At 33.8% G+C, this 144,179-nt stretch overlaps 2 protein-coding genes and 1 long non-coding RNA gene across 6 annotated transcripts; 2 read left to right on the top strand and 1 right to left on the bottom strand.

The window, feature by feature from the left end:
* Window positions 1–36,234: 36,234 nt before the first annotated feature.
* On the top strand, window positions 36,235–49,264 carry LOC143075224 (uncharacterized). 3 transcript variants are annotated; one of them, XM_076250579.1, is made up of 3 exons: window positions 36,235–36,379; window positions 46,674–47,260; window positions 47,823–49,264. In XM_076250579.1, the coding sequence occupies exons 2-3, from the start codon at window positions 46,705–46,707 to the stop codon at window positions 47,903–47,905; spliced, it is 639 nt and encodes a 212-aa protein (XP_076106694.1). In that variant the 5' UTR covers window positions 36,235–36,379; window positions 46,674–46,704; the 3' UTR covers window positions 47,906–49,264. The 3 variants fall into 3 exon arrangements, with proteins under 3 accessions (XP_076106694.1, XP_076106695.1, XP_076106696.1); XM_076250580.1 differs by lacking the exon at window positions 36,235–36,379 and adding an exon at window positions 36,549–36,621; XM_076250581.1 differs by lacking the exon at window positions 36,235–36,379 and adding an exon at window positions 38,436–38,489.
* Window positions 44,587–62,786, bottom strand: LOC143075223 (fibrinogen-like protein 1). 2 transcript variants are annotated; one of them, XM_076250578.1, is made up of 5 exons: window positions 62,416–62,786; window positions 58,400–59,083; window positions 49,262–49,381; window positions 48,844–48,981; window positions 44,587–46,307 (listed from the first exon to the last, which is right to left on the bottom strand). In XM_076250578.1, the coding sequence occupies exons 2-5, from the start codon at window positions 58,959–58,961 to the stop codon at window positions 45,880–45,882; spliced, it is 1,248 nt and encodes a 415-aa protein (XP_076106693.1). In that variant the 5' UTR covers window positions 58,962–59,083; window positions 62,416–62,786; the 3' UTR covers window positions 44,587–45,879. The 2 variants fall into 2 exon arrangements, with proteins under 2 accessions (XP_076106693.1, XP_076106692.1); XM_076250577.1 differs by lacking the exon at window positions 62,416–62,786 and adding an exon at window positions 62,275–62,361.
* On the top strand, window positions 53,329–86,668 carry LOC143075225 (uncharacterized). The gene is made up of 2 exons (XR_012978264.1): window positions 53,329–53,427; window positions 86,402–86,668. It is a non-coding gene; the product is annotated as an uncharacterized LOC143075225 (long non-coding RNA).
* The last annotated feature ends 57,511 nt before the right edge of the window (window positions 86,669–144,179 follow it).

Genomic DNA, 144,179 nt, shown 5'->3' with positions numbered 1-144,179 from the left:
TCAAATATCACTACACAGAGAATTTTTGTTTACACGTGACTTTTGAGTTCCTCATTTCAAGGCGCATTAGGGATCTTGTCCCATATTGAAATCCATACTTCTGATCTTTCCAAATATTTTTATGTGATCTTCATTGGTATAACATTCTGAATAAATCTGTGTATTTTTGTCCATTTCTGAAAAAAAATAAAGTCGTTTTAGCACTATAAGGCAATGACACTTTCGTCGCTATATTCATTTATTTTGAATACAATGAGTATGTATAAGTAATTTCTTCCAGAATACCTTCACTAGTCAAAACAAGGACAAAACTTCTGATTATAACCTCTTATTACAATACACAGACCCTGTTAAAGCATTCTACAAAATTTTCTTGTGCCTTAAAGTGCATTTTGACAGAGAAATTATGCAAAAATGAAGGTTGTATAAAAAAAACAACACCAAAATAATTATTCTTACTAGTGGAAATCTGGTATTTAATACTGTTAAAACCACTCTAAACTACTTGGAAATCATCCATATCATATAATTAGAGTACAATATAGTGCAAATTTTCAAAACTTGTCCTTTCACATAATTCTATTTGAGAAAAAAATGTTTTTTATGTGTATTTCAGTGAAAACCTTTTATCAGTGAGAAATCCACAAGAGGTCTTAACGGAAACATTGTGACATCACATGTATAATGGCGTCATTAAATAACGACAGATCAAAGTAGTGCTAAATATAGTTTGCAGTGTTACATGAGAAACAGTTGCCGCAAGATTTAACTCGAAATATTGAGTCGTAACGATCTGTAACTAAGCCTTTTCATTTAATACCAAGACCATAGCAACAGTTTTCATATTAGCATATTTTTAACATACCGACTGTAATTTCAATTGCATAAATATCATAAAAAACAATTTAGAGCTTGCCTAATAAAACAAAATGCTTACCAGTTATTCAGGACTTTTTAAAACCTCTAGTTTGCCATCTCAGGTTGAAAATAATGATACGTCTGGAACTGAAATAAGACAAAAAAAATACTCAGGCTTTGTTATCATTTGATTTAAATACATAAGTATTATTGAGAGAGAAAAAATCTTATTCTTGAAAGTTTAATCACAAAGAAAGACAAATGCTTCTCCCTTGTGGCTTAGCCACCTTCATTTAAACCTTTTGTATTAGAAGCAATGGGTAGTAGCTAACTAGCTTAATAATTGAATAGGTGCAGAAATATTGTTTTCAAAAAAGTTTGACCCTCCCCCTTTTTCAGTGCTGAGAAATGACAATATCTTTTGTTTTGCTCATGTGCATTAAAAATAATAATTCATGATTTTCTTAAAGCATGTAAATGTTTTTTCTGTTTTTTATGCATATGATATCTACTGACCAGGGGTCAAATCATTGGTTAAAAGCACATGCGATGATGTATCTCACTTTACTCGTATGAAGTGTGTTATCTCCCTTGATTATCAGGTATTCCTGTAGACCAGAGTGATAATTACATAACAAAGACTATATTGTGTCATGTTTACTTACAATTTAATAATATTTAAAAGTTATTTCTTGCCTTTTCAATTATGTAGCAAACAAATTCCTTTCGGATCTCTCGGAAGTAAACAAAGTTATGATTGTGCCTAAAAAAAGTGTTCAGCCCCGTGCCAGTAATGTATTTTAAAAGCGAAAATTTCCTCGAGTTTTTGCTGATCTTTATCAATAATATTTATCTTAAACCATTTATGATAACTAGGTATAAATAAAAAAATACTAACCATCATTTTCGGTGGTGTACAGGTGAAATCATCCATAAATCAGTCCGACAACTTCTGGAATTGAGCTTCTAAATTGGGTACAGATGCGCGTTAGTTTTTCCATAGGCCGTAATGGTAACGTTTTCTTCTGTTGCTCAGTCCATATCGTTAACTTGGATATGTGTGATGGCTCGTTTCGAAGCTGAGACATTTTGACATATGTGGTTAAATTTTCGGGGTACGAAGTGAGATTACTTTTTCCGTAAATTAGCAAACCCCGAGTATCCTTTTGTGATGCGGCTCCTCATGGTAAATAATCCCATTTTTAACACAAAAAGTTCTTTGAAAATTTAATACTTTGAACACATTTAATAGCTCCATAGATTTTACACATTTATTCTGTGTTCCCCTACTTTCTAAATTAACTCAGATGGTTAAGCTCAGTCACTTGTTTATCATAGAAAAGTGTCAAATATCACTACACAGAGAATTTTTGTTTACACGTGACTTTTGAGTTCCTCATTTCAAGGCGCATTAGGGATCTTGTCCCATATTGAAATCCATACTTCTGATCTTTCCAAATATTTTTATGTGATCTTCATTGGTATAACATTCTGAATAAATCTGTGTATTTTTGTCCATTTCTGAAAAAAAATAAAGTCGTTTTAGCACTATAAGGCAATGACACTTTCGTCGCTATATTCATTTATTTTGAATACAATGAGTATGTATAAGTAATTTCTTCCAGAATACCTTCACTAGTCAAAACAAGGACAAAACTTCTGATTATAACCTCTTATTACAATACACAGACCCTGTTAAAGCATTCTACAAAATTTTCTTGTGCCTTAAAGTGCATTTTGACAGAGAAATTATGCAAAAATGAAGGTTGTATAAAAAAAACAACACCAAAATAATTATTCTTACTAGTGGAAATCTGGTATTTAATACTGTTAAAACCACTCTAAACTACTTGGAAATCATCCATATCATATAATTAGAGTACAATATAGTGCAAATTTTCAAAACTTGTCCTTTCACATAATTCTATTTGAGAAAAAAATGTTTTTTATGTGTATTTCAGTGAAAACCTTTTATCAGTGAGAAATCCACAAGAGGTCTTAACGGAAACATTGTGACATCACATGTATAATGGCGTCATTAAATAACGACAGATCAAAGTAGTGCTAAATATAGTTTGCAGTGTTACATGAGAAACAGTTGCCGCAAGATTTAACTCGAAATATTGAGTCGTAACGATCTGTAACTAAGCCTTTTCATTTAATACCAAGACCATAGCAACAGTTTTCATATTAGCATATTTTTAACATACCGACTGTAATTTCAATTGCATAAATATCATAAAAAACAATTTAGAGCTTGCCTAATAAAACAAAATGCTTACCAGTTATTCAGGACTTTTTAAAACCTCTAGTTTGCCATCTCAGGTTGAAAATAATGATACGTCTGGAACTGAAATAAGACAAAAAAAATACTCAGGCTTTGTTATCATTTGATTTAAATACATAAGTATTATTGAGAGAGAAAAAATCTTATTCTTGAAAGTTTAATCACAAAGAAAGACAAATGCTTCTCCCTTGTGGCTTAGCCACCTTCATTTAAACCTTTTGTATTAGAAGCAATGGGTAGTAGCTAACTAGCTTAATAATTGAATAGGTGCAGAAATATTGTTTTCAAAAAAGTTTGACCCTCCCCCTTTTTCAGTGCTGAGAAATGACAATATCTTTTGTTTTGCTCATGTGCATTAAAAATAATAATTCATGATTTTCTTAAAGCATGTAAATGTTTTTTCTGTTTTTTATGCATATGATATCTACTGACCAGGGGTCAAATCATTGGTTAAAAGCACATGCGATGATGTATCTCACTTTACTCGTATGAAGTGTGTTATCTCCCTTGATTATCAGGTATTCCTGTAGACCAGAGTGATAATTACATAACAAAGACTATATTGTGTCATGTTTACTTACAATTTAATAATATTTAAAAGTTATTTCTTGCCTTTTCAATTATGTAGCAAACAAATTCCTTTCGGATCTCTCGGAAGTAAACAAAGTTATGATTGTGCCTAAAAAAAGTGTTCAGCCCCGTGCCAGTAATGTATTTTAAAAGCGAAAATTTCCTCGAGTTTTTGCTGATCTTTATCAATAATATTTATCTTAAACCATTTATGATAACTAGGTATAAATAAAAAAATACTAACCATCATTTTCGGTGGTGTACAGGTGAAATCATCCATAAATCAGTCCGACAACTTCTGGAATTGAGCTTCTAAATTGGGTACAGATGCGCGTTAGTTTTTCCATAGGCCGTAATGGTAACGTTTTCTTCTGTTGCTCAGTCCATATCGTTAACTTGGATATGTGTGATGGCTCGTTTCGAAGCTGAGACATTTTGACATATGTGGTTAAATTTTCGGGGTACGAAGTGAGATTACTTTTTCCGTAAATTAGCAAACCCCGAGTATCCTTTTGTGATGCGGCTCCTCATGGTAAATAATCCCATTTTTAACACAAAAAGTTCTTTGAAAATTTAATACTTTGAACACATTTAATAGCTCCATAGATTTTACACATTTATTCTGTGTTCCCCTACTTTCTAAATTAACTCAAATGGTTAAGCTCAGTCACTTGTTTATCATAGAAAAGTGTCAAATATCACTACACAGAGAATTTTTGTTTACACGTGACTTTTGAGTTCCTCATTTCAAGGCGCATTAGGGATCTTGTCCCATATTGAAATCCATACTTCTGATCTTTCCAAATATTTTTATGTGATCTTCATTGGTATAACATTCTGAATAAATCTGTGTATTTTTGTCCATTTCTGAAAAAAAATAAAGTCGTTTTAGCACTATAAGGCAATGACACTTTCGTCGCTATATTCATTTATTTTGAATACAATGAGTATGTATAAGTAATTTCTTCCAGAATACCTTCACTAGTCAAAACAAGGACAAAACTTCTGATTATAACCTCTTATTACAATACACAGACCCTGTTAAAGCATTCTACAAAATTTTCTTGTGCCTTAAAGTGCATTTTGACAGAGAAATTATGCAAAAATGAAGGTTGTATAAAAAAAACAACACCAAAATAATTATTCTTACTAGTGGAAATCTGGTATTTAATACTGTTAAAACCACTCTAAACTACTTGGAAATCATCCATATCATATAATTAGAGTACAATATAGTGCAAATTTTCAAAACTTGTCCTTTCACATAATTCTATTTGAGAAAAAAATGTTTTTTATGTGTATTTCAGTGAAAACCTTTTATCAGTGAGAAATCCACAAGAGGTCTTAACGGAAACATTGTGACATCACATGTATAATGGCGTCATTAAATAACGACAGATCAAAGTAGTGCTAAATATAGTTTGCAGTGTTACATGAGAAACAGTTGCCGCAAGATTTAACTCGAAATATTGAGTCGTAACGATCTGTAACTAAGCCTTTTCATTTAATACCAAGACCATAGCAACAGTTTTCATATTAGCATATTTTTAACATACCGACTGTAATTTCAATTGCATAAATATCATAAAAAACAATTTAGAGCTTGCCTAATAAAACAAAATGCTTACCAGTTATTCAGGACTTTTTAAAACCTCTAGTTTGCCATCTCAGGTTGAAAATAATGATACGTCTGGAACTGAAATAAGACAAAAAAAATACTCAGGCTTTGTTATCATTTGATTTAAATACATAAGTATTATTGAGAGAGAAAAAATCTTATTCTTGAAAGTTTAATCACAAAGAAAGACAAATGCTTCTCCCTTGTGGCTTAGCCACCTTCATTTAAACCTTTTGTATTAGAAGCAATGGGTAGTAGCTAACTAGCTTAATAATTGAATAGGTGCAGAAATATTGTTTTCAAAAAAGTTTGACCCTCCCCCTTTTTCAGTGCTGAGAAATGACAATATCTTTTGTTTTGCTCATGTGCATTAAAAATAATAATTCATGATTTTCTTAAAGCATGTAAATGTTTTTTCTGTTTTTTATGCATATGATATCTACTGACCAGGGGTCAAATCATTGGTTAAAAGCACATGCGATGATGTATCTCACTTTACTCGTATGAAGTGTGTTATCTCCCTTGATTATCAGGTATTCCTGTAGACCAGAGTGATAATTACATAACAAAGACTATATTGTGTCATGTTTACTTACAATTTAATAATATTTAAAAGTTATTTCTTGCCTTTTCAATTATGTAGCAAACAAATTCCTTTCGGATCTCTCGGAAGTAAACAAAGTTATGATTGTGCCTAAAAAAAGTGTTCAGCCCCGTGCCAGTAATGTATTTTAAAAGCGAAAATTTCCTCGAGTTTTTGCTGATCTTTATCAATAATATTTATCTTAAACCATTTATGATAACTAGGTATAAATAAAAAAATACTAACCATCATTTTCGGTGGTGTACAGGTGAAATCATCCATAAATCAGTCCGACAACTTCTGGAATTGAGCTTCTAAATTGGGTACAGATGCGCGTTAGTTTTTCCATAGGCCGTAATGGTAACGTTTTCTTCTGTTGCTCAGTCCATATCGTTAACTTGGATATGTGTGATGGCTCGTTTCGAAGCTGAGACATTTTGACATATGTGGTTAAATTTTCGGGGTACGAAGTGAGATTACTTTTTCCGTAAATTAGCAAACCCCGAGTATCCTTTTGTGATGCGGCTCCTCATGGTAAATAATCCCATTTTTAACACAAAAAGTTCTTTGAAAATTTAATACTTTGAACACATTTAATAGCTCCATAGATTTTACACATTTATTCTGTGTTCCCCTACTTTCTAAATTAACTCAAATGGTTAAGCTCAGTCACTTGTTTATCATAGAAAAGTGTCAAATATCACTACACAGAGAATTTTTGTTTACACGTGACTTTTGAGTTCCTCATTTCAAGGCGCATTAGGGATCTTGTCCCATATTGAAATCCATACTTCTGATCTTTCCAAATATTTTTATGTGATCTTCATTGGTATAACATTCTGAATAAATCTGTGTATTTTTGTCCATTTCTGAAAAAAAATAAAGTCGTTTTAGCACTATAAGGCAATGACACTTTCGTCGCTATATTCATTTATTTTGAATACAATGAGTATGTATAAGTAATTTCTTCCAGAATACCTTCACTAGTCAAAACAAGGACAAAACTTCTGATTATAACCTCTTATTACAATACACAGACCCTGTTAAAGCATTCTACAAAATTTTCTTGTGCCTTAAAGTGCATTTTGACAGAGAAATTATGCAAAAATGAAGGTTGTATAAAAAAAACAACACCAAAATAATTATTCTTACTAGTGGAAATCTGGTATTTAATACTGTTAAAACCACTCTAAACTACTTGGAAATCATCCATATCATATAATTAGAGTACAATATAGTGCAAATTTTCAAAACTTGTCCTTTCACATAATTCTATTTGAGAAAAAAATGTTTTTTATGTGTATTTCAGTGAAAACCTTTTATCAGTGAGAAATCCACAAGAGGTCTTAACGGAAACATTGTGACATCACATGTATAATGGCGTCATTAAATAACGACAGATCAAAGTAGTGCTAAATATAGTTTGCAGTGTTACATGAGAAACAGTTGCCGCAAGATTTAACTCGAAATATTGAGTCGTAACGATCTGTAACTAAGCCTTTTCATTTAATACCAAGACCATAGCAACAGTTTTCATATTAGCATATTTTTAACATACCGACTGTAATTTCAATTGCATAAATATCATAAAAAACAATTTAGAGCTTGCCTAATAAAACAAAATGCTTACCAGTTATTCAGGACTTTTTAAAACCTCTAGTTTGCCATCTCAGGTTGAAAATAATGATACGTCTGGAACTGAAATAAGACAAAAAAAATACTCAGGCTTTGTTATCATTTGATTTAAATACATAAGTATTATTGAGAGAGAAAAAATCTTATTCTTGAAAGTTTAATCACAAAGAAAGACAAATGCTTCTCCCTTGTGGCTTAGCCACCTTCATTTAAACCTTTTGTATTAGAAGCAATGGGTAGTAGCTAACTAGCTTAATAATTGAATAGGTGCAGAAATATTGTTTTCAAAAAAGTTTGACCCTCCCCCTTTTTCAGTGCTGAGAAATGACAATATCTTTTGTTTTGCTCATGTGCATTAAAAATAATAATTCATGATTTTCTTAAAGCATGTAAATGTTTTTTCTGTTTTTTATGCATATGATATCTACTGACCAGGGGTCAAATCATTGGTTAAAAGCACATGCGATGATGTATCTCACTTTACTCGTATGAAGTGTGTTATCTCCCTTGATTATCAGGTATTCCTGTAGACCAGAGTGATAATTACATAACAAAGACTATATTGTGTCATGTTTACTTACAATTTAATAATATTTAAAAGTTATTTCTTGCCTTTTCAATTATGTAGCAAACAAATTCCTTTCGGATCTCTCGGAAGTAAACAAAGTTATGATTGTGCCTAAAAAAAGTGTTCAGCCCCGTGCCAGTAATGTATTTTAAAAGCGAAAATTTCCTCGAGTTTTTGCTGATCTTTATCAATAATATTTATCTTAAACCATTTATGATAACTAGGTATAAATAAAAAAATACTAACCATCATTTTCGGTGGTGTACAGGTGAAATCATCCATAAATCAGTCCGACAACTTCTGGAATTGAGCTTCTAAATTGGGTACAGATGCGCGTTAGTTTTTCCATAGGCCGTAATGGTAACGTTTTCTTCTGTTGCTCAGTCCATATCGTTAACTTGGATATGTGTGATGGCTCGTTTCGAAGCTGAGACATTTTGACATATGTGGTTAAATTTTCGGGGTACGAAGTGAGATTACTTTTTCCGTAAATTAGCAAACCCCGAGTATCCTTTTGTGATGCGGCTCCTCATGGTAAATAATCCCATTTTTAACACAAAAAGTTCTTTGAAAATTTAATACTTTGAACACATTTAATAGCTCCATAGATTTTACACATTTATTCTGTGTTCCCCTACTTTCTAAATTAACTCAAATGGTTAAGCTCAGTCACTTGTTTATCATAGAAAAGTGTCAAATATCACTACACAGAGAATTTTTGTTTACACGTGACTTTTGAGTTCCTCATTTCAAGGCGCATTAGGGATCTTGTCCCATATTGAAATCCATACTTCTGATCTTTCCAAATATTTTTATGTGATCTTCATTGGTATAACATTCTGAATAAATCTGTGTATTTTTGTCCATTTCTGAAAAAAAATAAAGTCGTTTTAGCACTATAAGGCAATGACACTTTCGTCGCTATATTCATTTATTTTGAATACAATGAGTATGTATAAGTAATTTCTTCCAGAATACCTTCACTAGTCAAAACAAGGACAAAACTTCTGATTATAACCTCTTATTACAATACACAGACCCTGTTAAAGCATTCTACAAAATTTTCTTGTGCCTTAAAGTGCATTTTGACAGAGAAATTATGCAAAAATGAAGGTTGTATAAAAAAAACAACACCAAAATAATTATTCTTACTAGTGGAAATCTGGTATTTAATACTGTTAAAACCACTCTAAACTACTTGGAAATCATCCATATCATATAATTAGAGTACAATATAGTGCAAATTTTCAAAACTTGTCCTTTCACATAATTCTATTTGAGAAAAAAATGTTTTTTATGTGTATTTCAGTGAAAACCTTTTATCAGTGAGAAATCCACAAGAGGTCTTAACGGAAACATTGTGACATCACATGTATAATGGCGTCATTAAATAACGACAGATCAAAGTAGTGCTAAATATAGTTTGCAGTGTTACATGAGAAACAGTTGCCGCAAGATTTAACTCGAAATATTGAGTCGTAACGATCTGTAACTAAGCCTTTTCATTTAATACCAAGACCATAGCAACAGTTTTCATATTAGCATATTTTTAACATACCGACTGTAATTTCAATTGCATAAATATCATAAAAAACAATTTAGAGCTTGCCTAATAAAACAAAATGCTTACCAGTTATTCAGGACTTTTTAAAACCTCTAGTTTGCCATCTCAGGTTGAAAATAATGATACGTCTGGAACTGAAATAAGACAAAAAAAATACTCAGGCTTTGTTATCATTTGATTTAAATACATAAGTATTATTGAGAGAGAAAAAATCTTATTCTTGAAAGTTTAATCACAAAGAAAGACAAATGCTTCTCCCTTGTGGCTTAGCCACCTTCATTTAAACCTTTTGTATTAGAAGCAATGGGTAGTAGCTAACTAGCTTAATAATTGAATAGGTGCAGAAATATTGTTTTCAAAAAAGTTTGACCCTCCCCCTTTTTCAGTGCTGAGAAATGACAATATCTTTTGTTTTGCTCATGTGCATTAAAAATAATAATTCATGATTTTCTTAAAGCATGTAAATGTTTTTTCTGTTTTTTATGCATATGATATCTACTGACCAGGGGTCAAATCATTGGTTAAAAGCACATGCGATGATGTATCTCACTTTACTCGTATGAAGTGTGTTATCTCCCTTGATTATCAGGTATTCCTGTAGACCAGAGTGATAATTACATAACAAAGACTATATTGTGTCATGTTTACTTACAATTTAATAATATTTAAAAGTTATTTCTTGCCTTTTCAATTATGTAGCAAACAAATTCCTTTCGGATCTCTCGGAAGTAAACAAAGTTATGATTGTGCCTAAAAAAAGTGTTCAGCCCCGTGCCAGTAATGTATTTTAAAAGCGAAAATTTCCTCGAGTTTTTGCTGATCTTTATCAATAATATTTATCTTAAACCATTTATGATAACTAGGTATAAATAAAAAAATACTAACCATCATTTTCGGTGGTGTACAGGTGAAATCATCCATAAATCAGTCCGACAACTTCTGGAATTGAGCTTCTAAATTGGGTACAGATGCGCGTTAGTTTTTCCATAGGCCGTAATGGTAACGTTTTCTTCTGTTGCTCAGTCCATATCGTTAACTTGGATATGTGTGATGGCTCGTTTCGAAGCTGAGACATTTTGACATATGTGGTTAAATTTTCGGGGTACGAAGTGAGATTACTTTTTCCGTAAATTAGCAAACCCCGAGTATCCTTTTGTGATGCGGCTCCTCATGGTAAATAATCCCATTTTTAACACAAAAAGTTCTTTGAAAATTTAATACTTTGAACACATTTAATAGCTCCATAGATTTTACACATTTATTCTGTGTTCCCCTACTTTCTAAATTAACTCAAATGGTTAAGCTCAGTCACTTGTTTATCATAGAAAAGTGTCAAATATCACTACACAGAGAATTTTTGTTTACACGTGACTTTTGAGTTCCTCATTTCAAGGCGCATTAGGGATCTTGTCCCATATTGAAATCCATACTTCTGATCTTTCCAAATATTTTTATGTGATCTTCATTGGTATAACATTCTGAATAAATCTGTGTATTTTTGTCCATTTCTGAAAAAAAATAAAGTCGTTTTAGCACTATAAGGCAATGACACTTTCGTCGCTATATTCATTTATTTTGAATACAATGAGTATGTATAAGTAATTTCTTCCAGAATACCTTCACTAGTCAAAACAAGGACAAAACTTCTGATTATAACCTCTTATTACAATACACAGACCCTGTTAAAGCATTCTACAAAATTTTCTTGTGCCTTAAAGTGCATTTTGACAGAGAAATTATGCAAAAATGAAGGTTGTATAAAAAAAACAACACCAAAATAATTATTCTTACTAGTGGAAATCTGGTATTTAATACTGTTAAAACCACTCTAAACTACTTGGAAATCATCCATATCATATAATTAGAGTACAATATAGTGCAAATTTTCAAAACTTGTCCTTTCACATAATTCTATTTGAGAAAAAAATGTTTTTTATGTGTATTTCAGTGAAAACCTTTTATCAGTGAGAAATCCACAAGAGGTCTTAACGGAAACATTGTGACATCACATGTATAATGGCGTCATTAAATAACGACAGATCAAAGTAGTGCTAAATATAGTTTGCAGTGTTACATGAGAAACAGTTGCCGCAAGATTTAACTCGAAATATTGAGTCGTAACGATCTGTAACTAAGCCTTTTCATTTAATACCAAGACCATAGCAACAGTTTTCATATTAGCATATTTTTAACATACCGACTGTAATTTCAATTGCATAAATATCATAAAAAACAATTTAGAGCTTGCCTAATAAAACAAAATGCTTACCAGTTATTCAGGACTTTTTAAAACCTCTAGTTTGCCATCTCAGGTTGAAAATAATGATACGTCTGGAACTGAAATAAGACAAAAAAAATACTCAGGCTTTGTTATCATTTGATTTAAATACATAAGTATTATTGAGAGAGAAAAAATCTTATTCTTGAAAGTTTAATCACAAAGAAAGACAAATGCTTCTCCCTTGTGGCTTAGCCACCTTCATTTAAACCTTTTGTATTAGAAGCAATGGGTAGTAGCTAACTAGCTTAATAATTGAATAGGTGCAGAAATATTGTTTTCAAAAAAGTTTGACCCTCCCCCTTTTTCAGTGCTGAGAAATGACAATATCTTTTGTTTTGCTCATGTGCATTAAAAATAATAATTCATGATTTTCTTAAAGCATGTAAATGTTTTTTCTGTTTTTTATGCATATGATATCTACTGACCAGGGGTCAAATCATTGGTTAAAAGCACATGCGATGATGTATCTCACTTTACTCGTATGAAGTGTGTTATCTCCCTTGATTATCAGGTATTCCTGTAGACCAGAGTGATAATTACATAACAAAGACTATATTGTGTCATGTTTACTTACAATTTAATAATATTTAAAAGTTATTTCTTGCCTTTTCAATTATGTAGCAAACAAATTCCTTTCGGATCTCTCGGAAGTAAACAAAGTTATGATTGTGCCTAAAAAAAGTGTTCAGCCCCGTGCCAGTAATGTATTTTAAAAGCGAAAATTTCCTCGAGTTTTTGCTGATCTTTATCAATAATATTTATCTTAAACCATTTATGATAACTAGGTATAAATAAAAAAATACTAACCATCATTTTCGGTGGTGTACAGGTGAAATCATCCATAAATCAGTCCGACAACTTCTGGAATTGAGCTTCTAAATTGGGTACAGATGCGCGTTAGTTTTTCCATAGGCCGTAATGGTAACGTTTTCTTCTGTTGCTCAGTCCATATCGTTAACTTGGATATGTGTGATGGCTCGTTTCGAAGCTGAGACATTTTGACATATGTGGTTAAATTTTCGGGGTACGAAGTGAGATTACTTTTTCCGTAAATTAGCAAACCCCGAGTATCCTTTTGTGATGCGGCTCCTCATGGTAAATAATCCCATTTTTAACACAAAAAGTTCTTTGAAAATTTAATACTTTGAACACATTTAATAGCTCCATAGATTTTACACATTTATTCTGTGTTCCCCTACTTTCTAAATTAACTCAAATGGTTAAGCTCAGTCACTTGTTTATCATAGAAAAGTGTCAAATATCACTACACAGAGAATTTTTGTTTACACGTGACTTTTGAGTTCCTCATTTCAAGGCGCATTAGGGATCTTGTCCCATATTGAAATCCATACTTCTTATCTTTCCAAATATTTTTATGTGATCTTCATTGGTATAACATTCTGAATAAATCTGTGTATTTTTGTCCATTTCTGAAAAAAAATAAAGTCGTTTTAGCACTATAAGGCAATGACACTTTCGTCGCTATATTCATTTATTTTGAATACAATGAGTATGTATAAGTAATTTCTTCCAGAATACCTTCACTAGTCAAAACAAGGACAAAACTTCTGATTATAACCTCTTATTACAATACACAGACCCTGTTAAAGCATTCTACAAAATTTTCTTGTGCCTTAAAGTGCATTTTGACAGAGAAATTATGCAAAAATGAAGGTTGTATAAAAAAAACAACACCAAAATAATTATTCTTACTAGTGGAAATCTGGTATTTAATACTGTTAAAACCACTCTAAACTACTTGGAAATCATCCATATCATATAATTAGAGTACAATATAGTGCAAATTTTCAAAACTTGTCCTTTCACATAATTCTATTTGAGAAAAAAATGTTTTTTATGTGTATTTCAGTGAAAACCTTTTATCAGTGAGAAATCCACAAGAGGTCTTAACGGAAACATTGTGACATCACATGTATAATGGCGTCATTAAATAACGACAGATCAAAGTAGTGCTAAATATAGTTTGCAGTGTTACATGAGAAACAGTTGCCGCAAGATTTAACTCGAAATATTGAGTCGTAACGATCTGTAACTAAGCCTTTTCATTTAATACCAAGACCATAGCAACAGTTTTCATATTAGCATATTTTTAACATACCGACTGTAATTTCAATTGCATAAATATCATAAAAAACAATTTAGAGCTTGCCTAATAAAACAAAATGCTTACCAGTTATTCAGGACTTTTTAAAACCTCTAGTTTGCCATCTCAGGTTGAAAATAATGATACGTCTGGAACTGAAATAAGACAAAAAAAATACTCAGGCTTTGTTATCATTTGATTTAAATACATAAGTATTATTGAGAGAGAAAAAATCTTATTCTTGAAAGTTTAATCACAAAGAAAGACAAATGCTTCTCCCTTGTGGCTTAGCCACCTCATTTAAACCTTTTGTATTAGAAGCAATGGGTAGTAGCTAACTAGCTTAATAATTGAATAGGTGCAGAAATATTGTTTTCAAAAAAGTTTGACCCTCCCCCTTTTTCAGTGCTGAGAAATGACAATATCTTTTGTTTTGCTCATGTGCATTAAAAATAATAATTCATGATTTTCTTAAAGCATGTAAATGTTTTTTCTGTTTTTTATGCATATGATATCTACTGACCAGGGGTCAAATCATTGGTTAAAAGCACATGCGATGATGTATCTCACTTTACTCGTATGAAGTGTGTTATCTCCCTTGATTATCAGGTATTCCTGTAGACCAGAGTGATAATTACATAACAAAGACTATATTGTGTCATGTTTACTTACAATTTAATAATATTTAAAAGTTATTTCTTGCCTTTTCAATTATGTAGCAAACAAATTCCTTTCGGATCTCTCGGAAGTAAACAAAGTTATGATTGTGCCTAAAAAAAGTGTTCAGCCCCGTGCCAGTAATGTATTTTAAAAGCGAAAATTTCCTCGAGTTTTTGCTGATCTTTATCAATAATATTTATCTTAAACCATTTATGATAACTAGGTATAAATAAAAAAATACTAACCATCATTTTCGGTGGTGTACAGGTGAAATCATCAATAAATCAGTCCGACAACTTCTGGAATTGAGCTTCTAAATTGGGTACAGATGCGCGTTAGTTTTTCCATAGGCCGTAATGGTAACGTTTTCTTCTGTTGCTCAGTCCATATCGTTAACTTGGATATGTGTGATGGCTCGTTTCGAAGCTGAGACATTTTGACATATGTGGTTAAATTTTCGGGGTACGAAGTGAGATTACTTTTTCCGTAAATTAGCAAACCCCGAGTATCCTTTTGTGATGCGGCTCCTCATGGTAAATAATCCCATTTTTAACACAAAAAGTTCTTTGAAAATTTAATACTTTGAACACATTTAATAGCTCCATAGATTTTACACATTTATTCTGTGTTCCCCTACTTTCTAAATTAACTCAAATGGTTAAGCTCAGTCACTTGTTTATCATAGAAAAGTGTCAAATATCACTACACAGAGAATTTTTGTTTACACGTGACTTTTGAGTTCCTCATTTCAAGGCGCATTAGGGATCTTGTCCCATATTGAAATCCATACTTCTGATCTTTCCAAATATTTTTATGTGATCTTCATTGGTATAACATTCTGAATAAATCTGTGTATTTTTGTCCATTTCTGAAAAAAAATAAAGTCGTTTTAGCACTATAAGGCAATGACACTTTCGTCGCTATATTCATTTATTTTGAATACAATGAGTATGTATAAGTAATTTCTTCCAGAATACCTTCACTAGTCAAAACAAGGACAAAACTTCTGATTATAACCTCTTATTACAATACACAGACCCTGTTAAAGCATTCTACAAAATTTTCTTGTGCCTTAAAGTGCATTTTGACAGAGAAATTATGCAAAAATGAAGGTTGTATAAAAAAAACAACACCAAAATAATTATTCTTACTAGTGGAAATCTGGTATTTAATACTGTTAAAACCACTCTAAACTACTTGGAAATCATCCATATCATATAATTAGAGTACAATATAGTGCAAATTTTCAAAACTTGTCCTTTCACATAATTCTATTTGAGAAAAAAATGTTTTTTATGTGTATTTCAGTGAAAACCTTTTATCAGTGAGAAATCCACAAGAGGTCTTAACGGAAACATTGTGACATCACATGTATAATGGCGTCATTAAATAACGACAGATCAAAGTAGTGCTAAATATAGTTTGCAGTGTTACATGAGAAACAGTTGCCGCAAGATTTAACTCGAAATATTGAGTCGTAACGATCTGTAACTAAGCCTTTTCATTTAATACCAAGACCATAGCAACAGTTTTCATATTAGCATATTTTTAACATACCGACTGTAATTTCAATTGCATAAATATCATAAAAAACAATTTAGAGCTTGCCTAATAAAACAAAATGCTTACCAGTTATTCAGGACTTTTTAAAACCTCTAGTTTGCCATCTCAGGTTGAAAATAATGATACGTCTGGAACTGAAATAAGACAAAAAAAATACTCAGGCTTTGTTATCATTTGATTTAAATACATAAGTATTATTGAGAGAGAAAAAATCTTATTCTTGAAAGTTTAATCACAAAGAAAGACAAATGCTTCTCCCTTGTGGCTTAGCCACCTTCATTTAAACCTTTTGTATTAGAAGCAATGGGTAGTAGCTAACTAGCTTAATAATTGAATAGGTGCAGAAATATTGTTTTCAAAAAAGTTTGACCCTCCCCCTTTTTCAGTGCTGAGAAATGACAATATCTTTTGTTTTGCTCATGTGCATTAAAAATAATAATTCATGATTTTCTTAAAGCATGTAAATGTTTTTTCTGTTTTTTATGCATATGATATCTACTGACCAGGGGTCAAATCATTGGTTAAAAGCACATGCGATGATGTATCTCACTTTACTCGTATGAAGTGTGTTATCTCCCTTGATTATCAGGTATTCCTGTAGACCAGAGTGATAATTACATAACAAAGACTATATTGTGTCATGTTTACTTACAATTTAATAATATTTAAAAGTTATTTCTTGCCTTTTCAATTATGTAGCAAACAAATTCCTTTCGGATCTCTCGGAAGTAAACAAAGTTATGATTGTGCCTAAAAAAAGTGTTCAGCCCCGTGCCAGTAATGTATTTTAAAAGCGAAAATTTCCTCGAGTTTTTGCTGATCTTTATCAATAATATTTATCTTAAACCATTTATGATAACTAGGTATAAATAAAAAAATACTAACCATCATTTTCGGTGGTGTACAGGTGAAATCATCCATAAATCAGTCCGACAACTTCTGGAATTGAGCTTCTAAATTGGGTACAGATGCGCGTTAGTTTTTCCATAGGCCGTAATGGTAACGTTTTCTTCTGTTGCTCAGTCCATATCGTTAACTTGGATATGTGTGATGGCTCGTTTCGAAGCTGAGACATTTTGACATATGTGGTTAAATTTTCGGGGTACGAAGTGAGATTACTTTTTCCGTAAATTAGCAAACCCCGAGTATCCTTTTGTGATGCGGCTCCTCATGGTAAATAATCCCATTTTTAACACAAAAAGTTCTTTGAAAATTTAATACTTTGAACACATTTAATAGCTCCATAGATTTTACACATTTATTCTGTGTTCCCCTACTTTCTAAATTAACTCAAATGGTTAAGCTCAGTCACTTGTTTATCATAGAAAAGTGTCAAATATCACTACACAGAGAATTTTTGTTTACACGTGACTTTTGAGTTCCTCATTTCAAGGCGCATTAGGGATCTTGTCCCATATTGAAATCCATACTTCTGATCTTTCCAAATATTTTTATGTGATCTTCATTGGTATAACATTCTGAATAAATCTGTGTATTTTTGTCCATTTCTGAAAAAAAATAAAGTCGTTTTAGCACTATAAGGCAATGACACTTTCGTCGCTATATTCATTTATTTTGAATACAATGAGTATGTATAAGTAATTTCTTCCAGAATACCTTCACTAGTCAAAACAAGGACAAAACTTCTGATTATAACCTCTTATTACAATACACAGACCCTGTTAAAGCATTCTACAAAATTTTCTTGTGCCTTAAAGTGCATTTTGACAGAGAAATTATGCAAAAATGAAGGTTGTATAAAAAAAACAACACCAAAATAATTATTCTTACTAGTGGAAATCTGGTATTTAATACTGTTAAAACCACTCTAAACTACTTGGAAATCATCCATATCATATAATTAGAGTACAATATAGTGCAAATTTTCAAAACTTGTCCTTTCACATAATTCTATTTGAGAAAAAAATGTTTTTTATGTGTATTTCAGTGAAAACCTTTTATCAGTGAGAAATCCACAAGAGGTCTTAACGGAAACATTGTGACATCACATGTATAATGGCGTCATTAAATAACGACAGATCAAAGTAGTGCTAAATATAGTTTGCAGTGTTACATGAGAAACAGTTGCCGCAAGATTTAACTCGAAATATTGAGTCGTAACGATCTGTAACTAAGCCTTTTCATTTAATACCAAGACCATAGCAACAGTTTTCATATTAGCATATTTTTAACATACCGACTGTAATTTCAATTGCATAAATATCATAAAAAACAATTTAGAGCTTGCCTAATAAAACAAAATGCTTACCAGTTATTCAGGACTTTTTAAAACCTCTAGTTTGCCATCTCAGGTTGAAAATAATGATACGTCTGGAACTGAAATAAGACAAAAAAAATACTCAGGCTTTGTTATCATTTGATTTAAATACATAAGTATTATTGAGAGAGAAAAAATCTTATTCTTGAAAGTTTAATCACAAAGAAAGACAAATGCTTCTCCCTTGTGGCTTAGCCACCTTCATTTAAACCTTTTGTATTAGAAGCAATGGGTAGTAGCTAACTAGCTTAATAATTGAATAGGTGCAGAAATATTGTTTTCAAAAAAGTTTGACCCTCCCCCTTTTTCAGTGCTGAGAAATGACAATATCTTTTGTTTTGCTCATGTGCATTAAAAATAATAATTCATGATTTTCTTAAAGCATGTAAATGTTTTTTCTGTTTTTTATGCATATGATATCTACTGACCAGGGGTCAAATCATTGGTTAAAAGCACATGCGATGATGTATCTCACTTTACTCGTATGAAGTGTGTTATCTCCCTTGATTATCAGGTATTCCTGTAGACCAGAGTGATAATTACATAACAAAGACTATATTGTGTCATGTTTACTTACAATTTAATAATATTTAAAAGTTATTTCTTGCCTTTTCAATTATGTAGCAAACAAATTCCTTTCGGATCTCTCGGAAGTAAACAAAGTTATGATTGTGCCTAAAAAAAGTGTTCAGCCCCGTGCCAGTAATGTATTTTAAAAGCGAAAATTTCCTCGAGTTTTTGCTGATCTTTATCAATAATATTTATCTTAAACCATTTATGATAACTAGGTATAAATAAAAAAATACTAACCATCATTTTCGGTGGTGTACAGGTGAAATCATCCATAAATCAGTCCGACAACTTCTGGAATTGAGCTTCTAAATTGGGTACAGATGCGCGTTAGTTTTTCCATAGGCCGTAATGGTAACGTTTTCTTCTGTTGCTCAGTCCATATCGTTAACTTGGATATGTGTGATGGCTCGTTTCGAAGCTGAGACATTTTGACATATGTGGTTAAATTTTCGGGGTACGAAGTGAGATTACTTTTTCCGTAAATTAGCAAACCCCGAGTATCCTTTTGTGATGCGGCTCCTCATGGTAAATAATCCCATTTTTAACACAAAAAGTTCTTTGAAAATTTAATACTTTGAACACATTTAATAGCTCCATAGATTTTACACATTTATTCTGTGTTCCCCTACTTTCTAAATTAACTCAAATGGTTAAGCTCAGTCACTTGTTTATCATAGAAAAGTGTCAAATATCACTACACAGAGAATTTTTGTTTACACGTGACTTTTGAGTTCCTCATTTCAAGGCGCATTAGGGATCTTGTCCCATATTGAAATCCATACTTCTGATCTTTCCAAATATTTTTATGTGATCTTCATTGGTATAACATTCTGAATAAATCTGTGTATTTTTGTCCATTTCTGAAAAAAAATAAAGTCGTTTTAGCACTATAAGGCAATGACACTTTCGTCGCTATATTCATTTATTTTGAATACAATGAGTATGTATAAGTAATTTCTTCCAGAATACCTTCACTAGTCAAAACAAGGACAAAACTTCTGATTATAACCTCTTATTACAATACACAGACCCTGTTAAAGCATTCTACAAAATTTTCTTGTGCCTTAAAGTGCATTTTGACAGAGAAATTATGCAAAAATGAAGGTTGTATAAAAAAAACAACACCAAAATAATTATTCTTACTAGTGGAAATCTGGTATTTAATACTGTTAAAACCACTCTAAACTACTTGGAAATCATCCATATCATATAATTAGAGTACAATATAGTGCAAATTTTCAAAACTTGTCCTTTCACATAATTCTATTTGAGAAAAAAATGTTTTTTATGTGTATTTCAGTGAAAACCTTTTATCAGTGAGAAATCCACAAGAGGTCTTAACGGAAACATTGTGACATCACATGTATAATGGCGTCATTAAATAACGACAGATCAAAGTAGTGCTAAATATAGTTTGCAGTGTTACATGAGAAACAGTTGCCGCAAGATTTAACTCGAAATATTGAGTCGTAACGATCTGTAACTAAGCCTTTTCATTTAATACCAAGACCATAGCAACAGTTTTCATATTAGCATATTTTTAACATACCGACTGTAATTTCAATTGCATAAATATCATAAAAAACAATTTAGAGCTTGCCTAATAAAACAAAATGCTTACCAGTTATTCAGGACTTTTTAAAACCTCTAGTTTGCCATCTCAGGTTGAAAATAATGATACGTCTGGAACTGAAATAAGACAAAAAAAATACTCAGGCTTTGTTATCATTTGATTTAAATACATAAGTATTATTGAGAGAGAAAAAATCTTATTCTTGAAAGTTTAATCACAAAGAAAGACAAATGCTTCTCCCTTGTGGCTTAGCCACCTTCATTTAAACCTTTTGTATTAGAAGCAATGGGTAGTAGCTAACTAGCTTAATAATTGAATAGGTGCAGAAATATTGTTTTCAAAAAAGTTTGACCCTCCCCCTTTTTCAGTGCTGAGAAATGACAATATCTTTTGTTTTGCTCATGTGCATTAAAAATAATAATTCATGATTTTCTTAAAGCATGTAAATGTTTTTTCTGTTTTTTATGCATATGATATCTACTGACCAGGGGTCAAATCATTGGTTAAAAGCACATGCGATGATGTATCTCACTTTACTCGTATGAAGTGTGTTATCTCCCTTGATTATCAGGTATTCCTGTAGACCAGAGTGATAATTACATAACAAAGACTATATTGTGTCATGTTTACTTACAATTTAATAATATTTAAAAGTTATTTCTTGCCTTTTCAATTATGTAGCAAACAAATTCCTTTCGGATCTCTCGGAAGTAAACAAAGTTATGATTGTGCCTAAAAAAAGTGTTCAGCCCCGTGCCAGTAATGTATTTTAAAAGCGAAAATTTCCTCGAGTTTTTGCTGATCTTTATCAATAATATTTATCTTAAACCATTTATGATAACTAGGTATAAATAAAAAAATACTAACCATCATTTTCGGTGGTGTACAGGTGAAATCATCCATAAATCAGTCCGACAACTTCTGGAATTGAGCTTCTAAATTGGGTACAGATGCGCGTTAGTTTTTCCATAGGCCGTAATGGTAACGTTTTCTTCTGTTGCTCAGTCCATATCGTTAACTTGGATATGTGTGATGGCTCGTTTCGAAGCTGAGACATTTTGACATATGTGGTTAAATTTTCGGGGTACGAAGTGAGATTACTTTTTCCGTAAATTAGCAAACCCCGAGTATCCTTTTGTGATGCGGCTCCTCATGGTAAATAATCCCATTTTTAACACAAAAAGTTCTTTGAAAATTTAATACTTTGAACACATTTAATAGCTCCATAGATTTTACACATTTATTCTGTGTTCCCCTACTTTCTAAATTAACTCAAATGGTTAAGCTCAGTCACTTGTTTATCATAGAAAAGTGTCAAATATCACTACACAGAGAATTTTTGTTTACACGTGACTTTTGAGTTCCTCATTTCAAGGCGCATTAGGGATCTTGTCCCAGCTACACGCCTGACGATGCGTTTCAATTATATGCCTAAGGCATCGCGCGTTTTAAATTGTTTGATCAATATTGAATATATATTATATTGTACATTTAATTTCTGGTTTAATCATAAGACGGAAGACCGTGGGCTTAAAGGGTAAAACTTGACTCCGAGTCTCTGCATATAATGCCACCAGTCCTATAACATATGACTTCGCATTCTTATTCAATTTTTAACGTTTTTATACTGATATTTTCATTTTTTATTTTTTTTTAATTGGCACATTGATAGTAAAAAAAAATATCAGAACATTAAATGGAAATAGTAAATAATGCCCCCGAGGTCATATGTTATAGGACTACTGTAAAATGTGTGCTCTAGTCTGAATAATCACCCATAATTATGCCCATGTTTACTGATCTATCTAAAAGGTAAGGTAATGGGTTCGTTGATCCCTTTTATTCAAAAAGAGCTCTTTCCAGGAGAATATCATAATAATATAGACAAAAGGAAGGATGTGGGGAAAGCAACAAATGCGGCAAAATATGACATATAGAAAACAAAATGGTTATGGAGTAAACATTCGTGGGACAACAACTCAGACGATACATAAAAAATCAGAATAATGCAGAAAAAGTTGTTTTCCCTATATACGTGTACCTGCAGTGTTGGTGTACGAGGCGCGTTTATGATTTTCATTATGTTACTTGATATGAAAAATTGACAAAAAATGATATATTACAATGTACTTGTAAAAGTAAATCCTGAGCGTGTAATAGCTGCTCTTCTTGTTCCATTTGAATTAATAGAAACAACGCTGTCGCCTTTCTTGTTCTCATAGAATATGATATGAGCTCCATGTTTTGTGAATGTGTTTCTTAACTGTCGTATTAGACTGACCAGTGCATATCGCGCATGGCACTTTAAATGTATTTTAGAGCGAAAATTAATTTACATTTAGCTGGATTTATTGCCGTCGTAGGTCCATCTTGTCGCCTTCGTACTTTTATTCGATGGCAACACGACGGGATAACGAGGTCTTCACGAAGTCGTGTTGTCATCGTAAGACCTTCGGGTAGCTTCGTGATTCATTCGTGTAGACATCGTAATGCCAAAACTGCCCGATGGAAACGATGGAAACACGAATGCAATACTATGTTCAAAGATGCATTCCCGGTGACATTACGATGGTGAGGATGGTGATACGAACTCAATACGAACCATCAACATCGGACGTACCTTCGGGGATTTTTTAACATGTTAAAAAATTTAGAACCCTTCCCGAAGTTGTCCCCGAAGGCTAGAAAAAGTGGCCGATGGTTCTACGATGGTTAAAGATGGCACTACGAATAGCCCGATCTGGATACGATCAGTCCCGATTTTGAAAATTGCCATAATCGTGTTGCCATCGGCGTAAAAATCGGGACAGTGTGACGCGGGCATTACGGAATCCAGTCTGGTTCTCAGATATAATATTCAGTTCATTAGAAAAAATATTCAGTCTAGTATTTATAATGCACGTGAAAAGTTTCCCAAGGCAACTGATGAGAGTAATTGCTCTATAATTATCAGGATCAATTTGGCATCCCTTGTTTTTGAAAACTGGTTTAATAATACCAGAAGTCCAATTTTCAGGTATAATACCTGTATTCAAAATGATATTGAACAATTTACAATAGATAGATACTAGTCTAGGAGGCGAGTGTTTCAAATATTCGTTCAATATTTTGTCCAAGCCCGGTGCTTTATTGTTTTTTAAGCCTTTTATAGCTTCACTAACTTCTAGTTCAGTTATGACTCCGTTTAAGATCTCATCACAAACATCATTTATATTAAAGTCCTCCTCTTCATCATCACCGACATAGTCATCAGCGTTTAATTTTTTGAAATATTCATAAAATAGTTCAATATCTATATCTGGATTTTCTTTTCGCCTACTAGAATATTTATGTAATGTTTTCCAGAATGCTTTAGTGTCCGATCTAGATAAAGACCTAAGCTCACTGGAACATTTCTCAGAGTGATCTTTGAAATACCGAATAAAAATGCAAATTCAAACAGTGGAATTCCGTAAAAACGAATAGGAGGCAATATTCAAAGTTCAACCAGATATAATCTATATCACGTCCGACACTCGGCTAACCGAGAGATTGGTCGGTTAATCTGTATTGAATATGCGGCTATATCTGTGGTTGGTCTGTTAATCGGGTCGGTTATACGTCTGTTAAGAGTAAAACGCACAATTAAATGTTAAACTCTGTTAAATATACAGATTTTTGGCATACAAAATTATTATAAGAACCAAATCAAAAAAAGAAAAGTGTCTGACAAAATGATATCTATCATAGAACATTTTCCACCTGTAAACACATTTCGTTTTAACGTCCAGTGGCAAATATCATACAAAAACATTTATGGACTTTCCGATTGAATTTTCCTCTGAGTTCGTTATTTTGGTGATTTTCTTTTTTTCTTAGTCTGCACAAATTTCAAAAACTTGTACGCATAGCATTTTTTTTAATAAAAGGCGAAACAAACAATTTTAGATGTCATTTAAAGGACACAAAATAGTACTTTGGTTCTAAATAATAAATTGACATTTGTAAATATTTCATAATTGTAATATAACGTGAGTAATACCTCGTTTTAGTGAATATTAGGGGAATAAAGTCTGTTAATGGGTTGGACAAATAAAATTGTGTCAGTTAAGAGTTATTTAGCCACAACAATAGTTTTGCTACCATTATAATTTCTTATTGAAAAAGTTAAGAATGAGATGTACTTGAGTAAAAAAAATGAAAATACAGTATCCTTCTAGTAAGAGAATTTTTATTTTGACTTTCTTTGCATTTTATTGAAAGGTGTGTCACTTCAATATAGCGTGAAATGGATTGGTCGCTGGAATATGCATACATTTAAGATTAACGTTTTCAATCAGCCTTAATGTTTGTGTCTGTTCAAAGTAGCACGTTTTAACCCTTACTATGCCAAAAGCCGATATATCGGCTTTTATCGATTCCTTGTGTAGTGCCAAGAGCCGATTTTTCGGCTTTGTTATTTTCGGCTCTGTCGTTAACGGCATCACAAAGGCAATGACGTCACAAAGCATTGACGGCGTTTTCATGATGGCCGCGGAAGCTCCGTGGTTCCGTGTTTACATTCCAGAACCAATACAGCAACACAATGTTCATGGTGATGTTCCAGGAGTAAAAAATATGCCACCAAGAAATTCACTACCTATTGCCTATTTTTATCTAATGTTCTCAATAAACATTCTGAAAAAAATAACAAGAGAAACAAACAGGTAACGTGTAAAAGTTTTGACTATTTATTTTGTATCTCGGCAAGTATTTGACAAATAAATAAATTTCTTTTTACAACTATTTCCAAAGCTTTGCATAAAAATTTGCTGTACACACAGTTCTTTACAAACCAATAGCAAAACCCAATGTGAACGTTTCGAACACTGCTGAACATAAAGAACTTCAGCTCTTTGATTTAATGTTTCAACAAATGCCATACTCATAACCGTCCATCGTCCTGAACATGCATCACCTTTTTGCCACTGGACGTTACACAACCATCATTTAACCTTATTCCGTGTCATAGATATATCAACTTTAGAGCACGATATCATAGAATAAATTATCTACAAAGTACGAAAAAAAAGTACAAGCAAAAAAAAAATAATATAAATTTTACGTATAAAGATAACGTATAAAGACATACACATAACACATAAAAAAAACCACATGCAGTTGAAAGATTAAGCGAGTGCGTATTATAATACAAAAATACGGCATGTCTTATCAATTTAAATATTTAGCCAAGCTACAATGTTTTGCACAACTAAAATTGAAGAATCATTTTGAATAAGACACATTAATTGAATTGATTAAAAAAAATAAGAATCAAATTAAGTTCTAAAATTACGTTAATGTAAAGTACTAAGTACTAAAATGCATATAAAACTCGATCGACTTTTTTCTACTTATGGACATTATTGTAGTTATACATGTAATAGTAGGCTATTGTAATTAATCTTAATTTAATGGATTATTGTGAAACTCTTGTCATTTCTTGTTCCTTTTAGATATGCAAAACAGCTACTTACAAGAAAACGCCGAAATAATACACTACATGCATCTTCTAGACTGAAAGTGTCTGTATAATACAACACCGGGTATATATATCGTGTTGTCGTTCTCATATGCATGTATGATATTTGCAACTGGACGTTAAACCGTAATTCGTCAGAATCATCCAATTGGTTCTTTTGTTCTATTACATATAGAATAAAGGACTTTTTGTTTTTGATACTGACTTTATCACAGTAAAATATCAGGTGAGCCCGAAGGGCGAGCCTGATATTTTCTGTGATAAAGTCAGTATCAAAAACAAAAAGTCCTTTATTCTGTTTATCGGTAATTTAAAAAAAAAATTAAAATCACTACAATAATAGAGAAAATAACAAACGAACTTCTTTTTCGCGTCGAATCACGGCGAATCACACTTGACGTCACAGGCTGCATTACGTCATTTGAAATTTTGTCACAGTGCAGTAAACATGGCGTTCTCTTGCACAAAGTATTGAAAAGAAATTATTGCATGTGTTTCATTAATATTCTGCTTTGGACATGACTCTAACAATGGCAAATATAATGGTAGCATACCGGTAAGTCAAATTTCTTTATTTTTCACAAAGCATCAACATAGAGGGGGATAGGAGGGGTCCTGATCCCGAAATCCCTGGACCGGGTTTAAAAGCACGAAATCGCGAGGTCCCGAATTTAAATAAAGTTAATCCCGACGTCCTGATAAAAAACATTATTATTTGGACTATGTGAGGAGACATTTCAGGAGGCATTGTAAGCTTACTGTAAATAATTTGTAAATTATCTGAACAAGCTCATTTCTTGTCTACTTCATAATTATTTCAAACATTTTAATAGACGTCACTAAACTTTTAGCTTATAATTCTTGCTTTTGTCAAAGTCTTCGTGTTCATCTATTTTCAACACGGACCAGAAATGTGAAACTTGGAGTTTAAAGGCCCTGTGGTTACCTTTAATTTCAAAAGCGAATTTAGGGGGTAGGCGACGCGGGTCACAGTCACCCCTTATAAAGGCTACAATTCTGGTCAAAGCAGACCTTTTGGTTCCCCCGGTTACCCCCCCCCCTCTTTTTTAAAATTTATCCTAGATCCGCATATGAATAAGTTGACTTATTTGTTCTTTTGTTCTATGAATATCTGTCTTTAAATTGACAATGAAACCACATCTTTTAAAATTGTATATGATGGTCCCACAAAAATGTCGAAAATGCGTAAATTTCATTTTTTTTCTAGCTTCTCTCATGCGATAGCGGTACCTTTTTGGTCACTATTTATGTGTTGCGTTTAAATATGAATTGTAACACTTCATAGTGACTGAACAGGTAAAACAAATACTTCTCAGGAAACAGAAAAAGAAAACTACTTGGAACAGCACCAGGCTATGTATTGGTATTGTATTAATAAAAACTCGGATTGGAACATCATTGACGATATGTTAGTTGTACTTCATATATATCAATTATAGATAACACATTTCTTTTTTTAAAAGTCTATCGGCTTTTTCATGCATTTTCTGTTCACATTTTCACAACCATCGTTCAAAAAGGCTAAACTAACTTTGTGAAAGTTTCAAACAATGTCATTGTCAAGTGTTTCATTCGCCAAAAATCTCGTGCGTTTCTGCGAAAAAAATCACGCGCAATTTTGTGAATGAAAGGGGAAAGTAGATCCTTACGCGTTGCATTCGCGCATGTCATTTGAGTACTAACCCAATAATTTTCATATCACGGCCAGTCCACTGATACTGACATTATCAACGAGTACACATCAAAGGAAATATGTACAAATTACCGATAATTAATCATATGTTGTTTACAAATTATTCTTAAGAAGTAAATGGAAAGGAGCGAATGCAGCTACATTTGGTTATCTTAAGTTTTAAAGTTTTTAAATCATTTTTATTCCGTTTAGTTCCTTTCTACAAGTGCAGAGAAGAACTGCAATTGTGCGCTTGTAAAATTATAGCATTTGTCACCAATTTGAGATTTGAGTACATCGCAATCCGTTACTGCTATCAGATTAGGCGGTTGACAGGAGAGGTCAATTTTTATCGGACTAAGTCTCAAATAACATAAAGTGATATACAGTAATAAAATTGCAAAGCATGTATATAGATATCGTTGTCTATACTATATATTAATCTAAAAATAAGGAGATGTGGAATAAATGCCAAAAATGTTTTAACAATCATCTTCGAGGGTCTAAATAGTGAAAAGGGGTGTTTCATGTCTGTATTCTTTAACAATTATTTTTTTTCTCTATTTTTTTTAGCAATGCATCACTCTCTATTGTCCTTAACTATAATTCTATATTCTGCGTCTCTATCCAGATTCTCGTGTTTACCATGAGGGTCAGGATTAGGGGTGTTGTTTATTTCTGTATTCTTTAAATTGTTGCGTCACTTTTCTCTACATTTTATTTATTTTTCTCATTATTCTTTCTCTATTCTTTATATGTATGCATCCCGATATATTTTACTTACTGATGATAAATTACATTACGACGTTTTTCTCTGATGTATATACTGGTTACCAATGACGATGACAAATTGGTGTCATTCATAACTGTTACAACAAAACAGAATCCACATGATATACGCGACCATTCTTGGATGAAATTAATATTACTTTAATATTACACTTTTTGAAACCATTTTAATCACTTTACAATTTCCATTGTCTAAATTTATGTTTCATTGTTCATGCGTTGTTTCCGTATATTTTAGCCACTCGTCTTGAGCCTACCCATTTGATCCGATAACTCCCCATAAAGCAATCAAATTATACTTTTATTGCCATTCATAACTCTTAACAGACCAATTAACAGACCGATTTTCGTGTAGATTTTTCACACAATGATCATATTAACATGGTTAACAAACATAATGCCTGTCTTTTTTTGATGTTCAAAATATTGCATGCAAGTATTTTCAACCAAGTTGTCATTTTGTGTGTGTAAAATGTGTATACATTTATTGATGAGTAACCCGCCTTTCCATTTTATAGATCGTTTATCAAAGCTAGAAAAAAATTAATTACACCACTGGATTCAGTACATTGAATAGTTTTGTCAGACATGAATAATTTTTATGAAAGAAATATATTTAATAAGTTATACAATGAAACATACTGAACTTGCAACGATTTTCTCGATAACACCTGATTAACAGACTTTAGCCAACCCGATTAACAGACCAACCCACGATATAGCCGCCTACTCAATATAGATTAACCGACCAATCTCTCATTTAGCCGATTGACGGTAGGACTGTGTCGATGCCACTGTGATTGACTGTTAGGATCTAAGGGTGCCACGACCTCAGTAGTCAGTATTTCGGATTTGACATGATGTTTTCTGGTGAAAGTTTATCGAGAAAAGCATTCTTTTCTTTCACGTATGTATACAGTTACAAGGTACAGCTGATCTGAAACATTCATAATACCAAATATTCACCAAGATATTTTCAAAAATGTTTATTATTCCGTCAATTATATTTGTTTTGATCAGTCCGTCAGAAGAGGCGAACAGTTATTACTATTTGTTTTTTTTTTTGGTTTTGTTTCTGTTGCCTTGAAAACTATATTAGATAGAAGGTAAAATTAAAAAGCAGATATGATCGACAAGACAAGATCTGCAAATAGGTCAGCATATAGATGAAATTATCAGCTGATAGGATTTATTACCCTTAAATGACAATCTTTCACCTTGTTTGTGTTTTTGAAAACAATTTATAGAAGATAGATAGAACATTTAAAAAAGAAAACAACATGTAAACAAAAAATGGGAAAAAATTGTGCTAGAGGCTGCATCCAAATCCATTTTTGTTTAGCACAAAATATTACACAACAAATTACGTTGTCCTTTAAGCACCTGCCCTTGGTGACTCTTGCATTTGGATAACTGTATATTAAACTTATATATGTGCATCTTTATTTATCCAATATCACATAATCTATGTTACATATATTCTTTATTATTTTAAATATACATGTGCCAATATATATATGTGCGGTCATAGATCAGACATTAACATCAATGCTAACGACATTCTTTACCAACATTTCAATCAGCCCGAATGTGATGAATATTTTCAACTCGTCTCCTCGACGTAGACGCAGTCATGGTCATCGTCATTAAACATCACCTACTCTGCATGATGTCTCTATTAATGACTTGCTGCCATTTATACAAAAGCCGTTAGGTACTCATCACATTCGCACGAAACTTTATTCCTTACCCCTTTCAAAACTTCATTTTCTGTTCAATTTATTTTTGGAAACCAATGTTACAAATTTTCATTCAAACCTATACAAACTTACAGCTATAATTTCGGATATTGCAAGTCACAGACTTTTCAAGCCAGTCCGCATTGGAAAAGATGCAAAAGAGAAAAGATCTTTTCTTAATCTTTTCTTGCCAACAAAGGTCTCGATGGCGTCAACTTAGGCAATATCCTTCATCATAAATTAGTTCAATCGAAACTACCTCCTTATTTCAAAGATCAGTCTGTACCAATAATTTTTTATACCTATACCAAACCTATTGCAACTAAAATTTTCAATTACAAACACGTTTTGCAGGATCTCAGTATTGACGACTTCAAATCTAAACCTCCTGATTGCACTTGTGCTAGTTCCCAATTCACATATAATCCGGCTGGCCACGTTATTACCGGTGACCTCAACATTGTTAATTTAATAACACTTCCCTACGAAATGTGTTATCGAAAGGTCCAATATATCGTGAGCCGAAATCCATCAATTGGAAATACAACTTTAAAATTTTGATGGATTCAGTCGAGGATTATGACAGGCAATGGGCCAAGCGTGAGAAGGAAGACGCAGACACTCTTTCCGAATGTATTAAGGCAGTGAGGTCGTTGGTACAAATCAGAATTAAGAAACTGAATGGGTCTATCAATGCCCATGCTACGCCAATCTTTAAAGACCCTATTGTTGCAAAACATTTATCATACCTTCATGACAAATATGTTGTTGTCCCCGCAGATAAAGCCCCAAACAACATCGTTTTTTGTGTGTAAAACTCATTACGTTAACTGCTTCATAAACGAATTAGGTATTGACAATTCACTTGGAAACCAAACATATACCCTCACAACTCTTACCAAAGAGGAAGTCCTGGATAATCATAGGTCTGTTCTATGTTCCTTTGGAATTTCAACCAAAGATAATGAACTGGATCTTCCATCACTGTATTGGATACCTAAACTGCAAAGGTGTCCTTACAAACAACGGTATATTGCTGGGTATTCCAAGTGCTCCACGAAACCTCTTTCTAAATTATTAACATCTATTTTATCAGCAATCAAAGACGGGCTTCAAAATTATTGTGAAACTGCCTGCTCTAGAGGTGGCATGAATCAGATGTGGATACTTAAAAATTACAAAGATATTTTAGAGTCTAACTCTCTTTCATCTTGTCATAGTATTAAAACATTTGACTTTTCTACACTTTATACAAGTATTCCACATTCCAAACTAAAAGACAAATTGAATGAGTTGGTATTGCTTTGTTTCAGGAAGGGAAAAATCCTACTTTGTAAAGGATCACTCTGATTCAAACAAAAACTTCTGTGAAACTGACATTATCAAGATGCTTGATTTCTTATATAATAGTGCCCCTCTTCTTGTCGACTTCTTTCTTTATTATTATGAGGCTGACTTCTACAGGAACTTCTTAGGAAGAAAGATAAAAAGTTAGCAATATATATATAGATAAAGGATACACCAGATACAGTTAAGTCGGCCTCATATCTTGACTTAAATCTAGAAATTGACAATGAGGGTCGATTGAAAACAAAACTTTATACAAAAGAGATGATTACAGCTTTCCAATTGTGAACTTTCCATTTCTTAGTAGCAACATTCCAGCAGCACATGCATACGGCGTACTTGCATTTCCTATCATGATTTCCTTGATTGAGGGTTGTTGCTCACAAGGAAGCTATTAAATCAAGAGTTCCAAATGGTGAAGTTGAAATCATCTCTTCGTAAATGTTACGGACGCCATTACGAGTTGGTTGACCGTTATGGAATAACCCTTTCACAAATGATATCGGATATGTTCCTTACGTCGTAACTACAATCCCCTTCCCTTTCATAAATGTGACCTACCGAATTTGTTATCTCATTAGCAACACGACGGGTGCCAAATGTGGAGCAGGATCTGCTTACCCTTCCGGAGCACCTGAGATCACCCCTAGTTTTTGGTGGGGTTCGTGTTGTTAATTCTTTAGTTTTCTATGTTGTGTCATGTGTTCTATTGTTTGTCCTTTTCATTTTTAGCCATGGCGTTGTCAGTTTATTTTCGATTTATGAGTGTGACTGTCCCTCTGGTATCTTTCGTCCCTCTTTTGTAACCAATTTACAAAAAAATCGAAAGGCTAAACAACACAAAATGCCGTTTAAAATCCTTATCTTCTCTGAGGTTAAAAAAATGTAAGATGTAAGACAATTTTACAAGTTAAAAGAGACATATCTTTACTAAATAAAACCAGTTTTAGGAATAGTTTATTATCTATGAATTTCTACAGTTATGTATATGGAAACACTATTGTTTTGAAATGGAAAGTTAATACTTTACTTAACACTTTCTGATACAGAAACATGCAACTAGCGCTCATATTAATTAATTTATCTGTATATTTTTGTATATAATGACTCTTGATGACGACAATGTTGCATGCTCTGTTGCAAATTGTAGATAATGGTGATTTTGACATAAAATATTCTGATTAAAGTCCCTGCGTGGGAGATCCTACGCAGCACCAAAGCATAAAACAATGAGCAAGTGTGGAAATTCAATTTAATTGGATTGAGATTGAGTTCATCAACATGTATATGAAATTAGGAGGAAGGATCTTTGATAGAGGGGCATATCCAGAAAACTTGCATATATACTACCGAAAGGGTTATGCGATTTTTTTAAACGACTTCATGCAAAAAAATGTTTGTTTTGACAATCAAGTGGGCTGGACTCACACTAAATCCGTAGCTGAAAAGAATTTCAATTTATTATATCATCTTATTTTTAAAGTTCTCCAAATATAAGCGATTAACTATAGGATCATCTTGTGTGTTCCTAATAGAGTAGTTGCAGTTTAATTTGTTTTAACATTTCATAAAACATCCTAGATTTTTACCAAACTTGGACAGAAGCGTCTCAAAATATAGTATCTAAAATTTAACATAATCGTTTCCCCATTTTTGTTGAGCCTGCGATTAATAGCAAAAGTAGGCGAGACACATGGTTCCGTGGAAGCCTCTCGATTTTTTTATGTTTACAAATTTGTATCCTTGATAATCGAATAATCATGAAATATTTGGTCTGGTAAAAGGCCGATAACTGGAATTACAAAAAAATATTGGATAGTGCTACATTTACAGATTACTTCAACACCCAACATAGGACTCCTCTAAAATAAGGACGCACAAAAAACAAGAACGAACAACACATGGTCCAAAAGCCTGACTTGGGTTCAGGTTCAAAATGTACAAGGGTTTAACCAGTTTTATAGGCACACAAACTTCCCATTATGCTTATGTAGATTATATGTTGTAAAATTAAAACATTATAAAAATCTGCATAATGCAGCTACCAACCTGATGACCGGTTACTTGAACAATAAGATAAATAACAACTCGTTATTTGGAAAAGAGATCCAAAATATTCTCGCTACTGCAGGAAGCTATAATAGCTAAGTTGCTGTCGATTATGCAAAACTCCTAATGGGTTAAATTAGTTAAATAGTTAAAATCGCGATACAATCAGAAGAACGATTAATTTTAACTGGATGATTCTGTATACGACAGCATATATAGCCCTTGTGTAAGATGTTTAAATTCTCCAGGGTTTATTAGTGTATCATTTTTGCTGTCCGCATTCCGACACATTCTATATGACACATTCTATATTATATTACATATGTATCTGTAACCTATGTTAACAATTCATTCAATAAACTATTAAGCAATTTACAAAAATCCGAAACGTTAAACAGTAAAAATGCTTTTCAAAATCCTTATCTTCTCTGAGGTTAAAAGAGACATATCTTTCTTTCCCAAATAAAACCAGTGTTTGGAATAGTTTATTATCTATTAATTTCTACAGTTATGTATATGGAAACACTATTGTTTTGAAATGGAAAGTTTCTGATACAGAAACATGCAACTAGCGCTCATATTGATTAGTTTCTCTGTATATTTTTATATAATGACTCTTGATGACGACAATGTTGCATGCTCTGTGACAAATTGTAGATTATGGTGATTTTGACTTAAAATATTCTGAATAAAGTCCCTGCGTGGGAGATCCTACGCAGCACCAAAGCATAAAACAATGAACAAGTGTGGAAATTCAATTTTAATTGGATTGAAATTGAGTTAATCAACATACATATGAAATTAGGAGGGAGGATCTTTGATAGAGGGGTATATCCAGGAAAAATTGCATACATACTACCGAAAGGGTTGGGCGATTTTTTTGGTCGATTGTATGCTATTAAATGTTTGTTTTGTCAATCAAGTGGGCTAATCTTACACTCAATCCATCGCTGAAAACAGTTTCAGTTTATTATCTCATTTTATTATTTAAAGTTCTCCAAACATAAATGATTAACTTAAGGATAATCTTGTGTGTTCCAATAAGAGTAAGGCGTATTCATTAGTTGATTCGAAAGTAGAACAGTATACGTTATACAAAAGTCGGTGTAGTATCTTGGATAGTTTTAATTTCTGAAATCTATTAACTCTTTTGTTAGATTCTTGTAAAAGTTAAGTCAACGTGATAATTCTGGTAGTCAAATTAAAAAAAGGACAATTACTAAGTTACAAGCGCTAACGTCTAGGGATACTACGGCGAGGTTGAACATATTTGAGCATCCCGCCCCCGGAATAGAGGAGTAACAGCACTACATAATACACAGACACAAACGCCAGTGAACAATCGTCTGAAACTTTTGGCATTCAAGTCTCATATGCATTCATTTATGTTATGGGTATACAGTTCCTCGGGAATTTTAGCCAATCAATGTAAGGTTTGTGCAGTAGCAAACATTTTGTCGTTACCTCAGTATGATATCAACGTATGTCTCTGTCACTTTAAACTTGTACATTTTTTATGCATTATGTTTTCTGGTCTGTGCGTCTGTTCGTCTGTTCGTTCGTCCGTTCGTTCGTCTGTCCCGCTTCAGGTCAAAGTTTTTGGTCGAGTTAGTTTTTGATGAAGTTGAAGTCCAATTAACTTGAAACTTAGTACACATGTTTCCTATGAGATGATCTTTCTAATTTTAAAGCCAAATTAGAATTTTTACCCCATTTTCACGGTCCACTGAACATAAAAAATGATAGTGCGGGGGTGCATCCGTGTACTAGGGACACATTTTTGTTTAATCATATAGTATATTGCGTCGTTTGTTTTTCTCTTATTTTTTAGTGTAATTTCTATTGCTATAAGACGTGTCACGGTACTTGTCTATCCCAAATTTATGTATTTGGTTTTGATGTTATATTTGTTATTCTCGTGGGATTTTGTCTGATGTTTGGTCCGTTTCTGTGTGTGTTACATTTTAGTGTTGTGTCGTTGTTCTCCTCTTATATTTAATGCGTTTCCCTCGGTTTTAGTTTGTTACCCCGATTTTGTTTTCTGTCCATGGATTTATGAGTTTTGAACAGCGGTATACTACTGTTGCCTTTAAATATATATTTTATGAATTCATATAAGTATGGATTGGATACAATAGTTTTCCTCCTTTAATTATATTGCATGAGATATTATAGTTCTATACTTATCAATAGTTTGTTCAATTCAAGAACAAAGATCAAAAGTTATACATTTCCTTTCACATCCTTAATGTCCTTTATGTAAAGAATGTATTCAAACATGAATTGAATATATCAGTCATAATAAAGAGAATCCGAATTTGAAAGGACTTATTTAAAAGTGAAGTAAAGTGATCGCAAAAATTTGTTTTGATTGTTCATTGAAGCATAATACAGTTTTAAAATCGACGTCTTACACATATATAATGTACCCTTTCAAATTTGATCAAAGTATTGTGTATGTTTACCTATCCAAATGACATCTATAGTCATGTATACTTCATTGGAAACATAACATATTACAACTTCGATAAAATGTAGACATTTTAGGTAAGTTTTAAGATAGAAGATAGAAAGATAGACAATTGATAAAGTTTTTCCTTCTTTTCCTTTCTATATCTATTCTAGATTTTGACTCTCGCACTGTGTATTATGTACAAGATTCTTCGTTGTTTATGTAGAAATAACATATTATAAATATTATCAAAAAAAACGTCAGTGACTTCCATAGTCATGTTTACTTCATTGGAAACATAACATATTACAACCTCGAAAAAATGTAGACATTTTAGGTTAAAGGTTTAAGTTATAAGATAGAAAGATAAATCTCTAGAATGATAGATAGTTTATAGGCATTTTTCTTTTCTTTTTCTGTCTATATATACTAAACAGTTTTACTCACACTGTTTATTATTTATAAGAGTCGTCGTTGTCTATGTAGAAAAAAACCCATATTAAATAAATATTACCAAAAAACGTCAGTGCTTGGAGACAACAGTGACCTTAAAGAGGGTCTTGGTAAGTTTCGCATAATAGACAACAATGGCCAAAATAATTAAAGAATAGAGAAAAATAAGCCACAGATTTAAAGAATACGGAATAAAGGGTAAGAATATTTAAAGAATATAGAAGAATGGGGTGCGAAAGTATAAAGAATAACACTTGAAAATAAAAGAATTTGGTTATATACTACTGATTATACAAATAAACGATGTACAGACGATGTAAAGACCAAGCTGTAAAGATCAATTATTGTAAAATCATGTTTTGAAGAATTTGAAGATAAAGAAACATGCCTAAATATTTAAAGAATACAGAAATTATGGACCCACATCCAAACCCTCAATAATAGGTCACAAAAATATCAAATTTTAGCTCTACTTGATATGAACTTGTCTGTATTGTTCTTGAAAATATCCTAAATACTTAGTATACATCTGACTACAATATCCGAACGGCCACCATTTGACACTATGAGACAAGTACCGTATTACTTAGATTGGTGAATATAAAGTTACTACTTAACTTTAAAGTGGATGTCATACTATTTTTATTTTTTAATTAGTACTGTATGTACATCTAAAGAAAGTTAGATGTCAAGGATTTTAAAGTTCTTTTTTACTGTAATATAGAGCCTCTATAGTTAGTAAGAACGTATGATACTAATGTCAGGGAGTAAGAACGTATGATACTAATGTCAGGGAGTAAGAACGTATGATACTAATGTCGGGGAGTAAGAACGTATGATACTAATGTCAGGGAGTAAGAACGTATGATACTAATTTCAGGGAGTAAGAACGTATGATACTAATTTCAGGGTGCACAAATGAACGTTCTAGAACAATATAAAATCAGCAAATATGGGGTATAATTGCTAATAGCAGTTCTCGAAATTAGCACAGGACCCGGCATACGACATGTTATATAAAACATTTCAGTAGTGTCATTTTTTGTTAATTTTGTAATACAATAAAATATGGAGAATCATCTGGCCAATTGGATATCTTTCAACTGGATTCCAAATGACGTAGATGTTAACAGCTATAGCTTACCGTATGACAACAACCAATAATAACCACTGAATAACTTGAACAAGCTGACGAAATGGTGCCAAAAGTCTTTCCAAACATTTGTGAGCATCATACTAAGATAATTCAAACTAAAGTCATGCAATGACGTTCTGTTATTTTAGAATGATTTTTTGAACACGAAACATAACATGATTCGGTAATGCCATAAAATATTTAGCAAAACAATTTTGGAAGTCATTTTTTACTTTGGTTTTAATAATTGATAAGCAGGTAAATGAATGATAAATTGACATCCTACTTAAATATAAATAGTCTTAACTTGTTTTGTGTCCATAATATTATGAATATATAACATTGCGCTCGTCATAATTGTGTGATGAATTTACGTTTTTCCATGGAATTCCTAATCGACAACTGTTTTCTTATGATCTACTGATTTTCTAAAATCCTTTCAATGTTTTAGAATTATTAATCAGTTTCTTAAAGTGCTTTGTTATAAAACAGATTGTTAAACATGTTTAAGAGTTTTAAAGTACCATCATAAACTTTTCTAATTTATTGCTGACAGTAAACTAGTGATTGCAGTGCACATATTGTATTTATGAGCCCAGAGGAAATGTTCTGTTCAGGTAAATATAGAATCTTAATATTTACAACAAATGTAATTTTGCCTGTGACTGTTTTCAAAATAAATCTAAGAGAAAAACTAGTCGAAAGTCATATAAGTTTCAGTACAATTTAGAGTTTATCAATCGTAAGATTCGAACTAAGAAAAACCGGTTCTCAAATAGTAGCTCAGTAGCTCTTTATCGAAAGGCATTTGACATGAAAAAAAGATTTTGAATTTTACAGGAACGTTGTTTAAGTGGTATTGAACGAAATAAAGTAAAGAAATGTTGAAGCTACTGAATACTCGCTCTCTATGACAGTAGATGGAAAAAGGCAGATGAGCTTAATATAATAGTACCAAGCTGGCCGCCATGGCCATCGAGCATCATTCTATTGGATAGCTTATATGTCTTTTACATTTGATAAACAAAAATATACTTCTAATCAACCTCCTTATTAGAACATTTGTAACGTTAACTTAAGAGATCATTGATCATCAGATATAGATGGGTCAAATATAACCAATATTGCATCATGTTGAAGTCATGTCACAAACTCTAAAGACGTTTTTAATGACCGTTCACAGACGTGTTTCGGTCAAATCTCTACTGAACATTTACAGATGTGCTTAGGTCCCAACTCAAATGAACGTTTACAGACATGGTTAATAGACCCAATCTCTAGTAAACGTTTACAGACGTGTTTAGGTCCCATCTCTCATGGTGTTTATACTCCCATCTCTAACGAACGTTTATAGACGTGTTGAGGGTCCATCTCTAGATCTAATGATACTTACAGACGTGTTTAGGTCCCATCTCTCAGGAACGTTTTCAGACGTGTTTAGACTCCCATCTCTAATGAACGTTTACAGACGTGTTTAGGTCCCATCTCTCATAGTGTTTAGTCTCCAATCTCTAACGAACGTTTATAGACGTGTTGAGGGTCCATCTCTAGATCTACGTGTTTAGGTCCCATCTCTCAGGAACGTTTTCAGACGTGTTTAGACTCCCATCTCTAATGAACGTTTACAGACGGTGTTTAGGTCCCATCTCTGAGGAACGTTTCAGACGTGTTTAGACTCCCATCTCTAATGAATGTTTACAGACGTGTAAGGCGACATCTCTAATTAACGTTTACAGGCGTGTTTAGGCCACATATCTAATGAATGTTTACTTACTTACTTAATCCTCTTCATGTTCTTAAACACATAAGGCATCAACAAGGTACCTCCAACTCGTTCTATCTTTCGCGTTTTTTTCTCATGTGATTTGATTCCAGGTGTAACCATGTCTTTTTATCTCTGCTGCTATATCTCTTCTCCATGTGCCTTTCGGTCTTCCAGGCTTTCTTGTCTCTTGTGGTGTCCATGTCCATACCTTTTTCACATGCCGGTTGTTATCCATTCGCAGTATATATCCAATATATTTCCACCGCCTTCTCATGATCTCATTCACTATATTCTTCACACCTGTTCTTTCTGATAGTTCACTGTTTAAAATTACACTTGGCCATCTGATGTTAATTATTCGTCTCAAACAGTGTCCTTCAAATCCTCTAATTCGACTTTCTACTTTTTTGGTTGTTCTCCATGTTTCTGAACCGTACAACAGAACTGATCTAACACTGCTCACATACAATCTGATCTTTGTCTTTCTTGATATTTTGTTGTTTTTCCATATGTTATTCAGGATTTTGAATGCAGAAGCTGCTTTGCCAATACGGATGTTAACTTCTTCAATATTTCCTTCTGCATTAACTCTACTACCAAGATAGTTGAATGAGTTAACTTGTTCCAGTTCTTTTCCGTTCACTGTTATTGCTTTATCGTTCTTTGTACATATCTTCATCACCTTAGTTTTCTTTGCATTAATCTTTAGTCCTACTTTCGCTGCCTCTGATGTAACTTTATCTGTCTTTTTCTGCATGTGTATGAGAAAAGAGGCTGATATCATCAGCAAAGTCCATGTCCTCTAAAAATGTTGTTAGTCCCCACTGTATATACCATGATTTTCAGTTGTTGTCTTCTTCATTACCCAGTCAACCACCAATATAAATAGAAAAGGAGATATTATGCATTCCTGTCTTACTCCAGATGTTATTAAAAACCAATCTGATAGTTTTCCATCATGTTGGACTGCACATCTAAAACCATCATACATTTCCATAATGATGTTAATTATTTTCTGTGGAATTCCATACATACTCATGATGTACCAAAGTGACTCTCTATGGACGCTATCAAATGCTTTTTCGAAATCCACATAATTTATATATATGGGTAACCTCCATTCTAGTGCCTGTTCTATACTATATCTCAGTATGAGGATGTTATCTATACAGGCACGGTTTGTTCTAAATCCACTTTGTTCCTCCCGTAGAATGGAATCGATTTTGTCTTTGATTCGTTCTAGAATTATTCTACAAAGTATCTTACCAGGCACTGATAGTAAAGTAATTCCACGCCAGTTGTTACAATCTGTAAGGTTACCTTTCTTTGGTAGTTTTATGATGATACCATCTTTCCACTGAGTAGGTAGTATTTCTTTTTCCCATATTTCATTCAGCAAATCACGTAGGATGTTCACGTTGAGATTTATGTCTGATTTTAGTACTTCTGCTGGTATGCCATCTACCCCAGGAGCCTTGTTGATTTTAAGATTTTTAATGGTTGCTTTGATCTCATCATCTGTTATGGGTCCCATTTCTATTTCTATTGGTGCTGGGGCTTCCTCTGTCCTGTCAACTGAGATTTCTGGTTCAGGCCTATTCAACACCTCTTCAAAATGCTCTTTTCATCTTTCCAGTTGTTTCTGAGATTTCTGGTTCAGGGCTATTCAACACCTCTTCAAAATGCTCTTTCCATCTTTCCAGTTGTTTCTCAAATTTGCATATTGTCTGACCATATCTATCTTTGATGTTAGTACTGTTGGTATTTACCCTTCCACTAAGTTGTTTTGTAATGTTATATAGCTTTCTCATATCTCCAACTTTAGATGCATTTTCAGCCTCTTCTGCAATCTTATCTATGATCAGTATGTGATCGATCTGGTTTTTAACTTTCCCATTTGGAGACACCCATGTGGCTTAGTGTATGTTTTTATGTTCAAAGATTGTTCCCCCAATTATCAGATTGTTCATAGTACACATCTCTTCTAATCTTTCACCATTGTTGTTAATTTCTATAAGCCCATGTTTTCCCATCACTTTTTCTGAACCTATGTTAGTTGAACCTACTTTTGCATTAAAATCTCCAATGATGGTAAGTACATCATGCTTTGGTGTGTCCATTATGATCTGATTCAATTTATCATAAAAGTTCTGATGAATGTTTACAGAGGTATTAAGGTCCCATCTCTATTGGACGTTTACATGCAGACAGTGTTTAGTACCCATCTCAAATGAACGTTTACAGACGTGTTAAGGAATCATCTCTAATGAACGTTTACAGATGTGTTTAGACCCCATCTCTAATGAACGTTTACAGACGTGTTGATGCCCAATCGCTTATGAACGTTTACAGACGTGTTTAGTGCCCATCTCTTATGAATGTTTACAGACGATGTTTAGTATCCATCTCTTATGAACGTTTACAGACGTGTTAAGGAATTATCTCTTATGAACGTTTACAGATGTGTTTAGACCCCATCTCTAATGAACGTTTACAGGCGTGTTGATGCCCAATCTCTTATGAACGTTTACAGACGTGTTTAGTGCCCATCTCTTATGAATGTTTACAGACGATGTTTAGTATCCATCTCTTATGAACGTTTACAGACGTGTTAAGGAATTATCTCTTATGAACGTTTACAGATGTGTTTACGTCCCATCTCTTATGAACGTTTACAGACGTGTTTAGGTCCCATCTTTAATGAACATGTGTCGACGAGATTAGGCTTCATACCTTATAAACGTTAACAGAATTGTTGAGGCCTAATCTCTGATTTTATTTTTTTTGTATTTTTTTTTTCAATTCCTGTTACCAATCTGCACTTGATTCTAATTCATTATATATATAGTCTGAAATCGAGCTTAATGAACATAATACTCTTGGAAAAGTCGTTACTAACTTTCAACTCTCTTCGCTATCTAACAGTAATACAGTATGGTAGTTCTATGTAATAACAATTTAGAGTTTTCATAATTCAAACATATCTTCAATTTCTTTGTAATGGGTCTCATGCTTTTTTCGGTGTTGATTGTCTGTTACACTGTTCCTATAGTCTTGTGTAGTCTTGTACATGTATTAGTGTGTATATGTATTACATTGTATCTAATTCTCTCTGTGTGTGTGTGGGTGTTACAGTCATTTAGTTTCCCTATTATTCATTGAATTCACGAATATGGATTCAAAGAGACAGCAACCCTATGCCAGACGTAGTCTATTAATATCAACCTTTCTTAAGTTTCCAGGGAATAATCTGATCAGGAGTAAAAATTATTGTCAAAACAACCAATAAACTTTATAATTTTACTTGGTGTATTAGTTTTCGTGAAGTCAAGCAATTTTCTTTAGGGTGCCGATGTGTAAAATTGGGTGTCAAACTTAGCATAACATATTTTGAAAACACAAATGGTAAGTCTTGAATCAGTAAACTGTTTTATGCCTTTTTCGTGTCAACATCTAATTATTGGTGGCAATGTAAACTGCCTATACTATTGATTATTGGGAAGAATGGTTCAGTGTCTTGAAATTAGTCTAATTATTTTATGTAGATTGTATTGAAAAACGATTTTTTAATGGCGTATTATACGACAAAAGATGAACGCTTCAGTTGCGCGTTTTGGAATTTAATGTCATAACACAAATATAAACAAGTAAGTTTGTATATAATTATTATATAAGATATCGTTTCACCTTTGCGGAGGGACTTTGCTGTGTTGAAGACCCATTGGTGGCCTTTGGCTGTTCTCTGCTTTTTGGTCGGGTTGTGGTCTCTTTGACATATTCTCCATTTCCATTCTCAATTTTAGTTGAAACATAGAAGTTTTGTATTAAACCGAGGATTGTACATGATACCTTTATTTGAATACTTGAAATGGAAGCTATGTATTACAACATAAAAAAAACTCTTCATACTCATACTATATTGTGTGTTGGAATGAATTATAATTGATTAAATTCCTTTTCAACGTTCTTTATATTGCATGGTCCTGTTTCAAGTTATATGTCTAAGATGACAGTTTAATTGTCATGTAACTGTCAATGCCCTGCTGGGTTAAATGAAATATTGATTTGAAATATATTTGTTTTGATTTTTATTCGTGAAAACTTTTTTAATATTTGAGTGAAATAAGTGTAGTTGCAATAACATTTCTATATTATGTTTGTTTTTAAGAGCGTTTGAAGGTAAGTTCGATTTCAACTTTCGATTTTCAGATTCGTTCGCTTCGTAAACTGTTTTTTCAGACAAGACAAAAAAAAAGTGATAAAAATTATGGTGACAAGGTGTATCTTGTAATGCTGAAGTAAACATTGCTTGTAATATTTCTAGACAGAATGCTTAAAAGCTGACAAATTGCACAGAAACTTGAATGTTGTTAAATGAATATTATTAATTGCCCTGTATTGTTTACTGTTGACGACCGAATTTCGCCCTTTAGATGTCTATTGTTGACGATCGAATGATGCCTTTTATATGTAAACTGCTGACGACCGATTGTTGCCCTGTATATGTATTGCTGGAGAGCGAACGTTACCGTGCATTTATATGTCTACTGCTGACGATCGATTGTTGCCCTGTATATGTATTGCTGGAGAGCGAACGTTACCGTGCATTTATATGTCTACTGCTGACGATGGAATGTTGACCTGTACACGTCTACTGTTGACAACCGAATTTCCTCATGTATATGTCTACTGCTGACGATCGAATGTTGACCTGTACACGTCTACTGTTGACAACCGAATTTCCCCATTTATATGTCGACTGTTGACGACTGAATGTTGACCTTATATGTCGTTCTGGTTTTATTGATTATAGATTTGCTGACTAATTGATGCAGCTTACATTTCTTGTTATTCATTGAAAGATGGAAATTCATATTATTGAAAATTGTGTGTGTTAGTGCGTGTGATTGTGTGTTTGTGTATGTGTAAATCAAAACACTGAAGCCAAGTTAACATCAGGTATCTAGCTTTAATGTTCGTACTACCCGTATCAACATATGTATAAATCGTATAGGCACCTTTTTATTTACAGTGCTAAACAAAACAATACTCTTAATTTACACTTATATAATCACATAATAAATACAACTTGTTGTCATAGTAACGTTTGCAGGAGACATAGTGCCTATATATGTAAAAACTGTCTTTCATTTCAACTGTTCATTTCAGTTTTTGAGGTGGTACCAAACATCTTGAATAAAAATAATTTGGATCGTTTAATTTTCATAAAATGTTGACCAAATATTTCCTTTGACAAAAATTTTTAGAATTATAAGGAACTTCAACCCCGTTTTATCGGAAAATTTTCATTGGATACATCACATTTTGACATTCGTCTCAACTCGGCGGGTCGATTCCGTACCCTCATCTATCCGAGATTAGCGGATTCTACCGAGGATTGCCGAATGAACATTTTGAAAACAAACATTGAACATTTAGAAGCTTTTAAAATATTTCCATAATAATAGAATGTGAATAAAACGTTCAGAAGATTTTTACACAGAGTTATCTCCTTGTTGTGTTGTGGACCACATTTACTGCTACATTAGTTAATACCATATCATGTAAATGTCTGATGCCAATAATACAAGTTATACAATGCGACATTTATCTTTGAGTTCAAAGGTCATATGGCAGTGAAGCATTTTTAAATGAAATAAGTTTTGATGCTTAGTAAATGAATAACAACAATGAAAATGCTGATAGGAAAATAAATAAAACAGTTTGTTTGAATGTACAGTTAATACTCTATATCATTTGCAAATTATACAAACAAACAAAATATGCTAATGAATGAAATTCGTACAAAATGGCATGATTTTTAACACACTAAGATTCTACTTAATTGTAAATGTCTGTAAGACATTACAATGCAATTTCGTCCTTTCGAAATATTTTATAAAAGTACTTTAACAGTCTTTTTTCTTGAAGCACTATTTCGTAAATAATAAATAATATATTTATCACAAAACAAGAAATGTCTGCGTATTTTTAATATCACATGGTTTCACAACCTTCACAAATTTCATTAAGACCCATCTGAATGCTGAATAAACAAGTGTAAAGCGTCTTTGTCGCTATGGAAACACAGGGCGATAACCTTGAACTGTTTGAAGGTGAAGTATTATTTCTATTTAGAGTGTGGTCATCAAGTCTCGATTTTTTAGGTCAGACTAGTTGATAATAGTTTAATCTCATATCAAAACGCTGTTTACACTTTAAATTTGAAAGTAGTTTCTGTCTCAAATATGATTATTATTCATAGCGCCATCTGATGGCATAATCATCATTTCAACAAATTTGAGCGACGAATGCAAATGAATACTATTCCACTGGATACCGTTCCTTTGGAAGAAATCGTTGTGTTGTCCGTCTGTGTAATATCTACCGTTAAGGTTAGATTCGAAACAATCTGAGTACCACCATCCTCCCCTATAATGGACGGCACAATTGTTCAGTGATCGCCTATCGTTATCACGGTCATACGTGCTGAATTGCATACCATTATGGTCGTCACGCATTGTTGTCATGGAGTCACCAGCTGTACCATGATAATTAGTAATCTGCAAGCGGTAGTTGTCATTTTCATTTGCAATACGGAAAATGTCATAAACTGCATAGTATTTCTTGCCATTCCACTCTTCCATGTCAATGCGCAGTTTGTAATCACCTGAAATAGAATATTTAAAATTTAACCTCGTTTTCTTTATGTAGAGCGATAAGGAATAACTGACAGAGTATCAAACAAGTTAAAAGGCCCCTTTCAAAATCGTATCTATCAAAGAACTGTATCAAAACTTATTCAAAGTATTGTATAAGTATGTATTGATACAAATGTAATTAAAACAAATTGTACACAATCAGAATAAAAGTAGGTAGTGTGTGTAAATATTGGCGACTAGTGATTTTATTATTACTTATTTCTTTAATAGCAAATTACTTATTAATTTAGTTTTATTTAAGAGACGATATTATTCGGCTTGAAAATCATCTACCAAAAAAAAAAACAGTTTAACATGTTCCTATATAATTGCAGATGATAATGATTCTTAGTACCACAGAACGTGATGTCAACAAAACGGTTCCCTGTTCGGAGGAAAGAACATCCTAGGATTGAAGTTAATGTATTAAAAGTTGACGCAGACGGAAACAGTATTTATGATGAAGATTTTGATTCAAATGTATGCCATTGTTTTCCTTCAACCAGCAGTAAATTTCTTCCATCTATGATTTATGATGAACTAAAGTGTGATCATGAACAGACAACTTATATACAACCCGCTCAACAATCTGTGTTCACTTATCCTTGGACTGCGAACACAGTTACCGGAAGGGAAGATTTATCTGACGACCGCGATTCACTAAAGAGCGGGAAACTCAGTGCTATAGCAGAGGAGCCAGATGGTCACGTGACCAGAACTGCTCCTCCGTTTGCGAGCCCTTCAAAAACAGTTGAAAGAACAAAAGGGCCATATTCAGCACCAGTGGACCCAAGTCGTTGGGAAAGTCATGGTCCTGATTTTAGACGAGCACATTCAGAACAATCAGTCAATAGACTCCATACAGGAGGAAGACCGCGGACTCTAGATTCGCGGGAATTCAGAGGACGATATGTCGATCCAAGTAAGTTTAGGGTTTTAGATCATTAAAGTATAAAACACAGTCTGACATTTGTGTCCATGTGACATCTCAAATATAGAGGCAAAATGAATTAGATATTATAATTATATACCGGTATATGTACGCCCATTAAACATAGCTTATATAATAAGCTTGAAATAGAAGCAATAATTTATGTAATTTACTGAATAGAGGGTATAATGAAACATTTTATGGAAATATGAAGAAAGAACAAAATGGATGGAAAAAAATCAAATGAGTGATTATGATACGAGAAGATGTAAAAACAAATGCGCAGGACTTTTTAACATGGTAAAGAAGTGACGATAAAAAAAATTAGGAGTAGTAATGCGACAGCTATGCATCAAAGATCAAAAGACACAGAGGTGAATAAACGGCCTTCAACAATGAGTAAACCTTAGCTATCTCATATGGAAACGGAAATGTACCCTTCAGGACTTCGAACTGAGAAAAGAAGAACGCTCCGAAACCTTTTTAATTCACGTTTAAAATATATATTTTTTTAATTTAAACTTATTAAACATGATCAAGATTTTCGTTTCAGAGGATGGCCAAGTATACAAATTCAACGTCAACTACGGTAAAAGGAATGTCCAAGCGTCCAGACAGGCGGATAACACGATTTGACTTTTATCAGCAGCGTAATATTTCAAACATTTATTCTTACTTGTGACGTTCTGGATTTTTTTTAGTGTCACTGATGATCGAACTTAAAAACTACACTTATTTATTTAAATCGACTGTAAAAGTATTTATTCGTATTCTACCAATTTTTGTAAAACTGAAACCATGAATTCATGTACGCACAACGGAACTATTTATTTCAGAAACACTATCATCATGATAATAAAGTACTTTTTATGCTATGTGCCTCACCTAATATGTGATTTCTATTTTACAAAACTCGATTTCTGTTGTATTTCAATAACATTAATTCTGATTTTTATAATTAATAAAGTTGTCTAAATAATTTTCACATCAATTCGCTTTCTCTGTTATGGATCATGTATACTACATCATGATTCTGACCAATTTAGGCATACTAATCCACTTTCGAATACAAATGCATTAGCGCTTTATAAATATTATATTTATGACAAATGGCAATATGGTTTTCAAATATCAGTACAAGTGAATGTATATAAGTGTTACAAATAATCGAGTATGATGTACTATTTATCATATAACAATGATCTTTAATGAATTGGCATTCTGGATGGCATGAAAGATCACGTTTCTATTATGAATTGTAACCTAGCAAAATTCTGCTTTCAAATATGTTGTTTAATATGTTCAGAACAATCACAGTCAGTAGTTCTGACATCATCAGCCGAATTTGTAAAATACATGACTGTATTCAATACTGCAATCCTTAATTTGGTTGGTTATAGTTGAGCGTATTTGTTTGGCAGTGACCTTTTGAAAACTAGTATTCCCTGGTAATTTTGTTATTTGTTTTTGGTATGGACTGAAAACCAGTCTGGTATAAACAGTATGCCGGGGTTCTTAAAATATGGTTTCCCTGTATTAAAAAATACACAACTTATCTGATGCCTATATCTTACCTTGAGTTGTAAGGTGATGTATATGTTCGTTGCCGAGATAAAACTCTCCATTTTGATTTCCGAATCCTGCTTTATAGTCTTCCCAATTCCTGTAAAAGTCAACTGATCCATCTTGTCTGCGCTGAATCACTGTCCAGCCTAGTAAAAAGAATTAGGTGATTTATTAAAATACTATATTTAGTAAACAAAACAACACTTTACGCAAAGACGTATACGTCACGAATATGCTGAAATACGCGCGAGTATACGTAAAAGCAGACAATCTCAGTTCACATAGATACGAAAACTTATAATAAAATATTTTTATAAAGAATAATTTAAAAAAAAATTGAAGACAGGAAGTTTCGTATTTTGTAGCTTAAGTTTAATAGATGAAAACAATCTCTTTGAAGAAATCTTGAATAAAGTATAAACTAACCTGTGCCGTTGGCTACTTTGCAAAGTACTTTGAAAGGTTTTGGTGATTTTTCTGGTTTGATCATAATGTAGTAATCCCCTTCATATTTCATTCCACCAGATTTATGTACCTCATGACAATCTGAAATTATAAGATGTAAACGTTAGATATTTTGAATTGAGTTACTCCCCTTTGATTAATATTTATTAAATAGTTGCGATCTCTTTGTTCAATGAAAAAAATTATTGATGTTTTTTTATGTACAAAAAATTCTATAAAGATAAAAATCAGACACTTTTAAAACGTTTATCAATATCTCAATTTTATGATACTTCATATCAAATCAAGATTTTAATCTTTGTTTGACGCACTATCTGTTCATTTCAAAGGATGTCTTAACCAATCACGCCTAGAATTTTATCCACTCCGTAAACATTCGTGAAAGACCACGAGCTCTATGTTTTGAAAAAAATGTCAATTACAACAAAAACGAATTACACCCATGGCTTGCTTACTATCCACGGGTCAGAAAAACATTTAGGATAAATAGATAGAATAAGGTCAGTGGTTTGGCAAACTACCATAAGCTGTAATGGAGCCTTGGTACAGAAGGTACACACATAACAATAAATATATAGAAACGTGTTTAATAAACTTAGTAAAATAAGAATACTTTCTATTTTTCTCATAAATGTCCATAGTTCTATTGTTAATGGTGTCAATCACAGTTTATCAAAATAAAAATTTCACGAAATCGTTGTTTTGCCTCAATAAACTTCAAATAGTATGTTTTTGGTGTGAAACTTTCATAGTTGCGTTATGCATTCATAAAACGCACACAGTTTCGTTTTTATTATGTTGAGTTTATGATTGGTAATATAACCCGACAGAAGTACAAATTAGTCGTGGTTATTCATTAATTCATTATTTATATTATCAAGTTGCTAACAGTGACAACAGTTATTGTTGGAAGATTTTCCAAAACTTTGTTATCAAAAGAAATGTTATGAAAGCCTACTGTGATCCCACCGTTTGAAATAAGTACAGACAAGCATAACACTCTGGTTAAGTCATCTCCGTACATATTTGTGGTAAGCCAATAATGAACAGATAATTTGATGATTATATAACAGACGTTCATGGTGGTAACTCATTTAAATATTACTCTCTTCAGTTTCTTATAAGTGAACGTTTTATACATTTAAATGTGCATTCGATCGGACTCGAGTCCCGAAAAGAAAATCAATTGTTTTTGTTTATATCACACCTTAGTACCGGCTATCGGCAGATGCAAAAGGTCATGCACACAGATCAAAGTCTGCTAGACACAATTGCAATTTGCCAAAGTCCATGTTACTCGACAAGCAGAACAATTGTGTATAGTCGGGAACACAATGTTCTTTGATATTTGCCTAAGCCGGGTATATTCCCCATTTCCATTCTCAATTTTATGAATATAGAGAGTAGATACGACCATTACGACTAGATCTACATGGACTGATGAGACAACAACACATACAAAAACAAGTTTTATTCCGACTGTTCCTGCATGCCTCATACAAATTTTCATCTATATTTCAACAGCGAACGCAGATCAAAGCTGACCACCAATCAAAAGGTAATCAAGAACAATTTGATTATAAAACCACCTCTTATCTCAATTGATTCTGTAGATGTTATTCTAACCTTCATTATAAGTATCGAACCACAAGTTCAGAAACCTCCTCTCACCTTTCACTTTTGTACTTATACACCTTGAATATCATTTGGAATGTTAAAATAACGTCTGGCATACCCATGGGAAATAATTAAACCTCGGGAAATGTCTTATTCATATATACGTGTAATCTTATCTTGCTACAAAAACGTTGATTCTCCATGTGCGATTTTCATCATCAAGACATTCATACCAAGGATAGTTGCCATTGCATGCATATAATGCAAATAACACGTCCTCTTTTACATTCGAATTATCAGCCAGGTGTATGTTTACTTGTTTGTGTGTGGTCGCTTGACCATAGAGATGAGATAGTTTGACCACAGAGATGAGGTGGCGGCTTAACCTTAGAGGTGAAGTCTGAGGGTGAAGTTGAGAAAGCTTGACAACAGATTACCCGATCAGATTTTAAAAAAATAGGCTCAAATTATCGTCAAGAAAATAACTTTTTCAACAGGACATGAGTTACTGAACTTAAACTGAAAGGAGTTTTGTCTTATTACATGTATATGAGTAATCTAATAGCAGGTGCGTCCAATGATTGACCACTAAAAGGGGAAACAACTAGTCATCAGTAGTTAGAAAAGTGTGAGAACAAAATTCAGAAAGTTTAGTTTTACTGGCGAGGTCGTACATCCTCTGCTTAAAAATTTAGAACAAGTGCATAATGATAGGTTTAAGTGTTTTTGTCTATAAATCTCCTTTGTTTTAAGTGATCTGAACTTTTTGACATATCTTACTTTAAATCTGACCCTATCCTTATCGTTGTTGTTAATGAAGTTTTAATTTCATCGTATAACTGTTTGAATTGGTGTATATAGCGGCCATTGAATCATTTTACAATGGCGTCATACTAAAAGGAAGTACTTTTAACCCTCTGACAACTTATATAAATCTTGAATTTTAATCATGTATTTTTAGAAGCTTAATTTTGCCAAGAATAAAAGAAGGCACTTAAACTTTGTTAACTACAAAACTCAAGCATCAGAATATACGACGCCAGACATACAGTTCAATTAGGTAGTATTCAATAACTAAAATACCGGTACAAGTATGAAATAGAAGAGACAATGGAAATTGGGAAAGTGTAAAAGCATGGAAGTATTACTTCCATGGTCAAAGTGAAGTTTCTCCTATTCTTGAGGTGTGTGCTCTCATTTTCTTATAGGTCAATGATGGCGTATGTATTCTTTTGACAAGTTTTTGTTTGTGTTTACTTAACCACTTTTCTCTTTCGGTCTTTCATTTATTAAAATTTTTATGCAGATAATCCAAATAATTCGTGTCAAATTATCTAAAAACATATCTTTATGTTCCCTTTTGTTGTCGATATATGTTTGTATTTCAAAGGGATTTCGTGTCACCAATCGGTATACCATATCCCTTCTTTTCTATAAAAGATGTACAAGACAGTCGCGCACTAAAAACTTCAATGTACACATTGCAAAATTCGAATTCAGGCAAACAGACATATCTATACCGTTATAGATTAAGCTGGAGTATTCTACTTAGAGTTGAAGGCCAGTGCTGATTATTAGCAGCCATACATTATGATTTGACAGGACATTTGCCAAAAAGGAAGCTCGAATCAAATGTTTACAAGACAAACATATAGGTATATCCTTGGATCAACAAACTAGTATTTAGAGAATCAACATGTCTAGAGTTCTTCTGTATCAAACGTTCAGCCAATACTTTACGATCTTATGTAATACGATGGTGTTGCAGCTCTCCTTTTGATGTAAACATTAAAGCTACTTCAGGCATAGAAACGGCAATCTCTATGTACAACCTGTTGCCTGGGAAGGTCGTCTTTATAGAGTCGAAATTTGGTTGCAGAATATAAGAGAAGAGTTTTTGGATATGTTGATAAGAAGAGAACACATTATTGATCATTATGGGATTATGCTCTAATCCTAAACAATTTAGTGTAAATGCATAACTTAATAAAAGCAGAATAGGTAGAGACTAATGGAGATGAGTCTTAAAAACTGTACATGGGTGTCAAGGTCATGTGCCATCGACCAAAATAGAATTATAAAAATATGCAAAAACATGCAAAAATTCGTTCGTATGACTTTGTTCTGTAATTTAACAACAGGTTCACTTCCTGTCTATCACATCTCAAGTACATGTCTATAACCAAGGCTTCGCATAGTTTAGCTCGCAATCAAAATGGTGGGCATATGTGTGACTCCGATTCGAGACATGTTTCTTGATAAAGGAATCTGATGTAAACAGATCTTAATTATATTCAAGGTGATTAACTATATTAATTTTAAAGATAAAATATTTTTAAGATCATTAAACTTTATCAAGTTATCCACTGCCAAATATTTCCCTTTATATCTTCTTATCAAAGTTTATCATATTATAATATGTACTATTGGAGCGGCATGCATAGCCCGGGATTAGATCAATTAATTCTTAATTTAGCAAGACCTATTGTAAATTGTTTATGATGGGGTAGGTCGTATTTTTAATATGGTATAATATTGCAAATTGTTTTGTATTATTATATTTTTCTCGAGTCAACTGTCGCCGTACATTTGCACTTTAGAATTTAAATACATGTTGATCTCCACGAATTGTTTACTGAAAAGTTTACAAATCCAAACAATGTGAAGCTACTAAATAATTATTGTATAAAAAATGTTTTACTTGGATAATCAAACTAATTTTTTGTATTTTACTTAAATTTTTAATCGAATATTTCTCCATGTGTCGTTTTTTTTTTTTTTTTTTTTTTTCTCTGCTAATTTGCATAATACTTTTTATAACAAAATCTACACAGTAGGTCGAGGGTATTAACTGATTATGTTTTTGCACTAGATCTACTATGTAAACTGTACAACCTTTCATTATGTAAATAAAAACCACACAATATTGTGATAAATATTTAACCCTGCTGTGACAGTAATCATATTGTGGTCACAAACTGTGGAGGGTATCTAGATAGTAAGGCCATATAGAAATAGAATTTAGTTTTCGGGTAATTTCTTACTGATAAGCAGTTTTCAGGTTGTTCCTTTTTTTTAAATTTATATTTATTTTGATAAATTCTTTAAAATTGGTTTATACACAAATTAAGAATGGAAAATATGAAATAATACACGCTTTACTTTCTTGTCAATTTACGGTTTGCGGTTGCGATTACACTTTTTTTAATGACCTTATAAACTGTAACAATAATCGGATCATTGGGAGTTTTATCTTGTCAGGTCGCCGGGTGCTATTTACTTTTAATGGAGGCGGATTATGATTATTGTTTATTTTACAATGATACTTGACAGGTATTGTTACACATGTTAGATTTATAATAATCTGACACCTGTAAAACTCGGACATATCCCGGGGATGTACCGGGTATAAAATACTATATAAGTTTTGTGTGAACAGTTGCCTTAGGATTAGACCTATATGAAATTTTAATATACTTCGAGAATGAACAATTAGTTTATAGTTTCAAATATACAAGAAATGTTTACCCACGATTGAATTATAAAGTAAAGTTTTTACAGTACACCAAGGGTATATAGCTAGTGACCATATGCTACAGTTTATTTGTACACAATGCCTTTCCAAAGTGCCTTAATTGAATCTACGTATCTTAATATCATTGATACCTCATAAACTTTGCAAATAAATCACAAAAAGCTCCAAATTCCCAATCATTCTTCTATCAGTAATGCATTAAACTAACACTATTTTTTGCAAGTTAAACGCTTTACAGACTACCAAGCATATTGCAATTAAACAGTATGTCCTTAATGAAAGGAGCAGACATTTCAAAACAAGTAGCTGTACACCTCAGCTTCGGGTGCTCAGCATCTCATTCCTGGCATGGCACCAGATCAGATGAATCAGACTAATTTTTTAAACAGATGTGATGATGTTAATTTAGGTTTATTAATCTCTTACTTTAGTGTTTACATCTTCAAATACAACAACCTTGCCAAATCTTTCAGTAACTCGTTATTCTAACAAATAATGTAATTTGTGTGAAGAAAGAATGCTATGATATTCCCTGTGTCAGTGCAAGGGTAATTCTGTGAAGATTGTGCATTTAGATGTACTGAAAGCCGTCATTTTCTAATTAAGGGGGGTCTGGATGTCTTTCATTCTTAGTTCATTATTTTCAGACCATTTTTCTCTACTCTGTAGTTCTTTTCCTTATCGTTCTCTGATCTTTTTAATTTTCCACTCAATTATTCTTTTTTCCTTATTTTTTTCCTTATTCTTCTCTATCATTCATAACTTTAATACATTATTCTACACTTTCTGTTCTTTATTTTGTATTCTGTAAACCCCGTCCAGACTCGTTGATTGTAAAATCTTTAGTAAGAAGGTTGGAACAGCAACATAGTAAATAATCGCCAATTTATCTTATAAATAAACTTAATATCCAAAAGGAAGTGTAAATTTATTTGAAGAAATCAGATGATATTATATAAAAAGAGATGTGGTATAATTGTCAATGAGACAGCTCTTCACAAGAGACCAAATGACACAGAAAATTAAACCAAAGGTCACTGTCCGGCCTTCAACATTGAGCAAAGCCCATTTTGCATAATCAGCTATAAAGGCCTCGAAATGACAAATGTAGTCAGCTATAAAGGCCTCGAAATGACAAATGTAAAGTCCATACTACACATAGTCAGCTATAAAAGGACCCAATATGACAAATGTAGAACAATTCAAACGAGAAAACTAACGGCCTTATTCATGAACGAACATTTCAGTGTTTGTTTTGGACAATATACCCTGCACAAATAATCCTGCACTAGTAGTCTTTTCAATTATTCTAAAATCACATACTTTTCAATTACACCATCTGTTTTCGTAACATGTGCACATTCGTGTATGCATGCATGAAGAGGTTACAAGCAAATAATTGATCGTTCGATTTCATTAAAAGTAAGTAAATCATTTTATCTGATAAGAAAAGGAAGTACTTGATTAAGTTACTTTACAAGCTATAATTGTGAAAAACATTCAATTTTGGTATATATGAGAGTTCTCAATAAAACCTGTAATTAATCCATTGGGTTAACCTTCGATTTCAGTACTTAAATACAAACTAGCTGATTGAAAGTTATCTCATTGGCATTAATATACCACATCTTTCTGTTTTTATATTTATAGCGATCAATTTTACAAAAATTCTTCGGAGTAAAATAATCCAAAGTTATCATTTTTAACAACATAACTTACGACCAATGTTTAGTAGTAAGGTATTTCTGTGTCAACATCTAATAATTTCAGTTTGAGGACTAATATTAAACAATATGAATGTCATAATTTTGACTAGTTATATTTAGTTAAGATAAGTTGTTTGCATGAACTTGGAAAACCATCTACTCTTTTCCCATCGTCAGTCCAGTTGTCCGTTGAAATTTTTTTTAAACTTTAAATCCGTCTAATTTTGATGAAATCAGAACATAGATGTCCTTCATATTGCTGAATCTTTATTTTTTCGGTGTAAGCCTTCGCGTTTGCTACATTTAACATATCTGAAGCAAGTTTCATGCTCAATTTAACTTTATCGTACACATTTACAGTTTATTTTGTAAGCTGTTTAGAAAACAATAATTTTATGGTCGGGATTAGGTTACCTATAATAGCGTCACACCAAATGAATAGAGTATCACAACATCTTACAGATATTATTGATCTGGTTCGTTAAATTTAATGAGTGGTTAAAAAATTATTAACAATGTCCCCAATTATATGAATCATCATTGTATACATTTTAACAGCTGAACAAAAAAGAAACGTTTGTTTATTATCGGTAGCCATCTTTACAGCTAATTCAGTAACAGTATTTGGATCAGTTGATGACTGGTTTAGCATAATACCATTCTGATAAACAGTAACTGATAAATATCAAAAAATGTTTCTCTTGCAACGAACATCATGGTGGTAAATTAAGTGTAATGAGTTTATAATTAGGTTAACCTTCTTTCATCTTCGAACTTTTAAATCAGGTTAACTTTTTTACATTTTGTCCTTGAAATTCGATTTTGAATTATCATGATTATGGCCGCCAGAAATTTCTACGCACTACCTTTTAGTTTAGATGCTTAAGAAATGCTTTAAAAAAGAATGTTAAGTGAGCTTAAATAATGCTTTGATGTTGCTGTGACGTCGGATGCATTTTGTTTTATCATAAGCACCTTCATTGTTTGATTTTCATTAGCACAGTTATATTGTGATTTAACCGCTCATCCAAAATCATCATGCCCAATATGCATGAAGACTAGATATCTATTGCAATCTTATTCAATATTCTAACATTCCTTTGACGCATTTAACAAGTTAAACAATAGATTTGTGAGTCATGTTTTGTTGAACACAGATATCTATCTATTATTCTGCAATGACACAATGTTGGAAAATATTTCACCCCGCTGATTTTTTTACAATACTATAACTGTCATTCAAGTACTGGAAATATGTGACAGTACTTAATTTAAACAAATCTTTTGTCTGCGATAGAGATAAATCAAGGAGGCATTATCCCGTATAAACGATGTATAGGTCAAAGTGTCATATTATTGCCCAATCGATAAGTCTACAATATTGCAATTGATGTATCGTCTAGCAGTGGCATTTAACCCTTGAAATTCTTGTCCTAACCAACTTAATTAATGTCCTGTGAAATACTGGAAAATCTTACTTTGTAACTTCTTATAAGAATTAATTCCTCGTGTTCCAATTTCTAAGTAATATCAAATTGAATGTAAAAATAAGGGAATGTGGTACGTGTCGCCTAAGAAAACTATCCACCAGAATTCAAATAAGTGGATATTAGCAATTATACGTCACAGTACAACCTTCAAGAATGAGAACCCCCATCGACAGGTTTGTGTGTGGAGTAACAAGAAAGGTGGTTTTCATATATAAGATGCGATTCACCGTATAGATCTATGCTGACACCAATTATGAGGGAATAGAACATGGCATACATTTAAACAATTTAGAGAGCATATGTGGCCCAGTGATATACTAACATTTGCAAAGAACCATATAATTTTTGGATTACCAGACCACCATTTGAAATTTAGCGTAATTCTGACACGAATTAACAAATTACCTAATCAATGTCGGACTGTGGTAGACTAAAAATCAAGGTTGCTTCTGAATTCTGATGAGAACTTCAAATTAACTGGTATTATCTAGTCTGTAAAGGTACAACGATAACACCCCGTGGTTTAACAACATTATTTCTCAATATAATTACTTTTTCTGATCTACTAAACGAGAAAACCATACCATTTCATGAGTTTTGGCAATGTTAACGCCTATTTGATTACCTCTGAATATGATCAAAACAAAAATAATCCCTGGCGTAGAGTTACTGCCACTTTTAAATGTCAAATGATCATTTCAAATTAAAAGTAATATTTTATTATTGAAAAGGAAAAAGAAAACTTAATTACCTTTTGGGTATGACGTCATCTCTTGAAGCGTTGTTGCTTTTGGCGTTGGTTCCGTTGGTTGTGTTGCTGGAATTGACGGTTTTGTTTCTGGGTTTATTTGGTTGATTTTGTTGCTTAGCGCTGGTAATGGAGAAATGTTTGCTAGTCTATCAATAACGTCCGATAAATTTTTTACAACAGCGTCTATCACTGCAAAATTGGTATTCAAATCTTTTAAATTTAGCCTCTGTTCCAACATTTGATTTTTGACAGATTTTAATGTTTGACTTTCTCTTTGCAATGCATCTTGAGTAAACTGTACATTTTCAAATAATTTAGAAATTCGAGCATTGTACTCTGCTAATTTCATTGTCTCATTAGCTATTCTATTTAAATTTGGCAAGTCTGCTGTGAATCTATTTTCAAATGCTTTGAATTTAGCATCAAATGATGCTTGAAGTTCTTTGTAAACTTTTTTACACCTACATCCTTTTCGCTTTGGTTTTCCAGTGGGTGCTCCTAACACTGCACATACAATAACAAAAAGTACATATGTTGCTCTGCTTAATTGTTGAATCCTCATCTTGAAAGTTTTGTTTTCCTTCTAACTTATAAATTGAAATAGTTCACTGCATCAAAAACAGCTAATTAGAATGACGAAATACTCCTTCCTGTTTCGATAAACTCTTCATTTGCATAAGAAATCTACAAAATAACACACAACATGTAGAAGCGATTTAATATTTTATAAATAAAATTGATGATAAACCATCTACGTAAGAGCTTTTAATTGCTAGGATGAGTTATACTGGACTATAGTAGATGAATCACACTGTAATCCTCCGCTGTATTGTGTATGTAAGTAAATTAGCATTGTTATCATATCACTGTCGAGGCTTTGAATGAATTGACCATCACCCAGCAGGACTAATACTCCAAGTATAATAGACTGTGGATAGGTCCACTTTAGACTTTTAACTTCTTAATCCTGTCACCACGTATGAATACAAAAGATTGGGATGAAAATGAAATGTTTGTCAACACGACCGGGTCTCGCCTTTAACAATGACCTGTGATGAACACCTACGGAGCAGACGTACACCCACGAGAAACAAATCTGGGACACCTAGGGTGTTAATAGGCACTAAAAGCCCTCTTGTCACGTGAAGTTAAACGAGTACTGGTGCCTTGATTTGTTTTTGTTTATTTAACAGGTAACGTAAAATGGTGTTTCTTATTGTGGCCAATAATCCTTGAATTAATAGCAATGACTGAAGAGGAATTGTAAAGTAAAGAATCGGGACCGGACCACAATAGGGAACATTTTTGTTTTGTTTGCGTTCAGATTAACTCGTCCTTGTCTATGTTTACATATTGATAGTGCTATTTGAAACAGTTTGTATTAAAAGACATTTTATTATACTACCCACTAAATATGTGTAAATATTGAAACAAATTTGTTTAAATTTTAGGGTACAATACTTGTTAAAGTCAATATAAAAGGAAGGCAATTTTCTGTAAAAATCTTACGACTAAAGATAAATAAAAATTAATGCTAGTTGATCTGTAAGCAATAAAAAGTAAAATTATGTTTATTTAAAAGGTCAAATGTGTTGATTTAACCCGACACAAATGTGTTATCCTTCTATGATCAAATTTTGAATTTATTATTGAATTTATATCTAAAAAGCAGCTAATTTTTGTACATATTGGTAAAAAGTTCATTCCAATTAATTCGAAATAACAATAGTTAAAATATGAAAGAAATATGATACATATTCACATTTTAGCATCTTAACTGAATGAAAGTATGAATCCATCATTGTCCATAAGTAAAATGATTCTTCGATGGTGGATTTGTTGTTCTGTTAAAAGTTTGAACCCGCAAACAAGAATTATTACTATGACAGCCTCAGCTCCGATTTAGATCTTTTTCAAAACAGTAGAATTATTCATAATCACTTGTCTGTAAAATTCGTTTTTATCTGTATACTTCAATATCGTTTGTCAAGTGCCCGTGCTAATATTGTATGGACAATACCGATAGTAGCCGAACAGAAATACAACGCTGATAGAACTTAGCCGAACTGACATACAGACATACTATGATGGTATAAAGATGTTACTCTACGTAACGTTCCACAACTGATAGTTATTTAGATAATGCTGCTATAACTTGTCCATAATCTGATAAAAGTAAAAGTTCTCTGCCAACTCATCTAAACATTAGCCTATCTATTTAATGCTGTTGAAAAGTTTTTATTGACTTCCTCAAAGTGATAAATTATTGATTTCAAAATGCTTTATGTGCTAAAGTGAAAAATTTGTGAAACGTTTATTTGTGTGCTGTTTGATTCCTGTCTGTTTTGAATGATGACTGCTAATAAATCAGAGCCAGAAATGGTAGCAAATTTTAAACGAAAAAACAGTACCGAGGTTAATAAAATCTTTAAATCTCAATTAAACGTCAGAAATGAAATAAATTAAACAATTACTAGTAGATAAAAGCTGCAACTTGTGAGATTTTATTTAGAACCTAACCTCAATGCTTCATGGAAACAATGTGATAACTGGACATCATCAGACAGAAAGTGAACCACTGTCCCAGGTTAGGGGGAGGGTTGGGATCCCGCTAACATGTTTAACCCGCCACATTCTGTATGTATGTGCCTGTCCAAAGTCAGGAGCCTGTAATTCAGTGGTTGTCGTTTGTTTATGTGTTACATATTTGTTTTTCGTTCATTTTTTTACATAAATAAGGCCGTTAGTTTTCTCGTTTGAATTGTTTTACATTGTCTTATCGGGGCCTATTATAGCTGACTATGCGGTATGGGCTTTGCTCATTGTTGAAGGCCGTACGGTGACCTATAGTTGTTAATGTCTGTGTCATTTTGGTCTTTTGTGGATAGTTGTCTCATTGGCAATCATACCACATCTCCTTTTTTATATTTTGGCATTTTTTGTAAGATTTGACCCTTTATTTACACAGATTAGTAATGACATCTATAGATGAATAGCGAAAGCATTGATTTCAATTCTAATATAATGTCCACTGTGAAATTCTAAAACATCTACTACTGTTGCTTATATTGACCGTGGCAAACGTTAGGAATACTATAGCGGAAACAAAGTTATATATAGCTATGCACCTGATTACATTATAAGATCTTTCATCAATATGATAAAATAATACATGTATCGTTATACAAGTCCATTGCCATAATGATGGGTGCCAATAAAAATTGCAAAAGTGAATAAACTCATTCAAAACCCGACAAACGAAAATCAAAACTGTCCTTGATCTAATTTTTTTATCATGTTTGTTTGAAATCAAATCAAGATAGACTTTAAGATGATTACTTTTAGGTGCCAATAAGTGGTAAACTTCTTGCTGTAAAGAGAGATTAATAATTTCAAACATCAAAAACCTGTCCAAATATTTTTTGTTGTCTATGTTTTGAATTTATGGCATTTTAAATAATTTAAACTACTTGATGCTTTTTTTTTTGCTGACCTTGTACTAGTTCAACACATCTTGTTAGCATACAACATTGAACATAATTTCAAATAGAGACGTGAATACAAATAAAAATATGAATACATAACAAAAAGTGTCTTTGGCAGTGTTGCATTCAACATTGCTGCCGTACTCCGGTTTTACGTCAAATAATAACGTGAATACAAATACAAATATATATTATATGTTTAACCTTACTGATATTTTAAAAAGGTGACTTATAGGTCCAATGGGCCGGGTGTAACTTTGACTATAAACTTTGTAATTGTATTATATTTATGTTCAAAAGTCACTATAATAAACAAATTACTTACTTACTTACTTACTTACAAATATGAATAAATTGTAAACAAAAAAGATACATTATAAAGTTTCTTACCATAAAAATTCGGTTTTATCTTTGGCAGTGTTGCATTCTACATTTCTACCGTACTACGGTTTTACGTCAAATAGTAACGTGAATACAAATACAAATATGAATAAATTATAAACAAAAAAGATACATTATAAAGTTTCTTACCATAAAAATTCGGTTTTATCTTTGGCAGTGTTGCATTCTACATTTCTACCGTACTACGATTTTACGTCTGGACAGCTGTTACCAATAAACTTTACGACGTCTGTGGTCACTTTCTGTGTATTGGTGTGTAGATGATTAATTATCTAGTCCTTAATTACAATTAGATCTAATGATCTCTGCAGAATAGTATTATAAATGCAACACTTAGAACGTTGATATATGTATCCAGCTGATAAAATTCCACGTCTATAATATTACAATGTTAATAATACACGCGTGAAAGGTAGTGAATGGAAATTTGAAATTTTATTCTAGCAACGTATAACTTTTGGGAGCTCAGCAACGATCTTCCATTATATCAAAGCGATAAACTGTTTATATAGCAAGAAGTTTTAAAAGTGTATAGTAGGTAGTTAAGCCACGCCTCCTCTCGAATTGAGTCAATAAACCATCGGTTTACGTTGATTGACACTTCTAAGTGCTAAAATTTCTAATACATTCTTAAAGTATCAATTTTCTGTTACTCAGCTGATAACACAAAGATTATTGTAAGCCATAATATTGAATTCAACCAATAAGTATAATTATGGTTTTATGTATATATTAAGAAATCATGTAATGTGAATTTTATTAGCGTCATTAATTAGTTAGTTTAGTCATCCAAACACAGAAGCTACTTCTTTCTTGTTTTTGATTGTAATCTATTAGTATATCAATTTTGAAAAGATTTGGCAAAAATTAAAAATTCATTAATTGACTCATTTTGGTTATAACATGGAAGTATTATATTGATATTACTTCCTTGGTTATACGATACGTTTGACTAAAGGAATGTTTTATTATTTTGGGTTATCTGTGTAATTTCTTGTGGTGTACCGCCGAAAATGTGCAATTTTCTAATATTTACTGACAGCATATGCAGTGTCATTATTTCTACACTCATTGACATTCTTCAAGAATTTTTCCTCGAAGCAAAGGTTCGAATCGGATATATATGGAATTTTTGGGGAAATACTGTTAGCTTTAAGCGACACTTCACCATTTAGATATGTTTTTAATGAAATACTTGGCAGCGTTTCTCGCTTTTATCTGATCTTAAGGTATTTTACCTGTCAAATTTTATACTTTAGTTAACCAGTAAAGGTACTCACGGATTATCAATTTTAACACATTTGCATTGTTTTGCAACAAAAAGATTTTAACATTTTGATCGTACAAATTACATCATACCTACCGATTAAAATCAACATGGTAAATGAATACCTGTATTTTGAATACCTGTATATTTATTATTTTCTTATAAGGCTATAGAAATAGACAATTGTTACAACATGCTATATCTATGCTTTTAAAATAACAACTATTCGTTATAAAAGTACCTTGTTAATATTTATAAACAGAAGGAAAACACTTAAGAGAAAAAGATCAACACAATCTAGAAATGCTATACCCACAAAATACTCGTTTATATACAAATTAATTGTTCAAACTATGTTTTGATAAGAATAACACCCTTGATACCCGAGAACTTTTGATTATTTTCAGATCAGATTACATTAATTTTTCACCTGAATTTTGAACAATATTATGCAGGTGTATATAGGAGTAACAGTTTGCACCGATCACCTCGTGACTAAATCAGATTGTATTGTTATTTTGTCTATTGTTAAATCCATTACCTGCTCTGATGGTTACTGGTACAGTAATCAAACCTGATGAGAAGACTGATAAAATAACAAAACTGACCACTGTAAAGTAAGTGGTCAGTGAGAACATTAAACACTTTATAAAAATAAAGTACTTCATTGGGAAAACATTAGAATAGTAATATCATCGCGGTTAGGGTTTAAAAAGTCAATTAGAACATTTGTTACCAATGTAGCGGTATTTTATATTAAATCTTTTTAAATGGACACAAACACATAGATCTGACCTTTTAGAAATGTGATCACTTCGGTTTTTTTTGTTTTTTGTTTTTGTTTATTTCAAATATTTAAACATGTTGTTGCATTGCGTGGTTTACAGTGTTAATAAAATTATGGCATTTTGTTGCATTGGTTTAAAGTGTTCAGATATTTTTGTTTTTGATGAAAAAAAGGAGCTGAAGGAAAAAAAAACACTTCGTGAAATTTTGTTCTTCCTTGATCTTTATTCATTTAAACTTTTTTAACGCAAGAATTTATTCCAAACATAGACAAAATTGGGAACCAATGCCTTCTTTCTGTAAATTAATCATCTCCATTTCCAGTTCAGTTTAAACATATTTATGTGTAGTGTATTGGGAAACAAGTTATTACAACTTATATTAACCCTTTTCCACTTTGCGGGTGCGAGTGCTGCCTTGTAGCAGCATTAGCCTGTTCTATTTTGAAATCTACAAGGGTGTCTTTTACGCCCACTTCCGACGGAGTAGCATCGTTTCTCAAGACCATACTCACAAATGGTGTTAAGGAAGAGCCAAAAATTAAGTCTGAAATTTTCTCCCCGGAACAGGGATCGAACCAGGACCTTTGGTGTTTGCAGTCTGATGCGCTTTGTTTTGTTTCTCTTGATGCGCTAACCGCTACACCACGACTCGCCATTTCCAGTTTTAAACGCATAAATTGGTGTCATTAAAACGTAATAGATGCGGATTAATCAAATTTGTTATTATGAAATTGATACAATATAAGGGTATTTGATATACATATATATTTTGATTTCATGCTTCTCTATATCAAATATAATGTTTCATTTTGCCAGAGTTTTAAACCGTTGATAAAAAGTGAGAACATATATGTAGGCCCGAGAACACGGTTATATCGCATTTCCAGTTCTTCTAGACAATTAATGCAAATTAAAAAAGTCACACCTATTTCTCAGTAATATTTTTACTATGTGTTGAACTACTTTTGGGATAAATTATAGAAAACGTCTTCAGCTCTTACAATAACTCAAAATATGGACAGATTTATGTTAAAAGGGCTTCTTGCATTATGTTTGATAGCTTCAGACATACTGCTTTTTTAACAATTTTCAAATTTGACTGCTCACTACTTTACTTTAAAAATCATCACCAAACTTGCTTTTTTGGACATAAACATAAAGAAATGAATTGGGAAAGTTCGAAATTAAAAAAAACAAAACAACATAGGTGACACCACGGACTTTAATTGGCGAAAATCAAAAATCAATAATTAAAATTGAGAATAGAAATTAAGAATAAATCAAAGAGACAATAACTCGACCAAGGAACAAATAACAACAGAAGCCAGCAATTGATCTTCAACGCAACGAGAAAATCCCTCACCCGGAGGTTGCCCTCAACTGGCACCTAAATAAAATGTATGTACTAGTTCAGTGAAAATGAACGTCATAATAAACTCAAAAACATATAAATGAGCTAGAAATTTAAAAACATTCAAGACTAACGAATATCAATTGTTTGCAAGACCCTCATGGATAGTCAAGGTCGTTAAAAAAAACTTAAGGACCAAGGACCCAACTGTGTGTTCCCACACCATCTACATATCACAAGAACATCTTCATATGTGAATGTGACGTGAAAGTTTATTTTAAAACAATGTGTCCAAATGCAAATGTTATGCAAGATGCAGTCAGAGTGATTGAATAGATGGTTAAGAACAGCAAACAGCAAGCTATAATGGGCCCCAATCATGCTTGACTCAGAATTGTTTCATGATTCACAACAAACCTTTTTAGCTCACCTGGCCGAAAGGCCAAGTGAGCTTTTCTCATCACTTGGCGTCCGGCGTCCGGCGTCGTCGTCCGTCGTCCGTCGTCGTCGTCCGTCGTCGTCCTGCGTTAACTTTTACAAAAATCTTCTACTCTGAAACTACTGGGCCAAATTTAACCAAACTTGGCCACAATCATCATTGGGGTATCTAGTTTAAAAAATGTGTCCGGTGACCCGGCCAACCAACCAAGATGGCCGTTATGGCTAAAAATAGAACATAGGGGTAAAATGCAGTTTTTGGCTTATAACTCAAAAACCAAAGCATTTAGAGCAAATCTGACGTGAATAATATTGTTCATCAGGTCAAGATCTATCTGCACTGAAATTTTCAGATGAATCGGACATTCCGTTGTTGGGTTGCTGCCCCTGAAATGGTAATTTTAAGGTAGTTTTACTGTTTTTGGTTATTATCTTGAATATTATTATAGATAGAGATAAACTGTAAACAGTAATAATGTTCAGCAAAGTAAGATCTACAAATAAGTCAACATGACCAAAATGGTCAGTTGACCACTTTAGGAGTTATTGCCCTTTATAGTAAGTTTTTAACCATTTTTCGTAAATCTTAGTAATCTTATAGAAAAATCTTCTCCTCTGAAACAACTGGGGCAAATTTAACCAAACTTGGCCATAATCATTATTGGGGTATGTAGTTTAAAAAATGTGTCCGGTGCGCCGCCCAACCAACCAAGATGGCCGCCATGGCTAAAAATAGAACATAGGGGTAAAATGCAGTTTTTGGCTTATAACTCAAAAACCAAAGCATTTAGGAGCAAATCTGACGGGTAAAATTGTTCATCAGGTCAAGATCTATCTGCCCTGAAATTTTCAGATGAATCGGACTATCCGTTGTTGGGTTGCTGCCCCTGAAATGGTAATTTTAAGGAAATTTTACTGTTTTGGTTATTATCTTGAATATTATTATAGATAGAGATAAACTGTAAACAGCAATAATGTTCAGCAAAGTAAGATCTACAAATAAGTCAAATGACCAAAATGGTCAGTTGACCACTTTAGGAGTTATTGCCCTTTATAGCCAATTTTTAACCATTTTTCGTAAATCTTAGTAATCTTTTAGAAAAATCTTCTCCTCTGAAACTACTGGGGCAAATTTAACCAAACTACGCCATAATCATCATTGGGGTATATAGTTAAAAAAAATGTGTCCGGTAACTCGGTCAACAAACCAAGATGGCCGCCATGGCTAAAATAGAACATGGGGGTAAAATGCAGTTTTTGGCTTATAACTCAAAAACCAAAGCATTAAGAGCAAATCTGACAGGAAGTAAAATTGTTGATCAGGTCACGATCTATCTGCCCTAGAATTTTCAGATGAATCGGATAATCGGTTGTTAGGTTGCTGCCCCTGAATTGGTAATTTTGAGGAAATTTTGCTGTTTTTTTGTTATTATCTTGAATATTATTATAGATAGAGATAAACTGTAAACAGCAATAATGTACAGCAAAGTAAGAACTAAAAATAAGTCAGTATGACCAAAATAGTCAATTGACCCCCTTAAGGAGTTATTGCCCTTCATAGTCAATTTTTAACAATTTTCTTAAAATTTGAAGATTTTCAATAACATTTTCCACAGAAAGTACTGTTATAGATAGAGATAATTGTAAGCAGCAAGAATGTTTAGTAAAGTAAGATCTACAAACACATCACCTTCACCAAAACACAATTTTGTCATGAATCCATCTGTGTCCATTGTTTAATATTCACGTAGACCAAGATGAGCGACACAGGCTCTTTAGAGCCTCTAGTTTTTTAAATCGCCTATATGAATAAACTAAGATTTAAACTTCCTCAGACAATGGTAACCCTTATATTCATCTTCAAACATAACTATAGATGTACCATATGTAACATGTTCTAAAATATCAAAAATATCGTTCGACATTAATGTTAACTTATTATACACAAACTCTATAAATCGAAGTTATATTTCCGATCTAGCAAATTCTTTGAATCGAGAGCAAAAAGATCCTTGTAATTTTTTTATTCTCGGATTGTTGGAAATATAATTTTTAACTTTTGCTCATTGTTTAGGCCCATGCTCTTTGAAATATCAACAACGATACCATGTGTGCACGTATAACTGGAGACGGTCAATTGGTAAACGCTATTCCCCTGGGTTTTTTCCATCTTTATTTGTCTCGATTTTTAAGATTTGAACATCGGTAAACTACTGTTGGCTTAATTTATATATTTTTACATAAAAAAGTATGTACTGAAATTCAAGACATTAAAGATACAAAGTACTGTGAGCATGACTATGCAATACAACAGATATGCAGCGTGATAAACATCTTGGAAAGAATTCCGATAAAACCGGTTTTGGGACTTTTTAATTTTTTTTTATCTTAAATCCATTACAAAACTTTTGAATTTTTGATAACTAAGACTTGTTTACCTCAGTAATCGATTACCTAAGCTGTATTTGGCAAAACATTTAGGAATTGTGGTCCTCGATGCTCTTCAACTTCCTACTTTATTTGACCATTTTTACTTTTTTTGGATTCGAGCGTCACTGATGAGTCTTTTGTAGACGAAAAGCGAGCTCGCTTGGCGTAAATACAAAATTTTATCCTGGTATCTATGATGGGTTTATTTACCTGCTCTGATGGTTACTGGTACTGTAATCAAACCTTATATTCAATAATATAACGATATCCATATACCGTTACCTATCCCGAACAGCAGATGCTCATTTCTACCATTAATGTCTTTCAGTACTCAATGCCAAATGTTTTGAAAATCTCAAACTTGATACAAATGTTGGATAGTTGATAAAAACAAAAAGGATAGAACGTTAAGATATAACCAGTCAAGGGGGTAGGAGTGTCCGTTTTATGTTTAAGGACTCGTTTTGACTTCGAGCTGAACAACATTAAAAGCCGATTAGGTTTTTCAATGGGTTTGCAAAACCCTCAGCCTTGCTTGTTATGCAGTTTTAGTCGTTCATTGATTGTCCGCATGTATTGTTCGTTAATGCCTTTGTTTCGTTCGTATTAGTCATCTAGATTTTTGGCTTTTTTAACGACCATCAAATGGACTTTTGTCAATCTATAGTCCCTTGTCTTCAAAAGTAAAGGAATTGGCTCACTAACTCTTAGTGTTTGCCCTAAACATCCAAATATTTTAAACTGAGATAATGCATTGAAAATTTGATGAAGCATAATTATGTTAAAATGTCAAATTGTTTGAAAACTTTCAGCTAATATACTAACGCATCATTAGTGGTGTGTTTAAACGTCATATATCATATATGTCGGTGAAAATTAAAATCACAAAAATACTGAACTCCGAGGAAAATTTAAAAAGGAAAGTCCATAATCAAATGACAAAATCAAAAGCTCAAACACATTAAACGAACGGAGTTTCCTTTTTTTATTGCTTGAATTTGGCTATTTTCATGATAGTTTTTTTTATAAACAGTGGCGGCTCCCATCTCCAACACATCTTCTTATCTTAAATATTCACCATATACATTTTTACTTTCAACCAATATATCATTTGGCGAGACGTGGTGCCATACATGAAATGAAGAAGATTCGATTAAAGTGACTAATTTTGAGAAAATGCACTTATGTAAAATCTATTACTATTTCAGGACAATATATTTATACGGAATAAAGCAGGTATGTAATATTTGTTATTATACTTTAAAAAACCATTTTAGCGATACATACACATTATATTTAATCAAAGAGTTGAACTTCACCGTCAAATGTCTGTTTATTTTGAAGAAGATTTTGAAGATTACTGGCTCTAATCCTTTAAAGGATGAAATTTCAATAACGGAAATACATTTGCCTATTGTCAAGTGTTCCAGATATCAAAAATGAGTCAATTGTCATTGAAAATACTTATATATACTTTTATGTACTTCTATATAACATACCCTTGTACGTGACAAGTATATTGTTCGTTCAAAGGTCACGTGGCATATGTAGAGGAACTAAATATTTTCTGATGACACACTTGACCATTACCCTGTTTGTTTCAAATAATTTGTATTGCTATGAATACTGTTCTTCATGATCTGCGGTAAGCTTGATATCCACCATGTTACTCATCTTGAACATTCCATCTAGGTCCAAGTCATCAGCTGACAGCTGTCACTGTCAAACGGTTTTTTTTTTATCATGGGCACAGAAAATTTAAACCAGAAAAACTTTGTCCACTCAAAGGTTGCCAACTGCGTAAAAAACTACACTGTGATTGGATAATTCCTGTCAAAGTCCATCTAAATTTTAAAAACTATAGGATGCAGTTTTAATCTATCTAAGTCCGTCAAAATGTTTTGATAAAAGTTTTTTTTACGGTTGTCACTTTCAAAACATCCATCAAAAACCTTTGACAAGAAAACTTTTTTGATTTTGATAGTGACCACTAGCCTTAAGAATCAAGTTGTAGGAGATGCAAGGTTGGTAATATAGGAACATTACTTTTTTGCCGGTTCGCGCAAAGTGCAAATTCGACCTATTGTTTAATTAGATTTCAACTTAATTGATATCCTGGATATTGCGAAGTAAACGAATACAGGCAACAGTAGTATACGTCTGTTCGAAATTCATAAATCGATTGAAAAAAGATAAATCCGGGTTACAAACTTAAACAATGGGAAACACATCAACTATAAGAGGAAATTGAACATAATGCTACTTTTTTTTAAGTATCATATCATTAAAAAAAGAAGATGTGGTAATGAGACACCTCTCCTTGAGACCAAAACAAACAACGAAAGAAACAACTATAGCGTCACCGTATGGTCTTCCACAACGGATCAAGGCTATACCACATAGTTAGCTATAAAAGGCCCCGAAATGACAAATGTAAAACAATACAAACGAGAAAAATAACTGCATAACTTATGTACAAAATAAGGGGAAAAAATACAGTATGTTACACAGCAACAAACGTCAACCACTGAAGCATTTACAACTACTTTAGTACCAAAGTTACTATCCAATGAAAGTTAACCACGATAAATCATATGTGAACTATTTACTACTTTAGTATCGTATAATCAAAAATAACAAAATGATTACAATTTATTTAGTGGTCAGTTGGAACCATTAAACAAATAATGCACTTTAGTCATAAAATAAAAAGTTCGCAATATCATTGTGGTTTTGTTTTAAATACTATTTACTACTATCTAAATGTAATACATTGTATCGTTTAAAAATCAAAATTTTATATTTCTCACGACCAGCATGCCTGTAAATTGTTGTTTATCGCACTTTATACTAGTCCATCCGCAGATATTTTGAACTTGAATAAACATGTTGCAAAAATTTTCAAATATGTGGTCTATTAGTATAACCTGTATGTCTGTTGTTTATATAATTCACTGGAAGTATTTATTATATGATGAACTTCGTCCGCTTATTTGAGGATGAACTTAATATATAATTCCTGTCAAAGTGACCATCACCTTCTCCACTTTGTATTAATCATTGTGGTTTGTTTATAATAAACATGTTTTCTTTCCACTATCAACTGATATTTCAAAAAACAAAAACAAATGAAAAATCAAAATTAATGAAATTTAAAATTTCTTAAACATTATGAAAATTGAAATTTACAGGCAGAAGTTAAAAAAATAGATACAGAATGCCAGTTCAAAATCCGAATTTAAATTTTCGCTTTTGTACCTATCCTGAATAGGTAAAGTAAAGCATCGTTGATAATTGCAGAAAAGTGTAGAAACATTAGGTATCAAATAAATGTTAAGTATCGGATGGAATTTTGGTCGTAGTGTAACAACAGGACAATAGTGAGGTTTTGCAATGATTTTAGCTTTAGAAGATCGATTGCCATTGATAACCTTATACATGCACACAAGCGTATTCAATATTCATAAGTTTTTTCCAATGTGATTTCTTTTAATTTTGAAAACGTTGCATCTTGTAGGCCTGAATTTCAATTGTGCAATCGTCGATGAAAGTATAATCCCAGAGAAAAGGCGATTATTTCATCAAATGTATTTTCATGTGAATATACAATTATATATCTAGGTATAACGTGAAGCCTTTCCCGCCTTCTCTTTTCACAAGGTCTCTTTTCTCGCGCTTATTTCTCCTATTAAATCAGCAGTTCTCGTATTATTCATTATTACTCCATGTTTGCATTACCAATGCATAAAAGTGTCGGAAAGCGTGATTAGCTACGAACTGTAAATGACCTAGAAGTGTGGGTGAATTCTAAGTACACATGGTCTCAGAGTAACCATTATCACTCATAATTCTTAGCCTGAGGTTCCCACCCAAAAGTACTCATTGATGATCATTGTAAACAGCAGGTAAATATCTAAACGTTTTTGAGATTTTTTAACTTAAATTCCAGTTTGCAATTTTCCTGATAGTGAGATTTCCATTTTTATCTCGGTGTGTCATTTCTAGTGTTCATTGTGTTTTATTTAAGGTTCTTTAATATTTAACCTACGGTACTAGCGTAGTTTTTAATATATAGCATACGGTACTAGCGTAGTTTTTAATATTTAGCCTACGGTACTAGCGTAGTTTTTAATATATAGCCTACAGTACTAGCGAAGTTTTTAGTATATAGCCTACGGTACTAGCGTAGTTTTTAATATATAGCTACTTGCGTAGTTTTTAATATATAGCTACTAGCGTAGTTTTTAATATATAGCCACTAGCGTAGTTTTTGAAATCTCAGTGAATAATTTGTAATTCTTGGTTTGTGTTTGAAGTCTGCTCAAACTGGTGCAGTTGAATTTTTGTTTTGAAACAGATACATATTTCATAATTGAAATGTCTTATTCGAATGTTTGATTTGAATCGCAAAGCGATGGCTTCTGGGTTAGAGGTATATAAACGTTTGTTTGTAATCTATTATATCACAAATAAACTAATACTTTTCTGACGTGCTCTTTAAGTTAATATTCGGAAAAATCATGCGCACGATTGGTTATTATATGAGACTGATCAGCCGGGAAGCCACGGATCGAATCGATCAATCAGATCATTGGATGTCATAATTCGCGGGCTAAGTGGAGATAATCGGGAATTTTCTTATAGGTGGCGCTGTATCGAAAACAAAACAAATATCTCGCTAGCGGCAACAGTCGGTAATACGACGATAACACGTTACTACCTTGAAATATAAATGAAATACGACCAGCATATCACCATTTAAGGGAATAAATTACTATTTACTAGGGTGTCAACGCCGGAAAATACTGATTCAACTTTTGTCAGGACATCATTTTTACGTCACATTGTGAATTCTGAGCGGAATCGCTTGAAACGGAGATAAACAATGTTCCAAGTAAACATTATGATGCTTGAATACCAACATAGAATCGACACATAAAGAGCAAAAACGGAAAATTCATTCCCGATTTTGCAGATCAAAAACGTCATTTTGTTTACGTCTAAATCACGTGATCAAAAACGTCTAGAGGAACTCTCCTGCGTCACTGGCTTCCCGGCTGGATATTATTATATCATTTGATTGCATGTTGACACGAATATCATTTTTCTCAATTCCATTTAAACATATGTTGTCTTATCTAACAAATAAGTTTATAATTTGGCAGTTTTAGTATTAGTATTACCTATGTATTCCTTCTTTCCCTCTGTTTTTCCTTATTTATTTTTTTTTAGAAAAAAATGACATTGTGTAATAATGATTACGGTTTTCAACTCCTTTATGATGCAAAGGTGACCTTGTACTGTGTTTGATATTCTTTTAAAGTTGTTTTGGCATACATGTACATCCCTGGCTATTACTATTTTCTTAATTTTATAGCGTTTGCATTTGAAGTTAATCCAGAATAGCTTTGAACGCACCAAATTTATCAAGTGTTATTTTCATTTTATAGTATATCTGACACAGATTGATAACAAAACACCTCTCTATCAAACGCAATAAAAATTGTACTGTGAATCGTATGAAAACCTCTTACCCCAGATTTGACTAGTAGAGAGGTATTTACATGCCTTTAATTTCCAATAAATTGTTAAGGTTAGAACATATACCAAACAGGTGGATGTACCAGTACATAATCAATTTGCACCATATTGACATTATGCTTACCCTTCAATTACGATACATTTGAAACGTTAGACAAAACCAGTGCACCATGCAACACCCCGTTTAAAGGATTATGATATACTTTTTGTAAATGATTTCACTTTAATGTATTGAATAACTTATTAAAAAGATCATATCAACCATAATACGACTATGACACGACATCTGAGAAGGTGACACAAAATTTGAAATATGAAATTATATATATTTAAATGAAAATATGTTTTTTCGTTTAAAGATTTATATCTGCAAAAGGATTTGGTTTGCGTGCCACTGATTAGTCTTTTGACAAAGACCTAGTCTTCTGGGATACTTGTCATAAGTCTTTTGAAAAAGACCTAGTCTTCTGGGGTACTTGTCATAAGTCTTTTGAAAAAGACCTAGTCTTCGGGTGTACTTGTCATAAGTCTTTTGAAAAAGACCTAGTCTTCGGGTGTACTTGTCATAAGTCTTTTGAAAAAGACCTAGTCTTCTGGGGTACTTGTCATAAGTCTTTTGAAAAAGACCTAGTCTTCTGGGGTACTTGTCATAAGTCTTTTGACAAAGACCTAGTCTTCGGGTGTACTTGTCATAAGTCTTTTGACAAAGACCTAGTCTTCGGGTGTACTTGTCATAAGTCTTTTGAAAAAGACCTAGTCTTCGGGTGTACTTGTCATAAGTCTTTTGAAAAAGACCTAGTCTTCTGGGGTACTTGTCATAAGTCTTTTGAAAAAGACCTAGTCTTCGGGTGTACTTGTCATAAGTCTTTTGACAAAGACCTAGTCTTCGGGTGTACTTGTCATAAGTCTTTTGAAAAAGACCTAGTCTTCTGGTGTACTTGTCATAAGTCTTTTGAAAAAGACCTAGTCTTCGGGTGTACTTGTCATAAGTCTTTTGAAAAAGACCTAGTCTTCTGGTGTACTTGTCATAAGTCTTGTGAAAAAGACTTAGTCTTCGGGTGTACTTGTCATAAGTCTTTTGAAAAATACCTAGTCTTCGGGTATACTTGTCATAAGTCATGTGAAAAAGACCTAGTCTTCGGGTGTACTTGTCATAAGTCTTGTGAAAAAGACTTAGTCTTCGGGTGTACTTGTCATAAGTCTTTTGAAAAAGACCTAGTCTTCGGGTGTACTTGTCATAAGTCTTTTGAAAAAGACCTAGTCTTCGGGTGTACTTGTCATAAGTCTTTTGAAAAAGACCTAGTCTTCGGGTGTACTTGTCATAAGTCTTTTGAAAAAGACCTAGTCTTCGGGTGTACTTGTCATAAGTCTTTTGAAAAAGACCTAGTCTTCGGGTGTACTTGTCATAAGTCTTTTGAAAAAGACCTAGTCTTCGGGTGTACTTGTCATAAGTCTTTTGAAAAAGACCTAGTCTTCGGGTGTACTTGTCATAAGTCTTTTGAAAAAGACCTAGTCTTCGGGTGTACTTGTCATAAGTCTTTTGAAAAAGACCTAGTCTTCGGGTGTACTTGTCATAAGTCTTTTGAAAAAGACCTAGTCTTCGGGTGTACTTGTCATAAGTCTTTTGAAAAAGACCTAGTCTTCGGGTGTACTTGTCATAAGTCTTTTGAAAAAGACCTAGTCTTCGGGTGTACTTGTCATAAGTCTTGTGAAAAAGACTTAGTCTTCGGGTGTACTTGTCATAAGTCTTTTGAAAAAGACCTAGTCTTCGGGTGTACTTGTCATAAGTCTTTTGAAAAAGACCTAGTCTTCGGGTATACTTGTCATAAGTCATGTGAAAAAGACCTAGTCTTCGGGTGTACTTGTCATAAGTCTTGTGAAAAAGACCTAGTCTTCGGGTGTACTTGTCATAAGTCTTTTGAAAAATACCTAGTCTTCGGGTGTACTTGTCATAAGTCTTGTGAAAAAGACTTAGTCTTCGGGTGTACTTGTCATAAGTCTTTTGAAAAATACCTAGTCTTCGGGTATACTTGTCATAAGTCATGTGAAAAAGACCTAGTCTTCGGGTGTACTTGTCATAAGTCTTGTGAAAAAGACTTAGTCTTCGGGTGTACTTGTCATAAGTCTTTTGGAAAAGACCTAGTCTTCGGGTGTACTTGTCATAAGTCTTTTGAAAAAGACCTAGTCTTCGGGTGTACTTGTCATAAGTCTTTTGAAAAAGACCTAGTCTTCGGGTGTACTTGTCATAAGTCTTTTGAAAAAGACATAGTCTTCGGGTGTACTTGTCATAAGTCTTTTGAAAAAGACCTAGTCTTCGGGTGTACTTGTCATAAGTCTTTTGAAAAAGACCTAGTCTTCGGGTGTACTTGTCATAAGTCTTTTGAAAAAGACCTAGTCTTCGGGTGTACTTGTCATAAGTCATGTATCATTGATGATTTTTTGAAAACCTGCTTTTTAAACGACGAACGAGAAGAGACAGTGATTGGTCTCAAGTTAAAACACATTGTGAAAGTTGTAGTTCTTACTATTTTATGCTCTTGTTTTAGATATCGTTTTTATTTAACTAGTCCCTTTTTTATAATGACTTTAATATAGGCTCATATATTCGGGAAAATGTTCTGTAGAATTTGTTGCAGAAATATAGTAAACATTTTTCGTCACTATTTTGTAATAAACGCAATAAAAATAGTACAGTAAATCTTATAAAAACCCATTACCTCAGATTTGACTAGTAGAGTGGTAGCAACATGCCTTTTATTTCCAATACGTTGTAAAGGTTCAAACACATATCAAACAGGTGGATGTACCAGTACACTATAAATCTGCACCATATTGACATTTTGTAACCTTCAATGAAGACACATTTGAAACGTTAGACAAAACGAATGCATCGTGCACCACCCCGTTTAAAGGATTAAGATATCCTTTTTGTAAATATTTTCACTTTAATGTATTGAATAAACTGTTAAAAGATCATATCAACTATAATACGACTATGACACGAAAACTTAGAAGGTGGCACAAAATTAATATAGGTAATTATATATATTTAATAGGAAATAAACAGTCTTCGTTTTAAGATTTACATTTGCAAAAGCTTTTGATTCGAGTGTCACTGATAAGTCTTTTGAAGATGACCTAGGCTTCGGGTGTTCTAATCATAATTCATGCATCGTTGATGAATTTTTAAAACCCTGCTTTTGAAACGACGTATGAGTAGAAACAGTGTTTAGTCTCAGGTTAAAGCACATTGTGAAAAACAAGTTGTAGTGTTTACATCATTATGTTCAAAATTTAGATATTCTTAATTTTCCCCTTTTTTATGAATACTTTAATATAGGCTCATATATTCGGGAAAATGTATTATGGGAATTCTTTGATGGAAAGTAGTAAAAATTTTCTGTTACTATTTAGTTTATTTGGAGTTTTTTTGTATTTTATTTATCGTTCAATGAGCTCAATTCTTTGTTAGTGTTAAAGTACACATAATTTTAAAAAAAAATAGTGAAATAACCAAAATACCGAACTACAAGGAAATTTCAAATGGCAAAATCAAAAGCTTAAACACATCAAACGGATGGAAAACAACTGTTACATTTCTGACTTGGTACCTGCATTTCCTTAAATGTAGAAAATGTGTATTAAACCTGGTTTTAAAGCTGGTCAACCCTCTCAATTATATGACAGTTGCATAGTCAATATATTTCACATTTCAAAAGTGGCAAACGTCGATCAGAAAATCTAAAAATACATATTTTGTTCAATGTTAGAAAATAATACAAAACAAACAAACAATAGTTGATAACAGATCAGAAAGAACTCTTTTTACTCCATGAAATCAGATGAAGGTATTGATACCTGACTAAATTGTACCTCTCGTCTGTTAATGTACGAATCTCGTCAATTTCGATGATTGATTTAAATCAATGGCAAATATATTTGTATGTGTCAATCAAATTAGATTGCGACTAAATAATAAGCACAATGCCGGAATTTCTGAATTGATATTTTTCTTCAAATTATCGCGTAACTGTTTCATGCTACTGGTTTTTGTTGCCAAATATCTTTAAATATCCGGGAAATTACTAATTGGTGTAATCCCTTATCATAAGATGTAAAATAAGGCTAATGTTTAGATGCACTGACTTAATGATGTGAAAGTGCAATTTACAAGAAGTTCACTATCTAGGTTATAATATAGGTTTTAACAGATCTTTCTTATTTCAATATCAAAAGTCTCAAAAGCGATCTCAGCAGCTGTATGCATCAACAAAGCAAACTCGCTCCTTTGTATCATTTAGCAAAGATACTGTCGCTCATTTTTACCTTTTTGTAAACACAGATTAATATCTAGAGTTTCAAGTTCCTTAACGCTTTGATGACACAATCAAGTTATTAGCACTTTTCATAAGTCATTTATTTAAGCCTGTTGTGATTACTGTTATTTTTGGTGTCAGTAGTTTTTTGTAAAGGATGTAGTGGCTTGCTTGCATTTATGCTTCTATGAGAAGTGAACAGTCAATCATGTTTTTATCAACTTTGACTTTCCATTAGCGTCTTACATGGTCGAGTTGTGTTAATTTTGTTTCAGCTGTGAGGTTGCAAGATTTATTAAGTCAAGCAAATATAAAACATTTGATATTTATTATAATATTTGACGGTGGATAAAACTTTATCAAGACTTTAGACCAAAAGTTTACCGCTATTTGACACACCTGGTGCAAGTTTAGAATACATAATACATACAAGTTTTGCTCCAATCGAAAACTGTCAAAGATCAAAATTCAAGAACGATGATACAAATTATTGAAACAAAATTGTTTCGATTCGAGGAATGCACAAGGGTAACAAAACCTTTATGATCTGAATAGTATTTACTTTTTATAGGAACCATTGATTACAAGTTACATTACGACCTTCCGCTATGAGCAAAAGCTATACTGTGTAGTGAGCTATCATAGACCACAGAAAAAAAAGAAACGCTTGATGTCAGCCCCTGGCCTGGGACTGGTACATTAAAAGGGGCAAACTAAGAATGTTTGTTAGCGGTCAAATATTCTAAAACCTGGAACAGCAGTCCAAAAATCTAAACATAAGGACTGTAGAAACCATTTGAAATAGAATTGACTCTCAGACAAAACAAAGAACCAACCACAAAGTGCCAATCTATGAGTTCTCATAGGTAACAAAGAATACTTCAAACGTAGTAAAAACTCAATATGTTACATAACTTAAAAAGAAGCAAAAAATAACAAGTAGATCACAAGTAAAAAAGAAATTAAAAAATTAATAGCGAAAAACGAAAAACACCGAAAAGACAAAAGAGTCAACAGATATTGACTATCAATCGTAAAATTGCAAAGCATTAGTCTACAAGTAACAGCAGCCTGCAAAGCGTGACTTTGTGATATGACAAATACGAGTATCGAAATGTTGTAGGACCATAATCGTTAATATATGTATAGCAATACATGTTAAATTATGTATTAAACTATAAGAAATTGAATATTGATACCGAGAAAAACAATACTCAATGGTCTCACAACAACTTTGACGCGTTAACTTTTAAGAAACTTATTGAATTCATAAAATATTAATACTAAACGCAACCTATTTGAAGGAAACTATTACCGTGTAGAGTGTATGCCAAGAACACATGGTATTTTTTCTGGATCATTTTCAAAATTTTATTGAATCTTTACCAAGATTGAAAGTATTGTTGATTGTATATATTTTTTTAAAGGCTGACAACTATATGGCATTTCACTCAACATGTAATAAACTTATACATGTTTTCAATGATTTAAATCACATCATATGCAATATTTATAGACATACTGTTAGTGTCAAGAATTTTGAATTTAAGAAATTTCGATAGTTCTACAAGTTTTTTAGCTTTGTGACTTAAGTTTTCTATGTCGTGTGTCTGCTGTTATTCGTCTCTTGATCTTTGTTTTGTTTTGTTTACCATGGCGTTATATTTTCGACTTATGAGTTTAAATGTTACGTCGGTATTAAAACAACATAAATGATATCATTTCTTTTTGCATTTTATCCAATCTGTTTCTTCACCGATTTTATCCTACTCGAGATTGTCAATTTTTACGTATGGGGGATGATGTATGCAAACTAGAAGATTCTCACGAAACTGGTCTTGCACCTTTTAAATTTACGTGTTTCCATCCGTGCTTGTTTGTTATTCTGCTTTTTTTCTAAATTAATTGATGAGATTTAAAGATGGGAGCAAATCTGATGCCTCTCATCTTTTGTTTTAATCACGTTATGAAATTCAAAGTAAATTGACTTAACTTTTTGTGTTAAGGTATGGTCTTGAGATCAATCTGTTATATCAGGAGACACTAACCCTGTCGTTTCATTCGATTTCGCTCCTTTTGAGTGAATTTTTCTCGGTTTTGTTTTGTTTATACCTTGATTTGTTTTTTGATAGTTTAAGTAATTTGAACATCGGTAAACTACTGATGCCTATATCTTTTATTTTTTATCATACATTTACATGTATTATTAATTTGATTCCTTGTGAATGTTAATATGCATGGTGTCAGGATTATTACGTTTTTAATTGAATCATATTAAGTTTTTCATGACATTTTCTTGATAACATAATCCTTAGCTAAGCTGATTAAATTATAGGTAACGAATGAAGTTCTACACCAATGGTATATCAATACTTTTCAAAATTAAACATAGACAATCAAAATCGCTATTGTTAAATAGCTGTCACGTAGTACTCATTTTATAGATAAAAGTAAAATATCATAAAAGGAAATTTTTAAACAAATATTCTTTATTTTCAATGTATCGTCTCCTTCAAACAAGTATTATACTTCATTATGACAGTAAATGATATCTCCTTTTAAAGATTTAATCAATATATAAAACCACCCTTATAAGCGTTAAGATTTTGACTTATTGAATGATAAGATGTTAATGTCAACCATGGCCATTTAGCTGTAATTGAGAAGACGTTAGAATTACCATACCAATGGGTGCATATCTTTTGTTGCATTTATTAATGAATGTCATATTTGAAGGCGATAAAAATGTCAAAATAGTGCAAATAAATATGTTATAGGTATATAGGGTAACAATATGTACTTCTATTTGCTGTTAGATTAGTTAATGCAACGTGTATCAAGGCAAACGAGTGCAGTATTGATATGTTCAAGCTAATGTTCATTAATGATCTTAAAACAAAAATTTTTGAAACGAAACTGGATAAAGGAAATTGTTTTAATGTACAACGTGGGAGTTGCCAATTTTGGAGAAATAAATGAAAACAACACTTTATAAATGTCATGTGACCGAAGCGCTTTTCTGGATTAATATTCATCAGGAACACCCAAGGCCGATTACTTGAAAACCAAAACAGTACAGGGGCGGATGCAGGAATTTTCGAAAGGGGGGTGCTAACCCAGAGCACCCAGGGCAAAGGGGGGGGGTGCAAAACATATGTCCCGATACAAATGCATTGATCGGCAAAAATAAAGGGGGGTGCGCACCCCCGGAACCCCCCCCCCCCTGGATCCGCCACTGACAGTATAAGAACAAAACAGTTGAAGCGCCATATAATCAACCAAGTAGAATAGATAAAATGTCTTTAAGGTTAACTTAGTCAGTGGGAATTGAAACCTTGATTTTTTTTTCTTTTAAAACCCATAAACGGACAATTTTATGGCAGTATCGACGTTCCCAATACAGGCTGATAATAGTACCCTTACAATATTTCTAAATAAGTTGATAAATATCACGTAACATTTAAATAAACCAAAGCTTCTAGGATTTCACAAGTCCAAATAAACAAGTTTCTTCTATCCATAAATAGATGCAAAACAATGTGAACCACACAATGTTTTCAACATCTATACAAAATCAGGCAATATTGACAGTGAACAAACATACATAGTGTGGTTCTATACGGACTATCAAAACTGAGTGAACAAATGACCAGCTGGATAAAGCATTATAGATCCACACACAAATACAAACAAACAGTTTATCTGAAAACAATAACACCTTAGGCCAACTCGAGGTTTGGTAAGGGTTCTAGTTGACCCATCTGTTATTTTACCTCACTGTTTTTGTGAACTGTCGTTAGTCTTTACGTCGTGATTTTTGTTGTTTTTGCTCTGGAATTGTCAGTTTATTTTCCTTTAATGAGTTTTAATGTCCCTTGGTTAACTTTGACCTCTCTTTCACACACACTAATACCAAAGAACACACAATTGCAGCAGGATATTCACCGACTCGTTTGGCTGTTTTGTTTTTATCTGTATTCCAAGATTACTGTGGAACATAGTTGAAAATTGTAATTAAGTCCGCAAATTTAATTCTTAAGACTACTTACTTTAAAAAGAAACACACATAGTGACTAAACATAGATTATATCACTATTCGAATCATGCAAAACTCAGTATGAATATCGAAATGCACCATGACCCAAACCTATTTACTATTAACACAGAGTGAGAGAAAAAATTCCGATCGACAAAATATTCATTTGAAAAGTGATGTTATGACAAAGATGGTAAAACCACTAAACACAGGAAATAAAGTGAAGTTTAAAAAAGATAATAAAAAAACAACTTAATCTTAATTGTTTTTTCTGCTATTTGGCAACGTAGTTTATTCCTCTCAATAAAACCAATAACTTTGAAAATATGGATATGTTTTTTTTTTGTGTTTTTTTTTTGTGTGGATGCTTTTTTATTCCCAATTATCACATATCCTGAGATCACCTGAGATCACCCCTAGTTTTTGGTGGGGTTCGTGTTGCTTATTCTTTAGTTTTCAATGTTGTGTCATGTGTACTATTGTTTGTCTGTTTGTCTTTTTCATTTTTAGCCCTGGCGTTGTCATTTTATTTTCGATTTATGAGTTTGACTGTCCCTTTGATATCTTTCGTCCCTCTTTTATTCGTCATAAAAACAAAAGTAATATTGCAACCTTATCATAAGTTATTTAAATCCACAGAAAAATGGATAAAACATAACCTAGAGATCAGACGTGTAGCTACGTAAATCATTGTGGCTTCTACTAAGTTAGAATTAAAGAGCAAAATCATCAGAAGCAACATGAATATTTTCCAGAACCTATATAGAAAAGAGAAATTTTTCTTTGGCAGCAGCATTCATCTTTACATTTATAAATCATGTCTACTGTTGACAGTACTGCTTAAAGAAATGTTGTTGTTATGAAAAATGATAATTAATAATCTTCGTTAAAAGGAATATGAAACCTTATATGATGAAGATTTAAAAACGTGTTATGTAAAGTCATGCGCCAAAATCGTAATTATACGGACATATATGATAACATGTACGTCATGGCATCTAAAATTTAGTAATATCTGTATTTGTATACTAATATAACCTATCATTTAACACCTTCGCTGTTTACTGATTATCTACTAATATTATACAATTGTGCTTATTCAATTAACTAAATGAGGTCTAATAACTTTTTATTAGTTACAATATCATTTTGCATCATAAGGCAATATGACGTATATTATACCTGTAATGCGTTACCTGATCACTAATGTAACATTCGTTTATGTTATGATTAAAACATTCAATTATTATTTATTTTAGCTATTGTTGGAAATATTGGAGGAGATATTTTAGAAGTATTAAAGAACAATGTACAACTTCTGATAAGTGGGAGTTAATGAATTCAGTCATCCAAACATTTTTTATTCGTTTTTGCTGTCATGCATATTCTAAAGTCATTTTGCCTTTTGATATGCAACTAACGCATTTTTTATTTAATCATTTAATTAAATTCGATATCATTCTTTTAAACAGTCATCGTTTATCAGGAATATGACAGTTCTTGTCCATTCGTTTTTGATGCGTTTTGTTATTTGATTTTGCCATGTGATTATGGACTTTCCGAATTGATTTTCCTCTTAGTTCACTGTTTTTGTGATTTTACTTTTTATAATTTCCAAGACATATATTTAATATTTTTTTTATTTTAAAGACCATTGTTACTGTTATGGTTGTATCTTTTGTAGCAGTTCCTTGTCAACAGATACTCAGATACTGGTTTATAGCAAAATTGGCCCTGACATCAAATACATATATATAACAATGAAGGTATCACCAGCCCATAAGTCAGCACTTCTGTGTTTACTTAAGTTATCATTGATATGTTCATAATTATAAATTAATTGTTAACAAAACTATGAATTTTCGAAAAAAAACTAAGCCGTTTCTACCTCAGGAATAGATTACCTTAGCTGTATTTGGCAAAACTTTTAGGAATTTTTGGTCCTCAATGCTCGTCAACTGTGTACTCTATTTAGTCTTTTAAACATTTTTTTATTCGAGCATCACTAATGAGTCTTTTTTTTTAGACGAAACGCGCGTCTGGCATAAATATAAAATTTTGATCCAGTTTTCTATTATGATTTTTTTTGTAACCACTGGGTCGATGTCACTGCTGGTGGAGATTTATTTTCCCGAGGGTATCACCAGCCCAGTAGTCAGCACTTCTGTGTTGACTTGAGTTATCATTGATATGTTCATAATTATGAATTAACTGTTAACAAAACTTTGATTTTTTTTTAAACTAAGGCTTTTCTACCTCAAAAATAGATTACCTTCGCTGTATCTAAAACTTTTAGGAAATTAAGAAAAAATTAGGTGATTTAATTAAACACTTTTGTGTTAAAAAAAAATACCCCAACATTTGATGAGTTATTTAGCCGTAAATTTCGAAGAATTCAAATTCCGACTAGTTGACATCAACGTGTTTAGAGATTTTCTATACCATAGTAAACGCCAAACATGTTTTAAATAGTGAGTGCATTTCATATAGCACTAGCAAATTATTTTTAAGGACGCTTGTTACTTTGTAACTTAGCCAAACGTTCTTACATTTATTTATTTATTTATTTATGCTTAAAACCTTGCAAATCTCGATAACGGTTCAACTAAAGTCACGTCACAGTAAAAGTACCATCATGACTTGATATAATATTCACATTTTTTTTAAGAGCCTTATACATAAACAGTTTGGTCGTTATTTAACAAAATTTTCCTTTGGTTTTACTGACTGGTAATTTCCCTTCTAAGCACAGTTGAGTGATATGAAAAATTATTCCACAAGGATTGAAATTCTGTATTTGCGACATACGTGCGTTTCATCTACAAAATACTCACCAGTGACGCTCGAATCTAATAAAGTTAAAAAGGCCAAACAAAGTACGAAGTTGAAGAGCCTTGAGGACCACAATTTCCTAAAATATGTTGCCAAATACAGAAGGACAGAAACATGATGCATCAACACCGTAATAGTATTCACCTTGCATCGACCTTCATAATCGGTAATATTTCAAATTAGACATCTATTCTGGTATGCAAAGATCTAAGGCTGCGAAAACAGGAAGCTGGTAAATTTAGGGTATTTTAGTGGAGTTCGTGTTGTTTCTTATTAATTATTTATAACTGTTGATGTAAAGGTCCTTTGGATTTACGAGTCTTTATTTACTCCTTGGTTTTGATTGTTATTGTCTTAGAAAGACTTATGTTGTGTCGATTTCATTCGATTTCCTAATAACTCTGACGGAGCAGTTTTTGTGTAAGAACCACACCGCTAGTCATGAAGTGTTTTACTTGTAATAGGCACGAGCTTAACGTATTAATTGAGATACATAAACGCCACGCGGTTGGCAAATGGGTATGTTACTTTTGACGTTTAGTTGAAGTCGCCTATATGTGTCTATATATTATTTGTTGATTTTGTTTTCAAGGTTCTTTAGTAGATAGTTGTTGTTTTGCTCATATATATGCACTTGAGTTTAATTTTGTGGAATAACGGGGTCAAATTAACATTCATTTTGATTATTAACGAGTATCTGTGTAGTCTTTCATTATGTGCTGATTTACTACTGGAGGAATGTAGAGGTCTCATAAACAAACTCATCAAACAAATTAGTCTCGCCATTAAGGAGACAAACTGCAGGTTTCGTTTTTACTAGATTCGACTAGAATTAAAATATTTGGATATCTGATCAATTACACAGTAAATTAACCATAATTATCGTTTCATAAAAAAAACCGGTTAAAAGTCTTTCAGGAATCGTACCATTACAATTTTTTTGGGAAAAAAGACCTTTATTAAATATCTTTGCTGATTGTGATATATAATACTTGTTGTATATGTGCAACTAAGAGGGGACTCAAAGAAAGAATGAAAAATTAACAAATATGTTGTCTCTCAGTTACGGGCGTTAATACTCATGGCTACAAACCTTTTTTTTCTGTTTATAGGTAGACTTTGTTGTCTTCGATGTACCAAGATCAGGAAGCACGTCTTGTTAGGCTGAACTGTCTCATCGAAGTGAGTTTTCCGGTGTTACGCATTGTCACGTAAATGTTTCTCCGTGATTGGAGCACCTCGATATTGAACTTTACCACAAATACATTTATGTATACAACTTTAGTCATGATGCATATAAAGCAAAGTGTAAAAAATTACCGCCATATAAAAGAATGAATATAATGATGATGTTCATATTATAATAATGATAAAAAAACGAAAGATCATGGTTTTTTTTTCTCTGACTGTTTTCGACGCTATTGCACTAAATCAATAGAATTCTTCTGATTTATATTTTAGTCTTGAGCGCAGGATTTCTTTTATTCGCTGTTATTTGCACAAACTTTAAGTATAACTACACGTATTTTCAAATCGGTAATTTTTGTCGTATGTTTTTTAGATGTTGTTTATAAGTGTTTTGGTTCGATCTGATAAATTTTGAATATTTATGTTTATTTTTATGGAAAAGGAACAAAGTCGTGTCAAAACACTGTTGAGAGAAAAACAGGAAATAAAAAAAAACCAGGAAAAGTCATATTAAATCAACATTTTGTCGCTTAAAAAATATACCAATAATATAAGGTTGCAAATACATCAGACAATGTTTTATCTATATGTAAATGACTATTCTGTTTCTGTCATTTAACTCCTACATTATTAGGTATTTTTAAACATCGAATAAGGGCGTTTGTGGTGAAGACAAAATTACGCCAATTATTTCAAGGGTTATTTTCATTTGTTAAATTTCGCTTTTAAAAATTTCTGTTTAATAGGATAAATAAACACAACAAGATGCATATAAAGCTTAGTGTCATAGAGTTCAAGCCGTTGCTGTTTCATCGACGGGAAACATTGTTATGTGTATAATATACCTCTGAAAATTGTTTTTAAAGTGATTTTGCTTTTTGGTGGTCAGATGATATCGGCTGTGTGTAAAACAGAAAAACACAATGGAGTCAGTTAGTTATGAAATAAGAGGTCAATATTAATTAGCTGCAGACAAAATTAGCAAAAGTCAAAAGCGAGATTCGAACTTATTTTAACCATTACCGACATCTGGGAATAAGCAAATTTAAACTTAATAAATATAAAGCAATCAAAGTAAACAATATAACCCAATTGGGGGACTTTAAATATCTGAACTATATCTATATCTATATATCAATAAAACTATGTGGTATGATTGCCTTTAAGATAACTCTCCGTCATAGTATTAAATGTCAGCAGCCTACACCATAATGTATTATTGAAAAAGGATAATTCAAACTCAAAATCATTCTATAATGGTTATTGCTTACCTATATACCTATAATATAGTAATACCTTTATATATTATTATTTTTATAAAGATATTAATAATTATTTCATTTGATCATATCTAGATAAGATTTGACGTACACATGTGCTTCTTCTTTTATGGTAGAATGACCGTTGATACACTGTCTCGTTTAATATAGCCCACATCTCCTCTAATTCATCTCTTGAAAAGTAAAATATAATGTCTTTGTAGCAAATTGACGAATTGATGGTTTGTGTTCGGTTTTCATGTGATATATGTATTAATTGGTACTAATAAGCGAAAAGGCTAAGACTGATTAACTCAATTTGAAAGTATTTTTAAAATGTAATACAAATACCTTTGGAATTACGAAAAAGTAGATGAGAAAGAAACGAAAGCATCAGAATAAGTAAGTACAAGAACAGATCATCAAAGTCATAAAAATAATAAAATTGTCGAACTCCAACAAAATTCGTCTGTAAACGCAGAGTCTCCGAATAACATCCTTACAAAGCACATAATACATAATCTTTATTTAACAATATGCTTTATTTGCAAATGCAAAATTATTATAAACAGCATATACTAAATAGACCGGGGAACCTGTTGTTTGGTGGTTGTCGTTAGTTGATTAGGTGCATTAGTGTTTCTCGTTTTAAGTTTTTTATATGCATTGCGCCGTTGGTTTTCTTTAGAATGGTTTTTCACTAGTAATTTTGGGATCCTTTGTTGCTTGCTGTTCAATGTGGGCCGGGCTCCAAGTTGAGGGCCGTACTTTGAACTATGATTGTTTACTTTTTGCACATTATGACTTGGATGAAAAGTTATCTCATTGGCACTCATACCACATCTTCCTTTTACTTGGAATCTAACAAACTTGATAAATATCACATACAAATTCAATAAAAGAAAGAAAAAGTACTAAAGTAAAAGGGTTTTAGACATTATCTCTAATAATGGTTTATTTGTGGTTTCCAACGAAACATTCGGTATCGCTACATTTGGAGTTAACAGTCATTTTCCTAAAGATAAGTCTCTTGATCTGTATAATTAAAACGCATTTACGAGTTTGAACATCAGTGAAACTGCTGTTGCATCTTATTTACTCGATACACTCTTATTGAGAGAGAGGCGAAAGATACCAATAGGTTTTTCCCACTAACAAGGGGAAACAAACTGACAATGCAATGCCATGTTTTGATTTTGGGTAATCTTTATTTGTCATTTTGCTTATTACAGACTTTGATACTCGAAAACACAGAATGTTAAGTTGTTTAAGCATTAGCAGGTGAATTACACTTTGCATTCCTGACAATTATATAATACCAAGAATGTTATGCAAGAAGATCCTAATCTCCTTGGTTTTATAAAAAGAATGAACATCGCCATGGTTTTGATAACACCACCATATCAAACGTTTACGTATAAGTAGACTTGCATCTCTAGTTCACCACTTCAGAAAGTGTTTTTCAATCTTTGTATTCAAACTATGGTATTGGTGACAGAAGAAAGTTGATATAGTCATCAATGTAACGCAACATATCAAATATGTGTTAATGCCCACATGTTGTGCGAATTCGTATACAACATTAATTATAGCTTTGTTGACACATTCCCCATTTCCTTTCTCAATTTTTTTGTTGTTAGCTTGTTCTACTGTAGGACAGTTAGTTGAAGTAAGAAGCCATTTCAAATATCTTCTGATGCAAAATTGGCCTAATGTGGATTTGGCTATTTTTAAGTTCTTTTAGTTTGTAGCTCTTTAACGTTTTCGGACGTTATATTTCCTTGCCTTTCAAATGTTCTGTTTAAGCGTTCCTGGTGCAGATGAATCCATGCAGGAAAGCACTTCGCATGAAATTTATAACATAGATGTCTTTTGCTTATTTGTGTTGCTGACCTGCTGTTTTACTAGTACTTATTTCGGTCATATTGGGTATTGTGTCAATTTCTAGAAAATGAAAAGATTATTTTTGGCATTTCATTATAATAGATTTAAAACATATTAAATCTGCACGGCAAACTAATCTTAGCACAAAGTCATCATCCATTTGGAGATGGCCCTTGTAACTTAAGTTCTGAGAAGAAATGCATGTAATCGGTTTCACCGATAGATATTATGTTACTAGTGGAAAAACAAATAGTATGTCTTCTCGATTTCAATGTAAATTGGTCAATTGTACGTCCTAAATAAATAAAATTAAGGGGTTTTTCCTGCATGATTTCATCACCTATTTTACAATGCCTAAGCTACTGCTGGTTCGAGTTTTGTCCTCGGAGGTAGCACCAGTTAAGCATTCAGTGCTCCTGTGCTAAGTCATACATAAAATATCTTTGATGCGGTCATTTTCTCAAAATTCATTGCTAACAAAACGTTAAAATTGTTCAAAAGGCTAAGGTTTTTTTAACATCTAGAAATAGATGGCCTCGGCTAGGTTGAGAACAACTTTCTGTTGTCAATGCTTTAAAACTAGGATTATTCCCCCATTACGAAATGCCTGTACCAAGTAAGGAATATGACAGTTTTAATTTATTCGTTTGAAGGGTTTGAGCTTTGGTTTTGACATTTGATAAGGGACTTTTTCCGTTTTTGAATTTTCTTTGGAGTTCAGTATTTTGTGATTTAACTTTTTTTCATAAATCTTTATATATACTTTTTTTCAAATGTATCCCCCTCTTTCGCATGTCATTTACTGTTGGAAGCAAGATGTCCATAAAAAAAATACTATATTTTTATACTTCAGTCAAAATTTTGGGGTTAATGATAAATAATGGTACATAGTACTGAAAAACCTTTCCTTGGGACTTTGAGTAAAATAAAAATCTCTAAAGCGTATATGTGTCTTGCTTTGTTTGTTTTTATCCTACCCAGGATGTCGCCAGTGTCTCGACATATTGTTTCCTCGCCCAACCGATCATTTAAATACATTCATTGTTCCTCAGATTGATATTAAAGTCATCTCTTTATTTGTGATTATATATATATTTTTATAGAGGTAATGGAGTAGAAAAAAATATTGTCTAGTGTTTGTGAATTAGTATGGAATATGAGACAAGAAATTCAATGACTTTATCATAATAGAAATATTAGTTTAGAATGTTTGATGTCAATTGTCATAACTATAGTACATCCACTGTTCGTACCAACTTAAGGTTATTTTAGTTCGAAGTAATAAAGTACAGAATGATTAGTGTATCCAACAATAGTTTCATATATGTTATTCTCAGAAGATGTTAATAAAAAAACCAACTGTGTTGTCTTAAAATTATTAAAAACAATGCCGGTCTCACAAGATAAATTGAATAAAGTAGGAAGTCCATAAATAAATTAATCATGGATAACATGATGAAAATTTTGTACACTAAACGCGCATTTTGTTTCGAGGAGACTCAACAATGACTGTGATATCAACAAGTTAAAACGCCAAATAAAGAACGCAATTGAAGAGCATTCATTTCCTTGAATCCCGACAAGTTTTGCCATTAAAACTGACAAAATCAAATGCTCGCCTATGTCAACCAATGTAACGAATGGAGAGCCGTGGTGTAGTGGTTAGTGAATCGTACTGCTAACACAAAGGTTCCTGATTCGATTCCCGTTCCGGGATGGAAATTCCAATCTGAATTTTCTGCTCTTCCTTGTCACCATATGCGAGTATGGTCTTTAGGTAACAAAAATAGTCCGTCGGAAGGGGACGATAAATGGCTGACCCGTGTTTAGAGACAGTCATATCTCTTGCACGTTAAAGACACCCTTGTAGATTTCGAGAAAGAGCAGACTAATACTGCTACAAGGCAGCACTCGCAGTCGCAAAATGGAATTGGATTAATATAAGTTGCAAAATTTGTTTCCCAATCCACTATCAATAAATATATTTAAACTAACGAATGGAAAACTACTGACATAAAGGTCTATGTGCTTTCGTTATCAGTGTTGTATGATTTTACCTTTTGATTTTTTTTCTTCATATAACCATGTTAGATAATAATCAAACAACATTGATGATCTTCAATAGAAATATGTCTCTATAACATAGCCAGCTCTAAATCGCCAAGAGCTTGGAAATGTGAAAATATAAAGGTCTGCGTCCAAAATCACTGCTCCCAATAACAAATCATTTACTTATAACATAAAAACAAATACTGATGAATTTAATTATAAACGAATTTGACCAATCATGAACTTCAACTGATTATTGTCCAACGCGCGTGCGAAACTTGGGCCACGTGGGTGACTATTTTACTTTTTGGGGGTATTTCGTATGGATAGATGTATGTATGTGACAGGGGAGAGGTTACAAAAGTGATTAAGCTGCTAGGCAATATAGATATCGGTGCAATGTACTTATTCAGACTTTCTGTGTACATTGTAGTGACTTTTGAACAGCGGTATACTACTTTTGCCTTTATTTACGTCTAGACAATAACACATGGTGCATTAAGAATAATTGTTGATTGGACACTGGTGTATAAAACATAAATATTGACTTCATTTGAAAACAACGTTTGAATAATGAGGGAATCTTCGGCAGCTGTTTTTCTAATATTTTGATCTAAATATACAAAGTAATTACATAACTGAAGAAAGCTCGTTATAAATAATATTAATACATTATACTTTTGAATCCTTTTCAATGTTGTATAGTTGTATTCTTTGATTAAATTACTTATCATATTCAATTAAAACCTTTATCAATACCTTCTCGATTTTAATGAGACGTTTTATGTTGTACTCGCACAGAACTTTTGGTCGCGGTTTACATATGGGATTCTCATTAGAAGATTGAAATAGCATCATTTAATTTCTATTAAAAAGCAGGTTGTTTTAATAGTAATTAAACATGTGTATTTATAATTCGTTTTTCGGAGAAGTGCAAATTATGGCCAAATTAGATTATCAAAAACAAGGCAATCAAGGTTACCTGATAGGAACTTAACAGTTCAAAGAGAAAAATAAATAAAATTTTATTTATTACATCTATCTCATCAGAGATTGAAATTTCTCATTAACTTCGTTATCATCACATTAAATGTTATAATGGAAATATTGTAGTATTTCAATCCACAATCTTAATAGTACTAAGATGATTTATAAACATCGGATACAAGATTTTGTACAATTGCAAGTCTATGTTTGGAAGGTATCTGTTAATGTGATCAAATTAAAGTCAAAACACAGGTCTGATCTTACAATTTTTACATTATGTTTGACCAATTACCCGTATTCTTAAGTATATTTAAAATCTACATTGTAGTCAAATAAGTTCATGACTTTGAAATTGATTGTAGAATGCCATGTTTACGAACAACTTCCTTAACAATAATAAAGTTATTGACCTTATAAAAATGTAGGTACATTTAAAGTCGAGGATGACATAGCGTGAAGGACTTAAAAAGTCTTCGTCAAAAATAAATTTGCCTTTAGAAGCAAAAATATAAAATGAATACAGATACAGATATGTATTACCTCGAGATAAAGAAGTGTCTGTCCTTAATTAATGCATGCAGTGTCAGTAGATTTAAAATACACACTTTAAACCTCCATGCAATAAAGTATAAAAAACTAAAAATAAGTTTTAAAGATAAAAATCCATTTTATCGGCCCTATTTATGATCAGCTTTTTTCCAGGTGTTGTTTAATGTTTTATACATGTATATATAGCGATTAAACTAGATCATTGTATGATACTTACGGAAGAAATAACCTTTCAAAAGTATTCAACTTACGACATAGTATTTTTTTTTTAAATGTAGACTTTGAAATAACAGTTTACATCTTTGATGCCACTTTTATTCATGTACGTGAATGAAGGTAAATGTTAATTCCTTATATATTTTCTACTTTGATTAATCCCATGGAAGACTTCTCATATGAATCAATCAAAGGGAAGCCGGATTTAGAATTTTGGGGATAAATATTCGAAATTTTACCAAGTCATTTGATTGATTCAGAAAAAAACCATCCTTAAGTTTAACATTGGAACTTTTTTGTCTACCATGTTTGATTCCATATACTTTTTGAAAAATAAAACCTTGATAAATGTTTTCTTTTTTTAAGCTCCATGTTTAAACCTTTTAAATTTTAGATGTTGCTTAGCTAAGTATATGTTTTGATTGACATATCAATGTACACCTCAGTCACCCAATACAACAAAAGATGACTCGTACAACGACTGAGAATGTTGTTTTATTGTTAATAAAGCGACAAACACGCACTGTTGGGCGTAGTATGCTTCATCACACTATAGTCTAACATTGCAGTATGTAACATATCCAACACCACCCGACTTGTTACCATTTGAAACCCCAACAGGAAGTATCTGTAATCAAACCCATGTTGGGGAACAAGTTTTTGAAGTTCATATTTCTTGTAACTCGTGGTCCAGTTATTGAATTGATGTATGTCATAATGAGCTAAAAGTATACAAGAAAACGGGAAGTGTGACTTGTCACTTAATACAAGTACGGACGCACGAAAGGGTTAATTCTACATGGCAAAGGAACCCACATTTAAAAATTCCTGTATAGCATAAACATCATTCATATTGGTATAATAATAAGAAAACATTTTGTTATCAATAAAAAATATTGTTATTAAGAAAAGCATTATTTAAAGTAAGTATAAAACCTAAAATTTACATTGAATGTGTTATCAACGATTTATATCTTAAAAAGAAACGTAAAATTGGATAACGTTAGTATATTGTAAATAGATGAAACATTTAAAAGTGCAAACAGAAGTAGGCAAACTCATTGAATGGTTGAATGATTGATTGTTGATAGTTGATTGTTGATTTTCTAACGCCCAGTAGTATTTGTGACCATCATTTTCTTTGGCTGGGTGTTTTATTAACATAGAATCCCATAAGTATATATTCTGTAAATTTAAGTATGAAAATCGAGATGAAAGTCGGAGAGGAGAGTAAGACTACAACTAGAAAGAGAGGAACACAATTCAAAATGCTTCTTACAGATCAAACCGTGACAGTTGATAAAGGATTCCTGTCTAGCTGACAGAGATTTAGTGCCATCCACCCTATACGAGGCATTATATCGACTAGACGTTGATTCATATTTATAAATCCCACGGACTTAAAAACACCATAACATATATGGGATAATGGAACATGCCACATCAAAAAGAGTAAACATCATAAGAAGATAGTAGCCTGGGGTCCTGGCTAATCTTGCGACGCGAAGTTAGAATGGGCTGGGATGCCAGGCTAAAGAAGATAGATTATAGACAAATATATCTAATAGAGTGAACTTAAACAAAATCAAGTTAGACCATAGTAAAAAATATCAAATAGTAGATACATAGAAAAGAAAATAGATCATAGCCAAGAATTTACAGGACAACAAACATACACAGAAAGAAGGGCGATAGCCGAAAAGATAAGCAAAACGATAGACGACAACCTTGATAGTCCAGTAAAACAAACAATTACATAAAATGCTGTTTTATTGTTAATAAAGCGACAAGCACGCACTGTTGGGCGTAGAATGCTTCGTCACTAAAGTCTTACATTGCAGTATGTAATATATCCAACACCACCCGACTTGTTACCATTCGAAACCTCAACAGGAAGTATCTGTAATCAAACCCATGTCGGGGAACGAGCTTTTGAAGTTCATATTTCTTGTAACTCGTGGTCCAGTTATCGAATTGATAAGTAAGTCATAATGAGCTAAAAGTATATTAGTAATCGGGAAGTGTGACTTGTCAATTAATACAAGAATACAAATAAGTATTTCTTTAGCATCACTATGATCATCAATGATATTGGTAAGAAAATAAGAAAACTATATGTTATCGATAAAAATCACTTTAATAAAAAAAAATAGGATTGCTAAAAGAATGTATTAAAAAAAAATAAACATTGAATAAGTGATCAGCGATTTTTATCTTTTCTTCAATGTTCTGTACTGAGTCAGGAATATCTTAAACTATGGGAAAAAGCATATAAATGTTCAAAATAATGTAATTCATTAAGTCTTAACAAAACAATTTACGAAAAACAAATTTGACAGACATGAACCAACCAACGACAACCACTATAGTCTAAGCAGGCAAACCTTGTTAAAAATAATACACACAGGAATAGTTTATAGTGGCTGTATCTATTTCTACTTGTCCTTCAGCTTACTAGTCATAATAAGCTAAATATTAAAATCGACTTGTCAGTTAATTTAGTCTACTTGTCACTTAGTTTAGAAGCCATAATTAGCTAAATATTAAAACCGACTAGTCATTTAATTTAGTCTACTTGTCACTTAATTCCTCTACAAAAGAAGATGTGGTATGATAGCCAATGAGACAACTCTCCGCAAGAGACCAAAATGACCCAGAAATTAGGTATACTTGTCAGATAATAAAATGAAAGTGTTTTGTAGAAAATAAAAACATCTTTTAGAGTTTTTGCCCATTTCATGACATGTAAAAATAGACTTATATATCTGACAAGTGTACTTACAAGTGACAAGTGACAAGTAGACCTAATTAAGGAACAATTAGACATAATTAAGTGACAATTAGAGTAAAATGTTTTCATTTTCTATAAAATAGTTTCATTTCATTATCTGACAAGTAGACTCAATTTTACTGACAAGTCGACTTATTTGGCTAATTAAGACGACTTAACTAGGTGCACGTGACAAATAGGGGCAGATTATGGTTACATATAGAATGAGCGAATAGTTATAGAAAGTAAAGGGTACTTCTTTCCTTTTTTTCTATGTTAAGATATAGTATATAGTCAGACTTTAAAAGTTTAATATATGACAACAAAAAACGAAAATGCTTAAATTATGATGCGAGTGCAAACTGCCATATCAATTGTGTAATGACAAAGACAAACAACACTTTCAACATTTATTTTATAGCTTTTTGACACATACAAAAATGACATGTGCATATCAAATTGTCAAAAGTAAGGTAATTTGAGTTATAAATGCATGGGAAATAATGAAAAATACCCTAAAACTATAAAACTACGGCATACATTCCACCTATAAAGCAGTTGTTACTGGGACACAAAAGTTTCCAGGCCATAGTTCACTAAGAACTAAATCACGTCAGTCATTCATAAGTTTATATCAAAGGAATACGTTTTATCAATGAAACTTCAACAGGTGCTTTTAAAATAATTTACTGTTATACTTTATCAATGGACACGTAATTCGATTTATCACTACAGACAGATACAAAAAAAATCACATTAAGTATTGTAAATCTTTTAATGATACAAGTTAGAAAAAAACCCTTAATATATGACATGTATGAGTTATGGTAGGATTTTACAGTATAAGAACGTATACGATAGTATAAATATTGAATCAAATAGTTTTTGCTACGGTAAGCGAAAAACAAATGACTACTTATTTGTTTATATATTCCGAATGTCAAGCAATATAATTCAGGGATGTGATAAATCTTTTTTTTCCCGTATATCTTAGTGCTTCAAGATCCCTATTTGTACGAGTACCGTCGCCCAGCAGCCAGAGTTTCTTTGCTTGCATAAATAAAATAATATCTTTTTGGCTGTTTATTTTCTGTTAATAATAGTATTCACCAGTTTAGAATCTTAACCATGTGCAATTTAATTAGTCGTGACCCAAAATGAAAACAACGCCATAGCATTGGTTGAATTTCAATTGTTTAAGACGTTGTTGGTTAATCACAACGTTTTAGCGGCCGCTTTTTAAAATATTTGTCAAAATGTATTTGACTCTGAAACGACGAATTGTACTATAACACAGTTTACAACTCCCGGAGACCAAGTTAACCGTAGATTATCACATATTGGGGTTTTATGCATTCAAACATTTTGCTTTGCATCACGGTGCGAGCCAATTTGTTTCAGTCGATCTTAGTGATGTGGTGAACATTCACTCTTTTCATTTGAATGATTTATAGAATTTGGATCATGTTACGAAGTGGAGAAGGAACTATACGCAAGATGGTCTGACGGAAATATTCAATTCATTAGAGAAAGTAAAAAAAACATCACGATTTATTCAGAATTCACGGTATTCCATGACAGTCTAATCATATAGCCTCCTTCGTTTAATGAATTATAACTTTTTAATTTACTATTTTATGCAACTGCTTAAAATACAGAGTATGTGTCCTAACAAAATAAACTAATCATGAATACCAGGATTGAAATTTCATACGCGCGTTTCGTCTTCCAAAGACTCATCAGTGACGCTCGAATCAAAACGTGTTTAAAGGCCGAATAAAGTAGAGAGTTGAAGAGCATTGGGGACCAAAAGCTCCTAAATGAATGGAGCCTCTCGCTGTTAGGTCGTATTTTGCAATACTATTATTCATAATATAATGAAAAAAAGAAACAAATAAAAGTATTCAATAATAATTATAAAAAAAGATATTCCGTTACGTATCACCCCTGTCATGTCAAGTACTGATATGTATCACTCTCGTGTATTTAGTCTGGTGTTACATTGGCAATGCACGAATGCACCTAGAGGATGGCAATCACCGATGATATCCTTCTTTTCAATATTTAGCAGGTTCTCCTCGAGGCTGCAAATGATTAACAACAATTCAAGGAAACATTGCAGAAAATAGAAAAGGCGGTAAAAACAAGGCCGTTATCATAAAAAGGTTATCATTTTCTTTTTAACATATCAAACGAAAAAAGAAGGATTTGATTTTATCATTGAATGAGTTCAAAATATGTTTAACCTGAACAAAATTAACTTTAATTCACCATAGACACATGCACAAATTATCCATGTGTGTGTGTGGTATTTTCATATTGGAAGTACCCTCGACTAAACTAAACCGGTGTGTTCTTTAACTGAACTGGCAAGTTGAAAATTAGTAAATATATTAAATGTATATCATGCTAGAAGCTACCAGGAACATTCTGATAACTCCTTGATGTGTGGAAAGAGGAATCTTGAATGTATTTTTCTAGTTTCTTTTTTATCGACATTCACCAGGAAACTTAAGCACGAGTTTTTAGTGCCATAGAAAACTCAGAATGCAAAATAATAAAAATAAAAGAAGGAAAACGATCTTTGTTTAAAGAAAGATGCGGTATGATTGTCAATGAGACAACTATCCATCAGAGACCAAATTGAGAATTTGTAAGAAAGTATACTTCGTACGGCCTCCATCGATGAACAAAACCAACACAGTGAAGTCAGTTATAAAAAGTCCATATTTGACAACATTTTAAACACTTCAAACGAGAAAATGTATGGTTATATAAGGAAAGACTGTATTGATCGTTTAAGGTGAATACACCATGTAAAGTCTTAATATCTTCAACTCCCTTAAACCCTTCTTAACTATCTTGATCTATGGAGTTTTAAACATTTAAAATAAGTATTTATCTGAGCATAGTATTAAAAAATTGAATCAATAAAGGAATAGTGTGTTCGTTTACACTAGTGACTTATTGTGTTTTCTCGAGTCATATCAAAATCATCAAAAGGTCAGCTAAAAAAAGATTTGCAAACTGCATACATTTTTTTCCTTGGTTATAAAATGCACAAAAACTAAAAAGGTGCAATATCAAACAAGAAACCAGACATGTAAATTGGAATTCTTTTCATGTTTAACGTCAAATTTGTTCCCATATTTATCATCTGTTACAAAGAACCATTGATTCAACTTTTTGCTATTTCTGTTAAAAATGATCTAATTGTTGATGATTATGTCAATCTTGAATTGAAAAAGATACTATATTACGTGGCAATCTAAAGATTCTAGTTCAAATGAAAGAACCAAAATATGTGTATTAATAGAGTGATCCTGACCCGAATCATCTTCGCATAACCTCTAAACCAAAGATAAATATCTTGAGCTAGTTATGTCGTAATCATATTTTGACACATCTACCATCTCAGGAAGATTCAAACGTTTTGATAACCAGTCTTTGAATTTGGATGTGATGACAGGTATATGCTATCTACCTGGTCTAAGATTAACTGTTAATTATTGGCAAGGTTAGAGGTTAAGCGGCTGTTTACACTTCGTCATAAGTAACAAAGTTATCACTGCATTCCTAACTACGAATGTAGACTGCTGTACGTTATATTGTCAGATAGATTGGGTTATAGGTTGTGTAAATATAAATCTACATACCACATCTGGTCATTAAAATGTTCGGTATTCAGATGAATCCTTAGTCCTATAAACACATGGATTAAACTTAATAACGTTAATTGAATGTGTTGGATAATTTACTTAAAATTAGACAATTTTATCTTCCTTTCCTTTATATAATCCAGTTTTAGAACGGTATGAAAGGCGTTGCAAAATGACCAAGGTTCTATTTCATTTTAAAAGCGTTAGTTGATAACAACTACGTAATTTGGGTTTTCAGTGGTAAGTTGTCTCAATGGCAATCATATCCGTTACGTCTTCTTATTTTTCTTACTATCAATTTCAAATCAAAAGTACTGTATATGTTAGTATTAATGCCATTCTAAATCATCTTTACGGCAATGGTTTACATTATAATATTGAATGGAGTTTGGGCAATATGAATATTTTATAATCATTCTTTTTAAAAGTTATAACTACTAGTAGTCAGTGAAAATGGATCCATCCGACCTAGCACTAACATCAACTTAACTTTCAGATAGAACTTTAAAGAATGGCTAAATAAGATTTATACGTGTTTCTCGGTTTTTTTTTTATATAGATGAGACCGTTGGTTTTCCCGTTTGAATGGTTTTACAATAGTAATTTTGGGACCCTTTATAGCTTGTTGTTTGCTGTGAGCCAAGGCTCTGTGTTGAAGGCCGTACCTTGACCTATAATGGTTTACATTAGGATGGAGAGTTGTCTCATTGGCACTCACACCACATCTTCCTATATCTACTTAAATACTTTTAGAATATCTAAACTATGTTTCATTTTGATGTTGAAATTTTCAAGCCTTAACGACAAACTTCGAAGATTGCTCCTTCCTAAATGACGGAAAGTTGATGGTATAAAGTTTCGACCTTTCTTGTTTGATCTCATTTAGTCTTAAAGCTCCGCATATATTTAATTTATAAATAAAGGCTTATGGGTATCATAACATTTACATCTAGCCTGTCGAATACTTGTTCCTTGCTTTCTATAGTAGAAAAAAACGATGCTTTAAGTACCAGGCAGAAGCTAGCGAACAATAGCTAGCGAACAATAAGCCAGCGAACAATAAGGAGATATATCGAGAAACCAAAAAACAGAATAAGACAACAACGGCCGTTAAATAAAAAAATATTTAAAAAGGCAGAAAATCAGTTAAAATATAGCAATTTAAACTCAATTTTGAAATGGTTTTTATCCAATCTATTGATTTAACAAGTCGCATAACTTTTTAGGCTAATATTCAGTACCACAATAACTATGCATCTATCAACGGATTATTTGTAGGTGTAGGGCCACCTATGCACCCTCTTCAATTTAGAACGTATGTAAAAGTAGTCCTACCCTGTAAAATATAGCACCTTTTATGTCATTGTTTAATCTAGAGCTCAAAATTTGAAAAAAATGTCAAAAAATTAGGAGGGTCGGCCTATTCCAGGGCTTCTAGAGAAAAATAATGACGGGTTTCACGGGGAATGACTATATAGGTCTTGTAGAGGAGAAACAGGCGCTTCTTTTGCGCTAGGTATCGAAGGGCGCTATGTTCAAAAATCTGAAACTAGAGCTCAAAATTTGAAAAAAATGTCAAAAAATTAGGGGGGTCGGCCTATTCTAGGACTTCTAGAGAAAAATAATGAGGGGTGTCACGGGAATGACTATATAGGTCTTGTAGAGGAGAAACAGGCGCTTCTTTTGCGCTAGGTATCGAAGGGCGCTATGTTCAAAAATCTGAAACTAGAGCTCAAAATTTGAAAAAAATGTCAAAAAATGGGGGTAGGGTCGGCCTATTCCAGGAGTTCTAGAGAAAAATAATGAGAGGTGTCACGGGGTATGACTATATAGGTCTTGTGGAAGAGAAACAGGCGCTTCTTTTGCGCTAGGTATCGAAGGGCGCTATGTTCAAAAATCTGAAACTAGAGCTCAAAATTCGAAAAAAATGTCAAAAAATTAGGGGGGTCGGCCTATTCCAGGGCTTCTAGAGAAAAATAATGAGGAGTGTCACGGAGAACGACTATATAGGTCTTGTAGAAAAGAAACAGGCGCTTCTTTTGCGCTAGGTATCGAAGGGCGCTATGTTCAAAAATCTAAAACTAGAGCTCAAAATTTGAAAAAAATGTCAAAAAATTAGCGGGGTCGGCCTATTCTAGGACTTCTAGAGAAAAATAATGAGGGGTGTCACGGGGAATGACTATATTGGTCTTGTAGAGGAGAAACAGGCGCTTCTTTTGCGCTAGGTATCGAAGGGCGCTATGTTCAAAAATCTGAACTAGAGCTCAAAATTCGAAAAAAATGTCAAAAAATTAGGGGGGTCGGCCTATTCCAGGGCTTCTAGAGAAAAATAATGAGGGGTGTCACGGAGAACGACTATATAGGTCTTGTAGAAAAGAAACAGGCGCTTCTTTTGCACTAGGTATCGAAGGGCGCTATGTTCAAAAATCTAAAACTAGAGCTCAAAATTTGAAAAAAATGTCAAAAAATTAGCGGGGTCGGCCTATTCTAGGACTTCTAGAGAAAAATAATGACGGGTTTCACGGGGAATGACTATATAGGTCTTGTAGAGGAGAAACAGGCGCTTCTTTTGCGCTAGGTATCGAAGGGCGCTATGTTCAAAAATCTGAAACTAGAGCTCAAAATTTGAAAAAAAATGTCAAAAAATTAGGGGGGTCGGCCTATTTCAGGGCTTCTAGAGAAAAATAATGAGGGGTGTCACGGACAACGACTATATAGGTCTTGTGGAGGAGAAACAGGCGCTTCTTTTGCGCTAGGTATCGAAGGGCGCTATGTTCAAAAATCTGAAACTAGAGCTCAAAATTCGAAAAAAATGTCAAAAAAATGGGGGTAGCGTCGGCCTATTCCAGGAGTTCTAGAGAAAAATAATGAGGAGTGTCACGGGGTATGACTATATAGGTCTTGTAGAAGAGAAACAGGCGCTTCTTTTGCGCTAGGTATCGAAGGGCGCTAAGTTCAAAAATCTGAAACTAGAGCTCAAAATTTGAAAAAAATGTCAAAAAATTAGGGGGGTCGGCCTATTCCAGGGCTTCTAGAGAAAAATAATGAGGGGTGTCACGGGGAATGACTATAAAGGTCTTGTAGAGGAGAAACAGGCGCTTCTTTTGCGCTAGGTATCGAAGGGCGCTATGTTCAAAAATCTGAAACTAGAGCCCAAAATTTGACAAAAAATGTCAAAAAAATAGGGGGTCGGCCTATTCTAGGACTTCTAGAGAAAAATAATGAGGGGTGTCACGGGGAATGACTATATAGGTCTTGTAGAGGAGAAACAGGCGCTTATTTTGCGCTAGGTATTGGAGGGCGCTATGTCCAAAAATCTGAAACTAGAGCTCAAAATTTGAAAAAAATGTCCAAAAATTAGGGGGGTCGGCCTATTCTAAGACTTCTAGAGAAAAATAATGAGGGGTGTCACGGGGTATGACTATATAGGTCTTGTAGAGGAGAAACAGGCGCTTCTTTTGCACTAGGTATCGAAGGGCGCTATGTTCAAAAATCTGAAACTAGAGCTCAAAATTCGAAAAAAATGTCCAAAAAATGGGGGTAGGGTCGGCCTATTCCAGAAGTTCTAGAGAAAAATAATGAGAGGTGTCACGGGGTATGACTATATAGGTCTTGTGGAAGAGAAACAGGCGCTTCTTTTGCGCTAGGTATCGAAGGGCGCTATGTTCAAAAATCTGAAACTAGAGCTCAAAATTCGAAAAAAATGTCCAAAAAATGGGGGTAGGGTCGGCCTATTCCAGGAGTTCTAGAGAAAAATAATGAGGGGTGTCACGGGGTATGACTATATAGGTCTTGTAGAAGAGAAACAGGCGCTTCTTTTACGCTAGGTATCGAAGGGCGCTATGTTCAAAAATCTGAAACTAGAGCTCAAAATTTGAAAAAAATGTCAAAAAATTAGGGGGGTCGGCCTATTCCAGGGCTTCTAGAGAAAAATAATGAGGAGTGTCACGGGGAATGACTATATAGGTCTTGTAGAGGAGAAACAGGCGCTTCTTTTGCGCTAGGTATCGAAGGGCGCTATGTTCAAAAATCTGAAACTAGAGCTCAAAATTTGAAAAAAATGTCGTAAAAAATTAGGGGGGTCGGCCTATTCCAGGGCTTCTAGAGAAAAATAATGAGGGGTGTCACGGAGAACGACTATATAGGTCTTGTAGAAAAGAAACAGACGCTTCTTTTGCGCTAGGTATCGAAGGGCGCTATGTTCAAAAATCTGAAACTAGAGCTCAAAATTTCAAAAAAAAGTCAAAAAATTAGGGGGGTCGGCCTATTCTAGGACTTCTAGAGAAAAATAATGAGGGGTGTCACGGGGAATGACTATATAGGTCTTGTAGAGGAGAAAAAGGCACTTCTTTTGCGCTAGGTAACGAAGGGCGCTATGTTCAAAAATCTGAAACTAGAGCTCAAAATTTGAAAAAAATGTCAAAAAATTAGGGGGGTCGACCTATTTCAGGGCTTCTAGACAAAAATAATGAGGGGTGTCACGGACAACGACTATATAGGTCTTGTAGAGGAGAAACAGGCGCTTATTTTGCGCTAGGTATCGAAGGGCGCTATGTTCAAAATCTGAAACTAGAGCTCAAAATTCGAAAAACATGTCCAAAAAATGGGGGTAGGGTCGGCCTATTCCAGGAGTTCTAAAGAAAAATAATGAGGAGTGTCACGGGGTATGACTATATAGGTCTTGTAGAAGAGAAACAGGCGCTTCTTTTGCGCTAGGTATCGAAGGGCGCTATGTTCAAAAATCTGAAACTAGAGCTCAAAATTTGAAAAAAATGTCAAAAAATTAGGGGGGTCGGCCTATTCTAGGACTTCTAGAGAAAAATAATGAGGGGTGTCACGGGGAATGACTATATAGGTCTTGTAGAGGAGAAACAGGCGCTTATTTTGCGCTAGGTATTGGAGGGCGCTATGTCCAAAAATCTGAAACTAGAGCTCAAAATTTGAAAAAAATGTCAAAAAATTAGGGGGGTCGGCCTATTCTAAGACTTCTAGAGAAAAATAATGAGGGGTGTCACGGGGTATGACTATAAAGGTCTTGTAGAGGAGAAACAGGCGCTTCTTTTGCACTAGGTATCGAAGGGCGCTATGTTCAAAAATCTGAAACTAGAGCTCAAAATTCGAAAAAAATGTCCAAAAAATGGGGGTAGGGTCGGCCTATTCCAGAAGTTCTAGAGAAAAATAATGAGAGGTGTCACGGGGTATGACTATATAGGTCTTGTGGAAGAGAAACAGGCGCTTCTTTTGCGCTAGGTATCGAAGGGCGCTATGTTCAAAAATCTGAAACTAGAGCTCAAAATTCGAAAAAAATGTCCAAAAAATGGGGGTAGGGTCGGCCTATTCCAGGAGTTCTAGAGAAAAATAATGAGGGGTGTCACGGGGTATGACTATATAGGTCTTGTAGAAGAGAAACAGGCGCTTCTTTTACGCTAGGTATCGAAGGGCGCTATGTTCAAAAATCTGAAACTAGAGCTCAAAATTTGAAAAAAATGTCAAAAAAGTAGGGGGGTCGGCCTATTCCAGGGCTTCTAGAGAAAAATAATGAGGGGTGTCACGGGGAATGACTATATAGGTCTTGTAGAGGAGAAACAGGCGCTTCTTTTGCGCTAGGTATCGAAGGGCGCTATGTTCAAAAATCTGAAACTAGAGCTCAAAATTTGAAAAAAATGTCGTAAAAAATTAGGGGGGTCGGCCTATTCCAGGGCTTCTAGAGAAAAATAATGAGGGGTGTCACGGAGAACGACTATATAGGTCTTGTAGAAAAGAAACAGATGCTTCTTTTGCGCTAGGTATCGAAGGGCGCTATGTTCAAAAATCTGAAACTAGAGCTCAAAATTTCAAAAAAAAGTCAAAAAATTAGGGGGGTCGGCCTATTCTAGGACTTCTAGAGAAAAATAATGAGGGGTGTCACGGGGAATGACTATATAGGTCTTGTAGAGGAGAAAAAGGCACTTCTTTTGCGCTAGGTAACGAAGGGCGCTATGTTCAAAAATCTGAAACTAGAGCTCAAAATTTGAAAAAAATGTCAAAAAATTAGGGGGGTCGACCTATTTCAGGGCTTCTAGACAAAAATAATGAGGGGTGTCACGGACAACGACTATATAGGTCTTGTAGAGGAGAAACAGGCGCTTATTTTGCGCTAGGTATCGAAGGGCGCTATGTTCAAAATCTGAAACTAGAACTCAAAATTCGAAAAACATGTCCAAAAAATGGGGGTAGGGTCGGCCTATTCCAGGAGTTCTAAAGAAAAATAATGAGGAGTGTCACGGGGTATGACTATATAGGTCTTGTAGAAGAGAAACAGGCGCTTCTTTTGCGCTAGGTATCGAAGGGCGCTATGTTCAAAAATCTGAAACTAGAGCTCAAAATTTGAAAAAAATGTCAAAAAATTAGGGGGGTCGGCCTATTCTAGGACTTCTAGAGAAAAATAATGAGGGGTGTCACGGGGAATGACTATATAGGTCTTGTAGAGGAGAAACAGGCGCTTATTTTGCGCTAGGTATTGGAGGGCGCTATGTCCAAAAATCTGAAACTAGAGCTCAAAATTTGAAAAAAATGTCAAAAAATTAGGGGGGTCGGCCTATTCTAAGACTTCTAGAGAAAAATAATGAGGGGTGTCACGGGGTATGACTATATAGGTCTTGTAGAAGAGAAACAGGCGCTTCTTTTACGCTAGGTATCGAAGGGCGCTATGTTCAAAAATCTGAAACTAGAGCTCAAAATTTGAAAAAAATGTCAAAAAATTAGGGGGGTCGGCCTATTCCAGGGCTTCTAGAGAAAAATAATGAGCGGTGTCACGGGGAATGACTATATAGGTCTTGTAGAGGAGAAACAGGCGCTTCTTTTGCGCTAGGTATCGAAGGGCGCTATGTTCAAAAATCTGAAACTAGAGCTCAAAATTTGAAAAAAATGTCGTAAAAAATTAGGGGGGTCGGCCTATTCCAGGGCTTCTAGAGAAAAATAATGAGGGGTGTCACGGAGAACGACTATATAGGTCTTGTAGAAAAGAAACAGACGCTTCTTTTGCGCTAGGTATCGAAGGGCGCTATGTTCAAAAATCTGAAACTAGAGCTCAAAATTTCAAAAAAAAGTCAAAAAATTAGGGGGGTCGGCCTATTCTAGGACTTCTAGAGAAAAATAATGAGGGGTGTCACGGGGAATGACTATATAGGTCTTGTAGAGGAGAAAAAGGCACTTCTTTTGCGCTAGGTAACGAAGGGCGCTATGTTCAAAAATCTGAAACTAGAGCTCAAAATTTGAAAAAAATGTCAAAAAATTAGGGGGGTCGACCTATTTCAGGGCTTCTAGACAAAAATAATGAGGGGTGTCACGGACAACGACTATATAGGTCTTGTAGAGGAGAAACAGGCGCTTATTTTGCGCTAGGTATCGAAGGGCGCTATGTTCAAAATCTGAAACTAGAACTCAAAATTCGAAAAACATGTCCAAAAAATGGGGGTAGGGTCGGCCTATTCCAGGAGTTCTAAAGAAAAATAATGAGGAGTGTCACGGGGTATGACTATATAGGTCTTGTAGAAGAGAAACAGGCGCTTCTTTTACGCTAGGTATCGAAGGGCGCTATGTTCAAAAATCTGAAACTAGAGCTCAAAATTTGAAAAAAATGTCAAAAAATTAGGGGGGTCGGCCTATTCCAGGGCTTCTAGAGAAAAATAATGAGCGGTGTCACGGGGAATGACTATATAGGTCTTGTAGAGGAGAAACAGGCGCTTCTTTTGCGCTAGGTATCGAAGGGCGCTATGTTCAAAAATCTGAAACTAGAGCTCAAAATTTGAAAAAAATGTCGTAAAAAATTAGGGGGGTCGGCCTATTCCAGGGCTTCTAGAGAAAAATAATGAGGGGTGTCACGGAGAACGACTATATAGGTCTTGTAGAAAAGAAACAGACGCTTCTTTTGCGCTAGGTATCGAAGGGCGCTATGTTCAAAAATCTGAAACTAGAGCTCAAAATTCGAAAAAAATGTCCAAAAAATGGGGGTAGGGTCGGCCTATTCCAGAAGTTCTAGAGAAAAATAATGAGAGGTGTCACGGGGTATGACTATATAGGTCTTGTGGAAGAGAAACAGGCGCTTCTTTTGCGCTAGGTATCGAAGGGCGCTATGTTCAAAAATCTGAAACTAGAGCTCAAAATTCGAAAAAAATGTCCAAAAAATGGGGGTAGGGTCGGCCTATTCCAGGAGTTCTAGAGAAAAATAATGAGGGGTGTCACGGGGTATGACTATATAGGTCTTGTAGAAGAGAAACAGGCGCTTCTTTTACGCTAGGTATCGAAGGGCGCTATGTTCAAAAATCTGAAACTAGAGCTCAAAATTTGAAAAAAATGTCAAAAAAGTAGGGGGGTCGGCCTATTCCAGGGCTTCTAGAGAAAAATAATGAGGGGTGTCACGGGGAATGACTATATAGGTCTTGTAGAGGAGAAACAGGCGCTTCTTTTGCGCTAGGTATCGAAGGGCGCTATGTTCAAAAATCTGAAACTAGAGCTCAAAATTTGAAAAAAATGTCGTAAAAAATTAGGGGGGTCGGCCTATTCCAGGGCTTCTAGAGAAAAATAATGAGGGGTGTCACGGAGAACGACTATATAGGTCTTGTAGAAAAGAAACAGATGCTTCTTTTGCGCTAGGTATCGAAGGGCGCTATGTTCAAAAATCTGAAACTAGAGCTCAAAATTTCAAAAAAAAGTCAAAAAATTAGGGGGGTCGGCCTATTCTAGGACTTCTAGAGAAAAATAATGAGGGGTGTCACGGGGAATGACTATATAGGTCTTGTAGAGGAGAAAAAGGCACTTCTTTTGCGCTAGGTAACGAAGGGCGCTATGTTCAAAAATCTGAAACTAGAGCTCAAAATTTGAAAAAAATGTCAAAAAATTAGGGGGGTCGACCTATTTCAGGGCTTCTAGACAAAAATAATGAGGGGTGTCACGGACAACGACTATATAGGTCTTGTAGAGGAGAAACAGGCGCTTATTTTGCGCTAGGTATCGAAGGGCGCTATGTTCAAAATCTGAAACTAGAACTCAAAATTCGAAAAACATGTCCAAAAAATGGGGGTAGGGTCGGCCTATTCCAGGAGTTCTAAAGAAAAATAATGAGGAGTGTCACGGGGTATGACTATATAGGTCTTGTAGAAGAGAAACAGGCGCTTCTTTTGCGCTAGGTATCGAAGGGCGCTATGTTCAAAAATCTGAAACTAGAGCTCAAAATTTGAAAAAAATGTCAAAAAATTAGGGGGGTCGGCCTATTCTAGGACTTCTAGAGAAAAATAATGAGGGGTGTCACGGGGAATGACTATATAGGTCTTGTAGAGGAGAAACAGGCGCTTATTTTGCGCTAGGTATTGGAGGGCGCTATGTCCAAAAATCTGAAACTAGAGCTCAAAATTTGAAAAAAATGTCAAAAAATTAGGGGGGTCGGCCTATTCTAAGACTTCTAGAGAAAAATAATGAGGGGTGTCACGGGGTATGACTATATAGGTCTTGTAGAAGAGAAACAGGCGCTTCTTTTACGCTAGGTATCGAAGGGCGCTATGTTCAAAAATCTGAAACTAGAGCTCAAAATTTGAAAAAAATGTCAAAAAATTAGGGGGGTCGGCCTATTCCAGGGCTTCTAGAGAAAAATAATGAGCGGTGTCACGGGGAATGACTATATAGGTCTTGTAGAGGAGAAACAGGCGCTTCTTTTGCGCTAGGTATCGAAGGGCGCTATGTTCAAAAATCTGAAACTAGAGCTCAAAATTTGAAAAAAATGTCGTAAAAAATTAGGGGGGTCGGCCTATTCCAGGGCTTCTAGAGAAAAATAATGAGGGGTGTCACGGAGAACGACTATATAGGTCTTGTAGAAAAGAAACAGACGCTTCTTTTGCGCTAGGTATCGAAGGGCGCTATGTTCAAAAATCTGAAACTAGAGCTCAAAATTTCAAAAAAAAGTCAAAAAATTAGGGGGGTCGGCCTATTCTAGGACTTCTAGAGAAAAATAATGAGGGGTGTCACGGGGAATGACTATATAGGTCTTGTAGAGGAGAAAAAGGCACTTCTTTTGCGCTAGGTAACGAAGGGCGCTATGTTCAAAAATCTGAAACTAGAGCTCAAAATTTGAAAAAAATGTCAAAAAATTAGGGGGGTCGACCTATTTCAGGGCTTCTAGACAAAAATAATGAGGGGTGTCACGGACAACGACTATATAGGTCTTGTAGAGGAGAAACAGGCGCTTATTTTGCGCTAGGTATCGAAGGGCGCTATGTTCAAAATCTGAAACTAGAACTCAAAATTCGAAAAACATGTCCAAAAAATGGGGGTAGGGTCGGCCTATTCCAGGAGTTCTAAAGAAAAATAATGAGGAGTGTCACGGGGTATGACTATATAGGTCTTGTAGAAGAGAAACAGGCGCTTCTTTTGCGCTAGGTATCGAAGGGCGCTATGTTCAAAAATCTGAAACTAGAGCTCAAAATTTGAAAAAAATGTCAAAAAATTAGGGGGGTCGGCCTATTCTAGGACTTCTAGAGAAAAATAATGAGGGGTGTCACGGGGAATGACTATATAGGTCTTGTAGAGGAGAAACAGGCGCTTATTTTGCGCTAGGTATTGGAGGGCGCTATGTCCAAAAATCTGAAACTAGAGCTCAAAATTTGAAAAAAATGTCAAAAAATTAGGGGGGTCGGCCTATTCTAAGACTTCTAGAGAAAAATAATGAGGGGTGTCACGGGGTATGACTATATAGGTCTTGTAGAAGAGAAACAGGCGCTTCTTTTACGCTAGGTATCGAAGGGCGCTATGTTCAAAAATCTGAAACTAGAGCTCAAAATTTGAAAAAAATGTCAAAAAATTAGGGGGGTCGGCCTATTCCAGGGCTTCTAGAGAAAAATAATGAGCGGTGTCACGGGGAATGACTATATAGGTCTTGTAGAGGAGAAACAGGCGCTTCTTTTGCGCTAGGTATCGAAGGGCGCTATGTTCAAAAATCTGAAACTAGAGCTCAAAATTTGAAAAAAATGTCGTAAAAAATTAGGGGGGTCGGCCTATTCCAGGGCTTCTAGAGAAAAATAATGAGGGGTGTCACGGAGAACGACTATATAGGTCTTGTAGAAAAGAAACAGACGCTTCTTTTGCGCTAGGTATCGAAGGGCGCTATGTTCAAAAATCTGAAACTAGAGCTCAAAATTTCAAAAAAAAGTCAAAAAATTAGGGGGGTCGGCCTATTCTAGGACTTCTAAAGAAAATTAATGAGGGGTGTCACGGGGAATGACTATATAGGTCTTGTAGAGGAGAAAAAGGCACTTCTTTTGCGCTAGGTATCGAAGGGCGCTATGTTCAAAAATCTGAAACTAGAGCTCAAAATTTGAAAAAAATGTCAAAAAATTAGGGGGGTCGACCTATTTCAGGGCTTCTAGACAAAAATAATGAGGGGTGTCACGGACAACGACTATATAGGTCTTGTAGAGGAGAAACAGGCGCTTATTTTGCGCTAGGTATCAAAGGGCGCTATGTTCAAAATCTGAAACTAGAGCTCAAAATTCGAAAAACATGTCCAAAAAATGGGGGTAGGGTCGGCCTATTCCAGGAGTTCTAAAGAAAAATAATGAGGAGTGTCACGGGGTATGACTATATAGGTCTTGTAGAAGAGAAACAGGCGCTTCTTTTGCGCTAGGTATCGAAGGGCGCTATGTTCAAAAATCTGAAACTAGAGCTCAAAATTTGAAAAAAATGTCAAAAAATTAGGGGGTCGGCCTATTCCAGGGCTTCTAGAGAAAAATAATGAGGGGTGTCACGGGGAATGACTATATAGGTCTTGTAGAGGAGAAACAGGCGCTTCTTTTGCGCTAGGTATAGAAGGGCGCTATGTTCAAAAATCTGAAACTAGAGCTCAAAATTTGAAAAAAATGTCAAAACATTAGGGGGGTCGGCCTATTCCAGAGCTTCTAGAGAAAAATAATGAGGGGTGTCACGGAGAACGACTATATAGGTCTTGTAGAAAAGAAACAGGCGCTTCTTTTGCGCTAGGTATCGAAGGGCGCTATGTTCAAAAATCTGAAACTAGAGCTCAAAATTTCAAAAAAAAGTCAAAAAACTAGGGGGGTCGGCCTATTCTAGGACTTCTAGAGAAAAATAATGAGGGGTGTCACGGGGAATGACTATATAGGTCTTGTAGAGGAAAAACAGGCACTTCTTTTGCGCTAGGTATCGAAGGGCGCTATGTTCAAAAATCTGAAACTAGAGCTCAAAATTTGAAAAAAATGTCAAAAAAATAGGGGGGTCGGCCTATTTCAGGTCTTCTAGAGAAAAATAATGAGGGGTGTCACGGACAACGACTATATAGGTCTTGTAGAGGAGAAACAGGCGCTTATTTTGCGCTAGGTATCGAAGGGCGCTATGTTCAAAATCTGAAACTAGAGCTCAAAATTCGAAAAACATGTCCAAAAAATGGGGGTAGGGTCGGCCTATTCCAGGAGTTCTAAAGAAAAATAATGAGGAGTGTCACGGGGTATGACTATATAGGTCTTGTAGAAGAGAAACAGGCGCTTGTTTTGCGCTAGGTATCGAAGGGCGCTATGTTCAAAAATCTGAAACTAGAGCTCAAAATTTGAAATAAATGTCAAAAAAATTAGGGGGGTCGGCCTATTCCAGGGCTTCTAGAGAAAAATAATGAGCGGTGTCACGGGGAATGACTATATAGGTCTTGTAGAGGAGAAACAGGCGCTTCTTTTGCGCTAGGTATCGAAGGGCGCTATGTTCAAAAATCTGAAACTAGAGCCCAAAATTTGACAAAAAATGTCAAAAAAATAGGGGGGTCGGCCTATTCTAGGACTTCTAGAGAAAAATAATGAGGGGTGTCACGGGGTATGACTATATAGGTCTTGTAGAAGAGAAACAGGCGCTTCATTTGCGCTAGGTATTGAAGGGCGCTATGTTCAAAAATCTGAAACTAGAGCTCAAAATTTGAAAAAAATGTCAAAAAATTAGGGGGATCGGCCTATTCTAGGACTTCTAGAGAAAAATAATGAGGGGTTTCACGGGGAATGACTATATAGGTCTTGTAGAGGAGAAACAGGCGCTTCTTTTGCGCTAGGTATTGAAGGGCGCTATGTTCAAAAATCTGAAACTAGAGCTCAAAATTTGAAAAAAATGTCTAAAAAATGGGGGTAGGGTCGGCCTATTCCAGGAGTTCTAGAGAAAAATAATGAGGGGTGTCACGGGAAATGACTATATAGGTCTTGTAGAGGAGAAACAGGCGCTTCTTTTGCGCTAGGTATCGAAGGGCGCTATGTTCAAAAATCTGAAACTAGAGCTCAAAATTTGAAAAAAATGTCAAAAAATTAGGGGGGTCGGCCTATTCCAGGGCTTCTAGAGAAAAATAATGAGGGGTGTCACGGGGAATGACTATATAGGTCTTGTAGAGGAGAAACAGGCGCTTCTTTTGCGCTAGGTATCGAATGGCGCTATGTTCAAAAATCTGAAACTAGAGCTCAAAATTTGAAAAAAATGTCAAAAAATTGGGGGGGGGGTCGGCCTATTCCAGGGCTTCTAGAGAAAAATAATGAGGGGTTTCACGGGGAATGACTATATAGGTCTTGTAGAGGAGAAACAGGCGCTTCTTTTGCGCTAGGTATTGAAGGGCGCTATGTTCAAAAATCTGAAACTAGAGCTCAAAATTTGAAAAAAAATGTCTAAAAAATGGGGGTAGGGTCGGCCTATTCCAGGAGTTCTAGAGAAAAATAATGAGGGGTGTCACGGGGAATGACTATATAGGTCTTGTAGAGGAGAAACAGGCGCTTCTTTTGCGCTAGGTATCGAAGGGCGCTATGTTCAAAAATCTGAAACTAGAGCTCAAAATTTGAAAAAAATGTCAAAAAATTAGGGGGGTCGGCCTATTCCAGGGCTTCTAAAGAAAAATAATGAGGGGTGTCACGGGGAATGACTATATAGGTCTTGTAGAGGAGAAACATGCGCTTCTTTTGCACTAAGTATCGAAGGGCACTATGTTCATAAATCTGAAACTAGACCTCAAAATTTGAACAAAATGTCAAAAAATTAGGGGGGTCACCCAGCAGCGGCATAACAAAAAAAAAACTCATCATCAGACGCGCGTTTCGTCTACAAAAGACTCATTAGTGACGCTCGAATCAAAATAATGGTTGAAAGGCCAAAATAAAGGACGAAGATGAAGATCATTGAGAACCAAACATTCCTACCAGTTTTGCCAAATACAGGTAAGACAGTTTATTCCTGGTGTAGAAAAACCTTAGTTTTTTTCAAAAATTCAAAGCGGTGTTAATTTATAAGATTATATTAATGATAAGCCAAGTCAACACACAAGTGCCAACTACTGGGATGGTGATACCCTCGGGGAAATAAATCTTTACCAGCAGTGGCATCGACTCAGAGGTTGCATTTTAAGTTTTAACTCATCATAGATACCAGTATTTTAATTTTATATTTACGCCAGACGCGCGTTTCGTCTACAATATATCAGTGAATGTCCTGTGAAGGGAAAACAGGCGCATCGTTTGCGTAAGACTTTAAAGGGTGCTATGTTCAATTTTGTCGAAAGGAACTAAAAAAAAAATAAAAACTCAACTGTCAGACAAGAACGCGAAAACCAAAAAAAAAAAGACCAACATATCAGAGTCAGTAAAAACTAATTTTCAAAATCTTGTCATATAAAGTCATAATTTCCCCATCCGAATAACATGATAAAAGAGTTTGTAAAATGTGTTATGTAAATACTGATAAAAAGAATGCTGATTACTGGCTGATTTTCTTTTTCAAGGGTATGTCGAAAAGAAAACGACGAAGATGAAAGAACTTTAGTGCGAATACCAGCTGGTATATAACCTAAAGTTCTATATACACTTACATACTTAATGGACAGTCTACTTTTTATTCTTTCAAAAGTTTTTTTCATATCAGAGGTTTTGTACCAGATAACCAAAATCAGCAAAATATACTGCATTGTTAAAAAAGTATGATAGTAAAACTACATACAGACCAGTTAACTTTATCAATGACAATACAAGCGCCACAACCTTAAAGACGGTATAAGTACCCTCGTCCACGTGTGGGTGTTGTCTGATAAAAATAGATGTACATGTATACACATGGAAAAAAGTATTTTGTAAATACTGATAAAAAAATGCTGATTACTGGCTGATTTTCTTTTTCAAGGGTATGTCGAAAAGAAAACGACGAAGATAAAAAACTTTAGTGCGATTGCCAACTGGTATATAACCAAATTGGAATTGAAATTAAAAAAACACTCTTTATTTTTTTATGATATAATTTGTTAAAATAGAACTTTTTCAACGGCTATTTTCACAGCTCTTAGACAATTCCAGTGCACCGTTACGATTCAAATATGATGTAATGGTATAGATAAACCTGCAGCTGAGTAACTATTGACAAAAACATGCTACATTTAAGAAAAACGAGTGTAAAGATTTTACCTATATCTACCGTTGCCATATTGGGATAATCGTAATTGCAGTTACTATTATTTCTTTAATACCAGTGACAGTGAATAATTATCGACTCGATAAGTTCTTATCTGCACATGCAGCTACTGTACCCGTACACAGCAAAACATGTGTTTTTATCCTCATTGTTTTCAACACTTTAAATAACCAAGTTTGTAAAGTTATGTGATTGACACCTTGAAATAGGTCCTCCACAACTCTTAACCGCAGCAAGATGGTAGATTATCAGCATGAGAGAGGCAGGAATGTCGCTGTGACAACTGTACGTATTGTCGGTCATCACTTTTCCACTATTAGTCGTTGAAAAATCAGGCAATACACGATATAAAAGACCATCCGAGACCAAAAAGACCCCCTATGCCACCTGCTAGGGAAAATCAAGCATGGTGAAGCTTTGTCAGAAAGAAATACAATACAATCCTGAAAAGAGAGAGGTGGGCATACAGGAGCCTTTTAACAATAATTGTTCGAGATTGAATCATCCCTTCTGGTTATTGTGCGATAAGACCATTTCAGGGACGTTTGCTTACGAACAGACACACAGTTATCCGTATCCAATGTAGTGCAGAGCTCGCCAAAATTGGAAATAAGCATCGTGGAGGAAGATCCATTGTTCAAATGGAATTCTGTTTATCTTCCTTGGTCCAATCATAGCCCGGATTTGAACCATATCAAGGATGTATGGGACACTATTGGGCGTAATTTGCACAAAAGGACACCCCAGTCCAAACTCGTGATGAAATAAACAATGCCCTTCATCAGAAATGGTTGCTGCTACCTAAGCAACAAATTAGTCGATTTATGGCAGAAATCATAAGACGTTAAGTGGCGGTTGACCGTTTAAATGGAGACTGCACACAAAGTGCTATTTCTTTGGCGTATAACGATTAACCATGATGTGAACAATCATCTTAAGATTAATTTTGAAATGTCTGACATTGTAAAGTTCGACTACAGTAAAAGTTGTAAAATGCAGTTTTTTGTACAAAAAACACCTCATTTTGTTTTTAGAATTGTGGTTAGATAAATATTTTTTTTTTTCAAACATTTTTTGTTCGTTAAAATGCCAATGTTTTCATAAACTATGTTTCAATATTATTTTACAAATATTTTATCATATTCCATCCAAAATAAAGGCTGATTATTCAAGTTTTAAAAAATCAATATTTTGCAATACTTTTTTCCATGTATATATATAAAAAAAGAAACATTACTTTGCTTTTTAAGTAAAATATATTTAATATATTAGTTTGTAATATTTTCACGATTAAAACTAATGACCTGAATAATCTATTCATGATCATTTAGTATTTTCTTTTAAATTCGAAGATAACTGTACGCCATTTTCCGATTTCAAACAAATACGCATTTTTTCAACCATTTACCTTTATAGAGATGGAACTGAGTTGTCCTTTTGATCATTAAATGTATCGAGCACTATTCAATGTCTCTAGAATGACTTTGAAAGGCGCTAAAGACTCGTCTTAGAGATACTGGTACAACATTTTAACGTCCTCGAGGTTGCAACTCACGTGAAACGAAGTTATGTGAAGATTGGCAAATCCGCATTATTTATCTCCGTAATCGATTTGGAGAAACTCATGGAAGAAACAAAAATAGGCTATATGCGCAAACAGTTTGTAACCGACTTCATCTGGGCAGCCTATGAGGTCGTCGTTCGTTGAAGTGATCTATCCTTACGCAGAATCGAAGGATGTCGCGAGTTGAATGGAGAGGGTACGGATTCGATGACATAGACTAACATGGAGACTAATCCTTTTTACCGCTGAATCGAAATTCAACTTGACATTTATCGATGGCAGAGACATGGTCTGCCGCAGGTACAAGGCATGCTTTTTGATGCGTGCGTACAGGAAACAAATTGGCTTTAGGGTGGCAAATTAATGGTATGGGATGGATAACCTACCAGGAACGCCCCGATCTGACAATTAGTGAAGGAAACCTAAATGCAAAAGGGTATAGGAACGAAATTCTGGCTCCACTATTTCTCCCGTTTCTCCGAAGGCATCGTTAAACTACATTTTAAACAGAAAACGCCCGTTGTAAACACATTTTAATGAATTTTGGAGAATAATCGCATTCGAGTGTTGCCGTGGCCAGTATTGTCTTCAGATTATCGCCAATGGGACATCTTTGGGACGAACTTGGACGACTCACCAAAAAGAGCCCAAATCCATCGGAAACGGTCATCCAACTTGAATAATACTTTTCAGGGAAAGTAACAACAGAAAGGGTCATTGATAAAAAGGACGATCAAGAATAGTTTCTTCAGATACTGGAACATGAATTACCACAATATCACCATCCTGAAACCTCTGAGGGCCATTTCGGATTCTGTAATGAAATGTTGGTTCATTCAAAAGCACGTATGAAACGGATATAAAATGGATGCAAATAAAATATGATGCAGCAATAAAAGAACGTGAAAATAAAATAATGAACAAGCTGGACAAGTATGACCACAAATTCAAACATGCAGAACCATTGATTTGTTAACTTCACGAAAATAAAACGGCAGCTGAGATCCAGGTGATGAATGTTTGGTAAGCAAAACAAGAAGAACAAGAAAGAGAAATTAAATAGATTCACGGAGTGAGATGTGTTGAGACAAACTAGAGTAGATATTGAAACCTTAAAAATTGAGGGTAATACGTTGCATCATACTCATACCTCTCGTAAATACCACACACATGGCGTTTACTATGTGCCGCACTCAATGTAATGTCACGTCACTTTGACATCTTTCTATGATTAATACATCTCTCACATAGTTAAGAAGTCCTTTATTTCTATTTTAAGAAAGGAAAAGTAATACAAAGCTAAAAGCCATTTGTTCCGGAAATGAACGAGCACTTACAAGACTTTAGAAGAATTTTGAATACATAACTGGATAGTTTCGATATAAAAATTGAGAAATTTTAGATTCATACTCACAAAAAATGACATTTATATAGGTCATCATGATAAAATTGCAGAAGATTCCTCTTATAAAAAGGTGGTGGAAGTGATTAGCAAACAAATCCGTAAATGTTCGTTAAGATTAAGAAATCCGTCAAATTTTTTTTTTTTATTCAATCCTCACAATCATCTAGTTATAACTTACCCGTCAATACTATCGTTTTTTTAAGATAGCCATGTTACTGCCTCTATACACCAATACATAATTTCACCTACAGACAATGTGTACCCGCAAGTCACTCCTCTCAATAGCACCGGCACGCAAATTAAATTGATGCACGTCGACATCTCTTGTTTAATAGAATGCAGCATATATTCATAGTAGTTACTCTGATTTATCAGAGAAAACCGCTGAATCATTGGTTACAAGTAGTAACCTTTACATTCTCATAACCTTTACAGTCTTGGAGAATCATCAAGAATATAGACCTTCTAGAGATGTTAGTTTAATCATAGTTATTTCGGAAACAAGTTATTATGAGTTAAATTACTAGTAATCATACCCCTTTCTACTTTTATTGTGCGAGTGCTGCTCTTTTTTTGAAGCTAACAAGTTGTCTTTTACGTGCAAGTGGTATGGCTCTCTTTTAACACGTGATCAGTCGCGTATCCTTTCGACAGACTATCGTTGTTCCAGAAGATAATACTCGCAAATGGTGTGAATGAAGAACCGACAATTTGGTCCCTGAAATTGTCTCCCAGAAACGGAGATGGAACCACGAACCTTTGTGTTTGAAAATAGAGGTTGTGACTCCATGTCTTATTGTTTGAACCAAGAAATAAATGACTGAGAATACCTTTCCATTCCTCCAAGAGATCATTAACATCACCCCAATTATACGATTATAGATGCGATACGCGGTATTCAGATGTTCGGGAACCCTGTTTTTCCTCATTGTTAAAATTCTGGAATTGGTAATCACGCGGAACTGACCCTGCTGTATAATTAGTATGTCTGCATACAAGTAACACTTCACCTTATTATCTTTCATATTTCTTATAAGTTGGGGCCACATGTCCTAAGTCGGTCTCTGTTTGGTGGTGTTTTTGTTGGTTAAGAGATCATCAAAAGTACCAATCACGCAAGTGCGAATATATTTGGCTTTAAAGTATTAGTTCATCTTCCCCATCATGGTATGATCTCAGTGATCGAGAAAAACTCGAGTTTCCTCAAATCTTACGGGATCGATAGAGTAGACATCAACGCAGTGTATTATACATAGTACTTTGATCTCTTTGTTGTTGAATTTGGTAATCTTTTCCGTCCATAGTTTTATGAAAATGCTTGACTTGAATATGGAATGAAAAGCAACCTGGATCATCACAACTTCTTGGTCTTGGGCGGCACTTAGTCATATTGGCAAGTAAAACATAAATGATGCGAAGAATAAACGTGAATTCTTTATTCTGTTGAAACAGAACTGTAATCCAAGTTTCACTCAAACGAACAACGATCAAGCATCGTTTCTCGAATTTACGTCGAAATATTGTATCCGTTTAATAAACTTTTCTATAGAGACACCTAGACCGATTTGTACTTTTGTGAAGATGAGGTTTGTTAAACGGCTGACTAGATGAAGTCGGTTATATAGTGCATAGTACACAACCTATGTTCTTTAACTCATATAGTTGCGAGTCGTTGCATTCTTATGTTGAGCATCGACTGCTTATTTGCAATAGGCGAGTGACTTATTTCAAAAAGACGCTTAGTTAACAACCCTAATGGACCCATCTTACGCACGGCTGTATTATATATACACATGGAAAAAAGTATTGCAGCACCTTGATTTTTTAAAACTTGAAAAATCAGCCTCTTTTTTTGGATGAAATATAACAAAATATGTGTAGGATATTATTGAAACATAGTTTATGATAACATTGGCAACCACAATTTTAATAACAAAATGTAGTGTTATTTGTACAAAAAATGCATTTTTCAACTTTTACTGTAGTCGAACTTTACAATGTCAGGTATTTCAAAATTAATCTTCAGATGACTGTTCGCATCATGGTTGGTCGATATACGCCAAGAAATTAGTACTTTGTGCGCAGCCTCCAATCAAACGAATTACCGCATCTCAACGTCTTTTGATTCCTGCCATGAATCGGCTAATATGTTGTAAAGGTAGCAGCAACCATTTCTGATGAAGGGCATTGTTTATTTCATAATGTGTTTGAACTGGTGTGTCCTTTTGTGCACTTTCCGCCCAATAGTGTCCCAAATATTCTCGATATGGTTCAAATCCGGGCTACGATCTGGCCAAGGAAGATGAACCGAATTCCATTTGAACATTGGATCTTCCTCCACGATGCTAATTTCCAATTTTGGCGAGCTCTGCACTACATTTGATACGGATAACTATGTGTCTGTTCGTAAGCAAACGTCCCTGAAATGGTCTTATCGCACAATAACCAGTAGAGATGATTCAATCTCGAACAATTATTGTTAAAAGGCTCCTGTATGCCCACCTCTCTCTTTTCAGGATTGTATTGTATGCAATGGGTTTCTTTCTGACTAAGCTTCATCATGCTTGATTTTCCCTAGCAGGTGGCATAGGGGGTCTTTTTGATCTCGGATAGTCTTTTATATCGTGTATAACGACTTATAGTGGAAAAGTGATGAACGACAATACGTGCAATTGTCACAGCGACCTCCTGCCTCTCTCATGCTGATAATCTGCCATCTTGCTGCTGTTATGAGTTGTGGAGGACCTATTTCAAGGTGTCAATCACATAACCTTATAAACTTGGTTATTTAAAGTGTTGAAAACAATGAGGATGAAACACATGTTTTGCTGTGTACGGGTACAGGAGCTGCATGTGCAGATAAGAACTTATCGAGTCGATAATTATTGATCAAACTCAGGTGATATTTAAATAGTGTTTAACTAGTTCTATTTTAACAAATTATATCATAAAAAAATAAAGAGTGCTTTTTAATTTCAATTCCAATTTGGTTATATATCAGCTGCCATTCGCACTAAAGTTCTTTTTATCTTCGTCGTTTTCTTTTCGACATACCCTTGAAAAAGAAAATCAGCCAGTAATCAGCATTTTTTTATCAGTATTTACATAACACATTTTACAAACTCTTTTATCATGTTATTCGGATGGGGCAATTATGACTTTATATGACAAGAAATTGCAAATTAGTCTTTGCTGACTATGATATGTTTTTTTTGGTTTTCGCGTTCTTGTCTGACAGTTGAGTTTTTTATTAAAAGTTTTTAGTTCCTTTCGACAAAATTGAACATAGCATTATTCTTACTACATTTGTATAAACTTCAAGATTATAATAATTTTTTTTAAAACCGGTTTTTTTCTAAAGTGAATATTGATCAATATTTTCGAAGGGTTAAATATTTCTCAGTGATGTCCTGCCATGGCTTTGTTTAAATTTGTTTGTTAGCTTTTTGTTCATGAATTTTTGTCTCTAATATTTAATTAACTATGCATTTGTATTCAGATATTGCAGATCAAATATATTCGTTCATTGTATAATCATACGTTTTTTGATTGAGTTAAGTCTACCAATTGATATTTTATCGTGTGTTTTTCTATGTTGTGATGTTATGCTATTGTTTCAGAAAAAGGGAGAAGGTTTGGATCCATTAAAACGTTTAATCCCGCTGCAAATGTTTGCACCTGTCCTAAGTCAGGAATCTGATGTACAGTAGTTGTCGTTTGTTTATGTAATATATACGTGTTTCTCGTTTCTCGTTTTGCTTATATAGATTAGACCGTTGGTTTTCCCGTTTGAATGGTTTTACACTAGTAATGTTGGGGCTCTTTATAGTTTGTTGTTCGGTGTGAGCCAAGGCTCCGTGTTGAAGGCCGTACTTTAACCTATAATGGTTTACTTTTTAAATTGTTATTTGGATGGAGAGTTGTCTCATTGGCACTCACACCACATCTTCCTTTTTCTATAGCACACTTTAAAGTCTTACGCAAACGATGCGCCTGTTTTCCCTTCACAGGACATTCATTGATATATTGTAGACGAAATGCGCGTCTGGCGTAAATATAAAATTTAAATACTGGTATCTATGATGAGTTAAAACTTAAAATGCAACCACTGAGTCGACGCCATTGCTGGTAGAGATTTATTTCCCCGAGGGTATCACCAGCCCAGTAGTCAGCACTTGTGTTGACTTGGCTTATCATTGATATAATCTTAAAAATTAACACCGTTTTGAATTTTGAAAAAACTAAGGTTTTTCTACACCAGGAATTAGACTGCCTTACCTGTATTTTGCAAAACTACTAGGAATGTTATGTTCTCAATGTTCTTCAACTTCGTCCTTTATTTTGGCCTTTCAATCATTATTTTGTTCGAGCGTCGCTAATGAGTCTTTGTAGATGAAATGCGCGTCTGGTATTTATGATGAGTTTTTTTGTGTTATGCCTTTACTGGATGACCCCCCTAATTTTTTGCCTTTTTTTTTAATTTTTAGCTCTAGTTTCAGATTTTTTAACAAAGCGCCCTTCGATACCTAGTGCAAAAGAAGCGCCTGTTTCTGCTCTACAAGACCTATATAGTCATACCCCGTGACATCCCTCATTATTTTTCTCTAGAAGTCCTAGAATAGGCCAACCCCCCTAATTTTTTGACATTTTTTTTCAAATTTTGAGGTCTTGTTTCAGATTTTTGAACTTAGCGCCCTTCGATACCTAGCGCAAAAGAAGCGCCTGTTTCTCCTCTACAAGACCTATATAGTCATTCCCCGTGACACCCCTCATTATTTTTCTCTAGAAGTCCTAGAATAGGCCGACCCCCCTATTTTTTTGACATTTTTTTCAAATTTTGAGCTCTAGTTTCAGATTTTTGAACATAGCGCCCTTCGATACCTAGCGCAAAAGAAGCGCCTGTTTCTCTTCTACAAGACCTATATAGTCATTCCCCGTGACACCTCTCATTATTTTTCTCTAGAAGCCCTGGAATAGGCCGACCCCCCTATTTTTTGACATTTTTTTCAAATTTTGAGCTCTAGTTTCAGATTTTTGAACATAGCGACCTTCGATACCTAGCGCAAAAGAAGCGCCTGTTTCTCTTCTACAAGACCTATATAGTCATACCCCGTGACACCCCTCATAATTTTTCTCTAGAACTCCTGGAATAGGCCGACCCTACCCCCATTTTTTGGACATTTTTTTCGAATTTTGAGCTCTAGTTTCACATTTTTGAACATAGCGCCCTTCGATACCTAGTGCAAAAGAAGCGCCTGTTTCTCCTCTACAAGACCTATATAGTCATACCCCGTGACACTCCTCATTATTTTTCTCTAGAAGTCCTAGAATAGGCCGACCCCCTAATTTTTTGACATTTTTTTCAAATTGTGAGCTCTAGTTTCAGATTTTTGAACATAGCGCCCTTCGATACCTAGCGCAAAAGAAGCGCCTGTTTCTCCTCTACAAGACCTATATAGTCATTCCCCGTGACACCCCTCATTATTTTTCTCTAGAAGTCCTAGAATAGGCCAACCCCCCTATTTTTTTGGACATTTTTTTCGAATTTTGAGCTCTAGTTTCACATTTTTGAACATAGCGCCCTTCGATACCTAGTGCAAAAGAAGCGCCTGTTTCTCTTCTACAAGACCTATATAGTCATACCTCGTGACACCCCTCATTATTTTTCTCTAGAAGTCCTAGAACAGGCCGACCCCTCTAATTTTTTGACATTTTTTTCAAATTTTGAGCTCTAGTTTCAGATTTTTGAACATAGCACCCTTCGATACCTAGCGCAAAAGAAGCGACTGTTTCTCCTCTACAAGACCTATATAGTCATTTTCAAAAAACCTATCACTATTTTTCTCTAGAACTCCTGGAATAGGCCGACCCTACCCCCATTTTTTTGACATTTTTTTCAAATTTTGAGCTCTAGTTTCAGATTTATGAACATAGCGCCCTTCGATACCTAGTGCAAAAGAAGCGCCTGTTTCTCCTCTACAAGACCTATATAGTCATACCCCGTGACACTCCTCATTATTTTTCTCTAGAAGTCCTAGAATAGGCCGACCCCCTAATTTTTTGACATTTTTTTCAAATTTTGAGCTCTAGTTTCAGATTTTTGAACATAGCGCCCTTCGATACCTAGTGCAAAAGAAGCGCCTGTTTCTCCTCTACAAGACCTATATAGTCATGCCCCGTGACACCCCTCATTATTTTTCTCTAGAAGTCCTAGAATAGGCCGACCCCCCTATTTTTTTGACATTTTTTTCAAATTTTGAGCTCTAGTTTCAGATTTTTGAACATAGCGCCCTTCGATACCTAGGCTAAAAAAGCGCCTGTTTCTCCTCTACAAGACCTATATAGTCATTCCCCGTGACACCCCTTATCATTTTTCTCTAGAAGCCCTGGAATAGGCCGACCCCCTTATTTTTTTGACATATTTTTCAAATTTTGAGCTCTAGTTTCAGATTTTTGAACATAGCGCCCTTCGATACCTAGCGCAAAAGAAGCGCCTGTTTCTCCTCTACAAGACCTATATAGTCATTCCCCGTGACACCCCTTATTATTTTTCTCTAGAAGCCCTGGAATAGGCCGACCCCCCTATTTTTTTGACATATTTTTCAAATTTTGAGCTCTAGTTTCAGATTTTTGAACATAGCGCCCTTCGATACCTAGCGCAAAAGAAGCGCCTGTTTCTCTTCTACAAGACCTATTAAGTCATACCCCGTGACACCCCTCATTATTTTTCTCTAGAAGTCCTAGAATAGGCCGACCCCCCTATTTTTTTGACATTTTTTTCAAATTTTGAGCTCTAGTTTCAGATTTTTGAACATAGCGCCCTTCGATACCTAGTGCAAAAGAAGCGCCTGTTTCTCCTCTACAAGACCTTTATAGTCATACCCCGTGACACCCCTCATTATTTTTCTCTAGAAGTCCTAGAATAGGCCGACCCCCCTAATTTTTTGACATTTTTTTCAAATTTTGAGCTCTAGTTTCAGATTTTTGAACATAGCGCCCTTTGATACCTAGCGCAAAAGAAGCGCCTGTTTCTCCTCTACAAGACCTATATAGTCATTCCCCATGACACCCCTCATTATTTTTCTCTAGAAGTCCTAGAATAGGCCGACCCCCTTAATTTTTTGCCTTTTTTCTAAATTTTGAGCTCTAGTTTCAGATTTTTGAACATAGCGCCCTTCGATACCTAGTGCAAAAGAAGCGCCTGTTTCTCCTCTACAAGACCTATATAGTCATACCCCGTGACACCCCTCATTATTTTTCTCTAGAAGTCCTAGAATAGGCCGACCCCCTAATTTGTTGACATTTTTTTCAAATTTTGAGCTCTAGTTTCAGATTTTTGAACATAGCGCCCTTCGATACCTAGCGTAAAAGAAGCGCCTGTTTCTCCTCTACAAGACCTATATAGTCATTCCCCGTGACACCCCTTATTATTTTTCTCTAGAAGCCCTGGAATAGGCCGACCCCCCTAATTTTTTGACATATTTTTCAAATTTTGAGCTCTAGTTTCAGATTTTTGAACATAGCGCCCTTCGATACCTAGCGCAAAAGAAGCGCCTGTTTCTCTTCTACAAGACCTATATAGTCATACCCCGTGACACCCCTCATTATTTTTCTCTAGAACTCCTGGAATAGGCCGACCCTACCCCCATTTTTTGGACATTTTATTCGAATTTTGAGCTCTAGTTTCAGATTTTTGAACATAGCGCCCTTCGATATCTAGTGCAAAAGAAGCGCCTGTTTCTCCTCTACAATACCTATATAGTCATACCCCGTGACACTCCTCATTATTTTTCTCTAGAAGTCCTAGAATAGGCCGACCCCCCTAATTTTTTGACATTTTTTTCAAATTTTGAGCTCTAGTTTCAGATATTTGAACATAGCGCCCTTCGATACCTAGCGCTAAAAAGGCGCCTGTTTCTCCTCTACAAGACCTATATAGTCATTCCCCGTGACACCCCTCATTATTTTTCTCTAGAAGTCCTAGAATAGGCCGACCCCCCTAATTTTTTGACATTTTTTTCAAATTTTGAGCTCTAGTTTCAGATTTTTGAACATAGCGCCCTTCGATACCTAGTGCAAAAGAAGCGCCTGTTTCTCGTCTACAAGACCTATATAGTCATACCCCGTGACACCCTCATTATTTTTCTCTAGAAGTCCTAGAATAGGCCGACCCCCCTATTTTTTTGACATTTTTTTCAAATTTTGAGCTCTAGTTTCAAATTTTTGAACATAGCGCCCTTCGATACCTAGCGCAAAAGAAGCGCCTGTTTCTCTTGCACAAACCTATATAGTCATACCCCGTGACACCCCTCATTATTTTTCTCTAGAACTTCTGGAATAGGCCGACCCTACCCCCATTTTTTTGACATTTTTTTCGAATTTTGAGCTCTAGTTTCAGATTTTTGAACATAGCGCCCTTCGATACCTAGTGCAAAAGAAGCGCCTGTTTCTCCTCTACAAGACCTATATAGTCATACCCCGTGACACTCCTCATTATTTTTCTCTAGAAGTCCTAGAATAGGCCGACCCCCTAATTTTTTGACATTTTTTTCAAATTGTGAGCTCTAGTTTCAGATTTTTGAACATAGCGCCCTTCGATACCTAGCGCAAAAGAAGCGCCTGTTTCTCCTCTACAAGACCTATGTAGTCATTCCCCGTGACACCCCTCATTATTTTTCTCTAGAAGTCCTAGAATAGGCCAACCCCCCTATTTTTTTGGACATTTTTTTCGAATTTTGAGCTCTAGTTTCACATTTTTGAACATAGCGCCCTTCGATACCTAGTGCAAAAGAAGCGCCTGTTTCTCTTCTACAAGACCTATATAGTCATACCTCGTGACACCCCTCATTATTTTTCTCTAGAAGTCCTAGAACAGGCCGACCCCCCTAATTTTTTGACATTTTTTTCAAATTTTGAGCTCTAGTTTCAGATTTTTGAACATAGCACCCTTCGATACCTAGCGCAAAAGAAGCGACTGTTTCTCCTCTACAAGACCTATATAGTCATTTTCAAAAAACCTATCACTATTTTTCTCTAGAACTCCTGGAATAGGCCGACCCTACCCCCATTTTTTTGACATTTTTTTCAAATTTTGAGCTCTAGTTTCAGATTTATGAACATAGCGCCCTTCGATACCTAGTGCAAAAGAAGCGCCTGTTTCTCCTCTACAAGACCTATATAGTCATACCCCGTGACACTCCTCATTATTTTTCTCTAGAAGTCCTAGAATAGGCCGACCCCCTAATTTTTTGACATTTTTTTCAAATTTTGAGCTCTAGTTTCAGATTTTTGAACATAGCGCCCTTCGATACCTAGTGCAAAAGAAGCGCCTGTTTCTCCTCTACAAGACCTATATAGTCATGCCCCGTGACATCCCTCATTATTTTTCTCTAGAAGTCCTAGAATAGGCCGACCCCCCTATTTTTTTGACATTTTTTTCAAATTTTGAGCTCTAGTTTCAGATTTTTGAACATAGCGCCCTTCGATACCTAGCGCTAAAAAAGCGCCTGTTTCTCCTCTACAAGACCTATATAGTCATTCCCCGTGACACCCCTTATCATTTTTCTCTAGAAGCCCTGGAATAGGCCGACCCCCTTATTTTTTTGACATATTTTTCAAATTTTGAGCTCTAGTTTCAGATTTTTGAACATAGCGCCCTTCGATACCTAGCGCAAAAGAAGCGCCTGTTTCTCCTCTACAAGACCTATATAGTCATTCCCCGTGACACCCCTTATTATTTTTCTCTAGAAGCCCTGGAATAGGCCGACCCCCCTATTTTTTTGACATATTTTTCAAATTTTGAGCTCTAGTTTCAGATTTTTGAACATAACGCCCTTCGATACCTAGCGCAAAAGAAGCGCCTGTTTCTCTTCTACAAGACCTATTAAGTCATACCCCGTGACACCCCTCATTATTTTTCTCTAGAAGTCCTAGAATAGGCCGACCCCCCTATTTTTTTGACATTTTTTTCAAATTTTGAGCTCTAGTTTCAGATTTTTGAACATAGCGCCCTTCGATACCTAGTGCAAAAGAAGCGCCTGTTTCTCCTCTACAAGACCTATATAGTCATACCCCGTGACACCCCTCATTATTTTTCTCTAGAAGTCCTAGAATAGGCCGACCCCCCTAATTTTTTGACATTTTTTTCAAATTTTGAGCTCTAGTTTCAGATTTTTGAACATAGCGCCCTTTGATACCTAGCGCAAAAGAAGCGCCTGTTTCTCCTCTACAAGACCTATATAGTCATTCCCCATGACACCCCTCATTATTTTTCTCTAGAAGTCCTAGAATAGGCCGACCCCCTTAATTTTTTGCCTTTTTTTTAAATTTTGAGCTCTAGTTTCAGATTTTTGAACATAGCGCCCTTCGATACCTAGTGCAAAAGAAGCGCCTGTTTCTCCTCTACAAGACCTATATAGTCATACCCCGTGACACCCCTCATTATTTTTCTCTAGAAGTCCTAGAATAGGCCGACCCCCTAATTTGTTGACATTTTTTTCAAATTTTGAGCTCTAGTTTCAGATTTTTGAACATAGCGCCCTTCGATACCTAGCGTAAAAGAAGCGCCTGTTTCTCCTCTACAAGACCTATATAGTCATTCCCCGTGACACCCCTTATTATTTTTCTCTAGAAGCCCTGGAATAGGCCGACCCCCCTAATTTTTTGACATATTTTTCAAATTTTGAGCTCTAGTTTCAGATTTTTGAACATAGCGCCCTTTGATACCTAGCGCAAAAGAAGCGCCTGTTTCTCTTCTACAAGACCTATATAGTCATACCCCGTGACACCCCTCATTATTTTTCTCTAGAACTCCTGGAATAGGCCGACCCTACCCCCATTTTTTGGACATTTTATTCGAATTTTGAGCTCTAGTTTCAGATTTTTGAACATAGCGCCCTTCGATATCTAGTGCAAAAGAAGCGCCTGTTTCTCCTCTACAATACCTATATAGTCATACCCCGTGACACCCCTCATTATTTTTCTCTAGAAGTCCTAGAATAGGCCGACCCCCCTAATTTTTTGACATTTTTTTCAAATTTTGAGCTCTAGTTTCAGATATTTGAACATAGCGCCCTTCGATACCTAGCGCTAAAAAGGCGCCTGTTTCTCCTCTACAAGACCTATATAGTCATTCCCCGTGACACCCCTCATTATTTTTCTCTAGAAGTCCTAGAATAGGCCGACCCCCCTAATTTTTTGACATTTTTTTCAAATTTTGAGCTCTAGTTTCAGATTTTTGAACATAGCGCCCTTCGATACCTAGTGCAAAAGAAGCGCCTGTTTCTCGTCTACAAGACCTATATAGTCATACCCCGTGACACCCTCATTATTTTTCTCTAGAAGTCCTAGAATAGGCCGACCCCCCTATTTTTTTGACATTTTTTTCAAATTTTGAGCTCTAGTTTCAAATTTTTGAACATAGCGCCCTTCGATACCTAGCGCAAAAGAAGCGCCTGTTTCTCTTGCACAAACCTATATAGTCATACCCCGTGACACCCCTCATTATTTTTCTCTAGAACTTCTGGAATAGGCCGACCCTACCCCCATTTTTTGGACATTTTTTTCAAATTTTGAGCTCTAGTTTCCGATTTTTGAACATAGCGCCCTTCGATACCTAGTGCAAAAGAAGCGCCTCTTTCTCCTCTACAAGACCTATATAGTCATACCCCGCGACACCCCTCATTATTTTTCTCTAGAAGTCCTAGAATAGGCCGACCCCCCTAATTTTTTGACATTTTTTTCAAATTTTGAGCTCTAGTTTCAGATTTTTGAACATAGCGCCCTTCGATACCTAGCGCAAAAGAAGCGCCTGTTTCTCCTCTACAAGACCTATATAGTCATTCCCCGTGACACCCCTCATTATTTTTCTCTAGAAGCCCTGGAATAGGCCGACCCCCCTAATTTTTTGACATATTTTTCAAATTTTGAGCTCTAGTTTCCGATTTTTGAACATAGCGCCCTTCGATACCTAGCGCAAAAGAAGCGCCTCTTTCTCCTCTACAAGACCTATATAGTCATACCCCGTGACACCCCTCATTATTTTTCTCTAGAACTCCTGGAATAGGCCGACCCTACCCCCATTTTTTTGTCATTTTTTTCAAATTTTGAGCTCTAGTTTCAGATTTTTGAACATAGCGCCCTTCGATACCTAGCGCAAAAGAAGCGCCTGTTTCTCCTCTACAAGACCTATATAGTCATACCCCGTGACACCCCTCATTATTTTTCTCTAGAAGTCCTAGAATAGGCCGACCCCCCTAATTTGTTGACATTTTTTTCAAATTTTGAGCTCTAGTTTCAGATTTTTGAACATAGCGCCCTTCGATATCTAGTGCAATAGAAGCGCCTGTTTCTCCTCTACAAGACCTATATAGTCATACCCCGTGACATCCCTCATTATTTTTCTCTAGAAGTCCTAGAATAGGCCGACCCCCCCTAATTTTTTGACATTTTTTTCAAATTTTGAGCTCTAGTTTCAGATATTTGAACATAGCGCCCTTCGATACCTAGCGCTAAAAAGGCGCCTGTTTCTCCTCTACAAGACCTATATAGTCATTCCCCGTGACACCCCTCATTATTTTTCTCTAGAACTTCTGGAATAGGCCGACCCTACCCCCATTTTTTGGACATTGTTTTCAAATTTTGAGCTCTAGTTTCCGATTTTTGAACATAGCGCCCTTCGATACCTAGTGCAAAAGAAGCGCCTCTTTCTCCTCTACAAGACCTATATAGTCATACCCCGCGACACCCCTCATTTTTTTTCTCTAGAAGTCCTAGAATAGGCCGACCCCCCTAATTTTTTGACATATTTTTCAAATTTTGAGCTCTAGTTTCAGATATTTGAACATAGCGCCCTTAGATACCTAGCGCTAAAAAGGCGCCTGTTTCTCTTCCACAAGACTTATATAGTCATACCCCGTGACACCCCTCATTATTTTTCTCTAGAACTTCTGGAATAGGCCGACCCTACCCCCATTTTTTGGACATTTTTTTCAAATTTTGAGCTCTAGTTTCCGATTTTTGAACATAGCGCCCTTCGATACCTAGTGCAAAAAAAGCGCCTCTTTCTCCTCTACAAGACCTATATAGTCATACCCCGCGACACCCCTCATTATTTTTCTCTAGAAGTCCTAGAATAGGCCGACCCCCCTAATTTTTTGACATTTTTTTCAAATTTTGAGCTCTAGTTTCAGATTTTTGAACATAGCGCCCTTCGATACCTAGTGCAAAAGAAGCGCCTGTTTCTCTTCTACAAGACCTATATAGTCGTTCTCCGTGACACTCCTCATTATTTTTCTCTAGAAGCCCTGGAATAGGCCGACCCCCCTAATTTTTTGACATTTTTTTCAAATTTTGAACTCTAGTTTCAGATATTTGAACATAGCGCCCTTCGATACCTAGCGCAAAAGAAGCGCCTGTTTCTCCTCTACAAGACCTATATAGTCATTTCCCGTGACACCCCTCATTATTTTTCTCTAGAAGCCCTGGAATAGGCCGACCCCCCTAATTTTTTGACATATTTTTCAAATTTTGAGCTCTAGTTTCAGATTTTTGAACATAGCGCCCTTCGATACCTAGCGCAAAAGAAGCGCCTGTTTCTCCTCTACAAGACCTATATAGTCATACCCCGTGACACCCCTCATTATTTTTCTCTAGAACTCCTGGAATAGGCCGACCCTACCCCCATTTTTTGGTAATTTTTTTCAAATTTTGAGCTCTAGTTTCAGATTTTTGAACATAGCGCCCTTCGATACCTAGCGCAAAAGAAGCGCCTGTTTCTCCTCTACAAGACCTATGTAGTCATTCCCCGTGACACCCCTCATTATTTTTCTCTAGAAGTCCTAGAATAGGCCGACCCCCCTAATTTTTTGACATTTTTTTCAAATTTGAGCTCTAGTTTCAGATTTTTGAACATAGCGCCCTTCGATACCTAGCGCAAAAGAAGCGCCTGTTTCTCCTCTACAAGGCCTATATAGTCATTCCCCGTGAAACCCGTCATTATTTTTCTCTAGAAGCCCTGGAATAGGCCGACCCTCCTAATTTTTTGACATTTTTTTTCAAATTTTGAGCTCTAGATTAAACAATGACATAAAAGGTGCTATATTTTACAGGGTAGGACTACTTTTACATACGTTCTTAATTGAAGAGGGTGCATAGGTGGCCCTACACCTACAAATAATCCGTTGATAGATGCATAGTTATTGTGGTACTGAATATTAGCCTAAAAAGTTATGCGACTTGTTAAATCAATAGATTGGATAAAAACCATTTCAAAATTGAGTTTAAATTGCTATATTTTAACTGATTTTCTGCCTTTTTAAATATTTTTTTATTTAACGGCCGTTGTTGTCTTATTCTGTTTTTTGGTTTCTCGATATATCGCCTTATTGTTCGCTGGCTTATTGTTCGCTAGCTATTGTTCGCTAGCTTCTGCCTGGTGCTTTAAGTTAACAAAAAGTCTGAAATTTAATAGTGGCCAATCAATAAATACATGTACTTTCAGGATGGTAAAGAACCATTAGCTGTATTTTAATGGTGCTTATAAAAATTATTATGTCCAGAAAATCTTTAAGTTAACCATGATCATTCAATGTAGTATGTATGGTATGCTTCTAGAAATAATAACATGTGATTACATAACATATTCGTTTTTGTTATTTTGTATCTCAGAGCCAGCTCACAAAGACATGCCTGTAGAAAGACGATTTAGGCCATATAACCTATAATGGTTTACTTTTATAAATTGTTACTTCGATGGAAAGTTGTCTCATTGACACTCATACCACAGCTTCCTATAAATATCTATATAAATCAGATTCCGAGCGCAAAAATCTATGTTCTGACACTTCAGTGTCGCACGCGTGGCGAACAAGCAGTTAAAGAAAATATTGTCTTTGGTTTGAAACGAGCTTGTGTCAACTCAATATCTACTGCACACGATTGCTCTCAACTGTAAACACAATAATCCTAAAATGCGCCCCTCTATGATACCATGCTACTAAGCGACTACTGAGGTTGTTTACCTTACAAGATGACACTTAATTTTGGGGTCATAAAATGTATATTTTTCTTTTACTTGAAGCCAAAATATAATTTGACGTGAATAATAATTGATAACTGCTGTAACAATCTGTCTGAAAAACAATATTCATTACCTTTCTACGCAGTGTAACATTTTGTTTTGATGAAGTTTGTGTAAATGTAGAACACAATTTTACCAGTATCATTAACTAAAGATAACTGAATTAATTCAAGTAGGTTTCATCATTTTTCCTTTATTGACGAGGTCACAAAACCTTACTCAATAATTTGAGTACATGATTGATCTGTGCTCAAAACACCAAATCCAGTATTTTGTTTGGTTGATTTCTGTCTGACTAAATCGTACTCAAAATGTGTATGACCGCTATGCTAGAAGTCCACGACCAGGGTCCTAGTAATGTATTTCTGGTGAAACAAATACTAAAGGACAATTGTATATTTTGGCGAGGTCCATTTGACGTGACTCTGTACTTGTGCATCCAGTCATTGTGTTATTGTTATTCGAAAAATTTTGTATTCTTGTCTTTCATTTTTGATTATGTGCTTTGTCTGAATGCCTTTTTGTGTTTCTTTGATGCATATGACGTGGCTCTGTACTTGAACATTCCGTCATTGTGTTATTGTTCTATTATTTTTTTGTATTATTATCTTTACTTTTGCTAATATGCTTTGTTTATATTCCTTTTTTGTGCCTCTCTGTTACATATTTGTTTATTTTTTTATATAGTGATTGAGATTATAACACAATTTTGGCTGCTCACTGCTGTATCCCTATTTTATACATTTTACCTTTTATTTCTGTTTGTTTTTTTCATACATTGTTGTAAATACACTGGAATTTGATACGACTGTCATACAAGTGAGAGAGGTTTAGCTAGCTATAAAACCAGGTTTAATCTGACATTTTCTACAATGTCTGTGCCAACTTAGGAATATGACAGTTGTTATCTATTCGTTTGATGTGTTTGAGCTTTTGATTTTGGCATTTGTTTACGGACTTTCTGGTTAGAATTTTTCCTCAGAGTATTTTTTGTGATTTTACTTTTTATATTTTCTAAAGTCGTTTAGTTATACTCTTTATACAGGCCTTCATAAAATCATTTCAACTTTAATTTTCATTAAGCATTATAAAAGTGCAAAATGCTATACAAGTGCCCACGTACTTCTTTGTATAATGTCTTACACCAATGGATCGTGGTGAAATCATCATGCTTTACAATGATTTATGTAAACACCATGTCAAAATCAGAAGATGAACTCTTAATTAAAGCATTTACTGATCTATGTTCCTAAGTCCATTCTAATTCTGTCTTCTGAAGCTTTCAAGTTTACATAGTCTTGTAAACACTTAATGTAACGATATCTAATTATAAATCCATTCTTTGAAAAGCTTGGCAATTCTTCCAAAATATATTTATCACGATTTCAAACCGCATTTTTGTTTACATTTTTTTCTTCTTTTTACTCAAGGATTATGTTTGCTCTATATTTATATTATTTCCACTGTTTGAAATTTTATTCACCATTTAATACAAACTTATTATCGTTCATATGTGAATGCGAGATAACAATTCGGTTGTATACGAAAATAGGTCGAAAAAAATATTCCCTTGAAATTGACAGTTGTAGCCAGGTAATTAATATTAAATTTTATTACAGTAAAACATTTCTGGGTTATCAACATATATTTTGGGTATTTCAAAGCAATATTATTTTTTTATTTGGGGTTTCTATAGAATATTTTGGAAACTTGAGGTTACATGGTTATTAAAGCTTGTACACTGGTAAAAAAAAGAGGTGAAAATTTGATTGGTTAACTTCCAGAGATGTTTATTTTCTTATATGCAATGATATGTAATGTGAATTTGTTTTCTGTAGTACTGGACAGGATAAAACTCTACTTATGCCAAGTATTTCTTTATTTGATACGAAGATAAATTCTGCACCTTTTTTGTAAAATGCAAATTTAACAAAGACGTATAGGGGAAACGCAATGGTGGTATTCCACCAACAGTGAAATAATATATATATAATATATATTGAAAGACTTGTTATTGAATAAAACCGATACAATTTTAATTACATTATTACATATATGCGAGATTCGATTTTCAGTGATTAAAAGCATAATTATTTGACTTCATTGAGCTTATGTAGACAGTGGATTCTTTACTTTAAAAATTATCTACATTAGAAAATTATATATACTGATGTCTGAGAAATCGAGTAAGTATTCTTAATTAATTTTTGGTAGAAAAAGGAATTTACAAAATATTTATAGAACTTATACTTCTTCAAAGATGTAAGTATGAAAAGATAAATATATGTTTATATCATATATTCCTACATAAAAAGGTCCGAAACCATGTAAAATTATATAATTCAATAAACATTACAAACTTTCAAAATAATCTAAACAAACCACAATGTTTCCATTAGTATAAGTAGATTTTTGTAATAGCGTCGGCTCAAAGATCAGAATGATTTTTCATGTAATTCTTAGAAAGAAAATCCGTTTGTATTATTTTGATCAATGATCCAACAACCTTTCAAAGAATATCCACTTGTGTTGATGGATACAATGTTGTCTGTCTAAATTGAACTATTCTGATATTTAAGTAAATTACATAATTTAGTTTGGATTTGCAATCGTTTTATGTAGAAATGATTTATTTCGAAAGTGAAAATAACCGTGCATTTCACTTACTTTGATTCTGTATACCTTTGTGTATTGTACTATTTCAGGAATAATATAGATGTTTAAATCATTTGAATTTTTTGTTAGTTTATTCTAGAGAGGAGTGCCAACTTTGTTCCTACTTTTATATGCTACCTATACATCGTTGCTGATTAAAGTTTTATAAATAAAAAATCAATTTAGACTTTCAATGAATTGTCTTATTTTTTTTAGAAAAATGATCTGCTGAATGTCATTTCAAAGACTTGTAATACTGATTAACATATTTTAAAAGTTACAACCAGACTAAAATGTTGAAAAGGTCAATAAAAACGATCAATGCTTCTTTAAATAAAATGTTCCGATCATTCAAATGTCTATTTTTCTATGCATATGACTATATTTGCGTTTGAAATATTGTACAAATGATATTTGGAAATTGTTTGGGCGTATTGTTACGTCATTATTTGGTACTCAAAGTACGTGTTGGTCTCTGCATTAGTTAAACGACATCACTTTCAACGCAACTAAGGGAAGATCAATGAAAATTTCAATAAGAGTAACATTGTATTATGGAAATTGTTTTAATCTCATCCTAACAGAAAGTGTATCATCCACCCAACAGAGAGGTTTTTTTTTTATCGTACATGTTTCAGTTGTCAAAACAAAAGGAATCAAAGATGCGATGCACGTGGGAAAAAAGGGAGAACAAATTAATTAATCGTCTACAAGCTGAAAAATAGTAGGAGTTAAAGTCATATGAAACGAGTGACCGGTGAAAAATAATGTTAATCCAATTCTGTAACCAATGCATACATATATCATAAACTTACGTCTTCACTGCACGATTTTATCATTTTTTCGCATAAATTTAGTATAATCCTCAAAAAAAAATTTCAATCGGTCAGTGTTGTGAAAAGATGGCAGCTAATTAAGTGGTCCTGTTTTGAAGCCGAAGTTAACGATTGTCACCCGTTTGTGAACAATCAACAAAGAATCATGGATATTCAGGTAAGAACGTGTATATTGGTCTTTTGTGGATAGTTGTCTCATTTGCAATCATACCACATCTTCTTTTTTATATAACAGGTACAATAAGGTATAGTTTATCTTAAATGATGACGGAGCGATGTTTACTACGTAAGAAAGGTACCGCTGCATACGGAAAACATGTCGCCGAATTGTTTGCTGGAAGCAAGCAATTGAAAATAAAATAAACTTCTTCTAAATTTGGACAAATTACAGAATTTTCTTGAGAAAAAAGTATATATGTACATAAGTTTTATAATTAAAACTAGCCATTTAGTTATAATAAACATAATTATGCACTTTTTTTTTCATTTGAAGTTTCATATGATTTTAAATGGTCTTGTCCTCGAATAGATAAGACCTTTAAATTTCATTTTCACATAACCATTTGCCTGTAGTTTAACCAATTGACACTGTTTATTTAAAAAAAAAAAAACACGTTAGGATTGCTCGTTTGCTAAACGTCCCGTGAATGTTTATTATGCATATTTAGAATGAAAACGTTTGGATTTCTAGTGGAAAAAGGGGATAGATATATGTGCTAATTGAATAAAAAAAACACATTTGACTTGCAGCAGACCATGGATGGACCCCAAATAGTTGTTTGAATGACTCCTTCGTGTGTTGAAAAAGAAACCGCGGTACTGAGTAACCTCCCTTTACTGTGCCCCCCCCCCCATTATCAGACTTAGATGCGTATTTCTTACACCCAACAAAGCCGTAGGGATGCCCGTCGTCGTGTGTGTAAGTCCAGGTAACTTTTTTTTCGAAATCCTATTGTCAACCCTGGGGTTGCTAGCTTTATGTATTGTAGAGTCATTATACTTATAGACAGTCACACATATATTTATTATAATTTTGATACTATTTAAGATTATAATTCGATTTAAAGCCCAGCAGGTTTTGTTTTCATGTCAGTATAGAGTGAAATACAAGAAATGGCTTCGTTGATATAAGCATTATAATAACATTACAATTTTATTAAATTAAAAATATATAAAAATATCGTTTAAAACATTAATATGACATACAAGTTTTATTAGATTAATAATAATGAGAACCTGAACTAATTCATTAATAATAATCTGTATTTTAAAAAAAGGATATTTAAACTAATCTTTTAAATGAAATTTCTGATATTTGTTTTTATCTTATCATATATCATATATATTAAAACATTTAAAGAGAAAAGAATGGACTGCCTGAATAAAATGTATGTATATATATATTGCCTTCCAATAAAATTAAACGTAGAAGTTAATCAAAATCACATCAATTTAGATTAAAAAAAATATTCACTTAAATCCGAAAGAGAACACATACTCTTTTAATGGAAAAAAAGACACATAATAAGATTCCTAGAAATCGACACTATTCATTGAAAAGAGGCAGACTTGATTAGATCTTGAAATAGCAGGCACTTTGCAATGGGAAACACAGTAGCAAGAAGAACATTTGCATTGGGAAAAGACAGACCTCGTGAGCTGGAACCTTATTATAGAAAAATCTAACCATCTTGATAGCTCTAGATAGCGGGAACTTTTTAATGGAAAAAGCGGACAGCTTGATATCTCTATAGATAGCGGGAATTTTGCAATGGGAAAAAAACGGACAGCTTGATATCTCTTTAGATAGCGGGAACTTTGCAATGGAAAAAGCGGACAGCTTGATATCTCTAAAAGAGGGACGAAAGATACCTAAGTGACAGTCAAACTCATAAATCGAAAACAAACTGACAACGTCATGGCTAAAAATGAAAAAGACAAACAAACAACAGCACACACGACACAACATAGAAAACTAAAGAATAAACAACACGAACTCAACAGATAGCAGGAACTTTGCAATGGAAAAAGTGGACAGATTGATATCTCTAAGGAAGACGGGAACTTTGCAATGGAAAAAGCGGACAGCTTGAAATCTCTAAAGATAGCGGGAACTTTGCCATGGAAAAAGCAGACAGCTTGATATCTCTAAAGATAGCGGGAACTTTGCAATGGAAAAAGCGGACAGCTTGATATCTCTATAGATAGCGGGAACTTTGCAATGGAAAAAGCGGACAGCTTGATATCTCTAAAGATAGCGGGAACTTTGCAATGGAAAAAGCGGACAGCTTGATATCTCTAAAGATAGCGGGAACTTTGCTATCGGAAAAGACAGATATCATGATATTTCTAAAGGTTATAGCGGAACTTTGCAATCTGGAAAGAAAGACATCATGATATCTCTAGACACAGGGAAATTTGCGATGGGAAAAGACAGACATCATGATATCTCTAGACACAGGGAACTTTGCAATAGAAAAAGAACATACATATCTCTATAGAAAGCGGGTACTTTGCCTTGGAAAAGAACATACATATCTCACTAGATAGCGGGAATATCGATGTAAAAGGCAGACAGCTTGATATCTTTAAATAGCAGGAACTTTGCTATTGAATAAGGCAAACATGATATTAAAATCTCTATAGAAACATTTCCACTTCTAAAACTAGAAATTAAAAGCAACAAATACACAAACACCTTATACCCATTGACCAGTAGCATAAACTTGAAAAATTCCAATCGTCATACTGTACTCTATAAGTTCTTTCAAAAACGTTTCATTTGGCTTTTATCATATAAATCTCGAGGTCTATCTCGACGTATGGTAATTGGTCATTAATTATATTACTCAATTCGCACACGTTATTATCTCGATAAGAGTTTTGTGAAGGGTTCGTCATCAATTGCTGTTCTGGCATACAGATAGTCAGACAGTCAGACCAGACAGGCGAGGCTTTGAAAAATGTTACACACAAATGAAAAATTATGAAGACTTCGAAAATCGTAAATTAACATCTGCTTTTTACTTCATGAATGCAATCTTGTGGGTTCATAAGAATTCTATGAAATATTTTATATAGCATTATGATGCTGTGTATACTGAAATATATTCGTTATTTATATCCCCTTTTTAATAACTGTTGCATGTTTGGGTAACTTTTACCTGTTGGTTTTTCAGTAAAAGCATAGCAAATTGGCCCTGACTGGACGTACCTGTGTTCCTTGTTGATTGTCGTACGATAATTAAAAATGCACTAATAACAAATACGGAACAATGGTATCCCTCAATACAACAAAATTCCCGGTCCTTTTGTCTTCTGCTTGCACAGACCCCCCCCCCCCACCCCCCCCCCCCATCAAATTGGGGATCCGAATATTTGTATGTACCATTATTGAAGCCCCTCCTCGAAGTATCCAAGTAAAAAACAGTGTCACCTTAGTGACAATATTTATATATCGGATTCCCAAAAATATAAACATTTATTGCTGATATAAAATTTTGAAAATAATTTTCAATTTTTGGAATGCCGACACCTACGAATGAATAAATTCACGCTTAATGTACAGCGGCAACTAGGCTGAAAATAATGTTTATGGTATACGTTTATATGTTATGAATGTGTTCATCTTTTACAAAACCAGAACATAAGTTTATTTTATTTGGCCTTTCTAATTCTATTTGACTTAATTGGCTTTTTTTTTACTTTATTTGATTCGAGCGTCACTGATGAGTCTTTTGTAGATGAAACGTGCGTCTGGCGCAAATAAAAATTTACATGCTGATATCTATATATATTGAGTTTATGTAGATGCCTTATAACAGTATCATGGCTCCAAACCACTTATATTTGTTCTTAGTCTCAATTTTAGCGTAAAAAAAGCTTTTATTTCGTTTCGCCGTTTATAAGTACCCCTCTTTTCACCCCTTTTCTATTTTGATATCTTAATCAAAAATTTAAAAAATAGAACTTTCAAAAAGTGAAATAATCAAAATTGCACGTAAGGTTAAGTATTTTCAAAGTTTGATCAAATTTCGAAACTATCAAATTTATAAACGATATTTAAAATTTTAATATTCTAATTATTTGGTTAAAATTTCAAAATTTCAAAACTTTTACACAATTTGGAATTTTGTTATTTTAAAACTTTGATCAAAATTCCAAAAAATCTAAAATTTCAAAACTTTTTAAAACTTTGAATTGATAAGTGTTACACGGACCCAGCTGAAGGACGCCTCCGGGTGCAGGAGTTTCTCGCTGCATTGGAGACCTATTGGTGACCTTCCGCTGTTGTTTGTTCTATGGTAGGGTTGTTGTCTCTTTGACACATTCCCCATTTCCATTCTCAATGTAATGCGTTACAGTCACGTGGATAAAAAAATAATGTTTCTACAAAGAGTCAATGTCTTTTGTCTATTTCAATAGAAAAGCAAATGATATGATGTATCCATTCATGACACAAAATCAGCACATGATAAACAACAACACAAACAAAAAACAAACAAACAGCGCTTTTATCCACGTTTTAGTAAGCGCAATATTTTATCTATACAAGTGATCATGACTTGAACTAGAAAAAACTACCCGCGAGCTAAAAGGTCTGTTCCAAATCTTAATATTTTAATGTTGACACAGAGGGACGACTTATTGCAAAGATATATGGCAACATGACTATTTTAGATTTCAGCAGGAACATATCCTCTATACTTATACAAGAGTTCTCCTAGTTATACTGAGAGCAAATTACAACTAATTAATAAATCATGTTCTCCCAGACTAAAGTATCAATCAGCACACATCCAACGAATTCAGTTAAAACTTACGAACGCATGACCTTGTACAATTGCCAAATATAGGTAAACTGTATCGGTAGGCTGTGCGGTCACAAAATAGTTTCCTGAAACTTTAGCAAACACTAATAAATCAATCAAAACCAATTAAATAATTCTAAATTTGTCTTCAGCAGTAAAATGTAGTGCTATTAAATAATTATACATGTATTTATATATTTTTTTAACCAATATTTTTTTTAATTGCTAAAATATTTTTTTATATATTTCGGGAACTTTTATATAAACTGACTATGCGGTATGGGCTCTGCGCATTGTTGAAGACGTTACGGAAACCTATAGCTGTACTTTCTTTGTCTTTGGTCTCTTGTGAATAGTTGTCTCATTGGTAACCATACCACAATATTTTTCTATATGTATACAGATGATTTATTTGAATATTTGAATTCCAGTATGTTTCAACAACTTTGTGATTTTGATCCTGTGAGAGATTTCAATACCATAGCGGAAACTGGTACTATATCTTTATATATCTTTTTTACCTTTCATCATATGTGTAATCTCTGTGAACAAATAACAGTTCAAGCACAGTTGTTCCCGCGCAGTTTTGAAGTGTCCACTTCATGTATTTGACATTTTATTCTTATCAATCTTTAAATATGTAACTTAGCACACTTTGCTCCACTTAAATCTACTTAACATTTTTATTAGTGTAAAATATGTTGATAAATTAAACAAAATTATGCAGAGATTATCGTTCACTGATAACCTCGTCATATTGATAGTAAAATTAAGAAGTCACCCACTAGGAACATTCTTTGTTTCCTTGTCAAATATATCATATATATTGTATTTAAATTAAATGCCATCTTGTAAAGATACAATATCAATCTATATAAGTTGCATGGGTAAGAAAGCAGCATTTTTTTTTACCCCATGTGGTTTATTAATATTCAATTTTTTTCATTTGCATAGTCCAAAAATATTTCTTACGATAGTGGGTACATAATGTTTGCTGTTTTGAGTTTCTGACCATCATGTTTTGTCCGTTCGCACATACAATTTGAAAACTTTATAAGAATAAAATGTCAATCACGAAACTTTATCAACTATCATAATTTTGCGTTGAAAATACTGATACAAATGTGTTATTTTTTCATACATATCGATACTTTGTATTTTAAGGTGTTTATTAATAAAAAAAATTAAACAGTATTTTTAGATATTAACGATACAGAAACAAGCATCGGCTTACTATTTCTAGAGATGAAATCACTTTACAACTGCATATGCACAAAAGACGACGAGAAGCCTTACAGGAGCCGATATATCAAAGTCATGTATTTGGGACTCAGTGCTATGCAAATTCCTTGAAGTTATTGATAATTATGGTGATTGGCGTCCGTATAGTTTGTAAAAACAGCCATGGCTGTGTGAATACACAGTGACTATTGACTTTGACTGCACGATACATGATTAGAATCTATCGAACAAATTATAAAAGATTGCATTGAGTACGCATTAAACCCTGATTCAACCACCACTTTTATTCCAAAATCCATGCATGCAGCCAACAGACTATATATACTATCAGAAGTCCAATACTACATGCAGTACTAATTGACTTCTGATACTAGACAGTCAATCGTTTATTGTTCCAAAGAAGATAAAAGCTTTGATTTGCAGAATGCCTGTTCCAAGTCATATATCTAATAAAGTAGATCATTGATGCACTTTCAGATTTTTTTTTAATTCTTTAAGTTCTGTTCAATATTTTTTATGATTACCTTATTTTAGTATCACAGAAGCTATGTGATTTGCCTTTATTTTTTTCCTTTTCTTTTTCTTTGTTACAGATGAATACCTTCGCCACTTACAGTAGTTATCATTCTTTTTAGGGACTCGAATCTAGCAGCTTTAAAAGGAATAATTATTGAATAATAATTGGCGTAGACCTAATATTACTACAGGTTTTTTTCTCTTGTCTTTTCATAGTAAAAGTAGAGTGCGGGTGGCCAGATGCAGCTCGCAGTAATATGACTGTGTCACGATATGAAAATTTACGACTTTGAAAATTGGTCGTTAGATATTTTAATTAGGCTTGTAAAACTATGTCACTTTCTTTTTCATCATAGCATGGGGTTAATATACCAACTCGGTGAAGTACTTATTTTCTACAAAATATCGTTATTATGAATTATGACAATAGACTATCAAAAGATTTAAAGTGAACTTAAGTGAGGGTTTTGTGGAGTTGTTCTAATAAATTGAAGTAAATGTAGTACAAATGAATAGTGGGTAACAACTAACACAATGAGATCACACTGGGTTTTATTTTTTAAAAATCAGTCTTCAATGTAGTGTCAGCGGCGGATCCAGGGGGAGGGTGTAGGGGTGTAGGGGGGTTGACATCCCCTTCTTTTGGATGATCAGTCCATTTGAATGGGGACATGAAGTTGGAACACACACCCCTTTTAAAATGGAAGTGGTAATCTTTTCCGTAATTTTCGTTCTTCAACATTTCGTTGGTTTCGTTTGTCTTGGATATATG

The sequence above is a fragment of the Mytilus galloprovincialis genome, chromosome 5 (assembly GCF_965363235.1).
Source record: "Mytilus galloprovincialis chromosome 5, xbMytGall1.hap1.1, whole genome shotgun sequence".
Classification (NCBI taxonomy): Eukaryota; Metazoa; Mollusca; class Bivalvia; order Mytilida; family Mytilidae; genus Mytilus; species Mytilus galloprovincialis.
Note: the sequence above shows the minus strand (reverse complement) of the source record. Positions and strands in the feature narration are given on the sequence as shown.

Excerpts from the sequence above, each read along its gene's own strand:
- LOC143075224 (XM_076250579.1), top strand. The coding sequence starts at position 46,705 with ATGTCAACAAAACGGTTCCCTGTTCGGAGGAAAGAACATCCTAGGATT. Across the intron at positions 47,261-47,822 it reads AGGACGATATGTCGATCCAA|AGGATGGCCAAGTATACAAA; the intron begins GTAAGTTTAGGG and ends TTTTCGTTTCAG.
- LOC143075223 (XM_076250578.1), bottom strand. The coding sequence starts at position 58,961 with ATGAGGATTCAACAATTAAGCAGAGCAACATATGTACTTTTTGTTATT. Across the intron at positions 49,382-58,399 it reads GATGACGTCATACCCAAAAG|ATTGTCATGAGGTACATAAA; the intron begins GTAATTAAGTTT and ends TTATAATTTCAG. Across the intron at positions 46,308-48,843 it reads ACATCACCTTACAACTCAAG|GTGATTACAAACTGCGCATT; the intron begins GTAAGATATAGG and ends ATTCTATTTCAG.